Source organism: Prionailurus viverrinus, chromosome D4 (genome assembly GCF_022837055.1).
Source record: "Prionailurus viverrinus isolate Anna chromosome D4, UM_Priviv_1.0, whole genome shotgun sequence".
Lineage (NCBI taxonomy): Eukaryota > Metazoa > Chordata > Mammalia > Carnivora > Felidae > Prionailurus > Prionailurus viverrinus.
In genome coordinates, this window is record NC_062573.1 from 49,744,231 (window position 1) to 49,876,937 (window position 132,707).

The 132,707-nt window shown below is 38.9% G+C and overlaps 1 protein-coding gene across 1 annotated transcript; it reads right to left on the minus strand.

Annotated features, from left to right (window-relative positions):
• Positions 1-39,449: 39,449 nt before the first annotated feature.
• Positions 39,450-93,289, minus strand: LURAP1L (leucine rich adaptor protein 1 like). Its single transcript, XM_047831018.1, has 2 exons — positions 91,908-93,289; positions 39,450-41,096 (listed from the first exon to the last, which is right to left on the minus strand). Exons 1-2 carry the CDS (start codon positions 92,220-92,222, stop codon positions 40,722-40,724), a joined length of 690 nt encoding a protein of 229 aa, XP_047686974.1. The 5' UTR covers positions 92,223-93,289; the 3' UTR covers positions 39,450-40,721.
• Between the last annotated feature and the right edge of the window lie 39,418 nt (positions 93,290-132,707).

Sequence of the window (132,707 nt, forward strand, 5' to 3'; positions counted from 1 at the left end):
CACTTGTACATATTTGCACAAAGCACCTGGCTTATGCAAATGAAAGCGGGAACCCTTTGTTACAGAATTAAAAATGTTAAGACACCTGACAGCAGGGCATTAAACCCAACTTGGAATCTTTCGAAGTGCAAGGCCTGGCCACTGTACAATGCTCAAGTCCAGGGATCTAGCCTTGTCCCTCTTTAATTTTATTCTGCCCCTTCTTTTCCTCAGTCTCCTTCTATCTATCTACCCCTGTTTCTTTCTCTCCCTGACAGATGTGACCAAGTCTCTTTCCTTCCCCCATGAATATTTCCATTTCCTGTGTTAGGCAAATTGGGGTCAATCACCAAAAGTTAAAAATGCAAATAAAAACGTTTGTGGGCGAAAAAAAAAAAAAAGAGAAAAGAGAGCCAAACCATATGAGACTCTTTTTTTTAAATTTTTTTTTCAACGTTTATTTATTTTTGGGACAGAGAGAGACAGAGCATGAACGAGGGAGGGCAGAGAGAGAGGGAGACACAGAATCGGAAACAGGCTCCAGGCTCTGAGCCATCAGCCCAGAGCCTGACGCGGGGCTCGAACTCCCAGACCGCGAGATCGTGACCTGGCTGAAGCCGGACGCTTAACCGACTGTGCCACCCAGGCGCCCCATGAGACTCTTAAAAACAGAATAAACTGAGGGTTGATGGGGGAGGTGGGAGGGAGGGGAGGGTGGGTGAGGGGCGTTGAGGAGGGCACCTGTTGGGATGAGCACCGGGTGTTGTATGGAAACCAGTTTGACAATAAATTTCATATTAAAAGAAAAAAAAAGTTTGTGGTCTTGTCTGATTTTGTGGGTAAAATCAACATCAATTTCACTGAATACTTGCTATTCATTTTTAAAACTGTATTTTGAATGAACTTCCAAGTTTTAATGACCAGCCTAACACCATTTGCAGTTTCTAGGTTTATTTTTTAAAATAAACTGCATCTGGAAATTCTTCAAGGATGGCTACTGTACATTTCTGGCTTTGCTCTACAAACCTGGCAGATAATAATGTAATGGGGAGCAGAAAAGGAATACATGTGTGGGGAAAGCCCTTGAAAGTATACTGTTATCCCCACCATGTGAAGTGAAAATGATCACTACCTGGGTATTCCAGATCCAAAATCAGGGCCTGAAAGTCTTCTTTCAGGACCAGTTTAAATGTCTTACCTGGTTCCTCCAGAAAGCAGAGCTTGAGGCCAAGTGTTGTGTGCTCCTATTTTCCATTAGGCGATGCAATTCCGGGGAGCAGGAATAAAGAAAAAAAGGTAGTGAGGCAGGTTAAACCATATAAAGTTTGCAGCTTGGTCTTGTGGAAACATTCGCCAAGAAGGCTTAGGCATTACATTATAGGACTGTTAATCACGTGGGAGAAAAGGGAAAGAATCTAGCCACCAGTGACTCCTTCCCGCAGGTCCATAGTTTGTCGACAGGATATGAACTCCCTTACGCGTGTGTGAGCGTGACCAGGGCCTGCGGTGAGCCAGGCCTCTTGCAGAAGGCAAAAGGCGCTGTATCGACACGAAGAAAATTGTGTTAACTTGAGCATAAGAGAGTCGGATAGAAATTAGGCAAAACAGGCCATGAAAGCAGAGCGGAATTAGGAAAAAAGGCAGCGTTAAGAGGCGAATCTGATTTCAAGTACAGTATGAAGTAAACTGATACGTTGTGTCATTGAAGGCTAACAGTTCCATGGGTCTATCATATATATTTCATGCCATGGTTTCATTCACGCACCCTGATCCAGTGAAACACTTCCCGACTATTAGATTAGTAGGTTATTTCCGTTGTATTATTAATATATTGTCACATGAAGTACTCCAGCTTAGTTTGGATGCCTTATTAATCCTCTCTTCATATTTAACTCAGGCTTAACTCTGGGATCTTGGCTTCAAGGACCCTTGCAAGCGGGCTGTTTTCCCGTGATGTTGGTCTGTGGCTGACATAGAAAAATCCAAAGTTCCGTTCAAACTGGATCTTATCTTTCTAAATGGTGTCACTGTCTAAAGGGAGAGCCGGGCAGGTTCCCCTCTTTCCATATGATGCTTCATTTGGAGTCCATTTGTCCTTTCAGGATTTGTTGAGCTCTTCCTGTGTTTGGCCAGAGGCTGGAGATACAAAACTAAACGAGACACCACGGTCCGTCACAAAGCACTCCTAGTTCAGTGCCAAAACCAGCTGCCACAGACAGCAATAGACTTCTTAACATTTCCTGCGTGCATAATAACTAGGAAACATAATAGCTAGGAAAATGGGACGGTGTATTTGCAACTCAAGTAGTGGCAGAGCCCATAACAAGGATTCTGGTTCTACAAAATCCAGGCCAGGTAGGAAGATAACACAGTTCTTGTGGCAAATGTTTCTCCGAGTTTGGGAAGATTGGATCCAATGTGATCTCCCGGCCGTAATAACACCACACAGGAGAAAGATAAAATGTTACTGTTGACACATCTCCTTTTACCATCATTTCACTGGGAATTAATTCTCAGTCAGAGAATTAATTGTGCCAGAATAGAGTGGGGTCACTTCTCCTTTATGTTGTCCCGGAGTGAGGTTGTTGGGGTGCAGGGAAGGAAGTTGGCTTCTTTGCACTGGACATTCAAATATTTACACATTGTCCTTGAGGTAACCCTGAAACGCCTATGAGCTGAAAAACGGGTATTTTATACCTCAGTGGTGACAGTGACAGAATTTTAGGATGAAAGATGTGGGTAAAATGCAATCTGAGTTAACTAACCCAATTTGAATCTGCATGACCGCCAAAGCACGTATTAAACACTGTTCATTTTGTGGTTTAGCACCTTAATGCTTTCTGGCACACGGTAGTGCTGGTCATAATCATCAAAATAACAAACGAACTCTCTTTAGTGGATACTTTTCATAAAGTAGTCGCGGTCTCTACTCCAAAATCCTGATGGAGATCTCACAGGAATTAGGAGAGTCTGTGTATTTAGAAAATCACAAAGCACTTTTATTGTACTTCTTTCCCTAAGGTGATTAAAGCCATAAAATCTTATAAAATGGGACAGAGTAAAGGGAGAAGCAGCCAAATTAATATTGGTTGTGGGACTTCTCATAGAAATAATGTAAGATTTTCAGTATCCCTTTCCATACTCCCTCCCTTCCTTCCTTCCTTTCTTCCTTTCTCCTTTCCTTCCTTCCTTCCTTCCTTCCTTCCTTCCTTCCTCCCTCCCTTCCCCCCTTTCCCTCCCTCCCCTTTTCCCTGTCTTCTTCTCCTTTCGAGGTATTGTAATACTGTGATATTTTTCCCCCCACTGGTAAAATTTCAGGTATTTCTTTCAAGTTCACCTGACTGCCATCCATTTCCCATCTTCTAAATGGTGTTACAACAAAGAGAATACTTTGCTTAAAAATGTCTGATAATTTTGGAATCACAGGAAAGAAGATGATTTTCTTAACTTTATCCTGTTGCTCATGTGACATAAGAATTTTAATCCATTAGAATATGTTTGCTTTAAATATGCTCTGGTATGTTTAAAGAGTACATACAAAACCAAGCTTTTTCAGTAGGATTACTCTTCCGTACTGATGACGGACAACATCTTTCTCAATGTTCTGCCTTTAACAATAGATTTTATAGAAATGGGAAAAAAAAGTTCAAGAGGATAATCTTTCTAAGTTCTCTTTTCTGTACTATATGTCTTGTCAATATCTCCCGCCACTAATTAAATTCATCTCTGACTTTGTTCTTCTCTGTTAAGTCTTAGTTTTCCTCTACTGCCCAAATACCTTCTTGTCTTTTTGGTCCCATAAGGAAATCTTCTGAAGTTTAACATCAGATAATCTGGGACTGATGGAATTGTGTGTTCTCTCTCCAGGTTGCTTTGTGAGAAAGCTCTACTGAAAAAGCCTTGTGTGCATTTCTAAGTCAATGGCATCTGTCCAGCAATATGTCCAATTTGCAAGAAGGTCTGATTGAAGCCCTTCATGATCATACATTGGCGAAATAATTTGCCTGAAGGGGAAACGGCTCATTAATAAGAGGAATGAATTGCACATTGTTTTTGCCTAATAATCACACAGCTTCCTTGTAACACACATTCCTGGCATTTGCTTCAAATTGTCTACCTGCTTAGTGAGCCTGTGTATGAGAGTTGAAGCAACAGCCTTGAAGAGCTCCACGTTGTACATGCCAAAGTTACCTCTGAATCACAGAGTAGATCAGAACGTCTTCTGTGTGTTCTCCTAAAGGGACTAATTATTACAAAATATATCTATCTAGGCTCATAGGCAGATTCTAGATCTGGATTCAAATTAAGGCCAAAGGTAGTACTGAGAGTATAGGTATATATTTCAAGAAACAAAAGGCTTATTTTAGAAAAGACAGCTAGAGTGGCTCAGTGGTTTGAGTCTTGGACTCTTGATTTTGGCTTAGGTCATGATCTCATGGTTCACAAGTTCGAGTCCAGCATTGCGGTCTGCGCTGACAGCATGGGGCCAGTTGGGATTCTCTCCCCCTCTCTTTCTTTCCCTCCCCTGCGTGCTCTCTCTCTCAAAATAAATACATAAACTTAAAAAAAAGACAGCTTATAGTTAAATATATTTAAGAAATATATTTAACTATATATATATTTTATATATATATATATATATATATATATATATATATAAAATGGCCTCCTTATAGAAAACCATTTCCCATCCTTTTCTAAAGGGGCTGCTTCCCAGCATCTACATTTGTTTTGACTCCTTGTAAGGACCATGAAGAGGTTGAGGCAACATCTCTCCCTCTCTTGAAAACTGAGGATACAGAACAAGAAACAATAAATTTAATTCTGCACGAACTCAGGAGAGTGGAGCATCCATATTCTCCTATGTGCATTTTGAAGCCGAAAGAGCCAGTTTTCACAGAGACATGTTTGTAAAGAAAGTTGGGAATTCCCTCAAGGGTCTTGATATATTTCCTGTCCCTTGAAGATTGCCCGAATTCCTTTTTCTTTTTTCCTTTAGTTGAACTAGACCGAATACTTGCAATTATTTGCAGTCAACGATTGTGGTCTAATACAAATACATAAGTAAATACAGGTAGATGCTTTCTTCTATTCCCATTTAGAAATCAGAATTGATTTACAATTGTACACAGAAAACAGCCAGAGGCAAAGCATTATACTTGAATAATATGCAGCAGATGAAACACAATAATTAAGAATTGACAAATCCCTTAAATTATGCACAGGCTTATGCAACAATCAAAGCACTAGAGAACAGAGACATAGCAAAAACTCAAGTTTCTAAGGAGCACACATCAATGGCAGCTTTAGTGGGAGTAACTCAGGATAAGTTGGGCTGGAACAAATATTTACATAGAAGAGAATTCAGTAATGCAATGTTATGGCAATCGTTATTTGTGAAAACAGATGTATCACTACAAATCATAGTCTCTGGAGGGATAATTTATAACCAAAGCTATTTTAATTGCTTTGCACCACCCTCCTCTATGATTGTTTTACTGGGAAAAGACGTTAAAAACAAAGTATCTGAAAACAAAAGGCTGTGGATTCCTTTTTTTAAATCAAGAAATAATTTATGTAACTAAAATGTGAATACCCAAGACTTTAAAAAATGCATTCCTGGTGTTTTGTTTTTGTTTTTTGTTTTCTGCTGTGGAGACTCTTCATTCTTAAGGGAAAGGCAAATGGTGTCTATGAGTCATCACAATAATGAATAGAACATTTCAGGCCACTGGAAATTACTCTTTAAATTTTCTCATCTCTTATCAAGCAATTATACTCCGATCATATATTTCAAAGGTAATTTTTGTTAATCGTCTAGGGGAAGTATGACTTCATTTCTCCTGAAAAATGAAAGCATATTTCTTTATTAAAAAAATTACTCAATACTTGATAATTGCAACATACATTTATTCAACATTTCCACCATGGTCAGGAGTAATGTTGTTAGCCTAAAATTAGGAAAGAAATGTGATAACATCAATTTACCTAGACAACAGTTGATTTTCATATCCATTTCTATTTGTTGAACAAGTGTCATTTCTATTCTTAAAGTTGGAAATCCAGATACAAATAAATTATGAAATTTGTCCACACTTCCAACGGCAGGCTAATTGAGGAGAAGGCACTAGGCAGCGTTCCTTAACTGGCCAGCAGACCTGGATACCGGGGGCAGTCAGGGAGATGAAGACATATTGTACTGAAAGGTAAGCTATATTCAGCACTAAATTCCATGTGTTCTACTAGGGATGTGGAACTAGGTATGGCAAGTGCTGGCAGGAAATCTGAATTATGCAATTATAATCTGAAAGGCTCAACTACTGTAGGGCCTTGGTTGGAATAGGAACTATCAAAATGACAGCATACAGGAACCAATTAGGACTCTAGACTTACTGACCCGGATACATAGGAGCTGGTGGATTGAAAACTCGGTGGAATTGGAAAATGGATATATGAAACTGCTCTCAGGCCTGGAAGGAGGAAATACCGAAGTTGTTTCAACCATGCCTGCTCTATATCCTAGTGGTTTAGGGATATTGGGATGATACTGATTTTGCCCACAGGTCATAGGGAAAGCAAAGGATTAATCCAAGTTTTTTACTCACATAAAACACTATTGTCTTGGGGGTCCCTGGGTGGCTCAGTCGGTTAAGTGTCTGACTCCGTTTTGGCTTGGGTCATGATCTCAGTTTTGTGAGTCCCTCATGGACAGCACAGAGCCTGCTTGGGACTCTCTCTCTCTCCCTCTTTCTTTGCCCCTGCCCCCATTCATGCTGTCTCTGTCTGTCTCAAAAATAAATAAACTTAAAAAAAAATAAAACTCCATTATCTTACTCCTATTGTAACCAATTTACTTAGTGTTCAGGGGTTTCTTTTGCCTGTAATGTTTCAGCTTCATTTCCCTTTTTTTTTAAAAAAAAGTTTCTTTCTTTTTTTAAATTTATAATAAATATGATTTATTGTCAAATTGGTTTCCACACAACACCCAGTGCTCATCCCAACGGGTGCCCTCCTCAGTGCCCATCACCCACTTTCCCCTCTTCCCCACCCCCCGTCAACCTTCAGTTTGTTCTCAGTATTAAAGAGTCTCATGGTTTGCCTCCCTCCCTCTCTGTAACTTTTCTTTTCCCCCTTCCACTCCCCCATGGTCTTCTGTTAAGTTTCTCAGGATTCACATGTGAGTGAAAACATATGGTATGTGTCTTTCTCTGCCTGACTTATTTCACTTAGCGTAATACCCTCCAATTGCCTTCATATACTCATCAATATAGCCAAACTTGTCTGTTTTGCCTTCCCTTTGGGCCATGCAGTTGTGTATCTTTGGTAATTCCTTTCATCCTACCTTTATTTGTGTTAATTCTATCTGTTCTTCAAATCTTAGTTCGAGTCTTATTTTCTATTTCTCCAGAGTTGGAAAAACATTAGGGATTCTGAATTCCTTTTAAAAACACTTATTACTATAAAATATATCACATTAGATATAAAAGTAGAGAAAACAATTAATTTGAAAGACTCATCACTGTAACCACAACCCAGGTGAAGAAAAAAGGTAATATTAACCTCCCAGAAGCCCTTAATGTGATTTACCTCTTGATCGTTTCCTGTTTGTTCTTCTTTGGAGGTAATCACTGTCTTGACCTTGCAATAATCATGTCTTTCCTTGTACTTGTTCATTTGGGCTTTCACTGTTCATGCATATCTCCAAGTAACATTGTTGCTTAACTTTGCGTAATGGCATTGTACTGTATGCACTTTGTGCTTCTTTTGCTCAATATTAAATTTATTAAATTTATGCTAATAAATTTTATCTATTTCACTGCATGTAACCACAGTTTATATACATTTTTGCATAAGATTCCCTTTTCTAAATATTCCACAATTTGTGTATTCATTGTACTGTGTGCATATAGGATGAGTTCTTTAACTATTTAACTGTGTATTTGTATTTAACTTTATGAGCTAATGTTTGTCGCATATTTTCAAATTTTATCACAAAAACAATTTCAATTGTAGTATAGTATTCTAGCTTGTGTTTGTAGCAAAGTGAATATAACTGTTATTCTTTTTAGGATTTTGTGATTATTCCAAATTTATTTCTATTATAAGTACCACTATCAGGAATACCTCCAGAAATATATTTTCTGCCTACATTATTTGTACAAAAAAAATTCATCTATAAGGATTCCTTAGTCAGAGAGAATGAATAAAGATTCTCAATTTAAAAGAGAAAAATGACTTGCCAATGTTGTTGCACACATTTATATTGACTGCTTGTTTTTAGTAGAAAATTGTTTTTGGAAGGGAGACCCAACATATCTTGACTTCAGGATCAAATGCTCTCATATTATAACCATTTATCTACATGTTCTTTCTCACCTAAGTCAGGAAAGAGATATCCTTTCTTCTTCTTCTTGGGTGCTAAGGACCACCTAATTTTTTACCTCTAACCAAAATTTTGGTTATGGTTTGCCTCCCTCCCTCTCTGTAACTTTTTTTTCCCCCCTTCCACTGATTTCTGATGGAAGGTAGTAAGAACATTAGATTGATTTTAAATGGTAGCAACCTAGTAATTTAATAATCTTGGTGAGAAAAAAATGCATTAGAATACATATGTATGGCAGTTGTCTGTTAAACAATTAAATATACTTTAGTTTCAGTACTATCTCCAAACCAGGAGTTTTGCTGCAGATTGGTTCACATGCACACAATTCTATATAAAGAAAAGAAATGGACAAATATTTTATTAATGGGAAGGTGAAGTCAGTTTGTCCTTTTCACCAACTCATTACGTTCTTCCCAAATCCGTTTGCCTGAGGCTGACTGACCGTGACTCTCCTTGTTTACTCCCTCAGTGACTGAAATCAGTGGTTGCAATATGTGGAAATAAAAGGTGATGAATGACACTGCTTGTTCCCCCAAATTGGACAATTGCGGGTATCATGAATCAGTGCAATTATGACGTTTGTGGAAAGGGGCAATGAAAACAATGACCATAAAATGAACTGCTGAGTCCACCCATAATAAGGTAACTGGGGGAGTTCAGTAGTCAGCCTTTAGCTGTTCTGTAGGATTCATACAAGAAGAGGCTATTTATTTTATGTTTTTGCTTCCCGATGAAAACGTGTCCTACTTTCTATATAAGTCTGTAACTCTGTCTTTTGCTTGTTATAGAAAAGGGACAAAGGTGTGTACGTGTGTATGCACTTTGGTATAGTTTTAGTATAGTTTTCTATATGAATGTATATTAATATATACTAATATGTTTAAAATTTATATATATGATCAATATATTAATTTGATTATATATTTACTACTAATATTTAATTCTAAATATTTTCATATTTATATATACTTTTTTCTAAAAATCTTGGTGTATAATAAATATTAATACTTATAAATATTAAATGCTACTATTAAATTATATGCTAAATATTAATATAATAGGTTACATGTGCATATATTTACATATGCTTTTGTATTAATTATTTATATATTTATATATACTTTTGTCTATCTAAAAGCATGGAGATATATATGTGTATGTACATATATATCCACACTTAAAAAATTTTTTTCTAAATGTTTATTTATTTTGAGACAGAGAGAGAGACAGAGATGGAGACAGAGAATGAGTGGTGGAAGGGCAGAGAGAGAGGGAGACACAGAATCTGAAGCAGGCTTCAGGCTCTGAGCTGTCAGCGCAGAGCTCGACGTGGGGCTCAAACCCACAAACCACAAGGTCATGACCTGAGCTGAAGTTGGACTCTTAACTGACTGAACCACCCAGGCGCCCCAACGTTTTTTAGTAATACAGGTAAGATTTCATTTTTTTTAATTTGGAAAAGAGCTTTTTGTGAATTTTAACCACAGCATCATGCATAATACCTTCTAAGACTCATAAATTAACGTTAAAAATACAGGTTCCACATTTTTAGTGCTAGTCTTCTTGAAATGGATTCCTTATCTCTATTTTTGACCACTGAAACCTTTTTTATTAATGTTCTTTTTTTTCTTTTCAAATTTTTATTTAAATTCTAGTTAACATATGGTGAAATATTAGTTTTCAGAATAGAATTCAATGATTCATCACTTACATACAGCATTCAGTGCTCATCACAGGTGCCCTCCTTAATACCCATTACCCATCTAGCCCATTCCCCTGCCCACCTTCCCCCCTTAGTCCTCTGTTCTCTGTCGTTAAGTGTCCCTTATGGTTTGTTTGCCTTCTCTCTCTCTTTCCCCCTCTCCTGTATGTTCATCTGTTTTATCTCTTAAATTCCACATAGGAGTGAAATTGTATGGTATTTGTCTTTCTCTGACTGACTCGTTTCGCTTAGCATAGTAACACTCTAGTTCCATCCACATCGTTGCAAATGCCAATATATATATATATATATATATCATACATTATATATATCATATATTATATATATGTATAATATATATATGTATATGGTGTACACATATATTATATATAAGTTATATAATTATGTTTTATATATATACCACCTCTTCTTTATCCATTTATCATTCGATGGGCACTTGGGCCGTTTCCATGATTTGGCTATTATAGATAATGCTGCTACAAACATCAGGGTGCATGTACCCCTTTGAATCTTGTTTTTCTATCCTTTGGATAAATTCCTAGTAGTGCAATTGCTGAATCACAGGGTAGTTCTATTTTTAACTTTTTGAGGAGCCTCCATACTCTTTTCCAGAGTGGATCCACCCATTTGCATTCCCACCAACAATGCAAGAGGGTTCCCTTTCTCCACATCCTTGCCAACACCTGTTTCTTATGTTGTTAATTTTAGCTATTCTGACAGGTGCAAGGTGGTATCTCATTTTGGTTTTGATTTGTATTTCCCTGATGATGAGTGATGTTGAACATCTTCTCATGTGTCTGTTAGACAACTGGATGTCTTCTTTGGAAAAGTGTCTATTCATGTTTTCTGCCCATTTCTTAACTGGGTTATTTGTTTTTTGGTTGTTAAGTTCTCTAAGTTGTTTATGTATTTTGGATACTAACCCTTTATCAGATATGTCATTTGCAAGTATCTTCTCCCATTCCAGAGGCTGCCTCTTAGTATTTAAAAAATTTTTTTAACATTTATTTTTGAGACAGAGAGAGACAGAGCATGAACGGGGGAGGGTCAGAGAGAGGGAGACACAGAATCTGAAACAGGCTCCAGGCTCTGAGTTGTCAACACAGAGCCCGACGCGGGTTTCCAACTCACGGACCGCGAAATCATGACCTGAGCTGAAGTCAGCCGCTTAACTGACAGAGCCATCCAGGCGCCCCTGCCTTTTAGTTTTAACAAATGAAATAGCCAATCTTATATCTGGAGCACTTCACTTCTCGTGCAACTGCTATGGCTCTTCTCTGTGAAGAATATAGCTTGCTTACTTCCATAGAGGCTTCTTGGAGTTCCTGGGAGGTAAGGGACTCAGGACTGCAGATAGGGTTTCTAAGTTGTAAAAGCAGGATCATTATCTTGATACTAATCTCATCCCAGTAGAGGCTATGAATGATTTGTTTAGTTTTCTCCTTTATTCTTCTCCAGACATCATCTAGATTCTCTTCTTCTTTTTTTTTTTTTAATTTTTTTTTTCAACGTTTATTTATTTTTGGGACAGAGAGAGACAGAGCATGAACAGGGGAGGGGCAGAGAGAGAGGGAGACACAGAATCAGGAACAGGCTCCAGGCTCCGAGCCGTCAGCCCAGAGCCTGACGCGGGGCTCGAACTCACAGACTGCAAGATTGTGACCTGGCTGAAGTCGGATGCTTAACCGACTGCGCCACCCAGGCACCCCTAGATTCTCTTCTAACAGTTTTAATCCTTATCTCATCTGAGGACAAGAATCAAAGGAATTAGAGGGAATTCAATAAAGATATTACATGTATTTAAAGCCACTTGGTAGATGAAAAAACCCACTGAAGTAGCATGTTAAATATGGATTAACTCTTTGATTCTTCAAATACCCCCTTTAATATTCCCCATAAATTGTTAGCAGTGGCATTTTAAGCTAAAGATTGTGTCATTCTCTTCACTTCATCATGTAAGCCAATCTTGAAATTGTATGGAAGATGAGATTCTAAAATTGTTTTACTATTTTATTTTTTAAATATCTCAAATTCTTAATGGTCATGGACCCCCACTAGGCTGTAAACGTTTCATAATCTTGTCCCATCTAAATTCTTCAGCCTCCCACCACTTATACCTCAAGGTAGTACCTAAACATATTGAATGCCTCCCATTTCACTAAAAATGACATATAATTCTGTTCAAATTCATTCTGACAGACCCTATCATCCATTCCTAGTCATGCAAAAACAAAAGTTTTATCACCCATTTGCAATCATGGAATAATCATTTCTGGGGTATTCTCCCCTTTACGTGTATCCCTAATATTCTTCACTATCTCTTTAATGTCATCCCACATCCCTTGTGCTTGTTGTAAGCATAGCACATACAATATAATTATGACAGTGTATTTGGCAATCTATCCTTTTTACTTGTTGCTTAAATACTACACTAGATTGAAGAATCTCTGACATTTCAGAATAGGTTTTGATATCATAAAATAAGTAAATGAATGAAAGTAGCCAGGGACACCTGGATGGCTCAGTCAGTTGAGCGTCTGACTTCAGCTCAGGTCGTGATCTCATGGTTCACGGGTTCGAGCCCCGTGTCAGGCTCTGTGCTGGCAGCTCAGAGCCCGGAGCCTGCTTCAGATTCTGTGTGTGTGTGTGTCTCTCTCTATGCCCCTACTCGCTCATACTCTGTCTCTCAAAAATAAATAAAAATGTTAAAAAAGTGTTAAATAAATAAATAAAAGTAGCCAGTCACAATATAATAGAAAATACAGCTCTAACCTCACAATTTATGGAATAGGGCCAGATATTTTTAAAATAAAGAATCAATACTTTTGTTTGCCTGTTTATAAGTAAGTAAACTCTCCAAAATCCAATTACTAAATAATATGGGTTCAATGTGAGTTGTATATATAGCTACTTTTAAACCTGGGCTGATTCTTTCAAGTTTTAAAATGGAATGGAGTGGTCTTGTTTAGGGAGATTAAAATGAATCTTTTACATAACCTTTGAGGGAAACACTAAATCTGTTCCATTCCATTGTGTTGAATCAGACTAAGCATATTGCATTCAGTGCCTAAAGTCAGCTAGCAAAACTAAGATTTTATTACCACTATGTCACCATGTACATAAAGAAGATTCTCATATCTTTTAATGTAGAGTACTGATCCTTTTTCTTTTTTGGAAAATAGGAGACTGGAATGCAAAATCCAAACTTCTGTGGTTTTTTTTTACCATATTCATTCTTGGAACAGAGATGAATAAAAATATACATATGGGCATTCAGATAATCAAAAATAAGGAGAGATTGCAGCCTTGAGGGCAATTATGCTTTTACTCCCATATTTTTTAATATTTTAGTGAAATTTGTCAAATAAAAGTAGTTTCAAATCTACTTGGATTATCTCTAAAGGAATAACTAAAACTACTTGAGCGGCATCATTATAAATGAAATGTAAAAACACATCTAGAATCTAACTGTTGGTTAAGACTGTGGTTCTTATTATTTCTCTGTGTCACAAACCTCCCTGAGAATCTAAAGAAAATGATGGTCCCTCTCCTCATAATGTTGTTACACACAATTTTCATCAGTTAAAAAAAAAAAACCTGCCAAGTTAGAAACACTCTATGCCTCATATTAAAAAAAAAAAAAATACAGGGACCAGAGCAGAACCTAATCCTGAAAGAGATTGCTGCACAAAGTAATCTTTTTCTACTAATTTCATTGAATGCATTCCTCAGATCATGTGAAGGTCAAATGGCAGAAAGCTGATGTATAAAAATTTAGATTTCCAAAGATAGAAACTAAGACTGGCTGAGAAGCTAAAACTGTAGGGGAGACTTCCTAGAAAATTGTATACAGAGAAAATGAGTCCCAAAATCTGGTATAAATTCTGCCCAAATCCTTGGCTGCATGCTAAATTATGCAGACCCAGGAGAAAATGCCAGGAAACTAAAAAAGAAAAACAACATAGATATTGAAGCAGATATGTCAACAACTGTACACAACAGAAGAGATACAGTTTACAGTTTGAGTTGAGACAAATTAACAGCATATTCAAACAAATGAAAGGTGAACAACACTCAAAAGAAGTGCAGAAGAATCCAAAGTTACTACAAAGAATTTTATATAATGTCTGATTTTCAACTAAATATCATTGGACATACAAAGAAAGAGGAGACTGTGACACAAACTCAGGAAAACCAAAAATCAGTAATATAAATTGACTCACAATAGGTAGAGATATTGTATATAGCAGAAGGAAATTTCAAAGCAGCTACTAGAAAACATATCCAAAAATTTAAAGAAAATACATTGGATCAGATGGACTTGACAGATATATTTAGAACTCTGCATCCCAAAGCAACAGAATATACTTTCTTCTTGAGTGCACATGGAACATTCTCCAAGATAGATCACATACTGGGCCACAAAACAGCCCTTAATAAATATAAAAGAATTGAGATCATACCATGCACACTTTCAGACCACAATGCTCTAAAACTTGAAATGAACCACAGGAAAAAGTCTGGAAAACCTCCTAAAGCATGAAGGTTAAAGAACCCCTTACTAAAGAATGAATGGGTCAACCAGGCGATTAGAGAAGAAATTAAAAAAATATATGGAAACAAATGAAAATGAAAATACAGTAATCCAAACGCTTTGGGATGCAGCGAAGGCAGTCCTACGAGGAAAATACACTGCAATCCAGGCCTATCTCAAGAAACAAGAAAAATCCCAAATACAAAATCTAACAGCACACCTGAAGGAAATAGAAGGAGAACAGGAAAGACACCCCAAACCCAGCAGAAAAAGAGAAATAATAAAGATCAGAGCAGAAATAGACAATATAGAATCTAAAAAAAAAAAAAAAAAAAAAAAACCAGTAGAGCGGATCAATGAAACCAACGGTTGGTTTTTTGAAAAAATAAATAGAATTGATAAAACTCTAGCCAGGCTTCTCAAAAACAAAAGGGGGGTGGCCCAAATAGATAAAATCATGAATGAAAATGGAATTATCACAACCAATCCCTCAGAAATACAAGCAATTATTAGAAAATAGTATCAAAAAATTATATGCCAACAAACTGGACACCCTGGAAGAAATGGACAAATTCCTAAGCACCCACCCACTTCCAAAACTCAAACAGGAAGAAATAGAAAATTTGAACAGACCCATAACCAGCAAAGAAATGGAATCAGTTATCAAAAATCTCCCAACAAATAAGAGTCCAGGACCAGATGGCTTCCCTGGGGAATTCTACCAGACATTTAAAGCAGAGATAATACCTATCCTTCTCAAGATGTCCCAAAAAATAGACAAGGAAGGAAAACTTCCAGACTCGTTCTATGAAGCCAGCATTACTTGATTCCCAAACCAGACAGAGACCCAGCAAAAAAAGAGAGAATTACAGGCCAATATCCCTAATGAATATGGATGCAAAAATTCTCAACAAGATACTAGCAACTTGAATTCAACAGCATATAAAAAGAATTATTCACCATGATCAAGTGGGATTCATTCATGGGCTGCAGGTCTGGTTCAATATTCGCAAATCAATGTGATACATCACATTAATAAAAGAAAAGATAAGAACCATACGATCCTGTCAATCGATGCAAAAAAGAATTTGACAAAATTCAGCATCCTTTCTTAGTAAAATCCCTCAAGAAAGTCGGGCTAGAAGGAACATACTTCAACATCATAAAACCCATTTATGAAAAGCCCACAGCCAATATCATCCTCAATGGGGAAAAACTGAGAGCTTTCCCCCTGAGATCAGGAACACGACAGGGATATCCACTCTCACCACTGTTGTTTAACATAGTGTTGGAAGTTCTAGCATCAGCAATCAGACAGCAAAAGGAAATCAAACCATCAAAATGGGCAAAGATGAAGTCAAGCTTTCACTTTTTGCAGACGACATGATATTATACATGGAAAACCTGATAAACTTCACCAAAAGTCTGCTAGAACTGATTCATGAATTCAGCAAAGTCGCAGGATACAAAATTAATGTACAGAAATCAGTTGAATTCTTATACACTAACAATGAAGCAACAGAAAGACAAATAAAGAAACTTATCCCATTCACAGTTGCACCAAGAATCATCAAATACCTAGGAATAAACCTAACCAAAGATGTAAAAGATCTGTATGCTGGAAACTATAGAAAGCTTATGAAGGAAATTGAAGAAGATACAAAGAAATGGAAAAACATCCCATGCTCATGGATTAGAAGAATAAATATTGTTAAAATGTCAATACTTGGGGCGCCTGGGTGGCTCAGTCGGTTAAGCGGCCAACTTCAGCTCAGGTCACGATCTCACGGTCTGTGAGTTCGAGCCCCGCGTCGGGCTCTGGGCTGATGGCTCAGAGCCTGGAGCCTGTTTCCGATTCTGTGTCTCCCTCTCTCTCTGCCCCTCCCCCATTCATGCTCTGTCTCTCTCTGTCTCAAAAATAAAAACGTTAAAAAAAAAAAAAAAAAAATGTCAATACTACCCAAAGCAATCTACACATTCAATGCAATCTCAATCAAAATTGCACCAGCATTCTTCCTGAAGCTAGAACAAGCAACCCTAAAATTTTTATGGATCCACAAAAGACCCTGAATAGCCAAAGTAATATTGAAGAAGACCAAAAAGAGGCATCACAATCCCAGACTTTAGCCTCTGCTACAAAGCTGTAATCATGAAGACACCATGGTATTGGCACAAAAACAGACACATAGACCAATGGAATAGAATAGATTCCAGAATTGGACCCACAAAAGTATGGCCAACTAATCTTTGACAAAGCAGGAAAGAGTATCCAGTGGAAAAAAGACAGTCTCTTCAGCAAATGGTGCTGGGAGAACTGGATAGCAACATGCAGAAGAATGAAACTAGACCACTTTCTTACACCATTCACAAAAATAAACTCAAAATAGATGAAGGACCTGAATGTGAGACAGGAAACCATCAAAACCCTAGAGGATAGGGGCGCCTGGGTGGCGCAGTCGGTTAAGTGACCGACTTCAGCCAGGTCACGATCTCATGGTCCGTGAGTTCGAGCCCCGCGTCAGGCTCTGGGCTGATGGCTCAGAGCCTGGAGCCTGTTTCTGATTCTGTGTCTCCCTCTCTCTCTGCCTCTCCCCCGTTCATGCTCTGTCTCTCTCTGTCCCCCAAAAAATAAATAAATGTTGAAAAAAAAATTAAAAAAAAAAACAAACCCTAGAGGGTAAAGCAGGAAAAAACCTCTCTGACCTCAGTCACAACAATTTCTTACTGGACACATCTCCAAAGGCAAGGGAATTAAAAACAAAAATGAACTATTGGGACCTCATGAATTTAAAAAGCTTCTGCACTGCAGAGGAAACAATCAACAAAACTAAAAGGCAACCAATGGAATGGGAAAAGATATTTGCAAATGACATATTGGACAAAGGGCTAGTATCCAAAATCTATAAAGAACTCACCAAACTCCACATCCGAAAAACAAATAATCCAGTGAAGAAATGGGCAGAAGACATGAATAGACACTTCTCTAAAGAAGACATCCAGGGGCACCTGGGTGGCGCAGTCGGTTAAGCGTCCGACTTCAGCCAGGTCACGATCTCGCGGTCCCGCAGTTCGAGCCCCGCGTCAGGCTCTGGGCTGATGGCTCAGAGCCTGGAGCCTGTTTCTGATTCTGTGTCTCCCTCTCTCTCTGCCCCTCCCCCGTTCATACTCTGTCTCTCTCTGTCCCAAAAATAAATAAACGTTGAAAAAAAAAATTAAAAAAAAAAAAAAAGAAGACATCCAGATGGCCAACAGGCACATGAAAAGATGCTCAACGTCACTCCTCATCAAGGAAATACAAATCAAAACCACATTGAGATATCACCTCATGCCAGTCAGAGTGGCTAAAATGAACAAATCAGGAGGCTATAGATGCTGGCGAGGATGTGGAGAAACGGGAACCCTCTTGCACTGTTGGTGGGAATGCAAACTGGTGCAGCTGCTCTGGATAACTGTGTGGAGTTTCCTCAAAAAATTAAAAATAGATCTACCTTATGACCCAGCAATAGCACTGCTACGAATTTACTCAAGGGATACAGGAGTGCTGATGCATAGGGGCACTTGTACTCCAATGTTTATAACAGTGCTTTCAACAATAGCCAAATTATGGAAAGAGCCTAAATGTCCATCAACTGACAAATGGATATTGAAGATGTGGTTTATATATACAATGGAATACTATTTGGCAATGAGAAAGAGTGAAATATGGCCTTTTGTAGCAACATGGATGGAACTGGAGAGTGTTATGCTAAGTGATATAAATCATACAGAGAAAGACAGATACCATATGTTTTCACTCTTATGTGGTTCCTGAGAAACTTAACAGGGAGCGGAAGGGGAAAAAAAGTTACAGAGAGGGAAGGAGGCAAACCATAAAAGAATCTTAAAAACTGAGAACAAACTGAGGCTTGATTAGGGGTGGGAGGGAGGGGAAAGTGGGTGACGGGCATTGAGGAGGGCAGCTGTTGGAATGAGCACTGGGTGTTGTCTGGAAACCAATTTGACCATAAATTTCATGTTAAAACAATAAATAAAAAATAAAAGTATAATCGTTATTTTATTTACTATAATTTTTTAGTTTCTCTCATGGTATTCTTATGCATTTTAATATTCTTTTTTTGATCATATCTGTGACAAATAAGAACTTTCGTAACATTTTTCTTTCTTCCAACATCCATTCTTCACCAGTACAATGGTATTTTACTTATTATATATTTTTTAGTTTCTCTGATGTTATTCTTATTCATTTTAGTATTCTTCTTTTGATGTTAATTTTGAGAGAGAGAGAGAGAGAGAGAGAGAGAGAGAGAGAGAGGAGAGTCATTAAGAGAGGGAGAGAGAGAAAATCCCAAGCAGGCTCCATACTGTCAGTGCAGAGCCCCATATGGGGCTCGATCTTATAAACCAGGAGATCATGACCTGAGATGAAATCTAGAGTCAGATGTTTCACTGACTGAGCCATCCATGTCCCCTGCATTTTAATATTCTTACACCCTTATTACTTTGTTTTAGTCTTAAGTAATCGCATGCCCCTGTGTGTGTGTGTGTGTGTGTGTGTGTGTGTATTATGTCAACTAAAGTTCCAAACAAACCTGGCACTACAATAGATAACAACAACAAATGGATAAAAATGTTTAAGCGATATGAATAACTGAATAGAAAATAAAAACAGGCAAATTTTAGAGGTAAGTCAACATTTGGAAGAAGGAAATGGTATATGGAGATTCTGCCATTTGTGTGACTGTTAGAATCCCAAGCAGGCTGAAGTTGCTGATTTATGGAGTGGTTAAAACTCTAATAAGAATCCTGCAGGCTTCCAGGCCTGAAGAACCAAAATACTGAGTTAAAGGCAACCAAAGTCACTAAAAGAGAGGGAGAGTTCTCAAAAGGAGAGTGTGAGGGAGGATTCCCAAATGGCATATAAAACCATGCCCACATCTTTGAACCAGGCACAGAACAGAATCCTGATAAGGATACAAGGCTGGCATGAGATTGGAGCAGATGAATGGACAAAGTTTGCTTTTTCAGTCCAACCAAATTAATTAATTGCTAAAACTAACAAGCCAATGGATTCTTCAGAAGAATATAACGGAATCCAGAGTCTTTACAATGTAACATTGACAAAGCTCAACATAAAATTCAAAGGTAAGTGACACACAAATCACTTTAAAATTCTTCAAAAAACGAAATAAAACAGAACAAAATGATGGAGACCAAGTCTGAGGTAAAAGAGGTGTTGGAATTCCCAAGGATTTTAAAGCAGCTATTCCTTTGGTGTTTAAAGATATACAGGACTGGGGCGCCTGGGTGGCTCAGCAGGGTTAAGCGTCTGACTTCAGCTCAGGTCATGATCTCGTGGTGCGTGAGTTCGAGCCCTGCGTCAGGCTCTGTGCTGACAGCTCAGACCCTGGAGCTGTTTCAGATTCTGCCTCTCCCTCTCTCTGTCCCTCCCCTGCTTGCATTTTGTCTCTCTCTCTCTCTCAAAAATAAATAAAAACATTTAAAAAATAAATAAAGATATAAAGGATAATATGTTCACCATTAATGAAAAGATGGAAAATGTTAGCAGAGAAACAGAAAATACAATGAGAAACCAACTAGAAATTCTAATAATGTGATTTCAGACAGGTAAAAAGGAACAGGGAGAATTTTACTATCTTTACTTTTTAACATTTTTTTTGTGAAAAATCTAAAAATTATTCAAAAGGTAAAAACTATACCAAATGAGCACCTGTGTAATACTGGTCACTCAATTTCAAAAAACAATATGAAATGATTCTTTTATTTTATTTTATTCTCTGCCTCCTACGTTTTTGACTAGATATTTTAAAGCAAATTGTAGTTGTCACATCATTTCATCCATACATATGCAGCTCTGATAAGGAATTTGAAAAATGTATCTATGTTTCCATCTACGAGAAATATCATTATTTCTTTAGTTATCTAATATCAATGATATGTTCAAATTTTAATTTTCCCAAGGAAAGCTTTATATCTAGCCAGTTTGTTTCAATTTAGCTTCAACAAGGTCCACATATTATATTTGTCTGCTAGGTATCTTAAATCTTTTGTTTAATTTTTTCACTAAAATTTCCTCTTCCTTCCCTTGTCTGGAGAAACCTGGTCTTTTGTGTTATAGAATGGCCATATCCTGATTTTGGGTGATTGCTTTTTCATGTACTTAACTTGCTTGTCTATCTCTAGTATGTTTTTATTCTCTGGTCATTAAATCTAGAAGTTCAATTAGAATACAATGGTTCCTGTTTTCAGGTATTAAAATTTAGATGATGTTAATCACTTCGTATTACATGACATCATTAGGTCCATAATGTCTGATGTTTCTAATTTTTTCCATTTATTTAAAGAAGTTTTTAATGTTTTTATTTTTGACAGAGAGAGAGAGAAACAGAGCGTGAATGGCGGAGGGACAGAGAGGGAGGGAGACACAGAATCCGAAGCAGGCTCCAGGCTCCGAGCTGTCAGCACAGAGCCCCACGTGGGGCTCGAACTCACAGACCACGAGATCATGACCTGAGCTGAAGTCAGCCACTCAATTGACTGAGCCATCCAGGTGCCCCTCCATTTATTTTATTTATTTATTTATTTATTATTTTTTTTTTTAATTTTTTTCAATCTTTATTTACTTTTGGGACAGAGAGAGACAGAGCATGAACAGGGGAGGGGCAGAGAGAGAGGGAGACACAGAATCGGAAACAGGCTCCAGGCTCTGAGCCATCAGCCCAGAGCCTGACGCGGGGCTCGAACTCACGGACCGCGAGATCGTGACCTGGCTGAAGTCGGAGGCTTAACCGACTGCGCCACCCAGGCGCCCCAACCCCTCCATTTATTTTAAATTGAGAACTCATCAGCCTTCCTTTGCAGATGTTCTCTTTCTCTTGACAACTTTTTTAAAACTTTTTTTAATGTTTATTCATTTTTGAGAAAGACAGAGCAAGACACAGAGTCCGAAGCAGGCTCCAGGCTCTGAGCTGTCAGCACAGAGCCTGATGAAGGGCTCAAACTCACAAACTGTGAGATTGGGACCTGAGCCGAGGTCAGATGCTTAACTGACTGAGCCACCCAGGCGCACAGGTAGCATGACATTTTAATTGATAAAACCCCACATAGCTCAGCTTCTGCGTTTCTTATATACGTAAATAAACATATTTTCCTCTTCACAAATTCAAGGAATTCTACTAGGTTCTGGGGATTAAAGTGAGGTTTTCAATTCTTTTGTGAGAATTTGACTCAGACTCAATCCCACCCTACACTAGAAACTAAAATAGCGATTAACTTGGGAAGTTAAGAGAAGAAAGAAAGCAGGCATAAACAGTGGGATATAGACACTCTCAACTGAGTGCTATTTCAGTGAGAACCATTTACCTAGTTTAATTAAGAAACCCAGCAGGGCCACACATGAATAATGTACAAATCAAAAAGGTAATTGTGCCAGGCTAAGAAGTAAAGCACATAATTATAAAATCGAATTATACCAAATCAAATTAGAAACTTGTTTTGAAACTAACTAAACAACATTAAAAGTCTTTCTGGAAAATGACTAGTGGGTGAGATATTTTTTCCGGTATTAATCATATCATACGTACTTACTGAGTGTCTATAATGCATTTGACACTACATGAAACAGATTTATTAATTCTTAGTTCTGATAGAAAACAGTCCTAAGTGCTGATAGCTTTGACTAGTTGTTTAAAAGTCTTTTCGTGGGTGGGGGTCAGATATTCCTTTGTGAAAATCTCAGCGTGAAACCAACACCTTAGGTTTCAGTAATAGCTGGTTACCTTATCTAGTTTTCATGAACCTGTAGCATTTGCAAGAGAATCTTGATTTTTAGAATATTTCATACAGAAGACTTTCAAACGAATCATGGACATCGCAATCAGCAAACAATAAATGATTGATAAGGGCTTCCTCTGAGAGCTGTCTTTTATGGAATAGTGCAGAACCATGTCAGAAGTAAAGCAGGAGGTGTGTTCTCTAAATTTTGCGAAGGATTTTCAGTTAGATACTGCTGTCTGATTTACTTCTCACGCAGTTTTCAAAGAGAACTTTTCCACAGAATGCCCGAGGAAACGGTTTTGCAAAGGATCATGTAGTTTCTCAGTGGAATCTTCACCTTGAAACCAGTTCAGTTGACTATGACCCTGAAGAACTTCGCAGTAGAGCACGGGAACCTCACGCTTACAATGGCGTGAACTTGACATTTCCGAAAATAAACAATTTAACGCTTAATCCATAGAAATCTAACCTATAAAAATAAAATTAAATAATGTATGTGAAAATGCTTTACAAACTATAAAACAATAGAGACATTCATTTCTATACATGAATCCGTGATCAAGATATCAACATATGACACTAAGAATCTAACAGTCTTCATACTTAAAATAGCCTTTTAGAATAGATATTGCAGGGCACTGGGGTGGCTCAGTCAGTGGAGTGTCCAACTCTTGACTTCGGTTCAGGTTATGATCCCAGGGTCATTGGATTGAGACTTATGTGGGCTCCGCATGGAGCCTGCTTCAGATTCTCTCTCTTTCCCTCTGCCCCTCTCCCTCACTTGTGCTCTCTCTCTCTCTCTCTCTCTCTCCCACTCTCTCTTTAAAATACAGTAGATATTGCAAGTTATTTTTACCATTAGTATAGAAAATCATCTACTTAACCATAAACGAAATACCAATAAAAATGGGCAAAAAGTAAACAGTCTAGTCATAGAAGAAAAAATAAATGCCAGTTAGGATGAACAGATGCTCCACCACACTAAATATTGGAGAAACAGAAAAAAATCACAGTTGAAAATATTTTTTAAAACTAAATAAGTAAAGTTTAAAAAGTAATGTAATATCTAAAAATAGTGAAGGTGTTGAAAAATGGACTCGTTGGGGTGCCTGTGTGGCTCAGTCAGTTAAATGCATCTGACTCTTGGTCTTGGCTCAGGTCTTCATCTCAGCGTTGTGAGTTCAAGTCCCACACTGGGCTCTGTGCTGGGCTTGAATTCTACTTAAAAACAATTTTTTTTAAAGGACTCTTAAATGAATATTAATTAGCTGGTATACCTTAGTTTATCTTTATTTAAAAAAATGTTTATTTTTGAGAGAGAGAGAGAGAGAGAGAGGCAGAATGTGAGTGGGAGAGGGGCAGAAAGAGAGGAAGACAGAATCTGAAGCAGGCTCCAGGCTCTGAGCTGTCAGCACAGAGCCCAACACGGGGCTCGAACTCACGAGTCGTGAGATCATGACCTGAGCCTAAGTCAAGAGCTGGACACTTAACTGACTGAACCACCCAGGCGCCCCTGCCTTAGTTTATGTTTAATTTAAAAAATGTAACTGCCATGTTAAAGTGTTTCATAGTAAAAATGGAAAAAAATACCACAAAAATGAACAAGATAAATTTCAGATATGCACATATTCCTTTAGAAAGTTGCAATCATTCTTCATAAAAAGTTCGAGTATTTGTCACTTTATATTTCATGAAATATTTTATTTTACTGTGTAAGCTTCAAATTATTGTTATTAATAGTTCTATTAATGATTGTATCAATATCATTTCCAGTGCATACAGTATTAGCATTTTCCCAATTGCTAGGTATTTATTTCTACCTCACTAGTTTAACTAATGTCTTGATAAACATTTGTGTATTTATGGCTTTTTCCTCCTTTGGGATTACCTCTTATATGTTTTGCTCTCAAAACTTTTAAATTTAAATACTTTCAAATTGTAAAGAATAATACAACCTTACTTGTATATAAGCAATTTATGTATACCAATATATTTTTGAAGGTTTGGGGAATTTAATAAGCAAAATAAAACCTTACTTTTGGTCATTATTTAATAAGTACTGAAATTATTTTCTATTTTGTTAACCGAGTCCCTCTTTTTCGAAATTTTTATGTCATTTATTTATTGGAGCACTGATGATTTTCTTTCTAATTATATTCTTGTTTTATCATTCCATTTGCAGCAATTATTTTTGTCAATCTATTTTTTCTGAATTTCAGAACTTTTAAGTGTTACATATAAAATTTTTCATTGTTTTAAGATCTGATTTTCATCTCAATATGTTTAAATTTTAAGACATTTTCTTCTCTAGCTCTCATGGTTATTTCAAAAATCAGCACTCTAATACACATGGGATTTATTTTGGTTTATAGCATGAGCTGTAGGTCTGAAACAGATTTTTGTCTTAAAATTCCTAACATGTTACCTCAGTGTCATTGATTAAATAAACTATTTCCCTATTGTTTTCATAGGTTTCTTTTATAAATATTAAATCTTTATGTATAATTTTATCTATTCTATTCCAGGAGATCTTTTTTTTCTTATATCAGCAACACATTGTCTTAATTATTATAGTTCTAAAAAAAATAATTGTGTGGTAGGGATTTTTTTTCCTTTTATTCTTCCTTTACTGAATATATTCGTCCATATTTTTCCCAGTCTTCTCCCTAGATGAAAATTAGAGTGGATTCTTTTTTTTTTCTTCTACAGCCACCTATATTACTATCTTATTTAGCTCCATAAACTAATTGGAAAAATGTATGCATTTAAAATATCTATTTTCCCAAGTTTTATATCATATCTTTCTGAAAAGTTCATAGTTTCTTGGGCTTTGTTTTGTCCAGGTAGATCAAATCATTTCTCATGAATATAATTCTTAACTATTTTATATATTTTTCCTTATTGTGAATGGTATCTCTTGCCCCATCTCTCAGATGATATTATTTTAAAACATTGAATTATTCATTTTACTAACTCTTATTAATTTAAAAATTTTAATATGGCAATTTTGGCTTTTCTTTGAGAGAGAGAGTGAGTGAGCAAGGGAGGGGCAGAGAGAGAGGGAGGCAGAAAATCCCAAGCAGGCTCTGTGTTGTCAACTCGAGTCCAATGCTAGGCTCAATCTTAGGAACTGTGAGATCATGACCTGAGCCAAAATCAAGAGTTGGGTGCCCAACCGACTGGGAAACCAACTGGCCACCCAACCATTCTAATATGTTGATGGTACAAATGGCAATGGTAATGATAATATGTTGATGGTATGAATACTTCCTTCTAATGATTTTAATGGCTGAGAAATTACTTTTATTTATTTGTCAGGGCTTAAAAACAAAGTCAACTAATTTACTTCTAGAACTATCTGTTGACCACCTATTGAGAATGAATATTATAAATTATATAACCTTATAGGCAATCAGGAGCTGAATGTTTGTGACTCCATCTTCAAAATGCTTCTACAAACATACACTCATGTACACATATACTCACATCATATAGCAAATTCTTAAGTAACAAGACATGTAGTATGTTCAGTGCATACTACTGGTTTATGGGAAAGCTGACTGCCACCTGGAAAAGGTAGATCTTCAAAGATAAATGGAAGAATTAGGGTGTCTGTTTGGCTCAGTAGGTAGACCATACAGTTCTTGATCTTGGGGTTGTCAGTTTGAGCCCAAGGTTGGGGGTACGCATTACTGAAAAAATAAAAATAAATAAAAAAATAAACAAAGATGAATGAATTTGGATGGATAGAGTGCAGAAGGAAAGGAATTCTTGAGCACGAAGAAGAAAAGGCAAAGGCATGAATAGAGTACTCTCAAGGCATATTCTGAAAATAGGCAGATCCATGTTCAAGGAGAGAACAGGTGGTTTGTTTGACTTTCCGTGGCTCATTTATCTAGCTTGACACACTCATGACCCATGCCTTTGCTGGTCTCTAGAACTGCCTAATCTCTTGGATAGTGGGTGAGAGTTCACCCATTTGAACCCACACCTCTCTCCCTGGTTTCCTTTGTCAAAAGGTCGCATACTTTTAGCTTGGTATCTTGATTAACTCTCTAATGTGGCCTCTTTCTGTTTAGCTCCCTGGCCTCTGGACCTTGGCTGTTGGCCCTGATTTGTAGTAACTTTTGGCAATTTTTTATCATTGACTTTACTTTTGAATTTTATTGTTAAGAAAATCTTCAGTGAAGATTTTATCATGTGGTTTATTCTTAGATCTTTATGACTTTTTTAGTCTTTTTGCTCCTCCTGTTGGGAAGAAAGAATGCCCTTACATTGTAAAGTTAATACTGGGCAGATAAAGCTGTAGGTTTGAATTATAAAATGAGGACACAATTTGCAATAGAAAGCTCTTAAAGGGAGTATGTTAGAGTACAGAACTACAGAATAACTATGATGAAAGGGAAGTGTTTTTTTCTTAAAGTTTATATTTGCTTTGAGAGACAGAGCATGATTAGGGAAGGGACAAAGAGAGAGATCGGGAGAGAAAGGGAGACAGAGACAGACAGAGAGAATCCCAAGCAGGCTCTGTGCCGTTAGCGTGGAGCCCAATGAAATGAACCGTGAGATCGTGACCTGAGCCGAAGTCAAGAGTCGGACACTTCACTGACTGAGCCTACCAGGTGTCCCACAAGGGAAGTTTTAAGTAAAACATGTTTTATAGTTATTTGTTCAAAATTAAGCTGTGTGAAATATGAAATTGGGTAGACTTTTATAGTTAGGAACTCAAGCCTCTGCAAGAATATGGAAGTATTGGCTTCATTAAAGAAAGAAGGGATCACAGTATTTATTTAAAAGTAAAGTGTTTAACTTAAAGCAAACCTAATAATTACCAGTTGCCAAATCACAACGACACCAGCAATGAATAATTTAGATTTCACTGTAGCATTTTTAATATATAATCTTGTGGAGAAAAGTCCATATGATTTGTTTTTCTTTTCCAAGTTTGTGAGCAAAACCTTGAAAGTGAATTCTTAAGGCTTTCAAAATCTCTGAGTTCATACATGTTACTCATCAAACCTAGTAACCTCAAATCAAAAATGAAGGACTTTTTTTTATGGTGATATTTTCATTTTTTTCCAAAATAGCATTCAGCAGGCCCAACCTGCGTAACTTTGCAAGTTCTTTGAGAGACCTAGGGTTTTATGTGTCTGCATTAGTCTGCCATCTTAGAATGCGCTAGATGAGATTTCAGCCATTTTTATAGACCTGTCAGTGTTTTGGAATTTGGGTGTATTTGCATTGTGACTCTCATTAACTCAAGAGGAAGCCTCTAGTCAACAAGGTGATAAGGACTTTCACTCTAACGGCAGGCAAATGGATTTTTTGAAACAGCAATTTGTCCCGCTAGCAAATACTTTTAACCTAACATCATGCCAGAGAAACTCCACAAGAATTTGAATGTTCCAAAGTTCTACAAGTGGCAACAATTTGGAAGAGGGTAGAGTCTTGATAAAGTTTTGATAAATCACTTGGTAAACTTCTACTGACTTAAAATGATCTCTTTGTTGAATGGCATCTCGGACTATAAATGATATCGCCAGCCATCATTTTTCACCTATTATCTTCTCACTGATTTCACAAACCTAGTAGGAAAAGTAGGTCAGGCTTGGTTACATTTTTAACTCTACTCTTATTTATATTGGCTGCTTTTTTCAGTCTGTAATAAATCTACCAAAGTAAGTCATCATTTATCTGGTATTATATCTGTAAGGGACCTAAAAGAAGAAAGAGGCATACTACATAAATACTTCCCCCCCCCCATTATTTTAAACATAGCTCCAAGTGAAATTTGTGACAGTAAATTAACAAGGCTTTTAGAAAATCTTGACATCTGAAGAATTCTTTATGAACCTTCGTTGGTTTCCAGAAGCTAAATTTGAGAAGACCGAATCTGAATTTAGCGCCTTCTCATTATTCTGAAAATTTGACTGTTACTCTAAAGCATGTACCACTATAAAGCCAAACACTTGTTTTCCTTTTTAAAAGATCTCCAGATTTATTAGCTACATTATGTTGACCCTGCAGACAGAAGAAAAACAACTGTGTTTAGTTTCCTTAATTCACTTCTGGCACTGTGTGTTAATGGTCCTAAAATACAAGTTGTAATTTTAATGCGTTTTCTTGCAAGAGTTTCACAATGGCCATAGGAAATGAGGATGTACGAAGCTCAAAATATTCTGAGTTCAAGAATGGTTTATATAAACAGTTCAGAGTCAGCAAAAGCTTTACCAGAAACCCCTGTCAACTTTCTACTTACAGCTTATTGACCAAAATTTTGTTTCCTAGCCATGAATAACTACAAGGGTGGTGGCAACAAGTGTAACTATTTAACCTCCGCAGCCTCTTTGGAGGAGGTAGTCAATAGATAAGTTGGTTAGAAACTGCTATTGGATTGGTCTTTCAATGCTATGTATACCTAAATTATTTGCAAGATGATGGGCCAGTCTTCATTTCTTTCTTCTTATATATAAAATAGATTCCCTTACTTCATTACTTATTGTAATAATAGTGACGTTATTTATTAAGCATTTCCCTGTACTAGGTAGTATATCAAGCACTTTCCAAATGTGAGCTAGTTCTCCAACAATTCTGTGAGTCAGGTTCCATTATGCCCATTTTACAAATGAGAAAACTGAGATACCAAGAAGCAAAGTTACTTATTTCAAGTGTGCGCATCTCCTGATTGGCAGAACAGAGGCACTCTGCGACAGGGGACTTTAAACCACCCCTTAATTATAGGTTAATTACAATGACATTTCACTCCTTAAGTGTCTTTTTCCTTTTTACATTACATTATTTATATTTCATTTCATTTTTTTAAGTTTATTTATTTGTTTTGAGAGAGAGGGAGAGAGAGTAAGTGAGGGAGAGAGAAGGAGAGAGAATCCCAAGTAAGCTCCATGCTGTCAGCACAGAGCCTGACACAGGACTTGGACAAATGAACCATGAGATTATGACCTGAACTGAAATCAACAGTCTAACACTCACGTATAACTGTATGTATATACATATTTTATGTAAAATATTTTAAATATTTTAAAAATATTTTATTTACTTCTGAGAGAGAGGGAGAGAGAAAGAGAGAGAGAGAGCACAAGCAGGGGAGGGGCAGAGAGAGAGAGGGAGACACAGAATCTAAAGCAGACTCCAGGATCTGAGCTGTCAGCACAGAGCCTGATGCAGGCTCGAAGTCCTGAACTGTGAGATCATGACCTGAGCTGAAGTCAGCTGCTACTAATGGAGTACCCAAGCACCCCCTACATTATTTATATTTTAAATGGAATTCATTATTTTTGTTTGTTTTGGATCAAAAACCTTGATCCACTCACTCTTTGTGCCAAGTGTGCATCAGGTCATTTTCTGAAACATAATTTAAAAAGACAACTTGGCCATGTTGTCTACCATATAGTACAAGTTGCCCAAGAATGTCTCATTTTCCTTATTTGCAGATGAGGGATTATTTTATATGTCCTTCAGCAGATCTTGGAAAATTAATACCATATAATCACTGAATTTTTTAATGTTTATTTATTTTTGAGAGAGAGAGAGAGAGAGAGAAAGAGAGAGAGCAGGGGAGGGGAAGAGAGAAAGGGAGACGAAGAATACTAAGTAGGCTCCAGGCTCCAAGCTGTCAGCACAGAGTCCCACGTGGGGTTCAAACTCATGAACCTCAAGATCATGACCTGAGCGGAAGTCGGATACTTAACTGACTGAACACCCAGGCACCTCCATATAATCTCTGCATTCAAAAAAAAATTAGGTCTTTTAGGGCCCAGTGCAGTCCAATTTTTATGGTGGACAAAATTTTCTGATTGCTCAAGAGAGTCATTGCTAATAAGTTTGCAAAGAATCTTCAGTAAAAAATGTGAAGATAATGCTTTGAGGACAAGGCAAAGTGACAAGAAGCTGGAATCCATCAACACTAAAAGGAGTGAAAGATGTTATGACTTTTCACATATATTCTTTTGCATGAAAGGGAAAAATGCAGAGTGGACCACTAGAGCTGTCTTTGATTTATAGGTGGATTTGGGTGATGTAAAAATAATTGCAGTAAATTACTCTGAGGAGAATCTAAAATCATCAAGAATGCAGCATTTATCGGTACATGATCCCTCATTAGTAAAGAATGAAATAATGCAGGCTCTGACAATTCTTTCTCCCACATTGGACAAACGGGCCCCGTGCATGATGTTAATGACTTGAAAGAATGCCAACTTCGGGCAATGTTTGGAATTTAACTAGCACTCATAAATACAGGTAGATGTGATATGATCCCAGCACTGCCTCTGGTTTGACTTGACCAGACCTTAGGTTAAGCATGCTACACAACGATCATTCAGAATGATAGGTGAGGAGATTTGAAAGAGTGTTGCTTAGTGTTTAATGGGAATGCTTTCCTAAACATTTAGGCAATGATAACAGTGATTACATAGGCATCGTGTGAGATTGATGCATTAGTCAATAAAATCCAAATAGAAACTATGTCCTGCTGGGCAGGGAAGTCAAACGTTGTGCAAAACCAATTCTGTCTACTTTCTTCTCTCTCCTTCTATCACGCCCCTACTGCATTTCCACACTTACCCAGAGAAATCCTTCTTCTTCTTGGCAAAACTGGACTCAAAAAGCACGATATTGGACCATTGCAAAACTATGTTGGCTGTAAGTATGACTATGCTGACAAACTTTCTCTTGGTTCATCTCAGGTCAGGAAAAGCCACTTTGAGTTAAGTAAAATATTTTCGTGCTATAATCTGCATGCTGTAAGAATTGGAGTCTGTAAAGCTTAAGTTATGTCTGAAATCTGACCATTACTATTTGAATGAACTTGAGTCATTTATGTGGAGATTTACTAGGATTGAGATAGCATGGGTTTGCTACCATATTCAAGGTCATCAGACTCCTCCAGCAGAATAGTGTTCTCAATTACATCTAATGCAGCTCCTGGTATTCAGTATCTGGTATTAATCACGGAAATAGGTATTTTCATTCACTTTTGTATTTATGTTGGCTGTGTTCAATAACTCTATCCTTTGGAATAGTTAACATATAAGTGCTATGTTAGCAAGGAATCTATTAACAAACTCTAAGTCATCAATTTATTAGCATTATCTTTTTTAAATGTTTATTTATTTTTGAGAGAGAGAGAGAGAGAGAGGGCACGGGTGGAAGATGGGCAGTGAGAGGAAGACAGAGGATCTGAAACAGGTTCTGTACTGACAGCTGAGAGGCTGAGGTGGGGCTCAAACTTACAAACAGTGAGATCATGACCTGAGCTGAAGTTGGACACTTAACCAGGTGAGCCACCCAGGTGCACCTAGCATTGTCTTAAATGGTTCTCTTGGAAAATTGTCCAGGACGAGAACATAAGTTAATCTTGGGAAGGTTTATGCAGAGATAATTTTATTAAAGTATCTCTCTTAATAATTAATAAAAGAAACCTAAGATATGCTTTTAACATTTCCCAAATATATAGTTTACTGATTGTTAGAAGGTGAGGGGGACAGTAAAGTATCCCACAACCTGAGAAGGCAAGTTGAGACCAGAAAACAAAGCAGGTGACTCCATGCAATTTTCAGTCTTATTTAGTAACTTATTGACGGGGGTGGGTGGGGGGTGGCGCAAATCGGGTGGAAGATGATCCACGGCAACTGAATGGTTGTTGTCCTCAAAGTCCAGAGCTTAGTCTACAGATTTTCTAGAGCAAGGGAACACACAGAAGGGCATTACCATGAGATCAAAGTGTTTACATGCACCTCAGAGGGTCTGCATGCTCTTAATTGACAGCTCACATATAATTAGACCTTGTGGGGCACCACTTCTGTGTCAGGAAGCAGAAAGATTATGTTATCCCTAATAGATTCGTGGGAAGCCAAAATAGGCTTCCCTCCATCCTAGTGGGCATCCCTTGGTGGACATTTCTAAGGTATGGATATTAATCTCCAAGCGGCCTGGAAACATGCATCCCTAAGAGAAGTCTTGAGGGAGCACAAACAAGATGGAGGGCCAGGAATGGAGTCAGTATTGTCAGCACTCCTACAGTGATTTTGTGGTAATTCAGTGATGCCTCTTTCCCTATTAGACCATGCTTTTTATTTTTTTTTTCTTAAAAAAAAAAAGATTTTATTTATTTATTTTGAGAGAGAGAAGGGGGAAGGGCAGAGAGAGCGGAAGAGAGAGAGAATTCCAAGCAAGCTCCATACTGTCAGCACAGAGCCTGATGTGGGGCTTGAACTCATGAACAGTGAGATCATGATCTCAGCCAAAACCAAGAGCCTGTTGCTCAACCAAGTGAGCCACCCAGGCACCCTGACCATGCTTCTTATTTGACAACTATCATACTGTACTATAGTTATCTTCATTCTTCCTTAATTATATGTTCCATATGGGCAAGAAATACGACTTTTCAATATTAATGACTAAAAATATTTTACAAAATATTGGATTCCTTGCCTGTGGTTCACGGGGTATTTAAAACATAGAGAAAAAGAGGCGCTGTTACTGGTTACAAATGCACTTTATTGAAACTAATAAGTATAAATACTTTTTAAATATCCATTTTGACAATACAGAAAGTGTATATGAAGCTCAAAGGCTCCTCAAACAAATGACCATCAAGTGGTAAACACTTCACGATGATTGATAACTCTGAAGGAGCCATAAGAATCATTGGGGAAATAAACAGGTGACAATTACAATCTTGTGGAAATTAAAATATGTAGTTTTACAAGATGGCTGATCTCCCAGTTGCTCGGTGTACCGGAGAGGAGATTATAGTGCATACAACTGATCAGTCCATGCAATATGATTCAACTCACCCTCCTAAGTGTTTTTGTGCTTCTCAGGAAGAGAGGACTTTCAGGGATTCCTCCTAGAGTGGAGATTGATAGTGGTGTAACTTTAGCTGTTAGGAGCACAGGCATATTTACAGTAGACATCAGGTTTACTTACAAAGTCAGAAGGAATGGGAGTTTTGGGCCACATAAATTGTCTTAAGACATGATTTGTGAAAAATGTGGCCAGGTGGTCAAATCTTAATGTACTCACTTTCTTATCTTTTAGCCCAGAACTCCTCCTTGTCCAGATTTCTACTTTTTTCTCTGGTCGTAAAAAAAAAAAAAAAAGCACAGAACTAGAGCAGAGAAAGGCTTAGCTAGAGGCAGTGTATTATTGAGGTAACAAAAGGTAACATAGTCATAGGTTTAAAGGTTAAGAGGGATCTTTGATTAGGATGACTCTCTTGGGGGAGAGGGTATTGCACTGCGTACCAAAGTTGACTCTGGCCCCCCATAATGCACGTCCATCTTATGTGCAAACTATGTTCAGCCCATCCAACATTTGCAAATGCCTCAACTCTTACAGCATCAACTTTGAGTCCAAATTCTCTTTTAAATCTCATCACCTTTGGGGCGCCTGGGTGGCTCAGTTGGTTAAGCGGCCGACTTCGGCTCAGGTCATGATCTCGCGGTCCGTGAGTTCGAGCCCCGCATCGGGCTCTGTGCTGACGGCTCGGAGCCTGGAGCCTGCTTCAGATTCTGTGTCTCCCTCTCTCTGACCCTCCCCTGTTCATGCTCTGCCTCTCTCTGTCTCAAAAAAATAAATAGACGTTAAAAAAAAATTAAAAAAAAATAAATCTCATCACCTCCAAAGTCCCCCATTTCCTTACCTAAATCATCTACATCAGGTAAGGGTGAGGCTCTGGGGAAAATCTCTTCTAAGGCACAATTCCTCTCCATGTTGAAGCCTGTGAAACTCAAGAAACAAGTTATCTGTTCCCCAAATGCAGTGGTGGGACAGGCAGAGGAAACCGGAGCAGGCATTTCAGTTCACAAAAGGAGAAAAGGGAAGGAAGGGTACCAGTCCTAGGGAATTTAAAAATGCAGTTGAGACGCTAACATTGGCCCTAAGAATAACCCTCTGTAGTTTTCAGCTCTGCCCTTTGGGCTTATGACTCATTCTGCTGAGGTTGCACCTCCACCCTTGGAGTCACCCCCCACCCCCCTCTTTTTTTCAATATCAAAGATAGAATGTATTTGTAGCTGAAGAGTTTTACCAGCCTGTCTTCTGCCTATGGAATTATGGGAACTCTACAGCCTTTTTTCATTTGGATCTCTCTGTCGCCTTCAGTCCAAACTGGCAGTATTTCTGCTGGCATGAAGTTACTATGAACTTCATGAGTCTCCTATGTAGGTCACAAGGATTCACTCCATTAGAAAAGAAGCCCCTTCCACGGGCCTTTCTTAGATAACCTCATCTCTAGTTTTGGCTTCCGCTGAAATGGTGGAGGTGGATCCATGAGTCACAGGCCTAATCTCTTCGAGGAAGACGTCTCTTTGTGACTGACTATGTTGACCTTTTGTCCCTTCTGAGGCACTAGAAGATGGTTGTCCAGTCACACTCTTGGCCATCTTTCCAGAACGCTCTTGACAGTGAATCTTGCGGTTTTAGAGTCTTCTGCAATCTGGATAGCTGAGAATTTCCCATTTCATCAAGTCCTGGTTCCTTTTTTATTTATTTCTTCCCCCTTCCCCCTTCTCTTCCCTCCTGCAATTTATTATAAGAAGCAAGAAGAAACCAAGCCTATTTTCAACACTGAGAATTTCCTCAGAAAAACCCAAGTCCATCACTTACAAATTCTGCTTTCCATGTAACTGTAGGACACAGTTCCACTCAAATTTCTGCCACCATATAACAAGAATTCTCTTTCTTCCAACTTCCAATATGTTTTTCATTTCCTTTTGAGCCCTTACCAGCAGCGCATTTACTATCCTTACTACCATTAGTCAGCTTAATGATGATTTAAGTATTCTCTAAGACAATATAGATTTTCTCTCCTATGCTCCTCATTTCCTTCTGAGTCTTTATTAGCAGAGTCGTTAAAATTCATCTTTTTACTAACAGTCTGTTCAAAGCAGGCATGGCTTTTCTAACATGCTCCCCAGAGTGGTCCAGTTCCTACCCTTTCCTCAATTCCAAGGCCACTTCCACTTTTTTAGCATTTGTTACAGTAACATTTCATTCCACTTCCAATTACCAAGATTTGCAGTAATTTGCTGCTGTAATAAATTACTGTAAATTTAGTGGCTTAAAATCCTAATTTATTATCTTACAGTTCTGGACATCAGACATTCAAAATGGGTCTTACTTGTCTAAAATCAAGATGTCAACAGGGCTCTAAGGGAATGTCTATTCTTTGGTCTTTTTCAGCTTCTAGAAGCTTCTCACACTTTTTTTCTCATGACCCTTCTACTCTCACAGCCAGAAGTTTAATGTCCTCATACTTTTCCCTCTGACACTTCCACCTTACTCTTATAAGGACCCTTATAATTACATGGGGTCCACTCAGATAATCTAGGATCATCTTTCCATCTCAAGATGCTTCACTTAATTACATCTGCAATGTCCCTTTTCCCATGTAAGGTGTTCACAGGTTCCAGGGATTAGGCCATGGACATCTCGGAGGGTGGGGCATTGCATTTTCTTCCAGAGAAACATACTATAAAAATGAGTTCCTTGAAAGCAGAATTCATACCTTCCTCCTTTCTGTATCATCAGAACCTAGTACAATCATGTTCTGGCACCTAGAAGGCACCCAGCAAATGTTTTTAATTGCTTTAATCAAGAAAAATATGTATTCGGTATCTGCTATGTGACAGACACTCTTTTAGGTGGTTGAGAGAAATAGTGAACAAAACACAGTTCTTATTCTTACAGGCCTTATATTCTAGTGTGGAGAAGCAGAAAGTACATGCCAAAACTATGTATTAAGTGATGATATGAAGAAAAACAAACCAGGATAAGGACAGAATGTGCTAGTGTGTATGTAAGAAGTCCTCTAAGAAAGGATGCCATTTGACTAGAGACCAAAAAGAACTGGAGAAACAAGATTTATGAGTATTTGGGAGAAGAATATTAAAAAAATTAATGTTTTATATTATTTTTGAGAGAGAGAGAGAGAGAGAGAGAGAGAGAGAGAATGAGCACGGGAGGGGCAGAGAGAGACACACAAAGAACTTGAAGCAGGCTCCAGGCTCTGAGCTGTCAGCACAGACCCCCATTCAGGACTCAAACCCACTAACTGTGAGATCATGACCTGAGCCGAAGTCAGATGCTTAACTGACTGAGCCACTCAGGTGTCCCTGGAAAAATATTTTAGAAAGATGGAAGATATGTGCAAAGATTCTGATTTAGGAACGTGGCTTGGATTTTGAGTTTTTAAGGATAGTAAGAATACAAATGAGGGTCACAATGAGAGAGGGAGAGAATGGTATCAGATGAAGTCAGACAGGTAGAAAGGTGACAGAATGCATAGGATTTTGTAGTCTGTGGTAAAGATTTGGATTATACACAAGGAGAGAAATGGAGGTACATTACAGGGTTGGAACAGAGGCTAGTAAATATCTGACTTGTATCTGAAAAGGTTAATCTGGTTGCTGTGTTGAATACCAACTGTGGAAAGGTTAACGGTGGAAGCAAGGAAACAAGACAGGGCTATTGGAATAGACCCAGGAAGAAGTGATGGTGATTTGGATTAGTTTGGTAATAGTAGTAGGGGTAAGAATTTGTAGTCCATTCTGGACACATTTTTAAGGTGGGGCTTATATGATTTGCGTGATGGATTGGATGTGGTGTGAGAGAAAGAATGCAATTATCTTTCTTGGATTTGGCTGAGCATTTGATGAGTGGAGACATCATTTTCTGAACTGGAGAAGATTAGAAAATAAGAACAAAATCCCAGTTTTGTATATGTTTAGACTAATGCTTATCAGACATTAAGTCAAATTCTTATGGAGGCAGAGAGACATGGGAGACTTGAGTTCAGGAGAGAAAATGGGGCAAGAGATATTCTTTTGGGAATCTCAGTACACGGATGCCATTCAAAGCTCTGGAACTGGGTGAAATTCCCAAGGGAGACATTTTAGAATAGAAGTGATACCAAGATTGAGAAAAGGGGCATTCGTGTGTGTGGAAGTCAGGAATATGAAAAGAAAACAGCAACAGAGTGTGCCAACAAGAAGGCAAGTGAGGGATGATGGGACCCAAGGGAGAGTGATGTCCTGGAAGCCAAATGAAGAAAGTCTTTCTAGAAATGCATAATCTAATGTGTCATCTGCTGCTAAGGTATAAGATAAGGACCTCAAAACAACTATTTTTTGACAGAATGGAGGTAATTGTGTTTTGCTGGAGTTGGGGATACATCAAATGCCTGATTGAAGTTGTTCGTGGAGCTTCAAATGCCTTTATAATTTACCCAACAGCAAAGAATCCTTATTGCATTTCTAAGTGTTGACAAATACTTAACACTTTATGTCATGCAACTTGGGGCTGACTGGTAGTATAATTATTGGAGGTTTTTGAAGTTTAATTAAGGCTTCTAAGTTGGTCAGAACGCCTGGGCTTGCTCAGCCTGTAAAGCATGTGACTTGATCTTGGGGTCGTGAGTTCCAGCCCCATGTTGTATGTACAGATCACTTAAAAAAAAAATCAAAAAGTCTTCTAACTGGGTCATCTAGCATTTCTTTATTTGCAATACCCTTAAAATGTATTCTAAATTTTCAAAATTCCTTACCTCCAATTATCTCCTTCTCATTATAAGGCAGATGGGTTTATAAAATGGAGAGATTTCTAGAACCAAGGACAGTTTCCATTTCTCTGGGAGAAGGCAGCTCAGTGCAGGCAGAATAGTTCACAAGGCATTTTTCCTTTAACTTTTTGTCCCATTTTCTCATGATGCTGACATAGATCAAATATCAGATGCTCCAGGTCAGAGATTAGTTACGGGGATTCTTTAGTTAAAAATGCATTCATTCTTTTGAAACAAATAAATATGTTAGTAATTAGTGTTGTTTGACTGTATATTTTCCTCCACTTAGTAAAATCAACAATCAAAGCATTGTTGGCTTCATATGACTCTAATATTTAAATCATAGACTTTATAATTGATATATTTTGCAAAAAAAATCAATAGGAACACATACACACAGTATGTAAAGCACATACAGTAGTGAAACTCATAGAGCCAAAAAAATTCTCGAGTATTCTGCCAGTGTTCATGACAGTTTCCCTTAAAATACAATGGATCAATGAAAACTATTCCACACACTTTTCCCATATTATACTCTTTTGCTTTTATAATATCCTTTCCACAGATGGGACACATACAGAGAGCATGGGATTGGCAAATAGCAGGGGAAACTGATTAGGAAGAGGAGGATGTGAAAGAAATTTGCCACATTTGATTTACAATCTACAGGTATGACCGGAGGACAGAAATCACTGTTCATGTACCTGGCTTGTCCTAGACAAATGCTGGGTTGTGATGGGGTGAGAATTTTCCCTTGATGCCTCTTATACCCTTGCTGTCTGCTTCCTTCCCTCTTACTGAGGATGTTCTTGCAGTGCTAGACATCTGGTTACATATTTCATTACCCTCTGCTTGAGCGCATCAGTCTTGGTTCTAAGGATGTTTCTCTGGTAGGTCATAATGAACATTCTCAGATTTTAATTGGGTAAATAATCTGTGCTGAAAACGGCTTGGTTTAATTCTAGGTTAAAACTGAACAGAATAGGCAATCAGCCAGCCTTTGCTAAGTTGAAAGTAAAAATAAGCAGGAAGGGGAAAATACATTAGTAACGGTTGGCATGTCAAATCCCCAATTCACCTGTAGGAACAAAACTGACTCTGGACATGTGAATTCAGGAAAGGGCTTAGAAAGCTTAGTATTGGGAAATGTGGGTTCTCACTGATTGGAAAGAAAATATTGGTCTTTTTTTTTTTTTGGTAAGGGGCTTATATTTGCTTTTTTATCCACACTTTATTATTTAACTTCAATAGGTATCAAAGGGGCCACTGTTATTGTTATGGCTAAGAGAGACTCAAGTTCAAATCCGAGTCTTGACACTTACTGGTGATTTGATCCAGTTACCTACCTTCCATGTGCCTCAGTTTCCTCAAATATAGAAAAGAGACAATTTTCACATCATGAGATTGTTGCGATGCGGATTATATCAAGTAATTTATGAAAAAAAGACTGGTGTAAAATATAGACCCTATAGATTTTAATTGGAAATGGAATAACATGTTCTGGAAGCAAACAATACATTTGACAAGAGTGTAATAGTTATATATCAACAAAGGAAATTTGGGGAAACCATTTCTCAAGTATGGACATTTTTCAATTATAAATAGGAAGCCTTTTTGATTCATACCGTAAGGTGTTTAGTACAGAAACATATTTACAAAGAACAGTTTGAAATCTCAATAATTCACTCATGAGGAATCATTAAGGTAAAAGAATGTGGAAGATTCATAACACACCAAAATGAAATGAAATGTTTGTTTACTACATGAGTTATATTTTTGGATGTCATTTCAGAAAACTAAGAGATTATTTACTCCAGGATGACAGGATATATTAGACTTCACAAATGGTGATTCTAATTCCCACTTCATCCATCCATCCATCCATCCATATATGTGATTTATGTGTTTGTATATCATATCAGAATCACAAAGCACCTATAAACAAATGTCAACAAAATCTCAAAATACAAGTTAGAACCTCTCTAATAACCTTCATGTATCTAACCTCAATTATTCTTTGAAATCTGGGAGAATCCTATATATTATCACACAACTAAGCTTATATAGTTTGAGTTAGAGTCACTAAAGACAAAAGTACGATCCAAAGTATGAACTCAAAGTTGAAGTGAGCAGATTTCACAGAGTTGTGGCTTCCGAACAATTGCCACGTGGAAGTATGTGATTAGCTGTATTGTTTATTTTATACTAGGGAGTTTTTGCCTACAAATAATGCCTACGTTCGTTGCAACTCTTTTGTCCAACCTACAATACAAATCCTAATAAACTTCAGTATGTTCTGGAAAATGAAACTTTGAATTGTTTAAGCATACAAAGAACAAAATAAACTGTTGTCAGACTTTGGTTTATTGTAAAATTTAGCAAAGATTTATTTTTTGGTAATCCCTGACCCCTTGCTCTGAAAACAAAAGCAAAAACATAATTATTGCTTATTCTTTTTCCCCCTACTTTACTTGTGCCACTGTAAAGAAGGGAGAAAAATCATTGTAATAAATAAAAATAGAGATGTACGAGAGAAAGATCAATCAGTCCAGATGAGAAATATTAGGAGCAACAGAATTATCATCAAGCAGTTTCAAAATAAGCTTCTTTTAAAAAGGTTGTCATATATATATATAAAAAAAAAATCACACCAAAAAGATAGCAGCGGAGAAGAAGGATAAATACAAGTTAATTGCACACCAATCCCATGCAAAAAACTGGGTCATTAGCCAAAGCAGTAGTATTCAGAATCCAGTTTGGGGTGCTTGTGCAGTGCTTGTGAGTCCTCTATTATGGAGCTGTCACTGAATTGGTCCAAGTCTGATGGGGTCTGATGGCCTGGGACATCATCTGCCAGAGTGTCCAGAAAGCTCCCCACGGAGATGCCATCCAGCCCATCACTGCCATCATGCAGGCTATTGTAGCTGCCACGTAAGGAGGTGCTCTGACTCTCCAATAAACTGCACAGGCTGCCACTGAGACTGCTTCCTCGGCTGGTAATGGTGGCCTTCTCTTCAATCATCCACTTGATGGACTCAATGCTCTCGTTGATAACAAGCAACTGGCGCATGAGCCTCACATCTGTGGCTCTGAGGTTAACCTACGGGGAAGAGGGGGGAGATGAAAGACACGCCAGTTATTCTACCTGTTTTTAAAACGTGTATTTATTATTGAGAGACAGAGAGAGACAGAGCATGAGCATAGGAGGGGCAGAGGGAGGGGGAGACACAGATTCCGAAACAGGCTCCAGCCTCTGAGCTGTCAGCACAGAGCCCGAAGTGGGGCCTGAACCCACGAACCGTGAGATCATGACCTGAGCCGAAGCCAGACACTCAACCGACTGAGCCACCCAGGCGCCCCATCTACATTTTTGAAAGACTCAAAATTCATTTGGATCCTGTCTTCTGCAGTCTATAACTTGCAATGCACAGAACAGAATACAAATTCACTCCATCTCAGGATCTTTGGAAATCTCCTGACTGATGGCAAAAGTCATAAACAACTCACTTCCTGCCAGATGCATCGGGTCCAAAGGGGACTGTAAAACTCCCACTGCATCCCTGGCCCTAACCAAGTTGCCTGGGAATACCATTTTGAATGTCAGGTTTTCTGCTCAGAAACACATCCTCTCTCTGGCCAGACTAATCACTTATCCATATTTACCTGGGGATATATATATATATATATATATATATGTAGATCCTGTGAGGTGGGGAGAAGAGAAATGTGTAGAAATTAAGGAATCACTACCATTGTAGCAGCTCCTGGTTTTTGCATGATAATGTACCAGACATCATTATGCAAAGTCCAACCTTCATTAATAGCAACCCGTTACCATAGATTATTATTTTTATCCCCATTATACAGATGAAGAAGCTGAAATCTACAGAAAAGAGTTAAGAGTACAGAAAAGGTCTGCACTCTTTATAGCTATGTTGACAAATATATAGTACTAAATAATGCTTTTATTTTTAAGAACAAATTGCTTTAATATTCCTTGAATCAAAAGGATGCCATCCAATACTGTTCCACTTTACAAGATGAAGCATACAGATGTCTCCTATAGACCTGGTTACTTGCCTTGGACATGTCAGGGGAAGTCCCACTCCAAATTGGTATATGAAAATCTGAGAAAGTTCTAGAACTTCCCTAGGTGACTTCTAGGTGTGTAGTCCTAAACGACTTCAAAGAAATCTGTCTCACAGCACAAAGTAGAATTTCTTTATAGGTCCTACAGTTAAATGGGGGACATTCACTAATATCAAAAGTGTGGTGGTTCTGTAGAATACGGAAAGAGGCAGGCTGCACGAACTCTCATGATTGCCCCTATTCTAGTTGGAAGTGAAGAGACATAGCTCCCATAAAGATTCCAGTGCCTAGACTAGGAGCCAGGAATACATTTGGCCACCAGAGGTCTTGGTCACATTCATTATGGTTAGAAATGGAATTTCTGGTTTTGTTTTGTTTGTTTGTTTGTTTGTTTCCATTTGGGGTCATTAATCCAAAAGGGTGGGCCTTGCTAATTCTTTCTTTTTTTTTTTTTAATTTTTTTTTAATGTTTATTTTTGGGGTCATTAATCTAAAAGGCTGGGCTTTGCTAATTCTTTCTTTTTTTTAATTTCTTTTAATGTTTATTTATTTTTGACAGAGAGAGAGAGACAAAGCATGAGCAGGAGAGGGGCAGAGAGAGGGGGAGACACAGAATCCGAAGCAGGCTCCAGGCTCTGAGCTGTCAGCACAGAGCCCGATGTGGGGCTCGAACTCACAGACCGCGAGATCATGACCTGAGCCGAAGTCGGATACTCAACGGAGCCACCCAGGCGCCCCGCTGATTCTTTCTTTAAGATACAAGGCTAATTCAGACTTGTGAGTTTCTAGAATTATTAAAGGCATTCAGTCATGAGTGACTCAAGCCTTAAGGGAGAAAGGAGCCTATTGTCTTCAAATGTATGCATTCATATTATAAAAGTACTTCCCGGCTAGGAGTTAATCCATAACCGAAGGTGAACTTTGGATTGAGTGATTGAAGTGAACAAACATTAGAAGAGATAGAATGTCTATCAATGACTTCGAAGATGTGAAGTTACCAGTTATGTATGTATAAATACCAAAAAAGCATAAAGTACGATTTTAAACCCTTCATTTTGTGAGGATATTACATATAGTAACCAGGGTAACTTCCTTATCTTCTCTGAGAAAAGCACCAAAACCAACTGTGTGGAAGGTAACAGTGACAATCATTCATCTCTGAGGTGCCCATGAACAGAAGAATGGTAACTGAGTACATTTTGAGAGGCTTTCCTGTCTGTCTTAGTGTCTCAGTGACACTGCTGGCTCAGTGACCTTGCAGCGGTGTTGTGTTGAGGAAGGAGGCTTTCTGGCGGTCTTCCTGCTCATAATCACCCACACACCCCATGGGCCATCAAGATACTGTTCAGGTTACACGTGATACAACAGATATTTGTCAAGCAACAAATTGTCTAGGTCCGCTGAAGAGCCTAGAAACCCCATATGAGCCAAAGTCTTACAAAATTCTTCTGTTAGGCATCTGTAGCTGATGAAACACGCTGTGCCCGCTGTAGGCATGGTGCGACATAAATGGGACCGTTTCCCGTCAGCTCTCCTAATGAGCCACAGCTGCATTTGTTCGCAGCCCCGCCCTGTCGCGTGAAAATGTTCTGGTCTTTTCCAGCTGCGAGTGTGTTCTCTGTTAGTCCCCTCCCTTGAACTACTTCTTCTCTTCCTCTTTAAATCCTCCCCATTCCTGAAGTCCTCTTCTTCTATCAAGCACTAAAGCTGAGTCCAGCCTCCTCTGCTGGCCCATGTAAGAAATGTCTTACAATTTTTCCATATCTTAACGTCTGACCTGAGCACTGATTTTTTTTTTTTTTTTTAGAAATAGGCATAATGTTTTTAGAAGTAGGCCCCTGGGTGACGCAGTCAGTTATGCGTCCGACTCTTGATTTTGGCTCAGGTCCTGATCTCAAGGTTCATGGGATCGAGACCCGAGTCGAGCTCTTGTGCTGATAGCATACGGAGCCTGGCTGGGATTCCCTCTCTTCATCTTCCTTTGTCCCTCCCCGCCCACCCCCCCATAAATAAACTTCAAAAAGAAAAAAGAAATAGGCATAATTTTAGATGTGTGAAAGTTCGGCTCTTAAGGCGGTAATAATGCACATTCCCAACAAATGTGTCACTCTGGGGTTTTAGCATGCTCAGGACAATTTTTTCCAGCAGTTTTGGTCTGAGTCACACAGTGACTGCATCAGATACAAATTTTTCAATTTCATTGAGCAACGCAAATCAGAGAGGAGTAGACTATGAAGTCACAAAAGCTTCCTTTGACCATTTTTTTTTTTTTTAATCTTTTTCTACTGAAGGTAAACATTCACAGGCCATTGAACCACGGCTGGGGGAAACATGATGAAAGCAAGTCAGTTAGAACTCGTTGATCTGGCTGATAGTGATTACAGATTTAACTTCCACCTCTGTCCTCCTGGGGGGAGAGTAAACAGCTGTCTGCTGTAGGAGTGCCGGGCCGGCCGGTTCACGTGGCTGCCTGTCCATTACCTGGAGCTCTAGGCTGCTTCCTACCGCTTTCTCCTGGAACTGAGGTGTGGTTTTGCTATCGCCAATGAACCTTGAAAGTCTAAGCAATCTGTCGCGGAACTAAATCACAATGATGCTTCTGTCTCCGGTAGCTACCCCGCCTTTCCTCCCTGTTTCTCATGTCCATCTTTAGAACGTCTGGCCATCTATCAAGGAGACAGTAGCCTGGCCCGTTGGTAGGGAACTTCCAGTTCTTTCACCTGAGACCTTATAAGGTCCAGTAACTTTAAGGATATAGAGAGTTGGGAGGCCCTGTTCACGGTCTGGGTTTACATTCCCTTTCTTGGAGAACACTTTCCTGATCTATCATGGTATCCAATCTCCATGCTGAGTTCAACACTACTCTTCTATGGTTTTTGGGTTCCCTTCACAATATTTACAGCTAGTTGAAATCATCCTGCTTATTATATTTATGTTCTGTTTTCCCCATGAGCATGTAAGCACCACAGAGTACAGGGAATTTGGTCCATTCTGGTCACCACTCTGTGCCCAAGACCTGCAAGAGTGCTGGGCACGTAGCAGGTGCCTGATTGGTATTTATTCAAGGGCAGAATTATTGCTTCAGATTGGACCATCTGTCAAGAACACGCCTCCCTTGGGTTTTGCGGTGGGTCAGTGATATGGGACTTGAGAGGGAGGAGAGAGGCAGCTTCTGGAAAGAGCATTTCTGTACTGAAGCATTCTCAGCGTGCAATCCCATCTGGATTCATTCACAGGATGCAAACACTGAGTACCTGGCACAAGGAAACTGGCATTCCTAGCTTAAATGTACAGATTCTGAGATAGTGTCTCTGAAAGGATGTGGACTTCAAGGTGTTACTCACATTCCAAACAGCATTCTGTTTGTTCTGATGTGATAACCGGTACTAGCACAGCACACGCACAGGTATTCTGTAAACACTTGATGAAATGAGTTAAACAAAGGGAACAAATAGGGCATTTACAAAAAGAAAAAGAAAAAAAAGAAAAAAGAAAAAGAAAAAGAAAGGAAAAAGAAAAGGAAAAAGAAAAAGAAAGAGAAAGAAAGAAAGAAAGGAAGAAAAAGAAAAAAGAAAAAGAAAGGAAAAAGAAAAGGAAAAAGAAAAAAAGAAAAAGAAAGGAAAGAAAGAAAGAAAAAGAAAGAAAGAAAGGAAGAAAGAAAAAGAAAAAGAAAAAGAAAGGAAAAAGAAAAGGAAAAAGAAAAAGAAAAGAAAGAAAGAAAGAAAAAGAAAGAAATAAAGGAAGGAAGGAAGAAAGAAAGAAAGAAAAAGAAAAAGAAAAAGGTTTGTACTGATTGATTCAAAGAGATCTGAATGTCACTCCTTCTTTTCTTCCTCCCCCTTCCCCCACTTTGGTCCTTGTAGTTATCGCAATGTAATTCACCTTCAGGCTTAACCGAAGTCTCTCAGGCTTCAGGATTGTAACATAGCAGGTCTCTAGATGGGGTGAATGCTGAAATTTCATATCATTTTTGGACAAGTAGTGAGCTGGGTGTACAGCAGAACTTGAAATGAGAGATCCGGAAAGAGGAAATCACCTTTATTTTTTTTTTAACATTTATTTATTTTTGAGAGAGAGAGAGAGGGAGAGAGAGCACGAGTGGGGGAGGGGCAGAGAGAGAGGGAGACACAGAATTTAAAGCAGGCTCCAGGCTCTGAGCTGTCAGCGCAGAGCCTGATGCAGGGCCTGAACTCACAAACCATGAGATCATGACCTGAGCTAAAGTTGGTCACTTAACTGACTGAGCCACCCAAGCACCCCAAATAGTCTTTTTCATATATATATATATTGAGAGAGAGAGAGAGAGAGAGACAGAGAGACAGAGAGACAGAGAGAGAGCATGCCTGAGCAGGAGAGGGGCTGAGAGAGGGAGACAGAATCCCAAGAAGGCTGTGCGCTGTTAGCACAGAGCCCAACTTAGGGCTCAAACTCACGAACTTGAGATCAGGACCTGAGCTAAAACCAAGTGTCGGGCTCTTAACCGACTGAGCCACCCAGGAGCCCCAACAGCGAAATATTCTTAATAATAAGCTTTTCCAGATCTGTGTTTTCTTCTAGGCCATCATTCTAACACTGAAAGACTACAAAGGTTATGAATTAGCATAATGAATCCGTGAAGGCAGGAATGTGGTCAAATTTGCAGTGAACCAGGGAGTTGCTAAACAAGTCAACTTCTTTTGTGCTGCTATGTGAGGAACGCGGCACAGGGTTCCAGTCACTGTCACTGTCAACCTGTGTGAGCTTTGGGCAAAGTGGCTGGGCACACGGGACCTCGGCCTCTGCGTTCATGAGGAACAATGATGAGGCTGTATTCTCAGCTCCAGTGAGTCACCTGCCTCGGTGGAGGTGATAAAGCAGTTTGTGAACAAAGGTCATTTCTGCAGGGGTTGAAAATTTAACTCAACTCAGGAACCACCTAGTACTTGTCTGCTTTTCACATTGAGGTTTTTTTTTTTTTTTTTTTTTTTTTTTTTTAATGATGTTATTTGATCCAAAGGATCTGCAGATCGGATCATGTCAGGATTTCCCTCCATTTTGACATCCCGGATCCTTTGGTCATTCCTGTGGCCATTTGATTACTAGGTTGTTTCTGCTAGGAGAAAAGTACGTGGGCTCTGGAGGAGAGGGAGCCATCAGTTTTGCTAGTCAACAGCTCCAGCCAAAGTGTTAGCTAGTAAGAACTCCTGGCCCGAGCCAGCTGTTTGAGCTCTCCGTGAATTTTAATCTCCTTATCAGAAATTGGGAGAGGACAGTAATTTTAGCTCTTTCTGTTTGGCTTCTTGTTTGTGTTCTGCCCCAGGATAAACATACATATCATCTTCCATATGCCTATTTATGTTCATAAATGTGTACATGGGCTGTGGAATGTGTCTTCCAAATACGGGCAGTGTTGGCTCTGTCTTGTCATACTGGAGGCGTGGACAGCACTCCAGCCCTTTTGTTTACGAGGATCGACTAGTCAGATAAAAGCAGGCCATCTCCTAGGTATGTACCTTCTAACGTAAAATCTGCACTATCCATGACCTGAATCCCAAATGTCCAGCAAGCTGCAGTATGAATTAGAAGGGAGAAAGATGACTTTGTAAGTCCATAATCACATACACGAAGGAAAACAGATCAGATTTGCCTTTTAATGTGATGCTCTAATCCTAGTTCCTAATTCAGAGGAACGTATTTTTCAAATTTGAAATTGGTAGAAGGCCTTTTTTTTCTAGCTGTATTTATTTCCAAATATACAAAAAAAAAAAAAGTTAAAGGCATCTTTTTCTACCTTATTAAAAGGCTGCTATAACAATGTTTGGAATATTGTTTTCCCAGTTTATCCCAGTTTATTTGTGTGTTCCCTTGCCTAATCTAATCGAGTCCAAATTTGCTCCCTCTCCAAATTCACCACATCCTCAATTTGATGATCACAGAAGATTTTCTGCCTACCCATCCTTAAAATTTCTGGCGGTTTTATTAATAGCTGTATTTATAAACCACTTCTCTAACTGTATTCTCAGAGGATCCATAAGGATATTATTGTCTCTTTGCAGTCCGAGAAGGCACTGTACAACATTTCCATCCACAGCTTTTGGTTTCAGATGCTTCAGGAGAAAAGCCTGCGGCCTTTTACAAGTGCTATTTGCCAGAAATTCCCTCTGCCTTCTCACGCAGTTTGAAATTTACAACAAAATTTCTTTCTAATTGGGCAACGGAGGATTCCATTTTTATATCAGCTTTGTCTTCCTCCATTTGTGGTGTTTTTCTGTGGAACTGAACAATAACTAAAACAGTTCTCTCTTTTCCCAAAACCTTATAGAAGAGTAATTTCCCCTGAGACTAAATTACGTACATAAAACCACGTTATCTGCACAGCTAACTGATTAATGTTTTGATAAATTAGGAAGCTTCATCTGGTTTATTTGAAAGGGGGCACATGTGACTCTCCCGAATGTCAAATATAAATTCCTGCCACCAGGCCTGCTCACCAGTGCCACACAGTTCCCTGCTGGTGAATCCTCTGATCACCAAAATAAGACCCAGGAGCTTTTCAGTCCTCTTCTGTCCAGTGCTAGAATCCAATCAGCACTTAGAGCCTGCGATGTCAATTTCTTTTCCATACTCTGATACAGCGAATATTGTTTCTCCTGAGTGCTTTCAATATGTATATGCAAAACGTCGTTTGGGGCAATGAGAGAGAATATAAATCACCTGAGCAGAAATTCATTTGGAATGCGTTAAGAAAAACACGGACTTGAGATATCTGTAGCAGAGAACCGCACGTGAATAGAACAAGGACCAGACCAGAAGTGTCCCCACTAAGTCGTAACAAATATTCTTTCTGCCTGTGCATTTTTCCCGGTTAGAACTTAAAACGGCATTTTTACGTGGCAGATGAGGCTATGACGATGTGCTCCTGTGATACGGAGTGGCCCCGCTCACACTGGGAAGGAAGGAGGAGGCAGGGTGGCGTGGCAAATGTCCAACAACTGACTCCCTGGGAAAACCACACTCACACGCCACCAGAATCGTGCTGATATAACAGATGTGTAGCCACACTTTACAAATAATACTAAAATGTACGTTACCTTTTATTCTACTTGTGTATAGATTTTTGTGTGTGTGTAACTAGTTGATTCTCAGAAAATGCTTTCTGTACATTTTTTGCTGAATTCTTATATGTACGGCAACCTATCATTACAGTTCAACCATAATTTAACAAGGATTTGACACCAATCACTCTTTTTTCAATCGTTTTGTCATTAATCTATGTGATCTACTTGTTTAAAGTTTGGTTTGTTTGTTTGTTTGTTTGTTTATAGGCAGGGAGAGGGCAGCAAGAGGGAAAGGGAGAGAATCCCAAGCAGGCTCTGCACTGTCAGTGTGGAGCCCGATGTGGGGCTTGAACTCATGAACCGTGAGATCATGACGTGAGTCAAAATCAAGAGTCGGATGCTTAGCTGACTGAGCCGCCCAGACGCCCCTATGTGATCCACTTTTAAACAATTTCTCACCCTGGCACAAATTATATTCATTAAAGGGAAGCCTGTTGCTGCTTCAGCCTAGTTACGTGGTTCAGCACTAGTCAGGTCAAAACTTTACAGGTTTATTAGTGATCTTTAGTGACTTGGACAAGAGTTTTTTAATATCTCCCAACTTTATATGCTGTCAAAAATGTAATAATTAAGGACATGACACTATTCTAAATTTAATCTGCCATATTAACATTGTCTCCATCACTGTCTTAAAGACAGTCAACAAAATAAAAGTCAAGTTCTGATTGATAGCGTTTTCTAATTTCTGTGCTGTCAATACTCCAACCATGGCTAATTGCAAGCTCCCAATGTGACGCCGCTAAACACGAAGCTGAGAAAAGGTGCTCAGTAGCCCAGCATTAGGTAATATTTTCTCCCTGTGGGTACAGTAAATATTTTAAATAACCTCAAGAAAATTATTAATAGTGAAACATTAAAAAGTGATGGTTTTGAACATTTATAACCTTTGTTTTTCATATGGCGTCTTAGTTTGTAGGCTTCGATGCATAATTTAAGGTTTTTTGAGATACAACTGACATATAACATTGTGTCAGCTTTAGGTGTATGCACACCTAATGATGATGATTTGGTGTATGTACATACTGTGAAATAACTACCACAATAAATTATCTTTCGTCGCCTTGCATACTTAATAATTTTTTTTCTTATGATAAGAATTTTTAAGATCTATTCTCTTAGCAACTTCCAGATATACGATGCAATATTGTTAAGAATTTTTAAGATCTGCTCTCTTAGCAACTTCCAGGAGATACACGATGCAGTATTGTTAACTTTGGTCACCATGCGGTACATGACATCCCCAGAACGTATTTATCTTGTAACTGGAAGTTTGTCATCCACCTCTGGCTACCACCAAGCTGTTCTGACTCTGTGAGTTCAGTTTGTTAGATTCTACATACAAGTGAGATCAAACACTATTTGTCTTTCTCTGTTTCACTCAGTGTAATGTCCTGAGTCCATCCACGTTGTCACGAATGGCAGAATTTCCTTCTCTTTATGGCTGAGTAATATTCCTGTGTGTGTGTGTGTGTGTGTGTGTGTGTGCATGTGTGTATCACATTTTCTCACATTTTCTTTATCCATTCATCCAGTGATGGGCACCTGGTTGCTTCCATGACTTGGCTATTGTAACTAATGCTGTACTGAAAATAAGGAGTGCAGATATCTTTTAGAGATAGTGATTTTGTCTCCTTCAGATATATACCCAGAAGCGACATACTTTTTAATTTTTTAAGACACCTCCATATTGTTTTCCATAGTGGCTTCAACAATTTACATTCCTACCAACAGTGCACAGGGTTCCATTTTCTCTACATCTTTGTCAACACTTAATATTTATTTTCTTTTCAATAACAGCCATCTTACCAGGTGTAAAGTAATATCTCATTATGCTTTTGATTTGTATTTCTCTGATGATTAGTGGTATTGAGCACCTTTTCATATACCTGTTGACCATCTGTATATCTTCTTTGGAAAACTGGCTATATTCCTCTGCCCACTTTTATTTTATTTTATTTTATTTTATTTTATTTTATTTTTTAAATTAAATTTTAGTTAACATGCACTGCAACATTGGTTTCAAAAGTAAAATTCAGGGGTGCCAGCCTGGCTCAATTGGTTGAGCGTTTGACTTCGGCTCAGGTCACGATCTCATGTTCTGTGAGTTCGAGCCCCATGTCTGGCTCTGTGCTGACAGCTCAGAGCCTGGAGCCTGTTTTGGATTCTGTGTCTCCCTCTCGCTCTCTGCCCCTCCCCCACCCCCCTTGTGCTCTGTCTCTAAAAAATAAAATAAAATTTAAAAAATTTTAAAAAAGTAAAATTCAGTGATTCATATTGTTTTTTTGCTATTGAATTAAAGGTACAGGAAGAGTAAAGGCTTTGCCTAACCCAGTGCATTTTATGATAAGTAGATTAGAGAATTAGAGACTTTCATTTCTCCCCTAAGGGCTTTTATTTTTCTATTCAGGATTAAAAATTTAATGTAATTTTACCCTTTCCACTAAACATAATTTAAGGAAAATTTAAATATTTATCCCAAAGTTATTAGTGTTTTCTATGGAAAGATTTCAAATATTGAATATAGATTATTATTTAAGCATTATTGAGACATGAAATATACTTGGAAAGGGACTAGAGATATCTAAAAATAATGTAAGCATTTGCATTTTATATTATAATTTTAATGGATATATTTCCAAAATATGCTGCACACTTCCCTATCTTGATAAAAAGAACCATGTAGAACTGAGCTGAATCAATTAGTAATGGGCCACCATTATAAATAGCATTTTTAATGCAGAGTTATTTAGCAATGCACTTAAGAGGTTTTGAGGAAACAGTACTGTAGACTTCTTTTTAAAAAAATTTTTTTTAATGTTTATTTATTTTTGAGACGGAGAGAGACAGAGCATGAACGGGGGAGGGTCAGAGAGAGGGAAACACAGGATTTGAAGCAGGCTCCAGGCTCCGAGCTGTCGTCAGCACAGAGCCTGACGCGGGTCTCCAACCCACGTGCTGTGAGATCGTGACCAGAGCCAAAGTCGGACACTCAACAGAATGAGCCACCCAGGTGCCCCTAGACTTCTTGATGCTGGTATTCAATCTGTTCGACATAATCCTCATGCCCCACTTCTTCTCCAGTCTCCCGATTCTCTTTCTTTTAATGTTTATTTATTTTTGAGAGAGAGTGACAGAGGTGAGTGGGGGAGGAGCAGAGAGAGAGGGAGGCACAGAATCCCAAGCAGGCTCCAGGCTCCGAGCTGTCAGCACAGAACCTGATGCGGGGATCAAACTCACGAACCGTGAGATCATGACCTGAGCTGAAGTTGGACATTTACCGACTGAGCCACCCAGGCGCCCCCCCGATTCTCTTTCTAATCTGTCTTCAGCACAGTAGTATTTCCATAACCTTCCCTTTTTTTTTTTCTTTTTGTGAGAACTGAGTCGTGAGGAAAACTGACTTTGCACTCCTTGGAAAGTAACATCAACTGGTAAGTAACATTAAGCTGAGAAGCAAGACTCTGTGACAGAATAAAGGGCATGTGCCTTGCTCCCTAGGGGAGTGCTTTTCAACCTTTACATGCATATGGGTCACCTGAGAGTCTTGTTAAATTCAGATCCCGTTCACTAGTTCCACGATCATGCATTTCTAACACATCCCAGGCGGATGCCAGGAAATCCTTGGGGGCCTCTCAGAAGACTCCCGGTAACCCCCTTCTGGTATCCACACTCCCATTAGTTCCCTGCCCTGGAGTGTGGACTGGGCCTATTACCTTGTTTCTAAGGAACAGATTATAGTGAAAATGATGGGATGTCTCTCCTGAGAAAAGGTTACAAAAAGACCGGTTTCCATCTCAGGTACACTCTGTTGCTTGCTCTGAGGCGAACCATCTGCCAGGTGATGAACTGTCCTATTGTGAGATCTACATGATAAGGAACTGATATCACTGGATAGCAGTTAGCAAGACCTAGGCCCGCCAACTGCTACTGGCTATACGAGTGAGGCTGGAAGCAGAGCCTCCTGAGTTGAGCCTTGAGATGACTGCAGCCCTAGCCAACATGTTGACTGAAGACTTGTGAACAGACCCTGAGCCAGAGACACTCAGTTAATCTGTGCTCAGGCTTCTGACTCACAGAAGCCATGACATAGAACATGTCTGTTGTTTACATTGCTAAGTTTGGAGGTATTTGTTACTCAGCATGAACAACTAATAACCAGTGCTCTTGGTATATGGACACGTTGAGTAGCAAGAGCCTAGAGATCTTTCTACTTGTGGATAATGTTGGGTGATGGATGCTGGACCACAGTGCCCATGGAATGCTACTCTGCTGATTTACTGTTATATAGTTTGGATAAAAGTTAACAAATAGAGTAGTTAAATCTTTATTGATGGAGACAGAAAATGTTCAAGGAAGTTAAGCTCTTCAAGAGGGGGCCATACGCATCTCCCACAGGATCACCATTTTCCCCATAAGAAAGGGTAATTTATTACCCTACAGGAGAAACAACAGATGATTCCTCTGGTATCTGACACAGGATGCTTTCAATGAAGGTCACTTATAAATATATTCTCTAGGGGAACATGGGTGGCTTAGTTGGTAAAGCATCCAACTTCAGCTCAGGTCATGATCTCATGGTTCGTGAATTTGAGCCCCGTGTTGGGCTCTGTGCCGACCGCTTGGAGCCTGGAGCCTGCTTCAGATTCTGTGTCCCTCCCTGACTCATGGGGAGAGAGATATGTGAATGGAGAGGGGCAGAGAGAGAGAAGGGGAGAGAGAGAGAAAATCCCAAGTAGGCTCTGCACTGTCAGCACAGAGCCTGATGTGGGACTCGAACTCACAAACCATGAGAACATGACTCAATTTGAAATCAAGAGCTGGATGCTTAACTAACTGAGCCACGTGAGAACCCCTATATGCCATATAATTTAAGGGCCATAGAAAGTAGGGTACACAATGATAAGATAATCAACTAAACTTAGACAATAACATTCAGATATAATTTTAAGAGTTTAGAATATAGTAAAGATTAATGAAGCTGACATCACTGAATTTTCAATACTGAGGAATCTATCAAATTGTAAGCTTACTTTTCATAATTCCCCATTTAAATCTCCTTCAGTCTGGCCTCACTAGAGAAAAGGGGGAATGAGATTAGGATAGGGATAAAAGTTGCATTTATTTAGTGCCTCCCATAAACCAGATTTGTTTTTCACACGTTAACCCATTTTCTTTATGAAGCGCCTTTTATAGAATGGTCCTTTTGCACAGGAAACATAACTGAGGCACTGGCATTTTGTTACAATCATTCATATTTACCCAATGTTGATAATTTGGTAATATTTGAAATGTTTCACTTCATGATGCTGAAGATCAATTTTGTTTTGTATATGATGTCTAAACACTGACCCTTTCATTTGGGAAACTTTGGGTGGGACTTTCCAGATGATATTAGTTAGAGCAGTGATCTCACACCCTGAAGAGTGGCCAATGACAAACACCTGCCACATTGCAACATTTGCTGATAAAGCATTGACTATCATGTCTAGTGATGTATTTTGTCTCATTTGTCTTGTTTCATTAGCTTTACTGAAAACATCTGTCATTTATTGAATGCTCTCTATGTGCCATGGCCTTACATAGAAATTTATCTAATAAAAATAATGTCATTATTACAGCAAATAAGTAATGAAGCTGATTGTTATTCTCATTGGATTCCAGTCTGACATGTAAAGTGCATGGCAATTATCACTCCTATCTTTCTTTTTTAATTTTTTTTTTCAATTTGAGAGAGAGAGAGAGAAAGAGAGCAAGCAGGGAAGGAGGAGCAGAGAGAGAAAGAGACAGAGACAGAGACAGAGAGAGATAGAGAGAGAGAGAGAAACCCAAGCAGGCTCCATGCTCAGCAGGAAGCCCAATGCGGGTCATGACCCCAAGGCTTTGGGGTCATGACCTGAGCCTAAATCAAGAGTGGGATGCTCAACCAACTGAACCACCTCAGCTTTGTTTTTATTGTGAAGACAGGAGTGATGGGGCTCCTGGGTGGCTCAGTCAGTTGAGCCTCCAACTCTTGATTTCAGCTCAGGTCATGATCCTAGGGTTGTGGGATTGAGTCCCCCCTAGGGCTGCTCACCGAGCATGGAGCCTTCTTGGGATTCTCTCTCTCTCTCTCTCTCTCTAACTGCCCCCTCCCTGTCTTGCGCATGTGTGCCTCTGTGCATGTATGCTCTCTCTTTCTCTCAAAAACAAAAACAAAAACAAAAACAAAAAACAACAACAAAAAAACAGAGTTTAACGAACTGGAAGTCAACAACTCTTCTTAAATTCATCAGAGAACTGAGGTCACAGGGCAAACCACTGCCCCTGGGAGATAAGCAAGTAGATACAGAAACACACTGCTTTCTAAGAGCATAAGGCCAGAAGCAGAAGGCTCCAGGTAGAGCTGGTATCAGTAGAAACACTTTAAACTCTAACTGAAGAATTGCTGAAGGTTCAGGGTAGACTAGATTGAGAGTTAAAAACTCCAAGAGGCCCAATTTCAGGGAGACCCCCACATGTTCATGAGTGTCACCTCCAGGAGCCCCACCAGGTTCTCACTATCCCCTATGCTTCTGGCAGGGGGAGGGGACAAGTTATCATTCTGAAATATGCTCAGAGCCCTCTGTTCTCCTTAACATTGTCTGTCCTTAAGGGAAACTATTTTACCAGACCCTAAGTTACTGGGCTGTTGCCAGAGCTTAACCAACATGGGGGAAGGGAAATATCCAATTCAGGCTCACTAATTCTGAGACCTAATCATTCACTACACAAGGGTTCTCCTTCCCTACAACCTACCACCATGTCAACAAGGCTCCTGGGTACCAACAGGGGATTTTGGCTAAAAGTATCCTAGGCCTCAGACTCTATTTCAGAGTCTCCAGGAAAACCCAAAGATAACAGAATAGACAAAAACAAAGACACTAGAGGCAATTTTAATCTCTGACACCTACTCTACAGCAAACAATAAACAGTCTTACACCTAATCAGACAAATACAAAACCTCACACTTCAGGCCTATCTATTCCTGTTCCTTTACATCATATCCAGCTTTCAACAAAGAATTACAAGGTGTGCTAAAAAGCAAAACCAAAGTCTGAAGAGACAAAGAAAGTATCAGAACCTGACTCAGATATTATACATATTTGGGGATTACCAGACTAGGGATTTAAAATAACTATGATTGGGGCGCCTGGGTGGCGCAGTCGGTTAAGTGTCCGACTTCAGCCAGGTCATGATCTTGCGGTCCGTGAGTTCGAGCCCCGCGTCAGGCTCTGGGCTGATGGCTCAGAGCCTGGAACCTGTTTCCGATTCTGTGTCTCCCTCTCTCTCTGCCCCTCCCCCGTTCATGCTCTGTCTCTCTCTGTCCCAAAAATAAATAAACGTTGAAAAAAAAATTTAATTAAAAAAATAAATAAATAAATAAAATAAAATAAAATAACTATGATTAATATGATAATGGATCTACTGAAAAACAGTGGACAACATGCAAGTACAGAGGGTGATGTAAGCACAGAGATGAAAATTTGAAGAAGGAAAATGGTGTAAATCAACAAAACTGTAATTTATGTAAAAAATGACTTTGACGAATTTATTGGTAGACTGGACATAGCCAAGGAAAGAGTCCGTAAACTTGAAGATATATAAATGGTTTTAATGTCTCCTCAAAGATATGTTAACTCATGGCCAAATCATTATTTAATTATCTAGGGGGGTATATCTTTGTGTGACCTGCTATTTACTACTACTTTGGCCCAGAGTTATAAAGTTATTAGCTAATTTGTAGATTTGTGTCTGGAGGACATGAAAATGAATTGTCTCCAGTTGAAAAAATGTTCAAAGATTATAGTTTTATTGTCCTACTGGACATTGAACAATTTTGTCTCTAACTGAAGAAAATTATTTCATATGTTTCTGAGAAAATAGACCATTTCTATATTTCTTTTAAACCAGTTGATATCATCTTGCTGGTTCTCTCATTAAATGAACTAAATAAATCTTCAACATGTGCTCCATGTTTATATGACAGTAATGTTTACAATTTCATGAAAATTATACTTTGATGGATTTGGAGCTTTCCCTTGAGATTCCCAGTGGCTCACGTGCTAGAGCTAGGTAAACCGAGTTGCCCAGGAAGTGGCTTCTGGAGTTAGTCACAAAGACCATTAGAACTTTATCTTTCCTGACTCTGTTTTCTTTTTCTGATTTGGTACCTTTTGTTCTGTTGGTTTGTTTGTTTGTTTGTTTTTCCTTTGTTGTTGTTCCAGATTCTTGGTCAATAGTTACATGTTTTGTTTACTCATTGTTTAAGTTGTGTCCATTTCCACAATTGCATACTGAATCCTCATGTATAAAACGTATGCAAACAGTCAACTCCAGGGACCCATGGGTACTGAACCACTAGGTTATTCAAGGTCACATAATCTATTAATTCTTCCCCATTTGGGGTGACGATATTTGGCAATCTGGTATCATGATGGGATCACTAAGTGATCTCTATTAGGAAGATGTGAATCTATTCTCTGTTGGGTGAGACTGAGAGACAACACAGAATATGGTTAGCTGGTCTATACCATTCATCTACTGGTGTGCTCAAATCCATGTAGAAGGTATTGCATTTCCACTGAATAGAAAGATAACCTTTTGAGAACGTGTGTTCTGTGTTTTCTAAAAAGTGCCTGAGGTGGCAGAATTGAAATTTCATGTCCTGTTGAAGTCTGTGCGTTAAACTGGGAAAAACCTTTTATGGCTCATTGATAAGAAAATGAAATATTTTCCTATTTATAGAGTCTATTGATAAGTTATAAAGTCCCTTAAGAAAAAGGAGACTTTTCTAAATATAGAGGCTAATAAATATTCCCAGAATTTCAGGGAAATGAAGAAACTGAACTCCAATACACTGAATGTCCTGACCTTTTTCAGGGAAAGAGAAAAATAAAAAATCAAAACATTCCTCGTGGATAATGCTAACTCAGAAGCATGTTTATGGCAGAATCCAAGTGAATCTTTAGCCATCCACTGAGTTTTAGGCTATAAATAACTAAATATCTTTTCCTTGCTTTTGTCAGTATTGAGAATAAACATATATATGTGACCCCTGAACAGTGCGGGGATTTGGGGTGCAGAATGCTGCACAGTTGAACATTCACGTATAAATTCTGACTTCTCATGGCCTCCGATCAAGCAGAAGCCTTATTGATAACATAAATAATCAACACATATTTTGTATATGTATCATATACTGTAACCTTGCAATAAAATCAGCTAGAGAAAAGAAAATGTTATTAAGAAAATCATAAGGAAGACAATATATTTATAGTGCGGCACTGTACAAAATTCTCATATCAAAAAAATGTTTAATTTCAGAGACAACATGAGCAGGAGAGGGGCTGGAGGACATGAAAATGAATTCTCTCCAGTTAAAAAAAATTTCAAAGATTATGGTTTTAGTGTCCTACTGGTACAGGTGGGGGGAGGACAGAGGATCTGAAGTGGGCTCTCCACTGACAACAGATAGCCCACGTGGGGCTCAAACCTACAAACGGTGACATTGTGACCTGAGCTGAAGCCAGAGGCTTAACTGACTGAGCCCTACCCAGGTGCCCCCAAAATCCGCATGTTAAGTGGACCTGTGCAACTCAAACCTGTGTTGTTCAAGGTCAACTGTAATTTCATTTTATTTAATTTTATTTTTTAATATTTATTTTATGTTTTGAGAGACAGAGGCAAAGCGTGAGCAGGGAAAAGGCAGAGAGAGAGGGAGACACAGAATCTGAAGCAGGCTCCAGGCTCTGAGCGATCAGCAGAGAGCCGGATGCAGGGCTCAAACCCACGAACCGCGAGATCATGACCTGAAGTTGGCTGCTGAACTGACTGAGCCACCCAGGAGCCCCTAATTTTATTTTTAAAGATTTCACTTATCTTCTAGTGAGAGAGACTAGGTTAATGTTAACTTCCTAAATCTGTTGTATTGGTTTATTGATAAGAGAAGCTAAAGTTTCTTCCCTATATTGTTTCATACTTTCTACACTGAATTAAATTTAATTGTTTAATTAACAATTAAATTGTTAATTAAATTGTTAATTAAATTGTTCCCTAAATTGTTTAATACTTTCTACACTTAATTAAAATTCTCAATATTTTCAATCCAACTGTAATTATGATCCTTCTGTGACAGCTTGAACACAATCTGCAAGATATTTATTAATTTTAGAACTTAGACTAACATTAAATCAAATTAATAAAAATCTTGAGATCCGTATAATTTCTAAAGAAGACAGAATAGTGACACACAGTTTACCAGTTGTCATGGATATCTTTGCTTTTTACTTTAACAGTAATAACGTGGCTATATTTTTGGGTCATTTTAATGAACATGAATTTTGTCATCTACAAAGGTGAAAGGTATGTTTTTCGCTGTGGAGATTTTATAATGTAATTGTGTAAGCTTTGCTGGTCTGCCAGCATAGGGACAGGAAATGATCACTCTCCAGTTCTCCTCTGAAAGACTAGTAACTTTAATTAAAAATTTTGGCCTATATGTATGGTTGAGATCAGACTAGGAATAATCATGACAAAGAACTATACCTAAAATATGGTTTTATCAAAGAGAGGAGTATTTTTGTTGTCAACATCATTTGTTCCAGAATGTGAAAGAAAGTAGTGAAGGATAGAACTTACCTCAATATAGAAAACTGATGTAAACAAACAAAAAAATACCCCCTTTATTGTCCTTGAATTGTGTCATTCACAAAGAATGATTCTGAAAAGTAGTAAAATGTGTAAAAAATTTGGGAAACTTTGCTCAGTTTTGCATGGACTTATTAGGAGATACATTTTTAAAAGAGCTTGTGAATAAATTACTGCTAAATATATTCATTCAAATCTAGAACTTGTTTTCATTTTCTTCTATTAGAATGAAAAATTAGTATGGGAGCATTACCAAGAAATAATAAAATTATTTTTCTGTGTAATCTGTCCAGATAGTAGAGATTCCATATCTAACCTGAAAAATTTCTGTGCTCTGTCCTGACTTTGCCATGCCCTTGATCCAAAAAAAGATGGCAGGCGGGGCTGGGGGGGTGGGGGTGGGGGCAATTTACTTATCGGAATTGTATTGTATTCTTCTTACTCCAAACAATAATCATTTATTGTTTCTAGGCACATATGATAATGTTTTAATGAAACAGCTTAATCTATTCTAATAAAACTTTAACCTTTTTAGTTTGGCCTTCCTAAAATACAAACATAAATTCAAGGGAAAAATTTTAAGATGTCTTTTTATACCAAAGCTATTCTTGGGAGTCTGCAGGGGCCCCTGGGCAACCCTTACACGAAGGTTGCTGGACAGCAGCCATTGTAAGTGAGCGGGTATGCCTGTGTTCCAATAAAACTTCTACAGAAACAGGCAAGCTGGATTTAGGCAGTGGGTTGTTGGGGTCCCAGTCTTATAGCTACTAAAACAAAAAAGACACTTCCTGGTGAATTTAACTCAGCACACCTTTCCTCATGGACTATTTTCCGCTCCTCTGTTTCTTCCTTTCTCCACTGTTCCCATCTTGATAGTTCTCTCCTCATTAAAGAGTTAAATAAACCTTTGCCTTGTGCTTGTTTTATATTTGTATGAGTCATGTTTTTGACTTTTTTCCTGAAAAATGTACTTGGAAAGAATCAAATAACAGAGCCATAGGGAGAAATCTTATTAGAACTGGCATAAACGCAGACCGGCCTGGAACAGTATAGATAATGCCGATGATGCAAAGGGACTTACTAATGTGACTTTCCTGTGACAAAAGTTTCTGTTAAACCTGCATCCTTAGGTCTTCACCTCCTTTTTACTTTTACCTAATCACTTCTTATCTCCCATTTATTAGGGGAAAAGTTGCCTGTATTGCATGAGAGAACACTCATACCCTGACTTTACTTCTTCAAATTAGACTAAACGATTTTTATCTTTTGAGTGTGAACCAAGGTGAATTGCATGAGGAAGGAATGGATTTCCTCTTTAATTTCCAATGAATTTATCTCTCTGATTCTCTTTGATTCAGCATATACCAAGTATTGTGATGATTCAGTGCTCATGATCTTACGGAGCTGTTTACATTTTATTTCCCACAATTAGTTTAATGATATCTCTGGCACAGCAGATTACTAGTAACTAAATGCATGTGCTTCTAACTTTAGTCTTTTAGAAACCAGAGGATGTAAACTGTCCCTTTTCAGGATATCATTCTGAAAAACTAGTTCATTCATTTTAAATGAAATTAATGTTGAAATGTTGCCTGAAATACCATGTTCATTTTTCCAATACAGTTTTCTCCTAGAATTTTATGCTAATTAATGTAGATGATTTCACCTGGAAATGTGAGTTTGTTCTCCTTCGAATGTGATGTATGTAATTTGTCATGTTTATATCTACACTGATCCATTTACAGCAGGATATACAAAAAAATTTAAAACAGAGTTGATGGCTGATTTGCTATTTATTTACATCTATGATACCCTCTGACCCAACTACCCATTGATGGTGTAGGGTTAGTGAGAATGGCAAGGATACCGACACCTTGGTTCTGTTAATAACTAACCTGTGACTTGTAACAAGTCACCTCACCTTCCCGTTTCCATTTTCCTGGTGGATGAGAATATTAGAAGCTATCTTTAAAATTCCTTCTAGCCCCCAAATCTGATTAATAGCACATTAGCAGTGTATGTATGATGACTGTACATTATCATTTGAGCCTGCAATGGGGGAAAAGAAAGAAAGATCTAGAGATGTAAGAGTTCATTTCATGCTCCGGATGTGGCAAGCCAATCAGAGGGCTGAAGGTCTCAAATACAGTGGGAGGTGAATGTGGAGAGGTCATTTGTTGGATATCATGCCTGGAATGTTGAGCAAGGATAAGTCTGGAAAGGCAGTGACAGTTGATTCCATAGAAAAGTTCACCGGACTGTCTGAAACAGAAGCTCTTGATGGGACTTCCCTCACTGCTGTGCTGTCGGTTACTGACTTTGAGCTGCCTTCCAAACACCTTCAAACGGTTTCATTAGAATCTTAGGCCTGTTCTTTAGTGTGGGCAAAATTTTACTAATTGCAACAGAAAAGGATATCAAAGAAAAAATAACTTGGCTGTGGATGACGTTAGATACGGACTAGAGCTTTTCTGACACCAGCTACCTTTATGCACAGCTCTTTCTGGAATGGATTGATTTTCTAAACTGTAAGTAACTCCTATTTCATTCTCTTGAATCCAAAGTGATACAGTCAGTTTTAGGTGGAATAGGGCCAAGAATTCAAAACAGAGTTCATTTGTATATGTGAAGCAAGGCTACTTTGCATTTTTTTTCAATCAGAAGCAAAAATGGGGGTGAACGGCTTCAAGTATGTGCTTTTCAAGTATATGACATAGAAAGGCCCAGAGGTCTTGACTCCAAATTCTTATTCTGATCTCTCATTTCCACCCATAAACCCAGTCTTATTGTTCTTAAAATTCTCGTGACAAATAGGCTTTTCCTCTTGAGTTTTGATTTGTTCGCCCTATCTGAGGACATACTTAAGTTTTTCTGAAGTCTATGTTTATTCTCCTTTTTTTTTTTAATTAGGCACAAAGGAAATTTGTTACATGCCTTTCCAATGCAATAACATTAATTGTACCTAACTTAATTACTGAACACATTTAGTTTTCAATGAGTCCGTTTAAAAAATGTTCTTAAAGCAGGATTTCCTTTTTAAATTATATCCTTATAGCATTTTAATGAAGTTAATATGGTAAAAATTTCTTAAAATGATAGATGATTTGAGAATCTCATGTTTCCTCTTAGGAAAAAAAAAAATAGCCTGGTGCTCCATTCAAAGGAACAAGGATACAGATTTCTAAGAAATACTTCCAGTAATTCCTAGTTTACTACATTAGAAGCAAGGTTTCTTTTAATTTTCTTAATGTTTATTTTATTTTTGAGACAGAGAGAGACAGAGCATGAGTGGGGGAGGGGCAGAGAGAGGGATTCACAGAATCCAAAGCAGGCTCCAGGCTCTGAGCTGTCAGCGCAGAGCCTGACGTGGGGCTCGAACATGTCAATCGCAAGATCACGACCTATGCTTAAGTCGGACACTCAACTGACGGAGCCATCCCAGGCACCCCTGCAAATTTTTTTTTAACAGCTTTAGCCATCATTAATATACTTAACCACCTTTAAATAATATCCCGATGTTACTTCAGGGAGACGTAGCTAGACTCAACTAGTTATAGCCTACGGAATGATTAGATGTTCTTGAATGAAAGATATTATTAAAGGCAAGGTGCAATGTGGAACTACAATGTGATTATCATAATTAGGACGTCACATCTCAGCTTGTGCAACTTGTTGGGAGAATAGGTTTGCACCAAGGATAAAAATTTTATTCTCATCATTATGTAAAAATGGTAAGTATTTTCAGTTGCTTTTACACCTTAAGTTTCACAATTAATTTTACGCCTTGTCTAAATTAAAATAAGAGGTGCCAGTTTCTGTTTTATCTTGTCAAGAAGGACACTATGCAGACACTATCTCTTTTCCATTGTAAAAACTACAAAGAATCAGCCATTCAGATGCTCTTAACAGAGTGTTGCTCACACGTTGATTATATCACTTACGGAAAGATTTTACCTAAGTGCTTTCTCTAAAACCAACTAATGAACAATAGATTTTGCTTTATTTTGTATGTTTTTTTTTTTCCTTTGGGCATTTGAGTGTTTCCTTGCTATATCCTTATGAAGGTCCAAAGGAAACATTGTAGGAAAATTGTTTCCCAGGCAGACCGGTACCCTAGAAGGAACATGGGTTTGATCTTGAAAGACAAAGGATAAAGTGTAATTCTTCCCCTAATTAGCTCCTTATTTTGATCAATTGGACATGTAACTTAGTATTTTCTCTATGTCAATTTTCTAATCCATAAAATAGTGTTTATTTTCTACTCAATTAGTAGGTTAGTATGATTGGAAGAACTATATGAGATAAGGTACACTCATGGCATGAATCCTGGCCCAATGGTACTCAATAAAATTTAGTTTACCCCTAAAGTTTAGAGTAGTAAAACACCTACATCAGAAAAGGAAAAAAAAAATATTTCAAACAAACAACCTAACTTCACACATCAAGGAACGAGAAACAGAAAAACAAACCAAAATTGACAGAAAGAAGAGATCTGAAAAAATATTAGAACAGAAATAAATGAAATAGAGGATAGAAAATAATCAATGAGACTAACAGTTGTTTTTTTTTTGAAAAGATAAAAAAATGACAAACCCTTAGCTAGACTAAGAAAAAAAGAAAAAAAAACTGAAATAACAAAAATCAGAAATTAAAGAGGAGACATTATAACTGATGCCACTAAAATAAAAACGATTCTGAGATTACTGTGAATAATTATATGCCAACAAATTGGATAACCTAGATGAAATGGGTATATTTCTAGAAACACAAAACCTACCAAGTCTGGATCATAAAGAAATAAAAAATGTGAACAGACCTACGATGGCATTTAGGAAAGAGTGCCCCCCAAAATGGCACTTTGCTGTATTGATTTTTTTTAACATTTATTTATTTTGAGACAGAGATATAGTGAGTGAGTGGGACGGGGCAGAGAAGGGGAGAGAGAGAATCCCAAGCAGGGCTTAAACTCATGAACTGTGAGTTCATGACCTGAGCCGAAATCAAGAGTTGGAAGCTTAACTGACTGAGCCACCCAGGTGCCCTGGTACATTGAACTTAAAAAAAAAAAACAACAAAATTATGTTTATTTATTTTTGAGAGAGAGAGAGACAGAGAGAGAGAGACAGAGTTCAAGTGGGGGTGGGGCAGAGAGAGAGAGAGGGAGACACAGAATCTGAAACAGGCTCCAGGCTCTGAGCTGTCAGCACAGAGCCTGATGCAGGGCTCGAATTCACAAGCTGCGAGAGCATGACCCGAGCCCAAGTCGGACGCTCAACTGACTGAGCTACCCAGGCGCCCCGGTGCAATGAACTTTTTAAACTGAAAGAGTTTGAGAAAACAGCAGAAGCAGGAAGGTCACTCTGATCACTTGCTTTCATTCTTCTCTTGAAACAGGTCATAAAATTTCATGTGAGAGGTGCTCTCCCTATGCCCAGAGGAAAGCATTCTTTTCTCCAAAGAGAAGTGGATGCTGAGAAGAATCTGAACAAACAGGCCTTGTTAAGATTCCCCAGAGTTACAGTTAGGCATACTCTTTGATCTGTCATATCTCTCCATGACTGTCCACCCTGCACCAAACCTAACATAAAAATACTCAGGGTTAGTCATTTCTGCAGCTTTTCCCATTTGTTTATGTAGGCTCCCATGTCATGCAAAGCTTATATTAAATAAATTTGTACGCTTTACTTCTGTTAATATGTTTTTGTCAATATAATTTTCAGACATAGCTGGGGATCCTGTGGGGGTTAGGAAAACTTTTTCGTCCCATATAACTGTAGGAAAATTGAATAAGCAACCCAAAACCTCCCCCAAACAAAAAAGCCCAGGATTAAATGGCTTCACTGAAGAATTACACCAAACATTTAAAAAAGAATTAACACCAATCCTTCTCAAACTCTTCCAAAAAATTGACGAGGAGGGAACACTTCCAAAGTCACTTTATGAGGCAGCATTACCCGAATACCAAAATCGAAGATACTATAGGAAATGAAAACTATAAACCAATAACTGATTACTGATGCAAAAACCCTCAACTAAATACTACCAGATACAATTCAAAAATACATTTGAAAGGATTATACACATGACCAGGCAGGAAATATTCCCAGAATTCAAGGATGGTTCAACATAGGAAAACTCATCAAATACACCAAATTAACAGAGTGAAGGTCAAAAATCCCATTATCATCTCAATTGATGTAGAAAAAGCATTTGACAAAATTCAACACCCTTTCATGATAAAAACACTCAACAAACTAGGAACAGAAGAAAATTACTTCACTCTAATAAAGGCTATAAATGAAAAACCCACACCTAACTTCATACTCAGCAGTAAAAAGCTGAAAGCTTTCCCATCCAGATTAAGAACAAGGTGAAGATGCCTTCTGTATCACCATTTCTATTCAGCAGGACACTGAAGGTTCTAGCCCGAGAAATTAAATAATAATAATAATAAAAGGCATCCAAATTGGAAAAGAAGAAGTATCTCTGTTCACAGATGATATAATGTTACAAGTTGAAAATCATAAAAATTCTACAAAAATAAAACCCTGTTAGAACTACTAAATAAATTCAGCAAAGTTGAAGAATATTAAGTCAGCATGCAAAATTCAGTTGCATTTTTATATGGTAACAATGAACAATCTGAAAGGAAATTAAGAAAACAACTTCATTTATAATAGAATCAAGAAGAATAAAATACTTATTAGGAATACACTTAAACAAGGAGGTAAAAGACTTGTATACTGAAAACTACAAAATGTTGAAAAAATTGAAGAAAAAACAAATAAGTGGAAAGACGTTGTGTGTTTCTGGATTGCAAGCCTTACTAGTGTTAAAATATCCATAATTTTAAATATAGAAAATCCTAAAGACTCAACTAAAAAGCTGTTAAATCTAGTCAATGAATTCAGAAAATTGTAGGATACAAAATTAACATAAAAAAATCAGTAGCATTTCAATACACTAACAACAAATTTTCTGAAAAAACAGAAATTGATCCCATTTACAATAGCATTAAAATAATAAAATACTTAAGAATATATATTTTTTTAAAATTTTTTTTCAACGTTTTTTATTTATTTTTGGGACAGAGAGAGACAGAGCATGAACGGGGCAGGGGCAGAGAGAGAGGGAGACACAGAATTGGAAATAGGCTCCAGGCTCTGAGCCATCAGCCCAGAGCCCGATGCGGGGCTCGAACTCACGGACTGCCAGATCGTGACCTGGCTGAAGTTGGACGCTTAACCGACTGCGCCACCCAGGCGCCCCAATACTTAAGAATATATTTAATAAAGGAGGTGAACAATCACTACACTGAAAACTATAAGACACAGGCAAAAGAAATCAAAGAAGAAACAAATAAATGGAAAGATATCCTGTGTTTACGGAACAAAAGAATTAATAGTTAAAATACCAGTATTACCAAAAGCCATCTACAGATTCAATGCAATCCTTATCAAGATTTCAAGGGCATTTTTTTATAGAAATAGAAAAAACACTACTAAAATTTGTACGGAATCACAAAAGACCCCAAAGTGCCAAAGAAATCCCAAGAAAGCAGAACAAAGCAGGAGGTATCACATTTCCTGATTTCAAACTATATTATAAAACTGTAGTAATCAAATAGTGTAGCACTGGCATAAAAACAGACAAATAGATCAATGGAACAAAACTGAGGGCCCAGAAATAAATCCAAGCATATAGAGTCAACAAATATTTGACAAGGGAGCCAAGAATACTCATGGAGAAAAGACAGCCTCTTCAGTAAATGGTTCTGGGAAAATTGGATATTCACATGTAAAAGAAGTAAACTGGACCTGTATCTCTTAAACCACTCATGGAAATTAACTTGAAATGGATTAAAAACTTAAATGTAAGACTTGAAACCATGAAACTCCTAGAATAAAACAAAGGAACAAAGCTCCTTGACATGGGTCTTGGTAATGATTTCTTGGCTATGACACCTAAAGCACAAGCAATAAAATAAAAAACAGACAGTGGGACTACATGAAACTGAAAAGCTTTGGCACAGCAAAAGAAGCCATCGACGCTACAGAACGGGAAAAAATATTTGCCAACTGTATTATCTGATAAGGTGTTAATATCCAAAAAACATAAAGTACTCATGCGACTCATTAGGAAATAAAATGACACAATTTAAAAAATGGACAAAGGATCTGAATAGGCATTTTTCCAAAAATGATATATGAAAGTTCAACAGGTATATGAAAAGATGAGAAACATCACTAGTCATTACAGAAAGGAAAATTAAAACCACAATGAGATATCACTTCACACCTGTTAGAATGGCCATTATCAAAAAGTCAAGATGTGACAAATGTTGGCTTGGATATGGAGAAAAGGGAGCCCTTGTGCATTTAAAAAATAACATTTATTCATTTTTGAGAGACAGAGAGAGACAGAGAGCAAACAGGGATGGGGCAGAGAGAGAGGGAGACACAGAATACGAAGCAGGCTCCAGGCTCTGAGCTGTCAGCACAGAGCCCGACGTAGGGCTCGAACTCACAAACTGTGAGATCATAACCTGAGCAGAAGTCAGACCCTTAACTGACTGAGCCACACACTCAGGCGCCCCAAATCCTTGTGCATTATTGGTGGGAATGCAAATTAATACAGCCACTATGGAAAACAGCATAGAGGATCCTTGAAAAATTAAAAGTAGAACTACCATATGATCCAGCAACTCCAATTTTGTAAACACATCCAAAAATAATGAATATACTAACTCAACGATACCTTACCTTCCGTTCATGGCAGCATTATATACAATAGTCAAGACTTGGAAACAACCTAAGTGTCCACTGATGGATGAATGGATTAAGAGGTTGTAGTATATGCATATAAAATAGAACATTATTCAGCCATAAAAAAAAAAAAAAACAACAACAAGGAAATCTTGCCATTTGCAACAACATGGATGGACCTTGAAGGTATTATGCCAAGTGAAATAAATCAGAGAAATATGAATACTGTATTATCTTCCTTTGTTGTGGAGCCTTAAACAAACAAATAAATAAAACTCCCAAACTCACAGAAAAAGGGATCAGCGTTATGGCTACCAGAGTTGGGAGTGGTAGGAGGGAGAACTGGAGGAAGGTGGTCAAAAGGTGGTACAAACTTCCAATCACTAGAGGTATAGTTTATAAGCTGATGACCATAGTGAACACTGGTGTATAATATATAGGAAGTTATCAGCATAAATCCTAAGAGTTATTACAAGAAGAAAGTATTTATCCTTTTTTCTTGACTCTTTTTTTTTTTTATTATACCCCTATCAGAAGATGGATATTAGCTGAACCTACTGTGGTAATCATTTCACAATATATGCGAATCAAATCATCATATCATACCCCTTAAGCTTATACAGTGATGTACGTCAATTATTTCTCAACAACAAAAATATAAAGTAAAAATAAATAAATAAATAAATAAATAAATAAATAATCTAAACTAAAAAAAAAAAAAATGCCTGCCACATCCAATGATTCTGAAATTCAATGTACATAAGCAGGTCAATGAAACTGAATGAACTGGTTTCTAACAAATCTGGTTGTTCAAAAAGATTATTTATATGTTGGATTCTGCTTAGCAAACCCGCACAATACACATTAGTTAAGTTATTTTTATTTTCATCTGTTAAAGACAATGTTATTTTAGTCTAAATATCTAGTGTGTGTTGCATTCAGAATTAAATGTATACATGAAAAACTAGACTGATGAATTCATATATGATGAATTCCATGCAATCCAAAAGTATATACCCTAAAGACAGGCATAAGCATCTCGGATCGTTAGTGCTAAAGATACCATAGTTAATAATCGAGTCAGGTGACCATTCTATCAGATACTCAGGATTGATGAATTTTGCCCCAAATTTATCACTACTTACTGGAAGACACAGGATTGGCAGCTTGATTGTCTGATTTCAGTTCACTGGTATTTCCACAACACTAAAGGATTGAGAATATTACATTGTGATCTGATAAGTGTGGTCTTAGCCTTTAATATTACCTTACCGCCCTCTGATGATAGTTGAGCTCTGGATAAAAATGAATCATCTTTAAAAAAAAAAAAAAAGAAAAAAAGAAAGAAAGAATTCTGTAACTTGGATTAAACAGGCACTGACCTGAATACGCAATAAACTTCCATGAGCAATTCTAACCTATTATATTTGATGTCGTATTTACTTTGATGTAAATGCAATACATATTTTATAATCAAGGATCTCTCCTCGTATTTTCCTGTTAAAGAAATGGAGCTTTAGGGGTATCCAATTACCTAAAAGTTATACACCTATTCAAAAAAGGTAGCTGGGAATAAATATACATTGCTGATTTCTATTTTTATCTTCTTGCATTTGCTTACATCTGAAAATCAGTGCCGCCAGATTAAATGGTTTGCAAATAAGCTGTTCTCTTGTAATAAAAATTAGCATAAACTCAAAGTTAATTCATCACTTCCAGCATTGAAAGACCCAAATGAGGGTGATAAAAGCAGATGCCTGGCATATGGCAACAGATGGGTCACAACACTTAAAAAGAGCTACTGGGAATAGGATGATTCACTCTTCTCAATTCTTATCACATAAGGTAAAAAGGTTGGAGAACGAAACAGTCAAAACAATATAGACCTAATTAGGTCCTAATTTCCTGATAGTTTTTAAGTGCCTATTAAATTACAGGACTTGCAATTTGCTAGTAAGTTTCAGGTCCTTGTACTGTCTATAAAAATCATGTAGAAAATTCCATAATAGAAAGAGTCAAGCAAATACAGTAGGAACCTACAATACCCACCGGCAAAATATGGCTGCTAGTGGCAAGAATTATTGGAGCAGATGGTACATGATGAATTCATCAGGATATGTCCCGACACCCAGTTTCATAATCATACCAGGTTTTTTCCTACTATTTTTGCTCACATGACACCTTATCCTAACATTACACTAAAAATGTCATCTGTGAATCATTTACAAGTTTTGTAATGATGCATGATTTTCATCGTAAATTAGAAATAGTAATAATGATGCTTATGATAAAAGTTTGATGTTCTTTTATCCATTTGGAGTTGGTTTCATAAATACAATTCACAAACTCTGATAGAAAAAAAAGTGTATTCATGCAGGTTACACGAAACAGATGGATTTTAGTGGATATAGCTGTTTGCCACATAAGTAGGAAAGATGATGTCAAGTCATATTTTCCTTTGAGTGTGAGTTTTCTCAATAAGACTGTGTTTGGATCGATTTGACATGTATTAAGGAAAATATAACTAAAATCCCTAAAAACTTCCTGAAATTAACATAAAACTCAAAACCTTATCTTAAATTGTAATACAGGAAAAAAAAAGACAAGGTCACCACAATAAAAGCTTAAATTGAAACTATCATTAGAATTTGAGATTATTCTCTACTAACTAAAATCCTGGTGAATGCAGCTTAAAAAAATATAATCTATGTTGTATGTAGCCTCCTCTAAAAGTAGTGGGGAAAAAAAGAGCCTGTTTTCCTTCCCCACTGTCTATCTCCTCATTGAGAAATGGAATTTTTGCAATCAGCTGAAATTTGGCGTGGGTCCCTTGGAGCCCTCCGTATGTGCTGCTTTTATAAATTAATCAGGGTGTGACTCCCACCCAGGGTGAGGAGTGAGGGTGCCACTCCTCAGTAGTAGCAATGGCAACTTTTTAAGCTGGTTTTGCAATGACCAGAATTCACTGCTCAGGAGGTAGGGTAAAGAACAGGTAGAGGTGCTATATGGAATTCTGGAAAATAAGCATAGTACCCGTCAGTAAAGGCTTCCGGTTGGAAGCAGAAATGGGCAGAGCCCTGGTAGCAGTGCCATTTCAAGGCAGTGTGGGGTTTTGTTGTTGGCCATGCATGTGCTGCTTTGCTTTTTTTTTCTTACCGTTTTTGTAACCCCACATAGAAATTTAAACCCATTGACTTGTTAACTTCCACGGTGACAGCAAAGAATACCAACCATAGCATAAATGACCAGAGCTGGCCTTTAATAAAGCACTAGTTCCAGATACCATGAGAAGTACCCTATAGGTATTTTTTTGCACCTAATCTTCATAAAAATTCTAAATGGTAAATACTATTATCTTCAAATTGCAATGCAGAGAGGATCTGTAACTTGCCAACGTTACATGATTAGGAAATGATAGAGCTAGGATTCACACTTCGATCTCTCTGGTCCTGAAGCCCACGTGCTTACCTGCTTCCTTTCCCCTCCACAAGAACTCAAAAACACAGCAGTCATGCACCCCTTTAAAGAAAACAAACTAGGGGCACCTAGGTGGCTCAGTCAGTTAAGCATGGACTCTTGGTTTCGGCTCAGGTCATGATCTCACAGTTTGTGGGTTCGAGCCCCGCCTGGGGCTCAGCACCGAAAAGCACGGAACCTGCTTGGGACTTCTCTCTCCCTCTCTCTCTCTGCTCCTCCCCGACTTGCTCTCTCTCTCTCTCTCTCTCTCTCTCTCTCAAAACATAAATAAATGTTTAAAAAAACTAATGAATCTACCCAAATATTTAGTCTGACAAAAGAAAAAGATTTCAAGGGTTGGAAAATCATGTTGCAAAAGGAAAGACACGTAGTCTTCCAACTTAGAAATTATTAAGGAAATAACCTGAAATATTATAACATCACAACAAAAGTATAAGAAACAAGCTATCCAGTACTAGGGGAATGTGCATAAAAGGGACTATTTCTCATACAATACAAATTACGTTTAGGAAAATCATACAGGAAAAGGTTTATGATACAATGTCAAGCAAAAAATACCACAAAAAGTAAGATATAAGGTATATATTCTAGCCTCAACAATGCAAAGGAAAAATTACAGAAGAAAAATACTTCAATAAAATAAGATTAAAGTGTTATAATAACAGCCTCAGAGTAACGTAATCATATTTTTGTCTCCCTTCCTTATATTTTATGTACTTTCATTCAAGAGTACTATCATTTAAGAGTATACATTGCATTTTAATCAGAAAAATCTTTAATTACAAAATAATTCAGTCATAAACAGAATTATATGAATAACTAATCGTGGATAAATGTCATTTGGATGATTAAAACATTTAATTATTTTATTTAGAAAATGTCGCCATACTAATAAAGCCTACTTGAATTTATTGAGGGCATGTTTTGTAATCAATAAAATCTGTGTAAATATGGAACTATATGTGATAGGAAGAAAACAAACATTTTTGAAATATGCATATCCTGTGCAAGTATAATCCCTCTTTCCTTGTTCCAAAAATATTTTTATCATTTTTTATTTTGTTGCAGACTTTCATTCCTAGGCAATCAGTGAACTTTCAGTGAGCTTTCTTGTTTATAAGTATTTCAAAAGTACAACATACTTTAAGGACCCCATAATATAAAACACATGGAAACTAGTTGTCATGAAGAGGATTGTTAGAAAAACAAAAACAAAACAGAACAAAAAACTATCGTAAGTATACAAAAATATAGCAGCTTTTATTTCTTAAAATAATAACTATAATGGGTCCTATGGCCTATGAAACCATACTCAAATTTCTCAGCCTAGTATTCCCATTAACTGGGATCATTTTACCTTTTCTATCTTCTTTTCATTAACTTTATTAGAGTTATTCATTCACAGTATCCATGAATTTTCAGTACAATAGCCCCAAATTTGCTCAAGCTATTACCTTTACCTGTTGTTAACCCCTCTCTAATCATGCCTTCGGAGGTCACTTCCTAAGTAGCTTTGTTAATGTATTCTTTGAATACTGAGCTCTTACACTCTGCTAAATTCTAGAGAGGAAATATCTGGACACGGTTCTACCTATGAAAGAACATATAGTCTAGTGAGGGATATCAACGTAAAAAAAAATAAAAAATGAAAACAAAATACTATGCCATCAGTGGGACAGAAGGGTAGAAAGTTAGAGCTAAATGGGTATGTCACCCAGGGGTGGGAGAGGAAGAAAGATACAGGCAAAAAGAATACCATGTATGAATGTCAAAAGCCAGTGATAGATACAAGGCACATCTGAGGAACTGAGATGGGGCTGGGTTCGCACATCAGGATGTAAATGGCCCGTTCCTAGGCACAGTATTAAGTGGTTGTAATAAAATTTGTTTCTTATAGAAATTAATTTTTTTAAGGTTATGGATCTTTGGGATTAAGCCAGAACTCTCAGTACCATGGAAACGAAATATTGCTGTTTTAGTAGTAATCTCGTGCCTCGTTTACCTGATTAATTGGTCAATAACCTGAAATCCACATCTTCAACTTCATGTGCATTTTTTCTGGAGCTTACACAGGAAGGGGATATAGAAGAGTCTTAAAATTATGTGTCATTTTTACTTGATTCTTATGAAAGAAACATTTCTAGAAGCAGAGATGGTGAACATGTCCAGGGTGGATAGTTACACAGTCAAATGATATGTAGCTGAGAGTTTCCATCTGTCTGTAAGGCCCAACAAGGAGTGAAGATTTGGAAGTACTTATATTTATTCATCATCATTGTTTAATTCGAGCAACAAAGATTTTTGACCGGGGCAAAATTAATTGCATGTGTGTGGTCAAGAGATGGCATGTAGATTCTTGTTGGACTCATTTTCAAGTGTGTGAATCAGTGTGACATTCTTAGCTTGTACTTATTTTATTTGTTCTCAAAAGAGTTAGAACACTTGAGCAGCACCAAATTCTGCTTACAAAAAGGCACTGGGTTATTTTCATGTAGAGACTAAGTTTTTCAAGTTATATGATCCTACTGCACAAAATCAAGTCAATGTAAAAAAAAAAAAAAAAGTAAAAGTGTTTTTCTCCTTAAAGAATTTTGGGTGAAATCCAAATGGAATCAATTTGTCTTAAGACTGAAAGCAAACAAGAACAACCTAACACTCAATGTTATGAAGTTGCTGAACATTCCCGGTAATCATGTCTGGGCTTTTGGAATTAAAGTTTAGCTGGAAATGCATTTCCTCTATTTATAGTGGCTGCTCCATGGTACTCTGGACAACCAGTTTGGAAAGTGGGAAATCTGCCCTTGTCTTTATCTACTATGAATCACTTGGTCTCTGTATCTCCACTTCCAACTCAGCAATGTGAGCATTTGATAGTGCTCCTAGGAGACCCAATTAATGGTTAAGGTTTTGAATAAAACAGTATATAGGCTCTAATGATAATCGTTTCAACCCACTTGCTTGTGGATGCCAGTAAGATAAGTGGCTATGCTGTGATTATTTAAAAGGCTCCAACATAGAAAGCAGTATCCATTTATGAGCTCAGCCTTATTATTTATTTACTGACTTCTAATCACCATATTCTGAGCTTATTTTCTTTATTAATTAAGTCAAAATGTTTGGGAAGCTCCATTGTGTGCGGGCACCGCCCTTTAGAGCACGTTGGTTTTCCGTATGTTTCGTGCCAAGTAAAGATATGGTTCACTAAAACGATTGCTTTGTATCATGACTGGAAGGAACACTGCTGGAAGAAGCTTTTTCACTGTGTTGTTGAAACTGCTCTTTAAAGTCACAGTATGGGGGCGCCTGGGTGGCTCAGTCAGTTGAGCATCCAGCTTCAGCTCAGGTCATGATCTCCCAGTCTGTGAGTTCGAGTCCCACGTCGGGCTCTGGGCTGACGGCTCAGAACCTGGAGCCTGTTTCGGATTCTGTGTCTCCCTCTCTCTCTCTGCCCCTCCCCCACTCATGCTCTGTCTCTCTCTGTCTCAGAAATAAATAAACATTAAAGTCACAGTATGGATCAGTAGACTACATGACAATCATTAAGATCTTCTCAAAATTCCTGATCTTATCATATAGGAATCCATGTCAGATTTCAAATTCAACAGAGTAGAAGTAGTCAGTTGCTTCACTGAGTGAGTTTCCCATCTTCCATGAAATTAATCTCTTTAAATCCCACTTATAAATGTTAATTATAACATGGTTGGAGGAGGGCAATTAAAAAGTACGGTCATTGCGTAACCAAACAAGTCCGAAAACTGCTTAGCAGGACATACAGGATGTTCACCAGTCTAACTCTCCTCCAAAGTACAGATTAAGTCCCTGGACATCAAATACGTATGCTGATAAAAATCAATTTGATTAACTGACAACCCGAAGAAATCATACCCAAACTGATATCTAAGGAAACAGTTTCATTTTTATATTGAGCACACTGTGTGCAGAATCTAGATTTTATTTCTCCATGGCACTAGATTAACCTTCTAGCAGGATGTACGTTGGTAGACACAGTGGTAATTTATATAATTTCCTAGGCTATTAATGGATGGTGATTGGAAGGAGGGGATTCAGACAGAGCGGGGGACATTCAACATCCGTTTCTAAGTCCTTAAATTTGTTCCCTATGAAAACAGCATGTAATCTGAATTCATCATCACGAGCCCAATGTCTACCAAAATAAACCTTGTCACACACTGGTTCATCCCCCCCCTCCCCCCCGACAAAAACACAAATATAGAGAGGATCATTAATCTCTTAGTTACCCTGACTTTCTTCTCACGTATTTATTCTGGCATTTCCAAACTAATTTTTTAAACTTCCAAGTAAGGAATAATTGGAACCAGGACTACATTACAAAGAAAACACAAAAATAAATTTTAAAAATGAAGTAATACACTCAAAGTTAAGAGGCAGAATACCAAAGTTAAAATTCTATTTCGTTTCACTGGGGTTGTCTGGGCCATTTCCTGGCAAACCCTGCATATAGCCAGATTAAAGGAAAACAAGTGGGTATTTTCAAGAGTTAACTCAACATATGGATTTTACTGTTAAATATAATCTCCGAAAAGAGTTTGTCTGAGTTTTTAAAACTAAATTTCATATGGGTCATGGTAATAGTATCGCTTGATTCATTACTTCTTTGACCAAGTAACTAGAATATGAGGCAGAAGGCTCGTATAATAGTCATATGTATTGGGTAAATACTGTATTCTAGCAAATATTACTATAAACACTGTATTGAACCGTATATAGCAAATGCTATATTCATTGTGTTATTATTGTAGCTTCATAGCTCCAGGACTGAGGACGGTGTAGCAAATGCTTTGTAAACAATGGTGTAGAGTGCAAGGTAATGACTCACAGGAGAAATATCTTATTAGACCAAAATGCCCAAATATTATTTTCCTTTTCCTGTGTCCTTTTCCTTCTTTTTCCTAACTTTAAAAAAAAAAACAAAAAACTGGCTCTCAAATCCTTACTTCCATACAGTTTAAGTTGTAGAAGGTAATAGTGTTTTTACTGTATTCAATATTGAAAACGTATTTACTGAGTACCATGTAGAGTCCAAAATCTTCCACTTATTATTTGATATCTTCATCTGAATCAGGAGCTCTGGCTGACAGATGATTTTGTGAGGGCAGAATTTCTAGCATCAAGTCAGTAAGAAAGTGAGAAATTGAGGGCATGCTCTTCTAATTGCCCCTACTACCCTTCAGGTAGACCCAATTCTATTATTTAACTGAATGCTAGCCTCAGGCAGCTTTCTGATTGATGCTGAGTGGCCACTTACAGGGCTCTGTTGAAAAATATTCTTAGGACTTGTCCGAACTCAGCAGTAATGTAAGTCATTAATTATGACCGCAATGTACTCAGGAGGGAGGAAGGATACCACTTAGGTCTTGCTATCTGATCTTGATTTTGAGAAATGGTCACTGAAGTATTTAGAAGTAAAGTAATATCATGTCTGCAACTTTTAAGGTAAGGATGTTTAAGAATATGTGTGTAGAGAGAGAGAGAGAAGGGAGGGGAAGGAAAGAAGGAAAGGGAGGAAGGGAGTACATGAGAGGACACTGATACCATTCATCACCATCTCACAAAAAATTAAGATATGGGGGGATCTAGGTGAGGGGTATATAGTGATTTTTGTAGCTTTTATGTAAAGTCTACAATTATTTTAAATTATAAAGTTTTGGGGGCACCTGGGTGGCTCAGTTGGTTAAGTGTCCAACTTCTGCTCAGGTCATGATCTCACAGTTCGTGGGTTTGAGCCCCGTGTCCAGCTCCGTGCTGACAGCTCAAAGCCTATAGCCTGCTTTGGATTCTGTGTCTCCTTCTTTCTCTGCCCGTCCCCCACTTGTGCTCTGTCTCTCTCTCTCTCTCAAAAATAAATAAACACTTAAAAATAAATAAATAAAATTCAAAGTTCAAAAATAAATGCCTGCCCCATATTTGGAATTCCTCCTGTGGGAGATATAAATAAGAAAGACCAAGATTGAAAGCAGGAAAATCCCATTATAGCAAGAAGGTAGTCAAACTAATATTTTGGGGGAGAGGATGTTAAAAGTTCACATAGGGACAAAAAAAAAAAAAAAACGGAAGGAAACCCATCCAATTGCTGCTTTAGAGGCAGTACAGGAATATTTGGTAGCCATTTTTTATCTTTTGATTCTAGTTCCAAATTAAAAACAGAAAAATGGGTTGATTCCTTGAAATTCCTCTCAATTCTAGAATCTTAGAAAAGCACTCAAGAAACCTAGTCTTCCTCATCCTGTTCATGCAGCTTACCCACCTGGACGTGTATACCCATCTAGACAAGTATCGCAAACACCTCAGACATGAGTCACACTGTACTCATCAGTTTTCAAGTCTATACCGAGGGCTGTGTCAGGCATGGTCAGAGACTTCATGCCCTCGTGATTAATGCTACCCATGTACGGATTTAGGCTGCCAAATTAAATGATCATTATTTTCAACCAACGCCACAGAAACCATACCATATGTTAATATACTACGCATGGAATACTAGACTACAATGTTACTAGAATGTTTTCCTTTTCTTTAAAGTTCTTTCTTTTCACTCCGAAACTTCAAAAGCTCACTCCAAGCAGGAAAAGAGGATGACAAAAATCTAAGATATGTACATTCTTTGTTTACTTATCAGAGAAGAAAAACAACTCTTTGCAGTTTTAGGTTCAGCAACTACTCCTGGGAATAATGTTTCCTGAGACCAACAATATCTAAGGATAGAGTAGGTCCTGCAACCAAGAGGAAATTTTGCTGTACCACCTCTAAGCAGGAACAAACGTTCTTTTTCTCTCTCCCTTTCTTTCTTCTCCCTTCTTTTCTTTCTCCCTCTCACTCTCCCCCTCTCAGTCTCTCTTTCTCTCTTCCCCTCTTCCCCCCCTCTCTCTCCCTCTCTTCCTCCTCTCCTCCTTCTTTCTCCCTCCATCCTTCTTTCTCCTTTCTCCTTTTTTCTTTCTTTCTTTCTTTCTTTCTTTCTTTCTTTCTTTCTTTCTCCTTTTCTTTCTTTTCTTTTCTTTTCTTTTCTTTTCTTTTCTTTTCTTTTCTTTCATCACAATAACAGATTGGAGAAAAGTTATTTTATTCTTTTTTTAACCAAGGACCTACATTCCTTGTGACTGGGTTTGGCTGGTGGGATACAGAGGACAGACTGAGGTTCTATGTTCCAATCCAAAAAGGAAATGTTGCTAATGTGTTCCAAACACAAAAATTAGAAGCAGGCCTAAAGTGTACTTTAATTCACACATTTAACAAATGGGGGTCCCTAAATACTTGGCTGGCCATTAAGGAATACAAGGATTGATTAGTCACAGCCTCTGCTCACATGATTATAGTGAGGAGGGAAAAAGATAATGAGCAATATTATTAACAAAGCTGGAATATACAGCCTAATTTTAGGAAAATGACAAATGAAGTCATGTATATAGAATTTTCTCAAGACTTTCACTCTGTGGAAATCTTTAGCCCCAGAGACTTATAAATATACTTTATTTTTATAAACATATTTAAAAAATTTTTTTAATATTTATTTTTGAGAGGGAGAGAGAGAGAGAGAGAGAGAGAGAAAGAGAGAGAGACGGAGTGAAAGCGGGAGGAGGGACAGAGAGAGGGAGACAGAATCTAAAGCAGGCTCCGGGCTCTGACACAGAGCTTGAACTCACAAACCGTGAGTTCATCACCTGATCCGAAGTTGGATGCTTAACCGACTGAGCCACCCAGGTCCCCCTATTTTCAAAAACATATTTTAAATAATAATGTGCTCTCACTATGGGAAGATTTTTGTCAATGCACGATATTTAGTCTACCATTAAATCATTAAGAGTTATAGTGTGACCAAAATCACTGATCCATGTGATTAAATTAAGTTCTACTTGGTGGCTCCTTGTATATTATTTCCTGACAATTTTGTCATCAGATTTAAAAATGGAAGAAGCCTAGAGTATGGTTTCAGATTCTCGCCTGTGGTTCTTGTGAAATCCTAAAAAAGGTTTCTGTCTATAATCAATTATTTCTAATCCTCTTCTGCATTCTGGGCAAAAACTAATTTCCTCTTTATGTGAACATCTATCTGAGTGCTAATATATTCTACCCACCTATTTCTGGCAAGAGGCATAACGTTCCCATTAGCTCATATGGAGAGACTGTGGAATGCTTTGCAAGTATTTCTGAGAGTAGCTGTCAATTCCATTACCTTCTTAATGTGGACTTGTCCATGATTTGAATCAGCCACTACGACTAAAATCCTGAGGAGGCAGTTGGTTGTTAATTTACGTTGCTCTACAGAGGGGATGTTCCAGAGTTTGAAGTGGCCAGTTCTCCCTTGGGCACTAATCATTTCAGGTATCATTTCTGTGCAGGGACGCCTAATGCCAAATTTAGCAACTCAGATGTGGTACATGCAAGACAAGAAGTTATTTTATATATTGCCATGTCCCTTCTTCTATGAAATGGAAGAAAAGGAAGAAAGAGAAAGGTGAATAGCAGGAAAACTTCTAGTCTCATCCTTTCCTATAAGCATCAAAAGAGTTAAGTCATTGGTTAAGTTAAGACCAAAAGAGTTAAGTTCGGTCATTTGGAAGGACCAAAAAAGAAAAAAAAAAAAATCAATGCTTAATAAGTGCCTACTATTTGGCAGGCAGAATCCCAGCTACTTTACATAATATTAAACTCATTATGTGCTTAAAACCATAGCACTGGTTAAAGGAAGAGCCGTGATTCCTTGAATCAGCTCTACCTTATTCTAGAGCCCATACTCTTTGATTTTTATTTTTTTAAAAACTCTATCTACCTATAATTTTTTTCTTATCAAAATACAATATATACTTGGTGCGGAGAAACTGGATAAAACAAAAGAACTCGGGGCGCCTATGTGGCTCAGTCGGTTGAGCGGCCGACTTCGGCTCAGGTCATGATCTTGTGGTCCGTGAGTTCGAGCCCCGTGGTGGGCTCTGTGCTGACAGCTCAGAGCCTGGAGCCTGTTTCAGATTCTGTGTCTCCCTCTCTCTGACCCTCCCCCGTTCATGCTCTGTCTCTCTCTGTCTCAAAAATAAATAAACGTTAAAAAAATATATTTAAAACAAAAGAACTCAACAGAGAAACAAAAACAGACACCCATAAACCCACCATTTTATGATACCACGGTTAACACTGGAATGGTATTTCATTTCAGCCTTTTACTCTATACATGAATATATCCATAATTACTTTCTCTCTTCCATAAACAATTCTGCAGCACAGTTTTAATAGCTACATAAAGTTCTATCACACACACATAAATAACCTACTGTCATTTATCATTCAGATTACTCCAGTTTTTTCAGTCACACAGAATACCAAATATATAAACTAAATTTTTGAACAAATTCATTATTGTTTCCTTGGGGTAAATTTCTATATTTCTCCTAAGTATCACTGGCATCAGAACTGCTATGTCAAGGAGATTCTCTTTTCTGCTTTTTCTTTTAGTACAGCGTCAAGGTTACTTCTCACGGTTTCTTCAGTGCACACTCCCAGCCGCAGTACAGGACGGCACCCATTTCTCTCCATCCTCAGCAATGCACTGCACTGCTGTTCTCTTCTCATTTTGCAAGAAAGGCAAGAAAGTCCTTTATTTTAGCCACAGACACACAAACCTATGAGAAACTCACTGACCTTTTGTTGCACTTCGTACCTGAAAATGCTTTCATCTTAAATTATAAATCCACAGCTGGAGGCTCACACGCTGGAAAATTCCTCCCTGTGGTGAATGATCATAGAGGGTGCTTTTGATGAGCAACCGGAAGGGCCGATTAACAAATATAAATGGACGGAAGTGTCTGGAAATGGAATGGTCGGCCTTGGGAGCCAATGAAGGGCTCATCCCTGAGGTCGTTCAAGCAAAGAATGCATGATGACTGGTTAGGGTGATAGTATGGAATTGGTCTAGATGAACTCGGACGTTTCTTCCCACACTAGGGTTTTATGATGCTCTATTCTACTTCTAGAGATTATTGACTCTGTTTCTTTACCTCATCAACTGCAATCTTTGTATACAAATAGAGTGACTCTTTCTAACTTCTGTCCTTGACAGTAATTTATCCAAAGTGGCCACATTGTAAATTGTGCTTTGAAGCAAAGTGTGTATATGAACATATGCGCATCATATGTTATATATACACACATCAAATATACGTCATATATGATATAGACCAGAGTATTTGCTATATCTAGAAATCTAGCTGCAACATGAGCTCCGAAGAGTCTCAATTTTAAAATTATACATACATATATCTTTCCAAATAGGTACCTATAATTATAGCTAAAGGTAAAGACAAAAAACAAAAAACTACAGGTATGCTTGCATATGTTCAGAAAAATTTTAGGACACACAGAATATTATTCATAGTAGTTATCTCTAGGGAGTGAGAATTGGGAAAAGGGATGCGGGGAACTTATATTTTCCACTTCAGGTCCTATTATACAGTTTGCATGTTTAGTATCATTTTAATAAGTTTTAAATTTTATGAAATTTAGAGAAAACCTGGAAACAGTTAATTTCATACCAATCAAAAGTCAATAGTAGCTACTTATGATTAAAATCTCAGCAAAGGAACTATAGGCAGATCTCTGAATTTAGCAGCCTTGAAAATTGGACTTCATCAGCATGAGGAGAGACATTTCCTTCTCAACTTTGATCTCATGCTTTGGTTAACAATAAAACAACAATGATAGAGACAACTTTTGCAAAAGAAAAAAATCAGGGAACCTATTAGAATAATAGCCTATGCCAGCAATCAGAGTGGTAACCGACATAGCTCACTGTTTGGGATGCTGGTGTTACATTTTTGTGAATTTACTCATGGTGGGTATGAATACGACAACAATTTTATTCTGCCCGTCAAATATATGGAAAGTCAAAGACTTAATTCTAGCTCACTTCAGGTGTCCTAATTTAAATACAGAGGAAAAAAGAGAACATTTCATAATTGTAATTAAAAATAGATAACGCTAATGATTTTGTAGCTCACACACATTATCTAGCGAATTTGTTAAATTAAAAACTATTCTACAAATGCAACACTATGCTGATAGTAGAGGGGTGGGGACATGCCTGTGAATGTGATGGAAGGGAAGTGATTATCCTATGAAAATCTGAAATCAATCATAAGACATGACAGGTCAGGTCGAGAACTCTCACCCCTAAAGACAGTCCAATGTGGCTATCTCCAGATTGACAGGATTAACAAACATTGTGAATAATAAAATGTATCAGAATTATAGGCTGAGCTGTAATGGCCATGCTGGCAGACCCAATCAAAGAGGGTCCTGTCCTGAAATTGCCAAATGAAGCCCTGGGTCCAGCAGTGCCGGTCATAATCAAATTCCTATTTCACTCATGCCCTGATTTCTTGCTTGCCCCGTCTTCTAGCTTTCCACTGCATAGACCTGCAGAGAGAGGGATTATTAGTCAGTGACATATTATAGTTTTAGTTTTAAACATCACTTGCTTGCAAGAGTCAATTTGAAAGATATGAATCATTTCTTTGATTGAGAACTCAAATATTCCGATTATGTCTAATCTCTTGGAATATCACGAACATTCCAATGTCTGACAAAAATCGAAGATGTTTTTGAGCCATGAAGACTGAAGGCACATGAAACCCATGGGTTGCCCTTCTGCCTTCTCCATGTGGCATGGATCGCTTTATGACTGTTAGCCTTTAGACCCAAATTTTAGAGTTTGTATTTATATTATTATCACCAGGAAAAAACTCAATAAGAAGATTATGTTAACATGGTATGTGAGGGGCACCTGGGTGGCTCCATTGGTTAAGCAACTCTTGATTTCACCCCTGGTCATGATCTCATGATTTGTGAGATCAAGCCCCAAGTCGGGCCCTATGCTGAGAGCATGGGGCCTGCTTGGGATTCTCTCTCTCCCTCTCTGTCTCTGCCCCTCCCCAACTCATTCTCTCTCTCTCTCCCTCTCTCTCTCTCTCTCTCTCTCTCTCTCCAAATAGGTATTTTTTAAAAAAGCAGTATGTGATTGAAGATGAGTACATTCCAATTGGAAGACTTTGTTATTTCTTGAATCGAAGACTAGTCTAAGTCCGATTTCCAAGAGCAGAATTTTCTTTGTAAAAGACCTGTTACAAGTTGGATAATCAGTTATTATGAAAAGTGAAGTAACTACTTTTCCTTCTGATTAGTAATTAATTAGGTTGCTTATAAAAGTGAAGGAATAAGATAAAGATTAACCAGGTAAACATTTCTTTTTCTTAAATTTTTCATTTCTTTCTTTTGAGTGAGAGAGAGCAAGCGCAGGGGGAGGGACAGCGAGAGATGGACAGAGAGAATCACAAACAGGCTCCACTCTGTCAGCACAGAGCCCAATACGGGGCTCGATCTCATAACCGATTGTTAGATCCTGACTTAAGCCAAATTCAAAAGTCAGACACTTAACCTACTAAGTCGTCCAGGTGTCTCCCAGGTAAAAATTCCTTAAGATGTCAGGAATCTGTTTATATTACCTAACATCCCACAGTGCCTACCTCAAAAGTGGGTGAGGAGTGAGAAAGAAATACCACAATACATCAAACCTGTTTAGAATGCTAACTGGCATACCGTAACCCTCCAATAAATGTCAGGTAATATAATAAAATATTACTATGTAAAATAAGGAAAACAAAATCCAATCCACACACACCAAATTTATGTAAGCATATATGTACCATTTATATGCTGGCAAAGATACAGAAAAAGACCCGAGAGGATTCACACCAAACTGTCAGCAGATGAGTGATTCCCTTGGGGTGTGGAGTAATAAGGAGGAGGTGTGGTGTCTGGGGGAAGGTAAAAGGGCACTTTTTTTTCTTTTTATAATATATTTCTGGAAGTCTTATAATGAGGAAACAGATGTTAACTTCTAAAAAGAAAGCAATAACATTTTTAAAGGAATACCAAAAGATCCATTGGTGGCTATGATGAAATTTCTCTAAAAATGTTCATTGGTAATAAACGGGCATGGGCATTCTCCATGGTACACAGACACAGTAGGGTTTGGGAGTGAATTGGATCCAGCCTATAACCAGGCTCACAGAGGTTCTTGTTTGAATGGAAGGCTGGGAAACCACTTACAGTGACTTAGTGAAATGATTTCACCTCCCCCCACCCCAGCCCCAGAAACAAGAGTTTTCCTCTCTGTAAAAGGAACATAATACTATGTATGAAAATCTAGTTCAATGTTTATTCCCTTTTAAAAAAAACGAATTGGGGCGCCTGGGTGGTTGAGTCAGTAAAGCGTCCGACCTTGGCTCAGGTCATGATCTTGCAGACTGAGTTCGAGCTCTGCGTTGGGTTCTGTGCTGACAGCTCAGAGCCTGGAGCCTGCTTCAGATTCTGTGTCTCTCTCTCTCTCTCTGCCTCTCTCTCTCTCTCTCTCTCTCTCTCTCTCAAGAATAAATAAAAAACATTTAAAAAATGAATTATTCAGGTTTTATTTTTAAGTCTTAGACTGAGGTGTTTGAAATGTATGTTTGAAAACATAACCTTGTTTCTTGTGAAATCTATCAATACAATTTACACTGGGCTCCATCTGGATCAGTGCGGTTCAGCCACCCAACGTGGGAAGTCCCAGAACAGTGCTGTGCAACTGGTACCACCACAGAAACATAGGATCACAGAGCTCCTGTCAGAAGAACGGCAATTCGAAGGTGCTTCTCAAATGGACACAAGATGGTGTCACAATTCCCGGTTTTCTGGTTCTTCCTAGTGGGTTACCTAAGATCCAACCTCATCCTGAACAGAATCTCTCAGAGAACCAAAATGCGACCAGTTGGAAGCGTTTAAAAGTGTAGGTCATGAACACTGTTGAGTTCCACTCCTGAGCTCTGGTCTTGAACTGGTCCAGAGAATCCTTCCCTAGCAGCATTTGTGGAGTGGGAGGAGGTATTTATGAAGATATTGGTGACAGGAAGGGTACAGTTGCTGGGAACCAGGTGACTTTTGGATGTGTTCATCCAAGCCTTGGATCCAAGTCATCCAAGTCTGACACAGGGATGGTCTATGGATGTTACTCGTGAGAGGGAGCCCACAGTAAATAAACACATAGTTTAACATGTTTAAAGTTTTAAAAATCTGGAAGAGTATATCATCTCGGGTGTCACCATGGGCATCAAGAAATTCCGAAGCATGAGAAGTAACAGCACAATCATGGTTTAAAGCTCAGATTCTGACCGTGACCTAGCTCGTCTCTTTACTGTGTAGGCGGTCTTGAGCATTGACAATTATCTGCAACGCTTTACCTACAACGTAGATATGAAAATTATATTTAGTTAAGATTATTATAAGGTTTCACTGGGATGATACATATAAAATGCATGGTGCTTTGCCCATTAGAAAGCTTTTGTTGTCAACGAACCAAATACTAGTCTCTGTTCTCAGACTTCCTAGGCTCACCCCAAAATTAGGTTCTTACAGTTCCTTAGCCTAGGCTACCCATACACTGCAGAGGGCTTAGTTCACAGCCCGTGCTTCATAAACGTTGAGTCTGAAATCAAAATCGACATTTCAGTCGGACTGAAGCTAGGGAAAGGCCTCTCGTATTCCTTTTTCACTTCTAGATAGAAATATAGTGTCTCCTTGGAACGTGTGACGCAGGAGGTGCTGTGATAGTCAAGCAGAGGAGATGCTTAAACTTTAATCAGTCCCCAAACCACACTGCCCATCTGCAGCTACTTGTAGAAGATCAACAGAGCAGCCGTGTCATTGACATACTACCTCTTACTGCCATCGTCCTTACTGTTTTGAATGCCTATGTAATTGTTGACTTTCTTGTATTAGTTCATTGGATTCTTACACTGCCTACATAGAGATTTTTTTTTTCCCTATGTTAACAAGAAAGCGGAATCCTTGAGTGGTTATATAACTTTCTCAATGCCACGCAGAAAGCCAAAACCAGAAAGAGAGCCACTGAGGGCTAGACAGGCCTTCCGTCTGGGAAGATGGGCTAAGAGTCTCCAGAGGGAGAGGGTACAGGGCCTTGGCAGCCGTCTGGGCTCTCCTGGTTTGTGTCTCGACTTGCTCTAGACTTGGCCAGAATCCCAGCTTGTCTAGGTCCAAACCCATGAAGATTCCACCAAACCAGAAGCCTACCACTTGAGTAGTGAAGAATAACATTTAAAGAAAAATAAAAGGAACATCCTTCAAAGAAAAAAAAAAAACAAAAAAAAACACCACAAGAATGTAACAAGTACTCAGGGACTCCAGAGACTCCAGCCATAAATCGCCATTTCAGAAGCAGTATTTAAAAAACCAGAAATCCGGCACCTGGGTGGCTCAGCCGGTTAAGCATCTGAGTTCGACTCAGGTCACGATCTCATGTTTCATGAGATCAAGCCCTGCATCTGCCTCTGTGCTGACAGCTCAGAGCCTGGAGCCTGCTTCAGGTTCTGTGTCTCCCTCTCTCTCTCGGTCTCTCTGCCCCTCCCCCGCTCAGACTCTGTCTCTCAAAAATAAGTAAACATTAAAAAAAAAGTGACAAATTCTTTTAATTGTGACTTATTAACTACAAAATGGAAAGCTAAATATATGGGTTTTGTGCTGTCATGGAAATGAACATAATATGTCTTAAAAAAAAAATCTCACAATATTTGTGGTCTCTCACAGTATCAGGGCAGTATGGTTGTGCAACTTGAATGCAATGGAAAGGAATTCTCTTTGGTCAGAAAGTGTTCTTCAAGTATGTGCCAGTAATTCAACATACATTCCTAGGTACAGGGCGGGGCTCCATCAGGTTTTGGAAATGTCACTGTTTTCAGGGTAGGTATAAATTCTCTAAATTGTGTCTATGTGTTTCTAGCAGAATGACACGCGTGCCTTTGTGTTCACTTCTGTCAATTTCCGAGCCACTGTGTAAGGAAACACGTTTCAACAAGATTTGTTTGCCAGGTTTAGGTAAGTATAATGACACTCCATGTGCATAGTCGCAGAAGAAGCCACTGTTAGGAATCAGATTTCCTCATCTCCTTGATGTCTTTGTCCCTAATATTAAGCCCCTTACTTCGTATCATTATCCGCAATTTCAATTCCTTGCCCGGGGCGCAGTCAGAAATCTCCTCACTTTACCTGATAGCCTGATCTCTGCTATGGCATCGGGCACCTGCTGACATGGTAGTTTTCGATCTTTCTCTGGCCAAATGATACTCCCATTTTATCTTTTCCACTATCTTGTGACCTCATCCAGGAAGGAGCCTTCCACTGTACAGATTCTCAATTACATACATAAGGGTTTTTGCTTAAACTTTTGCCTAACTTTAAAAAATAGCTAAGTGATAAAATAGGAAAAATATTGTTGAAACTGTGAAGTTATGAAAGATGACTAAATTATAGAGCAAGTGATCTATAGATCAACATGTATGGAACAAGAAATCTCCTAGCCTACTCTGAAGCATATCCAAAGCAACTGCGAAGTTAATTTAATGAATTTTTTTTTCGAGAGAATATAAGATAACTGTTTATTACAAAGTCAGCAAGCCATTGAACAGGGGTGGGGGTGGGGGGGAATTAGAAAAGATCCATGAGAGAAAGTATCAAAAACCAAATATAAGTCCACCACTCTTAAAATCTTTGACATTTTGATTTATGTTCTGCTAATAATCATGTACGCATTTGTCTGAGTATATGTGTGTTTGTGTCTAGTCCTGGGTATTGCCTCGAAACTTTATTAAAGCAAGATTTGAGGAACTTGGTGGGGTACTTGAAGGTTTTAATAACAAGAAAGGATAAGTAACTAGCTTGAGATTGTTTATTCTCTTTGCTGTATTACACAGCTGTTATGCAAACAAACCCCAAAAATATAGAAATTAGAACACAGTATTTCCATAGCAGTTTTCATGATGGCATTGTATCGTGTGAAGATTCGCAGTCATCTTGACATAACCCAGAACTGACTGGAACCAGAATGTGGCAACATAGGTTTTGACAGAGATTATTTACATATATTGGAAAAACACTTTTTCTTTCTCTGAAAACAAATACATAAACGTTAAAAATAAATAAATAAACGCTCTGAACAGAAAAGTAGTGAACACATACTGGGCAGACTTTGTACAAGAGGCCTGACATCTTTTTCCCATCTCGTTATAAATTTCCGAGGTATATCTCTGTGTTTGTTTATTGTACTGTTAAATTTCCTGATCTCTAAATTCAAAATAAAAATACTTCACATACTGGGAAAATCTGTCTCAAATAAGAGAGAAGGAAATGATCCATGAAAGCATAAAAGGTGAGAGAAGCTACATAAAACCATGTGTATGTAAAGAACTTTGTGTTCAGACTACCCCCCTTCAAGTCTATGCTATATTGTGTCAATGGTATACACATCCATCTAACAGGAAAAGGAGGGAGGCTTAACTCCTGGAAGTCTCTAGAAAGGTTTGGGCATGGCTCAGGTGTTTCTTAGGGAGAGAGTTCCAAGGGCCGGCCCAACGCCTGGTAATTCCAGACAATCCAGAAGAACAATGTGTGAACTAAAAGTAATAAACATGAAATGTGGGGTCACGCTTAATACCAAGGAGGTTAACTCAGTGCACATAGTATAGGGCAGAAAAGCACATAAGAACTCACAATTAAGAAGTCATAGTCCGCTCTGTCCCTAACTTCTCCACATGGGGATGTGGGGAGGAGACAGGCAGAACAGCAGAACACCTGCTCAGTGTTTATAACAAACCTGCCAAGTTGACACAAAAAACAAATCTGTTGCTTCCCAGATATGCTGAAGCTGGGGTTTTTACCACCCAAAAGAGGTATGTAAAATGGGGGAAAAGGGTCTCACTGGCAGGGGAATATACCTGTCCCAGTCTTTTCTCTAAACTCCCAAGGCTAATGTTATTTTCCTTGTGGAGCACAAATCTGAACACAGAACATCTGTCTGGCGTAAATTCTGTGGATCCTGATGTTAAACATAGAAAATATAACAAATACTCAATGTAGCAATCTGCTGCTGAGAGCATTGGGGTTTCTGTTTGCTTTTGAAAAATGTATTAATACACGCTGATCATACACAGCAAGTTCTGGCTTGGGGAAAACACAGTTTTACTGCACTTGTGGTATTTTCATTAAGAACAACAGATAAGTCTAGAAAGTGTCCTTGGTTGAAAATGACCAGATCCCCGCCCCCCCTGGAGTTCTTCAACACACTTGGCTTAATTTACTACAAATAATAAATGGCAAATGAGTGCAAGAGATTTGAGATCCCTAAGTAGACAAGCTCTTGTATTTTCAGCACCCATTTGCCCACAGTAAATGCTTAGTACTTTTTGAAGTAAGATACATAACCTGTGTGCTAGACAGTGAAACATGAACAGAATAATAATTTGCAATATACATGATGCATGAATATATATGCCTATACATGTATAGGTATGTGTTTGTGTGTGTGTGTGTGTGTGTGTGTGTAATTTGCTTTCAACATCTGAACACTCCAAGTAGGAAGAAAATAGAACATAAAACTACAGTTATTAGGTAGACCAACTTTAAAGATCTTAAGATAGGTTTTTAGAGTATATATCCTAGGACCTTTATGTAGAGAACACGGTGTGAAAATTCTGAACACAGGACATCATCATCTCTGAAGACTGGCTTTTTACCCTTATATATTCGCCAAGATTACTTTATGCTGTGGAATTTATTACCTCTTGAGTGTTCCAAATGCAGAAAGAGAGGAACCAGGGGAAACACCTCTGGTTACTTTTTAATGCAAAGCCCTAGGAGACAGGGTCCTTTAGGTGGAAAATCCTTGCCATTCTCCTGGTTGAGTGCGACCACTGTGCCAACTTCCCTCCGCTCCAAGCTGGTAGAAAATGCTGTTGCTTTGTCACTTTCTTCAAACGATTTAGGAAGGAATTATTTCCTCCAACCAGTTCACTGGATAAATAAACTGAGGTTCACAGAGGCCAAGTGTCTGGCCCCAGAGCTCAGGGCCACTAAAGTTTGTCCGTTTAAGAACATCCGGAATGACAAGTATTTTCAGACCCTGTACTAGTCTCATTGTCTTACTCTTAAGGTAATGTTTGCAAGCATCACAGAAAACAATTGCAGATTGAGGACTGGGGGTGGGGGGTGGGGGGTGGGAGTAGGGGGAGAGGGTAGGAAGTGGTCGTTAGCAAATCCCTGGGCCTGGGGATCACCTGCTCCCTAGGATCAAAACAGTGAAACAAGCTATTCCTAAGGACATCAAGGACGAGTGGGCCATTGTTTTCAGAGCCAGCTGTGGAGAATCAGCTGAACGGTGGCCTTGGAACAGCTGCGGCTGCCGCACCACTGGGCGGGGGCGGTAGTGGGTGCAAGAGTGAGCCAGGAAGGAGCGCCGGCGGAGACCCTGCCTCGCCGCCTCTCGGCAAACCAGGAAGTCCTTTTAGCTGTGGGTGCAAAGGATGGAGCCACCTTTCGAACCGACAGTCTGAAGGCACGCAGCAGCCCCCAGACTGGCTTAGTAACTGCAAACCCTCGGCGGGCAGGGTGCCCGGGAGGCCGCGGACCGGCAGCTACGCGGTCAGGGTCTGCAGCACGGAGTCGGCGCTATCACAGAGTACACAGAGCAAAGCAGGCTCTGCCGTCTTAGCAAACCCTGGCCGAGCAAAGTCCGGGGTAAACAAGCCTCCAGACGCGCGCCCCCCGCGCGCTCCTCTGCCCCCCGGATTGCCCAGGCGCCCCGCACTCAGCTCTGCAGAGTCCGCCGCCCTCTCCCCGCGCCCCCCCCCCCTCCGATCGCCCCACCTTCCGGCGGGGCCCTCATTCCCACAGCTGGCGCGCCGCACTCACCATCTCTCGCCTGAGGAAGTGCAGCTTGGTTTCCAGCCTCTCCAGGGCGCTGCAGTGGCTACGACGTGGGGAGCCAGAGGTTGGAGAGGACGAGGAGGACGACGACAGGGAGGGGGGGAGGCTGCAGCTGCTGCTGCTGCTGCTGCTACTGCAGCCGCCGCCGCCGCCGCCGCCGCCGCTCCCCCCGCAGGGGTCCCCGTCCCTTTCCAGGGGAACCGGCTCCTCCCCACGGAGCGAGCGCACTAGGCTCTCGGGTACTTTGCGCCCTAGCTTCAGCTCGATGTCTCTGAGGTCTGGCAGCGGGCCGTCTTCCATGACTTTTCAAGAACGAGGATAATGGTAATGAAACGCAGCGGAGGAGAGGCGGCCGCGGCTTCCGAGGCTGCGGCGAAATGAACCGACCCCTCCCGGCGCCCGGGTCTCTATCCTCGGCGGCGGATGGAGTGCACCGTCCGCTCCATAACCGCTTGCGCTGTTACCAACCCTGAAATCCGCACAGGACGAGGCGGGTCGCAGCCGCAGTTTCCCGGGTGCCGTGGCTCCCCCGACACTTACTGAGATTTTAGAGATCGCTTCATCCTCTTCCCTTTTGGCCACCCCACTGCAAAGTTGAGTCAATTGATATTGCAGAGAGGAGAAAATCCGAGTATTATAAGCCCAAAGAAGTGAGAGGGAAAACGAAGTCTGGTTTTTGGCGTTATGGGGGGAAAATTCACATGATAAAACTGTCCGTTCACATCTCTGCCTCATTCACTGATTGCCCATCTGGTACCACGCGACACAAAGTAAGATGTGGCCACACTCCGGGGTCGTTTCATTTTCCAGCCATATGTCTCCAAGCTTTCGGAATATCCTGGATTGGCAGAAATAATCCCTGGTCAGTGAAAGAGGAGGTCGGTCGTGTGCATGGCCGCGTGAAAGAGGTGGTTAGCTTAGCGGGAGTTAACGGCTTTCTCCTTGCAGCAGAAATTCCCTTCTTCTCATTTAGGCAGTTTGGTCCCAGTCATTGTGTTCTTCTGAGCCTTGGAAACTTTAAACTCCGCTGGCAGGTGGACCAAACCACGGCCAACCCTTGTACCGTATATCCCAGGCAAGAAGAGCAATAGAAATGTTCCCAGCCCTGCTGTTAGTAGGAGTTTCAGAGAACTGCTTCAGGTCGAAGTACCTCATAGGGGCGTTAGGTCTCCTGGTAGCCAGAACCTTTAAAACAGTTAACAGAGGTCGGAGGGAGAAGAATGAGTTGAAATGCACCGTCCTTCCCCGCCCCTGATCTTCCCATACAGCAAAAGTCTACCTTTAGAAAGAAGCCTTTTCTACTTGTACGCTAGTAAAAAGTGAAACTGTTTCACCATAAGTTCAGTGAGAATGCCCGGCCAAAGTGAATTACCTTAGCAAATGTTACAGTATTTCACTGCCGGAAGTGAAGACTTACGTAGCCAGAATAATTTAGATGAGTGCGGAGGTAGGGGTGGATTTTAAAAGGCTGAAGTTGCTGAGACACTTTTAATCGGCGAGAGAAAAAGTACTGAACAGAGCTAGTGAAACGTTGTGTTTGATAATTTAGCTATATTTTTCAACTACTCAGAAGATACCCAAAGCGTATAATTTATTTATAAGATACTACCCAGTAAATTGCCATGGGCTACGTGGATTATAGGTTGGACTCAAAATCGAGTTTGTGTGAATGATCTTCAATTAGAGGATACTCTTTCCAATTCAGTAGGCTGATTTGGGGGTTCCTTTGGAATATTTGAAAATATGGGCTCCTCTATTCGGGGGGACAAATAATTACTTGTGTTCTTGGTCCTTCGTGGGCTCCATTCCCAAACATCGCTCAGGTTTTATACTTGGCACGAAGGCAGATCCCATCTCAGAGTTTGTTCTTTTGTAGAGCCTCATCTAGGAGTGATAAGGACAGACAACACAGGCCTTCAGAATGAAATATTTCACGCCAGGGAGAAAATTGCTAAAGTTCTCTTATCAGCATGCCAGAAATTGGTGTGTTAGTTCTCACTCTTAAAAATGAATGAAGAAAACAGTTGTAAATTTAGTGGCCCATTTTAAAGTTGGAACAACCATTCACGGAATCAAAGGAGAACAATGCTAAATCTCAACTCACTGATAAAGCAACGTGCTTTGCCCTGAATTTGGAAAACCACAAACTCATCAGATAAGAACCGTACTGGGATGGACATACAATCCAGGAAGGTTTGCACTTCCCTCAAGAGCAGTTTGTGCCTTGTTGTTGCTGCTGTTGTTGTTTTCAAACCCTCACAAAGTTCAGCACAGGGTGGGCCCAGAGGAATAGCTTTACAAACGCAATAGTTTAGCTTGTACTTGGTCAATTAAAAAGTGTATTGTCGGGGCGCCTGGGTGGTGCAGTCGGTTAAGCGTCCGACTTCAGCCAGGTCACGATCTCGCGGTCCGTGAGTTCGAGCCCCGCGTCAGGCTCAGGGCTGATGGCTCAGAGCCTGGAGCCTGTTTCTGATCCTGTGTCTCCCTCTCTCTCTGCCCCTCCCCCGTTCATGCTCTGTCTCTCTCTGTCCCAAAAATAAATAAATGTTGAAAAAAAATTTATAAAAAAAAGTGTATTGTCAAATTATCAGTGTAACTGTGCAAAAAACAAACGCCTCCTTTGCTGTGAGTCACGGACAGTAAAACTGGTATTTGATACTGAGGTTGATAACTCAGAAATAGAAAACTTGTGTGTATGTATGTATGTACGTATGTATGTATGTATGTTTTCATTTTGAATGTCTGCAGAGAAACCTTCTCTGAAAGCAAAAATAAACCCTGTATATGTCCAGCTTCAGCTTGTATGACTTCTTTAGATAGAAGATAACCTAGCATGCCCTTAAGGATCTGGGTAGTCAGCCTTTTGTTCTCAGCAGCTGTACCACCGGAGGGTGGGAGAAGAAATGAAAACACTAATTTGGAACGTTACTGCCAGATACTGGAGGAAACTAGAATTGAAAGTTTGGTAAGGTCTGATAAAATATGAAAGACGGTAGGTCCAGTTTACAGCTAGATGAAAACCCTCCAAGGCAAAGAAGGACCAGAGTCTGAGAACTCACAAAGGCATGCAATACTTTTCTTGTAATTTATGAAACATAAATGTTTCCTATAGTTTACGAAACGTGAAATGTCTCTCTATAGTCACCCTCCTTTTTGGTTCTTGTTTACAAAATAAATCTGGCCTCGTTAAGAAAAAAAACCTGTATGTAAAGTGATACTTTGTGCTAGTGGAATATACAACAAAGGTAAAAATTTTAAGAAAAGCTTAATTATGTTGAGCCTTTCCAGCTTTCTCAGTTTAATGGTTGATAACATTTTAGTTTAAAATAGAGACATTCTGGGGGTGCCTGGGTGGTTCAGTCTGTTAAGCTTCAGACTCTTGATTTCCACTCCGGTCATGAATTCACCCTTTGTGAGTTTGAGCCCTGTGCCCCCAGGCTCTGCACTGACAGCGTGGAACCTGCTTGGGATTCTCTGTCTCCCTCTCTCTCTGCGCCCCCCACCAATCCCCCAAGCGAGTACATGCACTCCCTCCCCAAAACAAACAAATACTTTAAAAAGTAAAAAAATAAAATAAAATAGACACATTCTGGATGCCAAAATGCTAATTTTCAAAACATATTAGAATCCCAGGACCCTTACTAGGCTTCTTACAGGTTGTGTTAACTTTTATGTGGTCTGGTATGAGGACATTCCTTACCCAAAAAGTTCAAAAAAAAAAAAAGGTCTTTAAAAACAAAACAAAACAAAACATACAAACAAAACCTTTGGGTCTTGAGAATTTTTTTTGTTTGCAAGATTCTCCTATCGTTAAAAAAAAAAAAAAAGCATGAGACATTGAACCACTTGGTAACCTTGTATGTTAGCCCCGTGGATTCATTGCACATCTTGATCTGGGGAATCAGCTGTTGAGAATTGGCAGTGGTGGGTCTAAGATGGGAATCTGGACTGGGAGTGAGGTCATCACGAATAAGAGGAAGAACAGAGAGAAATGGGGGGGGGAACCTCTCTGGATAACCTTTTCCTATTTCCCCAGCTGTCATTCGTAACAGCATACCCTCCCTGCTCTTTCCTGTCTATCTCCAACCAGCGCCTGGTTCCCTGAGTCTGATCTACTGAAAAGTAAAATTATAAAAATAGTTCTCATCCTATTTGTGATCTAACTTTTTAGATTTTCATGCTTCTTTTTCTGACTGCCATAAAAGTGACCTGGATTGGCCTTTTTCTTTTTCTCTTTTTCTATTTAGAATGCCTAGGAAATCTGAGAATGAGGATTAAACTATGGAGGAGAAGAGACTTTCCTTCCTAGTTGGATTGTGCTCATTGAAAAGGAAAGGGAGCCTCTTGTTTGTCATTGCAAACAGAACAAAACAAAGCCAACCAAAACAAAAAGAAACTTAGTGGCTAATTAAATAGGAACACTGTTGGACCCAGATGACAGGTTCTCAAAGAATGCCTCAGTCACAGAAGCAGAGTGATGTGATGCACACTGAGAAGGCTTCCTGGTAGGGGACGCACTACTTTCAGCCCAAGTAGACTCAGCCAGCCCTTGCGTGGTGTGAGTAATGCCACTCCTTAATCTGCTGCTGGCATTGTGGTTAAAAGAAAAAAAAAAAAAAAAAGGCCTCTCACCTTCTCTCTGGCACCGATTGAAAGTTTGCAGCTTTCCCAACTCTTTCTGGCAGAGAGTTCAAGCGCTGGGGCACAGTCTCTAACCTGAGACTCCACTTCCCACAGTGCAGGATAATAGCTCCAGCTAACAGCCTCAAATTACGCTTAAGAATTTTAGGAAGTAGCTATTTCATGGGTAACAGATTCTTTGAATTTCTGCGTTAAATGTGGAGAGCTGCTGTTCCTATAAATGTTTTTGTTCGGCCGATGAACTGCTTAACAAGGAAGATGTCATCGCGAAACTAAAGAATGTTGAGCCTATCCACACACAGTGGAATTAGATATCTGGTAAAGCTATGAAGACTTTACCCTGCCTGTTTATGGCGATTTAATTCACCTATAATTTTGTAGCTGGGTTGGGTCTGTTTTACTAAGTAGAATCATCTAGTTTATTAGCACCCTGAGCAGCTTACACATCTTATGCCGTGTATATTGCCCTATCTATCTGTCTATCTATCTGCCTATCTAAAATGTCTCTCCCTCAGGAGCACAGATCCTTTAAATAGTACTCTGATTGGAATCTAATTAATATTTATAATCACAGCTAAACACTTCCCTGGAGATTTAGGAGACACTACTAAAAGTAGGTCACCAGCATCTAAGTCTGCCTTATCCCCTCTCGACAATCCCTGTCAAATCTCTCTGCCTTCATTATTTGTAATGGAGCCCTTTATTTGCTTTTACTTTCTTTCCATGCTTTTCTGAATTCCTACTGAAAGGTGCCAAGCAGGGCCCAGAAGAGTGATCTCTTCGGTGAAGCGAGCCTTGGTCAGTTCCTCCGTAGCCATCCAGGTTGGCTTCTAGAGTGGACTTGTGGGTTGTTTCAAAGGCGTGCTGGTAAATGTTTATACCTAGCTCTCTGAAAATGTAAAAATAACCGATTTGTAGCTTTCGATAGTTCTCCTGGTGTAAGTACTCCCAGTATGGCTGATTTCAAGCTTCCAGTGTGAGTTGAGAAAAGATGGGTCCCAGCACAGCATTATAATAGGATTTCTACCATACAGATGCATGAGACATAAATAGCCCCAAGAGCATAGATGGTAGTAAAATGCAGTCAAATAATTAGGAAGAGATGCATTTTGATTACTTATCCCCTTTGCTTTAGCATAAGTTACCTAACTTAAAGCTTACACAGTGTAATTTTTGAAATAATGGCTAAGTCTAGCAATCCACTTGCAAAATGCCCCCAAATTTAACAATCTGCTCCTGAAAGGTGCTCCCAGTACACCTCCGGTTCATAAAATATTGGAGGATGATCATTAATTACAGTTAAGAAAGGAAATAGAGATTCAAAGTCAGAAAAAAGCAGTGCAGTTTGTGGGTTGAAGGTTGGGCAAAGTGATAATTGGGGAAATGTGTACCAAAGTCAAAAGCAGGATGATTCGGAAATTCATAAAACTGTGTGTGGCCATCTCCTAGGGGGCTGCCGTAACCAAACACCATAAACTGAGCGGCTTAACACAACAGAAATGTACTGTCTTGCAGTTCTGGAGACGAGAAGTCCAAAATCAAGATGTGGACAAGGCCTTGTTCTCTCTAAAGCCTTAGGGAATGGTCCTGCCTCACCTCTTCCGGCTTTTGTTGTCCAAGTATTGGCATGTGGCAACATAGTTCCAGACTCTTCCTCCAACATCACATGGCTGTCTTCTCTCTGTGTCTGAGTCCAAATTTTTCTCTTCTTCTAAGGACACTAGTCATATCAGGTTAAGGGCCCGCCCTGCTCCAGTATATTTTAACTTAGCAAATTAAAACTACAAGAACCTTGGGGCATCTGGCTGACTCAGTTGGTTGAGTGTCTGGCTCTTGATTTTGGGTCAGGTCATGATCTCAGGGTCGTGGGATCAAGGCCCGTGTCGGACTCCATGCTGAGCCTAGAGCCTGCTTAGGCTCCTCTCTCTCTCTCTCTCTCTCTCTCTCTCTGCGTCTATCCTGCATTTGTGTCCTCTCTCTCTAAAAAAAATAATAAATAAATAAATAAATAGAAATAAAACTACAAGAAACTTATTCCCACATAAAGTCACATTCTGAGGTAGCATTGAGTTAGGATTTCAGCATATCTTTTTTTGGGGGGGGTCATATTTCAACCCATAACACTGTGGAATGGCGTTTGATCTTGGGGGTTCATCTCAGACATGAGACCATGAATAATAAGAAAGAACTGGAATCCACAGTGAAACCCATAGGGCAGAAACAGACAACAGACTTTGCCTCCATCAGGCAACAAATATTAAAAATGATAGTCTAGGGGCACCTGGGTGATTCAGTCAGTTAAGCATCCAACTTCGGCTCAGGCCATGATCTTATGGTTCATGGGTTCGAGCCTTGCGTAGGGCCCTGGGTGGACAGCTCAAGTCTGGAGCTTGTTTCAGATTCCGCGTCCCCCTTCTCTCTCTTTGTCCTTCTCCTGCTTGTGCTGTCTCTCAAAAATAAATAAATATATTTTTTAAATGATAGTCTAGTTTACTCCTTTATTAATCATCACCTGTGAGTTAGATAATAATAGCTGTTAGATATTTTTAATATGCTTTTATAGGCTAGAAAACTTTGATCAGAAACACCCTTATCCTGCAATACAGTGTCATAGTCACAGGCATAATTCCTATAATCAACATTTGACATCTTTTACCAAATATCTTAATGATATCTGACATTGAATTTGAGGTGGGCTCTTACAATATATAGTATAAATTTAAGACAAACATGAAAGGCCAAAAAAAAAAAAGAATGCTGTTTCTAGGTCTTAGTTTAGAGGTAATCTTACGAATTTGCTTTGAAAATGACTCCACAGATATCATTTGAAAAAATTTTTTTTTAATTTTTTTAACGTTTTATTTATTTTTGAGGCAGAGAGAGACAAAGCATGAACGGGGGAGGGTCAGAGAGAGGGAGACACAGAATCTGAAACAGGCTCCAGGCTCTGAGCTGTCAGCACAGAGCCCGACGCGGGGCTCGAACTCACAGACCGCAAGATCATGACCTGCGCCAAGTCGGCTGCCTAACCGACTGAGCCACCATGGCGCCCCAAAGAATTGGTTTTTACACAGCATGGAAAGCAAGCACATTGAACAAGAAGCCCAGTGAGGGTAGAGTAAAGCAATGTTGAACATTCACAGAGAAGATGGTATCTAAGAAGTTTAGAGAGAATTGTGAGTTTCCACAAGGGTTTTAACCCACAGATGTGGCACATGGTGTAAAATACCCACTCGAATACCCTGACTTCATGATCAATGCCCAATTCTGGCAATGCCTTCTGAATACATTATTCCTCGCCCATATCTAGGTATCTAGCTTCTCCTTAGTCTTGGTGTTACAAGTATAAATGAAAGGTAGAACTGCCTTCCAGTAGTCTTGGGAGAAAGAGAATGAGGAATACAAGTTTTTACATATATATTTTTTTAATTTTAAAAAGATCGCCAAGATTCTATGTAAAGAGACACACGAATTAACATTATTTGGGTGTTAAAACTCAAGAACTCCCTATATTAGAATTGCGGATCTTAGCCCTACAACTTAAGAGCATTACTAGACAGTTGAAAGTTAGCCTTCTTAAGCTATTAACTAGCATTGCTACATTGGAGAGAGAATGAGAGAGAGAGATACTGAGAATGTGGTTTTCCTTCAGAAGGAGGTATGATTCAATGAGAATACTTCTGTGACCATAATGAGACACATTGGGTATGTGCGCCTTATATAAAAGATAAATACTATAATGATGTTCTCCAAATATTAAGGGGGATAGTTACTGGTTATTATATGCATTTGATGCATCAGCAAGAACTCTTTTGAAATAGAAAGCACTTTTAAATGAGAGCAGCACAACTCACGGTGATAAAAAAATAGGGGAAACTCTGAAAAATCACTGGCTACCAGCGGAGCTGTCTTAAACATAATTGTATGATGGACTCCTTATAACAGCCCCGAAAAACAAATGTTACCAATCCTGGTAACATTAAGATTAATTTGAAGCTCCAAGAGGTGAAGCCCCTTGCCTGATGTTCTCCACTGGCCTCAAGAAGGGAAGCTGGGATTGCCCCAAGTTATAATTTACCCCCAAAGCCTTGTTGTTTCCATACCTATTGATGGACTGTTTAGGGTTTTCACTGTTGAACATATAGTTTTGATAAGGCCAACACTGAGTTACTGCTTCTGATGTTTTTGGGCAATTCAAGTGCAAGTGAGGTAGTGATAACAATAAAATACAGTTGCAAAAAAAGAAGATAAATGCATTCATGGAAGATTCATTTACAATAAATCATTAAGGGGCATTAGAATGTTGTAGAAGGCTGTTCCCATTCTCTGCCCTTGATTTCATATGAATTATCACTCCCTTCCAGCATGGGGCCAGTATTTCAGATTGAAGCTGGCACTTGGTGGAGCCTAGATCTGAAAAGAAGTAGAAGTTAATTCTTTGGTCACAAGGCGATGGTCCTAAAAAACATAGTGGAAATGTGGGAACAAAGCAATCAGGAAAGGGTGCTGCATGAAAGCTTGTGCAATGATCAGGGCTGGGCAGAAAGGTTTATGACCTTCCGGCCAGTGAGACTGGTACTTGCCAGTCTGATGAAGCAAATGCCAAGGGCATGATAAATTCACAGGGGGGAAAAAAGCCCAACTCACACTGCCATTCCAGAAGATAAAAGGCAGCCAAGAGTACAATTGTTCAACCCCTTCTCTCTTTTGTGGCTTTCCTATACCCCACCATGCGTGAGAGCTGATTTTGTGGGACCCGACCCACAGTTCCACACTGACCTTTGGTTGTGGTAGTTCAAACGCTTCCAAGTGGGACTTAAGAACATTGCTAATTCTATTTTAATTTCATTATGTTCTATCAGAAGCACTTCCTGTTTGTTTTGAGCTTTTGAGTCCATGCTGGTTCATAGGGGGTCAGTTGCAAAGACGTGATCATAAATGTCTGAGGTGCTATCGAATACCCAAAGGGAGGGTCCCCCTGCCACAACAGCAACCGGTTTCGTGTGACAGATGTGTAGAAATCTGGAACAGAAACCCCTCTTATTCTCATTCTCATTCTCTCAGTCTGTTTTGGTTTCGTGCTAGAGATGATTTGGGGGAATAGTGGGGTCCTGAAAAGATGAACTTTGATGATTTATATGTGGGTTGTTACAACTTCTTGGCAAGAAAAACAGAGAGGCAAATGTTGGTTTGTTTGCTAACTTACCTCAAATTTCAAAATACTTAAATACAATTCAAAACACCCGACGTGACTGTATTGGGGGTGGGTTCAATATACTGTGGTATACTTGTGAATTGGTAACATTGTATTTCTTTCTTTCTTTCTCTTTCTTTCTTTCTTTCTTTCTATTTCTTTATTTATTTGAAAAATGTTTATTTTGAGGGAGGGAGCGCACGGACAGGCGTGAGGGGCAGAGGAAAAGAGAGAGAGAGAGAGAGAGAGAGAGAGAGAGAGAGAGGAAAGATGCTTTATCACAGTCTGGCAATAAGGAATTACTTAAGTAAATTACGTGTAGCCATAGCTTGGACAACACAGCAACTAATAAAATGGAGTGCAGAACACTTAAAATGGAGAGGGTAGTATTGCCAATGTATTGTTAACTGAAAAAAAAAAGATAAAAAATGCAAGTAGCTATGTTTGCATATGCACACATATGTATATAGATGTACATACGTACATATGTACACAGACAAATATGCTACTTATAAAAATATATGTGTATTTATCAAATAACGAAGCTATACTGTGGGGTGAGATTATGAGTGGTTTTGATTTATGTCTGTGTTTTTCTACTTAACTTTAATTAATTATAAAAAGAACTCAGAATATCATTTTTTAAATGTCTTTTTAGTGCTTTCCATTTTATTTTTAAATGTTTAGGCAAACCTTTTTTTTTAATTTTTTTTTTAACGTTTTATTTATTTTTGAGACAGAGAGAGACAGAGCATGAACGGGGGAGGGGCAGAGAGAGAGGGAGACACAGAATCGGAAGCAGGCTCCGGGCTCTGAGCCATCAGCCCAGAGCCCCACGTGGGGCTTGAACTCACGGACCGCGAGATCGTGACCTGAGCTGAAGTCGGCCGCTTAACCGACTGAGCCACCCAGACGCCCCTGTTTAGGCAAACCTTCTATAACAAGTAGGGTCTTTTTTAACCCTGAAGAAAGAAATTAGGTGGAATATTTTTGAAGGGGAACCTGGGTGTTTTAAGAAGTAAAAATGTCATTTACTGAATATATCTATATCTTCATTGTAGGGAATTTTCTGAGTGCCCTTTGTCAGTACTAAATATTAAAACCCTAACTGTATACACACAGTGCCAAAAATATTATCATTGTCTGGCTATCTCACGGCAGATTTGTGTCTACCTCTCCCATAGTATGGGGTATGTGGCACAGTATATGATTCTGGAACAACTCCTTTGAATGGAGAGCAAAGAATAACTCTCGAAATTGGGCAGAATTACTGCCTGATGCAACATGGAATAAAATAATCAAAGCAAACCACACAAGGCTTTTATGAAATGAGTCCTCTATATTTTTCATAAATGATCTAGCAAAACTATCTTCTCCACAGCACCACCACTGAACTTAAGAAAACAAAAGACAAAACAAAAACCAAAAAACAAAAAACTTTACCTTTCAATTTCAAATATGTTAACTAGAAAGGAATCCAATACATGAATGTTCTGGAACACCTTAGCCTGATTTGTTGTTATACCATGTCGAGTAGCAAATAACTGAGTAGGGGGTATTGAGATAAAAGGTAATACTATAGGAAGGGGTCAAAGCCAAAGCTAGAGTGTAGGGACTCAGTTGGAAGTCCTGTGTAGGGAGAGACAGATGAGTCTCTGGGTATGTGTATCTGGGTATGAGGAAGGGAGAGAAGTTGAAAGGTGATCGGTCATTAAATATAATTGCAGAGACTACATAATTTTTCCTGTGACCAACCCTCAATGTACATGTCTTACAAAGTTTTTACGTGTCGTTCAAAGTTTGAAAAAATCTCTTGGTGACTAAATCTCTAAATCCCAGTCTATATGAATGATTTCCTTTTTTTCCTACAGTTTCTTTATTTATTTTGAGAGACAGAGGGAGAGAGCACAAGTGGGGAAAGGCTGAGAGAGAGAGAGAGAGAGAGAGAGAGAGAGAGAAAGAGAGAGAGAGAGAGAGAGAGAGAGAGAGAGAGAGAGAGAATCCCAATCAGGCTCTGTGCTAACAGCATGTGGGGCTCCATTTCATCAACTGTGAGATCATGACTTAAGCTGAAATGAAGGGTCATTTGCTTAACCCACTGAGCCACCCAGGCACCCCAAGGATTTCTTAACTCACAAGGAAATTGCGTTAAGTCCTAACTCAGTGAATTTGCATCCCTTGTTAATATTCATTTCCTAAGCATAATATGAGCATCTTAAATTAAGTTATTTTCGGTCCTCGTGGAAGAACTGTAGTAATATATAACAGATACACTACAGAGTGAATTCATTTCTTCAACATGCCATCAACTCCAGACAGATTTTTCAGGCATTTGGGTGAGAGATTCAGTAAAAGAATGGTTTAGTTGATATATAACCTGGCATTACATCATTCTGAATTGTGTATGAATAGGGATTATAAAAAAAGGTTTGCTAGTTTGTTGGAATGCAGCCTCTGCTTTACAGGACTTCAGTTTCCTGGTGTAATGTAATATCTTTGCTTTGTATTATAGCACCATTCCTAATGATGTAAGTGTACTTTGTTTAAAACAGTGTATATAGGCCAAACCATATTTGACTAAGAAGGCTTATGTTGTGCATTATTTAAGCAACCATTTTTATGTGGCTACAGAAGTAAGAAGAAGAAGACACAGTGAAGGATTAGATAAAGTCATATTTCACTCTTTTATTCCATTCCCATATATCCAACACCAGGCACTTTCCTCCCTTACCCTTCTGCTCACCAACCTGGCTTTCCAATGAGCTTCCAATTAACATTTGTTTCCAGTTTCATTCGGAATTCTATTAGATTGTGTCCTGCCTCCATTTCAATGACAAAGGAACAATATATGGAAATTTCAGACTGTAAGTATTAATTTTAAGAATCCTTTCCTTGTTCCCTTTTACCGTCGCTCTTTGACTTTTTTCCTGTCACTTTTCTCCCTTATTCTCCTTCATTTTTGTCTCATTTCTCCTTCTTTACCTATCTTTGCTGCTGTCTCCTCTCTCCCTCCCTCCCTCCACCGCTCTCTCTCTCTCTCTCTCTCTCTCTCTCTTTCTCTGTATTAGAAATGAGTGCTGCCCTTGTGCTGACTAAAGTAGTTTTCCTGCTGTTTCCTTTTAATAATGTTAGCTAGTGCTCACTGGGTACTTACCCTGCGTGTTGTCATATCTTCACTCTAGGAGGTGGGTCCTCTTCTGGGCCTCATATTACAAGTTGGGGCTTAGCTGACTTCTGCAATTTTCCCATGGCCACATAGCTAGGAGTCGTGTTTTATCTCAAGATGAACTCTCTTCCGTCTGACTCCAGATTCCATATGCCTACTCATTATCTAATGTTTTATCCCCATTATTTATTTGTTAATATTTATTTATTTTGGGGAGAGCACAAGCTGGGGAGCCAGAGAGAGCAGGACAGAGGACCCAAAGGGGGCTTTGCGCTGACAGGCTCACAGCAGTAAGCCCGATGTGGGGCTTGAACTCATGAACCACGAGATCATGACCTGAGCCAAAGTCAAATGCTCAACCTACTGAGCCACCCAAGTGCCCTGAATGTTTCTCCCCTTTAATTAAAGTCCCCTGTGATCAGGTATTTTCCTTTACATGATTCTAGTTCTTTGCAGATCTGTTGTAATTCAGAGAGCCATATATCCTTGGCATTCAGCATCGCTTTGTCCCTCTACAACCTATTCGGAGTCCTCTTCTTGTGTTTGCTGAAGCTTGTAGAACAAATCAGTTAAATCGAAAAAAGGTTGTCTTGTTCTTATTTTATAGTGAGGAAAGCAGAGGTGCTTGATTGACAGAAGAAAGCTCAGCCAACCCTATGGTTTGTTTTTCAGAAACATAAATCCTGCGTTCTCTAGAGTTTGCTATCTTCCGTCCATTTGAAGGTGGATATAGGAGATCTTCCTCTAGTCTTTTGTAGGGCCCTAAAAAGAGGAGATAAACCACCTCTATGGGGATCAGGCAAAAATGCACACCTCTGCTCTGCTCTCTAATTTATAACTTAATATAAGATTAGACAATAGCCACAAGTTCTAACAACCACCATTTTATTGTATTCTCACAATGTGGTAATGAGAGCAGGAGTTTATGTGCCTTTTTGTATCTTAGGAAACATAATTACCTAAAGATGTTAAGTTACTTAATGAAAACAGTAATTCAACATCTTAAGCACCTTTTCCATGCTCTGCACAGAGCTAGAGATTTGCATGTCTTATCTCTATTATATGGTTCTTTTTATGACCTCATGCTACATAGAATAATCATGTCCAAAATGAAATTTCTCATTTTCCTCCAACTAGTTATTTTCATTTATGACACCACAATGTGTGAGGGCAACCTCTCTTTCTAGTTAGAAGTTTGGAAATATTTACTCTCTCTGTCTCTCTCTCTCTGTCTCTCTCTCTCTAAAAGTTCAGTTAATCATCAACCCAATGATTTAAAAAAAGGAAAATCCATTTTGGTGACATTGCTACGTAGTTCCAGCTCATCATTCCATGATTACATTATCACAATTGTATCTAAACCAATTTCCCTTCCTTAATGTTTCTTTTCTCTTCCTCCTTGCAATGATGCTGTTTCGAAGTCACTTTCCTAAAAATGCTTTTCATCATCTTAAGAACCTGTAATGGCCCCAGTGGCTCCAGTGCCAATTCTGAATTATTCATTCTAACTTTCACACTATGACCCCCACAGCATGAAAAATACCTTTCGTGTTCAGCATAATGTCCTGTGCCGTCATAAAGCAGTTTTTGTTCCAGTTAGAATAGCTTCCACATAGTTTCACACACACATATATATACTCACATGCTGCCAGCTTCAACCACTATTCTTTTGTTGATGATGTCCTTCTTGTCTAGAACTCCTCACTTTTTCATGTATCCGAGTCCATTCTTCAATACCTGGGGCCATCCTTTTCTCCTTTCAATTCACCTTCCCTTCTACTTTCCTTCAAACATTGCTCTGTGTTAGGTATCCTGCTAGGACAGAAACACAGGATGCATGTGAAAAAGCCATAATCCTTATGCTTGAGGAACTCATAGTCAAGTACATCCAGAGTGTCTGCAACATAACGTCGTACCAATGTTGCCTGTGGTTGCTCCATTCTATGAATTCATATGCCACTAACAATTGTCATCATTTTAATGATCACCAGGAAAACAAATCAGTAGTGTATCCATTGTGCAAAACAAAGTGTCTGGCTTTGAAAACCTTCGGATCAATCATCTATGGTTCCTGAACAAGAGATGTATGATTTAGCTGGGAAAGCAGGTAATATATTAACAAATTTTGAAATTCAAACATCTATATGATAATTGATAAAACATGACTCAACCAGTAAACAAGGGAGGAAACTATGAACTAGAAAATTCAGGAAAGATTTCACAGAATAAATGGGGCTTTAGTTGTTTGTTTTTTTTTGGGGGGGGGGAAATGTGAGTAACAATAGTGGCTGGATGGGAGCAAGATGTTTCGTATCTTTTGAGTCTATATTGTCTTCTAGTGCATTCTAATTCCTTTCTGTCTGTGAATTCTGTCTCACTGACTTCCTGGTAAGCTCCTCCAGGATGGTATGTGTATCATGTGTCTGTTTATGTCTCGTAGGGCATACAGAATTGACTTGGGCAATACGGGATGACCGTAGATTGTATATAAGCATTAAACTGTGCAGGCAATAATATTGTGAAGTTAAATTTGTCACCATCGAGTTACCCTTTCTACGGCTCACTCAAGTTGTACAATTTTGAGTTAATCGTTGGGAAAACCAATACGTGCATGAATTAGATAATCTCATCAACTACCTTTCAGTAATATTAGAAGAATCCTCAGTGTGACCTAGAATCCAAACACTCACATCTTCCCATTTTCCATCAAGATTATTTATGGAGACCTGTGAAAGAAGATTATCATTTGGTTTTTAAATACATCTATCAGTTTTCAAAAGCATTCACTATTTTGTGTTTTGTCTTCTCTACACGCAGACCCGGTGGAAGCCGACAACAGGAGCGCTATTCTTAGTTGTGCTGTTTGCCTTCATTAAATATTTCTTAGGCAAAGATGTTCCCGAAACGTTATTTTCTGAGCAATGTTCATGAATACAGTAAAAGGCATAGAGAGGTCCAAATTGGGAAGAATTGAATAGGATTTCAGAGTAGCTGGGCTTTAACCTAGGCTCTCTTGTTCTTAAAGTAAATTAAATTGTGGGTTTGTTACAAATTGCTTACTGTCTTGAATCCAATGTTCATTATTCATAAGATCAAGCTAATAATACCTACCTCATAGGATTGTGTGGAGGGTTAAATTGATTCCACTTAACAATCTTGGTGAAGAAAGGTGACCTCTTATTTTCATATCAGAATGTTTTTCTCCATGAAAGAAAATATGAGAACACACAAAAGCCCCTACTGTCCCCCTCTGAAATTAGGAATTCTGCAGTAATTAATTCAAAAAATGACGACAAACCCAGTCTCGCCATTACAGTTTTTCCACGGTATAAAGGACAATGAGAAGACCTTGCAGGTTCTCCTTGAGGGAGGTTTGGGAAATGGCTCACCCTGAGCAAGGACTCATTTGCTCTGGCCTTATTTCTGTACATTTCGAAGCGCACAGAAAGAGTGAAACTCTCTTTAAATGGGCAAGGCACGCAGTGTGACGCCCACAGAGCTGCTAACATGATCGAAGGGAGCAGAGCAAATACTTCAAATTGAAGACAGTTGCCAGAGCTTCCTAGAAACCATGGCACGGACTGTGTTGTCATAGTGATCCAGCCATAGTTTGTGTTTTGTTTGACTTCAGTCGCGCAAAGCACCGTCTACTACGCTACGAGTTTCCGTGTGCGTGTGCCTGTTGTGTGTGCGTGCGTGCATCTGTGCGTGTGAGACCGAGAGAAATGATATTGCGTTGAGCATTGTATTTCTGCCATTCGTGACATTGCATCAGAGGGATTCTGTCCCATTTCACTGCCACAAGCTCGGCAAGTTCAACAAAGGGAGATGAACCCCGAGGGTTCTCTACTATTATGCTTTAATTCGTACCTGGTTTTGTTTCAGATCACACAGAGAGTGTTTGAGGGGTCAAATAAGGATATGAAAAGAAAAAAAAAAGAATAATTTGTATTTGGGGAAATGAGTACAGGGGTATGATTTTGTCTTCTTTCTGAGTCACTCATCCTTGTTCTGTACATGGTTAGTGATTTCTGACTTAAAGAGGAGTAGGTAGAAAAGTTGGCATCCAAATACCTCTGCAAAGAAAAAGATTGTTACTTCCTGGAGAAATACTAGATACGGAGACGTATATCAAATTTGTGCCCAACTGCAGCTACTCAGAAAAGAGAGGCATGCGAGGTTATTTGCTTCCAGAATTTGCGTCAAGGAATGTTGTTCTCTCCATTTAGGGCTGGAAAAGAGTGTCCCAGTAGATGCTCCTTGAATCTTCAATGTGGCATAAATTGGAACTAGCTTGAAAAACGTACTGATAAAATCAAACGTGATTTCTATACACATTAGCCTTGATTTCTATACACATGGGCACATGTGTAATTTTTAAAAACTTCAATTTTAGTGACACTTCTACCGTGAGACTCTTCCTTACACATTTACTACTGCCTTTTGATAACTCACTGTGTGCCAGACATTTGCATACCTTATCTCAATTGTTCTTCAAATAGCTATTATAATTCCATTTTAAAAATGAAAACAAGGGTGCCCGGGTGGCTCACTCGGTTAAGCGTCTGGCGCGAGGTCTTGATCTCGCGGTTTGTGAGTTCCAGCCCCGCGTCGGGCTCTGTGCTGACAGCTCAGAGCCTGGAGCCTGCTTCGGATTCTGTGTCTGGCTCTGTCTCTTTCTCTTCCCTGCTCACGCTCTGTCTCTTTCTGTCTCAAAAATGAATAAAACATTAAAAAAAATTTTTTTAAATGAAAACAGCATGTCCCAGAGAGATAAAGTAACTTGCACAAGGTCACCTAGAATCCACCCGGTTCTGTTTGAATCCAAAACCATCTCAGATTAGAAACCAACAGTTCCCCCAAATTCCTCTTTTATGGGTAGATCATATGGCTTAAAGGGTAAGACTGATTATACATATTTGCTTACATATTTTTCCTGCTTTTGTACACGTCGTGCCTTGGGCACAGTTTATTCCACTCTTTATTACTCTACAGAATACAAAACACAACGAAAACATGAAAAGTGTGTGCGTATGTGTGTGTGCATGTGTGAATGAGGGAGGGAGGTAGAGAGTCAGAAACAGAAGTTGTCTCCCAAATTATCCTCTGCTAATCTTTGTGATAGAAATGAAGAAAAAATAAAGAAGTTTTAAAAAGTGGTGTTTTGGGGGCACTTGGGGGGCTTAGTCGGTTACGTGCCTGACTCTTGATCTCAGCTCAGGTCATGACCTCATGGTTGGGTTCATGGATCGAGCCTCACGGCAGGTTCAGGTCGGGCTGCATGCACTGACAGCGTGGGGCCTGCTTGGGATTCTCTCTCTGTCTCTCCCTCTGCTCCTCCCCTGCTCTTGTGTGTATTCTCTCTCTCTCTCAAAGGAAATAAACTCTAAAAAAATAAATAAATAAAAATAAAAATAAAAAGTGTTTTTTCAAACAACGAAGTTGGAGGTAAATGCAATGTAAAGCCTGATTCTGGGGGAGGTAGTTGGGATTTATGACCTGAATGAATTTACCATGCACCCCTCACAGGAACAGGAAACACAACGCCACAAACTTTTCCAGTGCATTTTTCAGTAAGGATCGGCATTTGTTCATTTTATGATAGAAATTTTATGCAATGGCATAAATGCGATGGCATTTATGAACTTGGGGATTTGTAAAAGCTGGAAAATCTATCCTTCCCAACTGACAAGAGGGTACTAAAATGTTTCCCCAAATATGCTATGCAGCGCTCTGGCTCACAATGTTAATGGGTGTTAAGTGAAAAGAAGAGTTTAGTAGTCTAATCAATTTGGAGAAATTTTTGCCAAAAACAGTTAGATTTCTTTCCTGTGGAGCCACTCAGAGCCTTTTACATGGTTAAATACGTTTTAAATTTCCAAGGGGGATATAGTTTATAACTCTCCCTAAACTTGTATAGCCACGGGTTCCTTTCTTCTTAGAGCCCTTCGTAAGACTATTGTTCTACGTAAAACACTCTATGAGCCTACAGACTATGAGTCTATGAGTCTCTATGAGTCTACAGTTTAAGTAAAAATGTATACAGCTCATATGTAATCAGTTATAATGGCTACATGTGGGTGAAATGCATCTTTTCTGTGTACTTGTAGGACCACTAATATGACTGAAGAATAGGAAATGTTTTACAAATCGTTGCAGAACACTATTTACATTATCATCACACACAGCTTGTGAAGAGTTTCTGTGCATTCAGTTGGAGTAGTTACATCAGAGATACAGTCTAAGGAAACATAATAAATCTTGTGTCACTCATTTCTCTCTCCGATTTTATGAGTATCTGGAAGCTTAGAAATACATGGGCAATGAAATGTCCAAATGATGCCTGTTGGACACTCATACAGAACCCCTCCTCAATTAAACAAGACACAATACTGTTTCACTTTCAATTCTTTATGGTAGCAGAAGGGATTTTTTAGGGGTGACTTTGCTTCATACTAGTTCCTCTTTTCAAGTGTCACATGCTAGAAAATCTTGAATTAAGATAAAGGAGCAGTAGCCTGTTTTGACAAGCTTATTTAAATGTGAATGCTCCCTTGAAGGAGCATTACTTTAGCAGTTCAGGGTGATTTCATGTATCCTAATAATCCCCCACGCCCACCCCCTTATGCAAGCCTGAGGATCCGAGAATTCTGCTCAGTTACATGGCTTGAACCAAGTGCTGAGAAGACAAAAAGAGGAACTGAAAGCCGAGGCGAGGGAAGAAGCAGGCCACCGAGGTCGCGTCTTCTACTTACACGCTGATTTAGGGTGAATCCATTTCTAGCGTTCAGAGGAGGGTGGGTTCTTCATCTCTAGTGTGCATGAAGAATAATATAGCTCACTCCTTGGAAAAGGTGCAAGACTGTCCATTTAGGTGCTGAAGTCATTTTCCTCTGATGAACTAGATTTTAGAAAGCAAGATTAAAGCGTAGTCAGATAATAGTCACTATTGCCAGGAGACGGATAGGTAATAGATTAAACCGTAGTTCCAACCATTGGATTTCAGCAGATAACATAGGTCAAAAGTAAAAGGATAAAGATTCATTTCAAACACTGGGCCAGGAGAGAAATGTCTGATATTTTTTGGATATTTCTTTTTTTTTAATGAATTTAATCCTTTTTAAAAAGTTCATTTATTTATTTTGAAAGAGAGAGAAAGAGAGAGAGAGACCAAGTGAGGAAGGGGCAGACAGGGAGAGAGAGAAAATCCCAAGCAGGCTCCATACCACCAGCGCAGAGCCCAATGTGGGGCTCAAACTCACCAACTGTGAGATCGTGACCTGAGCTAAAGTCAGTTGCTTAACCAACTGAGCCACCCAAACCCCCCTGGTTTAGATATTTCTATAGTGAGAAAAGGAAAAGGGAAACATCGAATACATCCCTAAGAGGCAGAGAGGGTGGAATTGAGTGGGAGCCCATGAAGTACAGATATAAGAGTTTGGGTGACTTTGTCCAACAGTCTCAGTAGACCTAAAGCTGAGTGAAGAACAAGGATGCTTAGTTTGATGTTTTGCCAGGTTGGTAGGATTACATTTTAAAAATAAGTAAAGAAGTTGAGAATATTGGCAAAAGTACCTGCTGTAGGTCCTAGTTTGGCAAGAGAAGACTGAAAATAGGTAAATTTCCCAAACCACAGAATCAGAGATTTTCAGGTCTTCCAGAAGAGAAAATGAAAACTTAGAAAAGTAACTTGTCAAAAGATACATGGACAGTTGGAGTCAGGAAAAAAAAAAGTCTCTTTGTGTTCCTGCCTCCATCCTATGTTGCCTCTGATAGAAGATGCTTAATACTCTTTGGATTCCTGGTGGTGCAAAGTTGATTATTCTACAGAGCACTCATCCAAAGATATGAAAGAAGGAAAGAAGAAAGAAAGAAAGAAAGAAAGAAAGAAAGAAAGAAAGTTCATAAACATTTACACTCACAAAAAATTCCTAAAATTTCATCAGATTCATAGGCTCTGAAGCTTATCAGTGACGCTTTTAGTCTTTCCAAGAACCAGGTCCTGACAGCCAACTCATTCATGGGCAGTGTGCAGTAGAGTGGGAAACTCAGGCCTTGACTTTCTAGGCAGAAGACCCGAAAGGAAGGCCTCTGAGTGCTGGAGAGTGGTGGAGAGACTGAATGGAGGAGACAGCCTGAGAAGACAATCCCATAAAATACATATGAACTCTTGGGCTCATTCCTAAACCAGAGGTAGATGTGCTGCTAAAAAGCATATCAAATACTTTGAGAACTGAATTTACAGGGTAGACCACAGCCCAGGTCCCAGACTGGCTGCTAGGTGATGGTGACACAGCAAAGGGCACGGTAAAGGCTTTGGATAGTGACCTGATGTTGGAACCGTAGTTCCAACCATTGGATTTCAGCAGATGACGTAGGTCAAAAGTAAAAGGATAAAGATGCATTTCAAACACCAAAGGAAAAAAAAAAAAGCTGGAGGGATATATTTACATCCAACAAAATAGGCTTCAGAGCAAGGAAAGTTGCCAAGAATAAAGAGGAGTATAATGTAATGATAAAATGGTCAGTTCACCAAAAAGACCTAACAATTCTAAATATGTGCGGTCTTAATAAAACTTATAAATACAAGAATCAAAAACTGATAGAACTGAAACAAGAAATAGACAAATCTATAAATAGAGCTGTGAATATTTCAATACTGCTTTGTGTTTGATGAGACAAGTTAACAGTAAATCAGCAAGTATAAAGAATTGAACAACACTTCATCCAGTTGGATCTACTCGATATTCACAGGGCATTCTACCCAACAATACAATATACATTCTATTTTGAGTGTCCAGGAAACATTCATCAAGGCAGACCAAAGTAGGACCGCTGGGTGGCTCAGTCAGTTGAACTTCTGACTTCCACTCAGGTCATGATCTTGCAGTCTGTGAGTTCGAGCTCCGCATTGGGCTCTGTGCTGACAGCTCAGAGCCTGGAGCCTGCTTCTGATTCTGTGTCTCCCTCTCTCTATGCCCCTCCCCTGCTCGTGCTCTGTCTCTCAAAAATGAATAAACATTAAAAAATTTTTAAAAATAGACCAAAGCCCATCTCATAAAACAAACCTTAGCAAACGTAAAATGATTGAATTCTACAAAGTATATTCTCTGACAATAGTAGGATTAAACTAGAAATCAATAACACAATTCTGAAAAATCCTCAAATAAAAACATTCTTATAAATAATTTGTGAGATAACATATGAAGGATTAAGGGAAATTAGAAAATATTTTGACCTGAACTAAAATGTAAATACAGGAATGAAGCTATATCAAGGCTTTGAAGGAAATTTATAGCACTAAATGCTTACATTAGAAATGAAGAAATGTCTCTACTACACAATTTAAGTTTTCACGTTAAAAAACGAGAAATTGAAGAGCAGTATTAGCCCAAAGAGATCATTAAAAAATAAATAATAAAGGTAAGATCATAAATAAGTAGAAAACAAAACAACATAAAGAAAGAAAACCAATGAAATCCAAAGCCGTTTCTTAAAAATGATTAATAAAGTTGTTAAACCTCTATCTGAAATGACCCAGGAAGCAAGCAAAGAGACAAAATTATCGCTGTCAGCAACAAAAGAGGACGTTATTACAGACATTAAAATGGTAATAAGGAAATAACAAGAACATGCATTCAACAGTGTAGACGAAGTGGATCAATTCCTTGAAAGCCAGAAAATACTAAAACTCACCAAAGTAGATAACATGAGTAAACCTATTTCTATTAGAGAAATTGAACTTACAGTACATAATTTTCCAAAAAGGAAATCACCAGTCCCAGATGGTTTCAGTGGTGAATTCTACCAAACTTTTGAAGAAAGAACAGCACCAACTTTACAATATTTTCCAGGAAACTAACGGAGAAAATACTTTTGAACTTATTTTATGAGAACAGAATTCCCCTAATGCCAAAAGACGGTACAAGGAAACTGGAGACCAATTTCCCTCATGAACATAGCCACAAAAATCTCTCCACATAATATTAGCTATTCAAATTCAGCCAGATATAAAAAAGAATAGTACGTAACAACAACCAAGTGTGATTTATCCTGTGATGTAAGCCTAATTCAAAATTCAAAAAACATTTTAAGTAATTAATCATATTAATAGATTAAAAAGGTAAACCACATATTTACAACTATCCATCATGCACAAACAGCATTTGACAAATTTAACATGTATTCATGAGAAAAACTGAGGAAACTAGGGAAAGAAGGGAACTTCTTTAAACTGATAAAGGGCATCTACAAATATATATATATATGGTTAACATCATACTTTCATGATGAGAGGCCAAATTACTTATCCATAAGATTTTGAACATGGCAGGATGTCTACTTTTTCCATGCCAGAAGCATTGTGACAGAAGTCTTAGCCAGTGCATTTGGGCAAGAAATGGAAGGAAGGAAGGAAGGAAGGAAGGAAGGAAGTAGGAAGGAAAGAGGAAGGAAGTAGGAAGGAGGAAGGAAGGAAGGAAGGAAGGAAGGAAGGAAGGAAGAAAGGAAGGAGGGAAGGAAGAAAGGAAGGAGGGAAGGAAGGAAGGAAGGAAGGAAGGAAGGAAGGAAGGAGGAAGGAAGGAGGAAGGAAGGAAGGAAGGAAGGAAGGAAGGAAGGAAAAAGGAAAGAAATGGAAAGGGAAAATGAAAATAGTCTCTATTTTCAGATGACATGATTCTACATAAAAATTTCCAAACAAAGAATCCACAATAAAGATCCTGGAACTAATAAGTGAATTTAATAAGTTCTTGTTATACAGTGTTAACATAAAAATAATCAATCGTATTTCTTTACATTATCAATGAATAATTGACAACTGCAATAAAAAATACCTTTTGTGGTAGCTCCAAATAGGAAAACACTTGAGTATAAATCTAACAAAATGTGCAGAATCTGTATGCCCAAAACTGTAAAATACTGATTTTAAAAACAAAGAAGAAAAACCATGTAAATAAATGGAGAGACATATAAGGCTTGTGGATTAGAATACTCAACATAGTTAAGATAACAATTCTTCCCAGACTGATTTATAGTTTTAATGCAGTACAAATCAAAATACTAACATGATTTTTTTGCACGTGTAGGTAAACTGAATCTAAAATTTACATCTTGGCAATGTTTGGTCAGGGAGAAGCCAGCCGCCTTCTAGGTTGTCAGTCTACCTTGAGTTCCCCATGCATAGCTAGAGAGTGATGTTGTCCAGCCTACAGAAGTTACAGCTATCTTAGCCAGGGCATTGGACATGTGAGTGAAGGACTCATCTTGCATATTTCAGTCCAAAAGACTTTATAAGGAAAAGGACCAGGACCCTGGGTGTATGTCCCACATTGAGCCATCCCAGTGATCTCTAGCTGCCCAAATCACCAAGGTAAAAGTCCAGATATATGCAGCTCTATTAGTCTATTACTTATTTGACAGAGAGACTGAGGTTCTTTCTTTTCAATTTTGTAAACATTTATTGAGTAATAATCGTATGCCAAGTACCATGGTAAGTGTTTTGTATCTTTATTTCCATTAATCCATGAACCCCTATGTAGTAATTACTATTAACACTGCATTATCATTTTATAGATGAAGAAACTGAGATACAGATAGAACATACGTTTTCCTCAAGATTCCCACTCATTCAGTAGGTTGAGAAACTTTTGCCAAACACTCTATTCCAAATTCTCCTCCTAATTGAAGAGTATGCATTCTGCCCTGATAAACTGGGGCATGGCCATTAGTCATGTGGGTAACATTCAGAGAAAGAAGCTTCAAGAGTCAGGTTATGCCTCTTTTCCCCTGGTCTCAGTAGCTGGCAATATTCCAAATGCAGACTGCTTTACTAACCTGATTCCCGGAATGACAACAACATCATATAGGACTGTGGCTGATCCATTGTAAGTCTTGTAATGTGAGGGAGATCACTGTGATTTTCAAGGTCACTCTTAACCCAGCCTATCCTCACTGGTACTTTCACACAACCACTGATTAGCAGAATTGGGTAAGTGGATTACTGTTACTACACTTTCTTTTCAGAATCCCAAATAGCATGCTAGAAGAGATTTAACTTAGAAGACAGTAAGCTACACGTAATAAACTGCTTTGAGAAGATATACCTCAAATGTCCTAGTGCAATCAGTATTTTGATCTCCGTATATAAGGAAACTTCAGAATATACACTAGCTGAAATTACACATGTTGTCTGTTATTCTTTCGAGGGAGTTGTTTTCCTCCATTATATGATACAGGAAGATGGCCAAAGTTTCCAAACCAGATGATTAGATGTGAAATCCTGTATGCAATGTAAAATAAGAATAAGTATGAAATAACAAAATATAAATATACTTCCGGGTAAGGTGGAAGAGATTTGAATTTTAAACTATGTCATAAAATTCACATCCTTCCATTCAGAAAATCTATAGTTGTGTTTCTTGTTTTAACTCACTGGGGTGCAAAGAAAGACTATATTTATGCTTTCCAGAGGCTCATGTTAAGGAGGCGGTGTGCAGGGAGGAGACAGAAATCTAGGATGAATAATTAGAGGAATACGGGTAAGTGATATAATACATTTATGACCAATGTGCCATGGGAACATTTAGGAGGGGATATTAAACATTGATGAGGAGATTGAAAAAAGTTTCCTCCACTATGAATAGAGTTTCTCAGACATCAAGAGAAGGGCATTCTGGGCAAGGACCATAGCATATGCAGATCTCTCGAAGTGAGAAAACCCTGGGCTTTTCTGGGAATCAGTATGTAAAGAATCGTTGAGGACAGAGTGTCTGTTAGGGAATGGTAGGAGATAAACCACAAACCACAGCTGGTAAACAGCACTAAAGGAATTGCCATATGAATCAAAGCTAACTCATCATTTTCCTGGATCTCTGAATCATCAGAGCGTTTCAGAGCTTTCTTATTCTGTGTAATAAACAACCTTTGTCTATGAGAGGGAAATGACAGTGTGGGCCAGATTCACCTGGTCTATTATGACTGGCTTTTGCTGGGGAGGATGAGGCAGGTTTTATAGTATCGATACAAAGTAAAAACTGCTTGTCTTACATTTCCCTTAAAAATGAATAAGCACATAATACTTGCCAAAAAAAAAAGACATTTTAAAGAAGTAGAGTTCTTTTTTTTTTTTTTAATGTTTATTAACTTTTAAGAGAGAGAGAGCATGAGCGGGAGAGGGGCAGAGAGAGAGGGTGACTGATGATCCAAAGCCGGCTCTGTGCTGACAGCAGTGAGCCCAATGTGGGGCTTGAACTCATGAACCATGAGATCATGAACCCAGCCGAAATGGTGTGCCCAACCAGTTGAGCCATCCAGGTGACCCACAAAGTACAGTTCTAAGTAAGCAATGTATAGTGGGAAGGTAATTGCTTGCTTGGGAAGGAAAATCTTTTCAATAAATGGTAACAAATAACTGGATATCCATATTTAAAAAAAAACAAAACAAAACAAAACAACTTTGATCTTTGCCTTCCTCCATACCCCCAAATAAATTCACAATGGATCATATACCTATGATCTTATAGCTAAAACTATAGAGCTTTTGGAGGAAAACTTGGAGGAATCTTTTTGATACAGTGATAAACAAAGGTTATTTATGCCGTAGGAAACAATAACCAGAGAAGAAATAACAAGATAAAGTAGTCTTTCTTGAAATTCAAAACTTCTGGGGCGCCTGGGTGGTGCAGTCGGTTAAGCGTCCGACTTCAGCCAGGTCACCATCTCGCGGTCCGTGAGTTCGAGCCCCACATCAGGCTCTGGGCTGATGGCTCAGAGCCTGGAGCCTGTTTCCGATTCTGTGTCTCCCTCTCTCTCTGCCCCTCCCCCGTTCATGCTCTGTCTCTCTCTGTACCAAAAAAAATAAATAAATGGTGAAAAAAAAAATTAAAAAAAAAAGAAATTCAAAACTTCTGGTTATTAGCAGAGATCATGAGAAAAATTGTCACCAGTTTGAAAACATTATTTGTAAGACTCATATCTGACAAAGGACTGATGTTAAAATTGGATAAAGAACACTTACCACTCAATAATAACACATACAACTCAGTTTAAAAATAGACAAAATATTTGAATAGATACTTTATAAAAAGAAGTTACAGGAATGGTATAATAAACCCAGGAAAAATAATCAGCATCAGTAGTCCTCAGGGAAATTCAAAACTTAAACTACAATGAAATACCATTATATATTCACTGGTAAGTGATTTTTTTGTAAGTCTAGATTTTTTCTTAAAGCTATGTTGTTAAGTTTATGTATTTATTTTGAGAGCTAGAGTGCAAGAAGAGGAGGGGCAGAGAGAGAAGGAGAGAGAATCCCAAGCAGTCTCCACACTGTCAGCTCAGAGCGCGATGCGGGGCTAGAACTTACCAACCGTGAGATCATGACCTGAGCTGAAATCAAGAGTCAACGCTTAACCGACTGAGCCACCCAAGTGCCCCTAGAATTTTTGAATCCGATAAACCAAATACTGGTAAGAGTGTGGAGCAACTGGCACTCTCACTGTTTGGAATATAAAATTGTACATTTGGAAAATTTCTGGAAGTTACTAATAAATCTAAACATGCACCTACGTGATGACCCTGCAATTCTAATCTTAGGTATGTACACAAGAGAATAACAATATATTTCCCCAAAATACTTGTTTAAGAATGTTCATAGGGGCACCTGGGTGGCGCAGTTGGTTAAGTGTCCGACTTCAGCCAGGTCACGATCTCGTGGTCTGTGAGTTCGAGCCCCGCGTCAGGCTCTGGGCTGATGGCTCGGAGCCTGGAGCCTGTTTCCGATTCTGTGTCTCCCTCTCTCTCTGCCCCTCCCCCATTCAAGCTCTGTCTCTCTTTGTCCCAAAAATAAATAAACATTGAAAAAAAAATTAAAAAAAAAAGAATGTTCATAGCGGGGCACCTGGGTGGCTCTCAGTTGGTTCAGTGTCCAACTTTGGCTCAGGTCATGATCTCTCAGTTTGTGAGTTCGAGCCCCACATTCAGCTTACTGCTGTCAGCCTGTCAGCATGGAGCCCGCTTCAGATCCTTTGATCTCCTCTCTCTGCACCTCCCCCACTCGGGCTCTCCCCAAAATAAATATATATTGAAAAAAGAATATTCATAACAATTTACTCATAATAGCAAAAACTGGAACAGCTCAGGTAACCATTGTTACAAGAATGGGTACACAAATTACGGTATATCCATATAGTGGAATACTGCTCATCAATAAAAAGGAATGAAATACTGATATACACAATAACAGGGATAAATTTCAAAAACACTTAGCTGACTTAAAGAAAAACACAAAAGAGTATCTACTATATAAATTCATTTCCGTTAAGTTTTAGAATGGAAGACATCAGGGTATTGATTGATTCTGGGTAAGTAGAAGATTACATGAGAAGGAATATGAGAAATATTTCTGGGATGATGATAATAGTATGTATTTTAACAGGTTTTGCGGTACACAGACGCATAGGTTTGTCAAAATTCAGTGAACGCACACTTAAGAATTGCACATCACATATATAATTATTTTTCACAAATGAAAAAACACATATATTAATCCTATTTACTGATATGCATGATGAAGTACGCACCGTGGGAAGTGTACTATCGACAGTTTACTTTGAAATGCATCCAAAATTAAGGTGAATTAATGAGTGGAGAAACAGATGGATAAATAGATCTATTATAAAGCACCTCTGCTAAAATATTACTGATGGAATCTAGGTGGTGGATATATAGGTGTTCACTGTAAATTTTTATAATTTTGCTGCATTTTGAATATTTTTCATAATACAAATATAGAAGATATTACTTCTCACATTTTCTAGAATATGCTAGGTTGAGAATAATAATTCAGTCTCACAACTCTTAAGCAGACAGCCCTAGAGCCATATCCACCCACCATTCCTTCTATTAAAGCAGAAATGAAGTCACAGGGTGGGTGGATATTGTCATGACTAGTTAATAGGCAGCCTCTTGTCACTCCACATTCCAGCATGCTGCCTCAGGGCCTAGGGCTGACAGCTAAGCAAAACACAAGTTCCCACTGGGAACACAGACTCCAAGCGGAAGGACAAGAATTGGGCCAGTATGGACAGTGAAGGTTGAAGGTTCTGTTAACAAACCATGGGAAGAGGGTTTCACTAAAGACTCACATGTCCAAGTTAATAGAAACGTGAACAGATCTTTTTGAATGCTTGCAACCTGAAAAGAAAAAAGAAAAAAAAGATATGGTAGTCAGTTCAATTATCCTTTAGCATCTAGTGTTCCCTACTTATTCTCTTATTTCCCAAGTAACAAATTACATAGATGGTTTCTTAGAAAACTGTCAGTGTAATTCATATCTTTTCCCCCATCCCACTTATCTCCTCATTCACCATATCTCAGAAGAATGATCAGCTAGCTACACAGTTACACAACCCAGAAAACTAGGAGTAATTTCCAGTTGCCCAATTTCCCTTGCCCCAAGGATTCAATCCATTGCTGTCTCGGTAATTCTCAATGTTCTCACATTCTTCCATTTCTTCCGTCTCTTTCTGTCTACAATCTTTGTCTTTATTCCAGTCCATCTTCATCTTGTACTTGGACCACCGCACAAGTCTCTTTACTCGTCTTTTATTTTTTCTCTCCCCATTCCAATCCAATGCTTAGTAACAGCAGAAGGGATTTTTCTCAAAATGTAGCTGCATTATGTCCCTACCTTGCTTAAAATGTTTCATTGCTCTTTCCTTGTGCTTAGCCTCAATCCACACTCTTTATGATAAGTAGGAAGAAACACTGGCACACATCTCACCTCTCTGGAGCCCTGCTACCCACTGTACCCACCGCCAAGAACAGCATGCTTTACCTTTCAGGCTTTGACAGGCTGTACTCTCTGGAATGCTCTTTCCCTGGCTCTGTGTGCCTAGCTTTTCTGTCCTAACACTTTTTGTTATCTCTTTAGGTGCGTAAGATCTAGCTTCTATTTAGGGATGTTCAGGTTTATCTCTTCGGACTCTATTTCAGTAGTTTACCAAATATTTTTGGAGTTCTTTTTGGAGTTATTGTAAAGGGCCCAAGAATCTTTATATAAACTAAGAATTGCTTTAAATTCAATCAGTTCTATTTTGTGTCCACAGATGCTATTTTTTGAGAGTATATAGATGCTGTTATGATTGCTAAAATAAAAATTAATAAAATGAAAATTCATCAATAAAAAAAAACATATTCCTGGATTTCTAGTAGAATTTGATATTGTTTTTAATCAATATGTAGCCCAAATAAAAATACTATCACATGTGATTCATAGTGTTATCTTTAACCAAAGAGCTGCCCATCCGCAAAATGTTTCAAACCACTCTTCCACATGGTTGCAAATAAATTAAAATTAAATTAATTCATTCTTATGATATATTTTATTTTTCTATTAAGTAGGATAACATTTTCTATATTTAGTATTAGAATGTTAGAAATTAAAGAAATCTTTGGTGGTACTTCAGTTTAATCCCTTTATGCTATAGAAAAGGAAATGGTAAGTGAGAAATTTAAAATATCTATCTAATCACACGAGTAGTAACAGAGTAGCATTAACAGACTGCTGTCTTGTCCTGTAGTCCAGTGTTCTTTCCGTCTCCCTCAGCGACATTTGCAAGGGGTGGGAACCAGAATCCTCAGCCAAGTGCCAAATGAGAGGTCTAGTCGATTCATTTTCTTTCTCATTCCTTCCTGCTCTCTCTTCAATTTATCCAGGCTATAATCTCACTGTATCAAGTGTTTATTTTTTACTGGTAGTTAAAGAAATATTTAACCAGCTGCATGTTAACATGAAAATGACCACATAAGAAAAATGGTTGCTAAGCGAAGGTAGTATAAGTCCCCACAAATAATCAAGTCATTGTACTGAGGGCTATAAAACATGCACATAATCATGCATCACCACTAAAGCATCCTTTCTACTCACATTTTTCTCATAGCCTCTTAGACCAGCATAAAACTAGTTCCTTGATGCCAATGGCAACAAACTTAAAACCTAACTTGTAATAAAGCTTGGTTCCCAGATGTTCCGATTGGCCATACTGTTACACAATAGATTTAATATCATAGTTGGACATAGATTTCTGCTGCAGTCGAGTTGACGTCAATTTTAAATAGGAGCGTTGAAATCCTAAAACTCAGACGGGCCAGTATTCAGTCAGCTGGATCTAAATCTACCGTGAAGACCTGGGTTTCATTGAAGTAGAGAGTTTCTAAACCCACAGACAGAAATAGAAAACCCTCTCTGTTTAAATTCATTTTCAGACCAAGTTTGTCTTCTGAGGACCACTAGACAGCATGTCCAGATAACGAGTGTATCTCTGGACTGTAATATTACCATTCTACGTTTCCTCTACCGGTTCTCAAATGAATGCTTGAAAGATTCACTTGGGAGCCTTGCAAAAAGCAGATTCCTGGGAAGCACTCGCAAAGCCTGATTCAGTAGGATGGGGTTGAGAGCCAGTACCTTATATTTTTAGCAAGCAGCCCCCGAGTGATTCTGATGCAGGTTTCTGTGGACCACAGTTGGAGGAAACATTGCAATGCCAGCAATGATCATGTGGCACACAATCTTTCCTCATCCAGGCCTGTGTGATGCCAGGGTGGCCAGAGACAGGCCAGTGGCATGGGGGAGCACAGCTTTCCAGCAATTAGGGCTTGGTTGGGAAGATTCTTCCTGTGATTTATTCATTTTTCAGAGACAGAGACAGAGTGTGAGTGGGGGAGGGGCAGAGAGAGAGGGAGACACCGAATCCCAAGCAGGCTCCAGGCTCTGAGCTGTCAGCACAGAGGCGACGCGGGGCTCGAACCCACAAACCGCAAGATCATGACCTGAGCCGAAGTCAGATGCTTAACAGACTCAGCCACCCAGGCGCCCCAATAATTTTAAAAAGACCTATGGCAGTCCTGAAATAAAAGCGTTCTCTTTCTTTACAGGCTTTGTGAGAAGATGAACCACAAATCTACTCCCTGACAAGACAATGGCATTATCCCAAAATTGGTCTGTGACATTCCTCATTCAGCCCATACCTGAACATTAGGGAGAGCTGCCATCTTTTTTTTGTTGTTGTTTGTTTGTGTGTGTGTGTGTGTGTGTGTGTGTGTGTGTGTGTGTGGTTTTTGTTCTTGTTTTGTTTTGTTGGTTAATGTTGATTTATTTTGAGAGAGAGAGAGAGAGAAAGAGTGCTAGCTAGGCAGAGGGGCAGAGAGAGAAGGAGAGAGAATCCTAAGCCGACTCCATGCTTAGCATGGAGCCCAATTTGGAACTGGATCCCGAGACTGAGATCATAACCTGAGTCAAAATCAAGAGTCGGAAGCTCAACCAACCGAGCCACCCAGACACCACAAAGCTACAGTCTTTTAAATGAAACAAGTAGTTCAAGAACACTCTTTGTTAGAGAGTCCTACGGAAGACTGAAGCTACACATGAGATTATCTCATTCTATTGTTAAGAGCTGGAAAAGCCCCATTAAGAAGATATAAAAATGATATGAGTTCAAGCTCTGCACTGGGCTCTGTGCAGATGGCACAGAGCCTGCTTGGGATTCTCTCCCTCTGTCTCTCTGCCCCTCCCCTGCTCATGCTCTCTGTCTCTTTCAAAATAAATAAATAAACTTAAAAAAAATCGTGTAAAAATGAGCAACAGGTGCTGCTTACCCACGTGTAACCACATGGTTAAGACTCTTAAAGGATCTGTAAGGGGAAGAGAGGCCAGATTCACTTTAGAAATGAGCTCGTTAATGGAGGCTAATACATTAAATCCCAATAAAAATAAAAATAACAATAAAAATAAAAATAAAATGAAAATAATAATAATAATAATAATAATATAAAACCATTTCTAGTATTTACATTATCAGCATTGTCAAACTAATTTAGCCTGGCCACACCTTCTGTTCAAATGCAGTCAAGCCCTGTGGCTTAAAATGAACTCAACCGAAGAGGCTTTGTATCTTTAGACTCAAAAGTTGCTATCACCCTAAATTACCACACATTTTCTGCATTGACATTATGTCACAGCTCTAAATAGGGTGATGGGGCTTCATTTTACTAAACCTAAGCAGGTGAACTAGGCTTCATTGGGCAGTGGATTTGGGGCCCAACCTTGGGGCTGAGAAAAAAACCGTTTTCTAAGATCGATCCATTTTCAGTGTCCTTATGGACAAAGGACAACTCTCCCTTCTGTAATTTCTCAGTTACTCTCACAGGTGCCGCCACACTTTCAGCCCACGTCCCTGTGTGCATTACTCTGTGTTTATTGGGTTGAAGTCATTTGCCAACTGTGTTCAGTTTTAGTACTTGTGTTCTCTGATGACATAAAATTCTGCAACAGGAATCTTATACTCAGGGAACCAATATAGCCTATGCATGTATAGAATTTTCTTAACTTTGAATTTTTCTCCCTATCAGTTTTTCAAACCTTTAATGTCTGCTACCACACACCTATCGTGAGGCTGCCAGTCATTTAGAGTAAAACAACGCATTTGCTTATTTTAACCACGTACAAATACTCTGTAGCATGTTGCTCAATGACCCACTTCCAGGGGCTCGGCCACCTGAATGAGTGTAACCACAGAGGTGCCGACTTAGGCTGCAAATACAAGACTCTGCCTGAGTCATAACGGGACACCTGTCGACGAAAGCCCACCTTCAAAATGAGATCCTTGCTGGGACAATCACCTGGTAGGACTTGTTTATTCAGGTAGGAAAACAGAAGTGAGATGGAAAGCCCTAATGGGACTTCTAGGGGGTCTCCAGTTCTTAACCTTGGAGGTGCCAAGATGTCTACAAGAGAGCTTCTTGGGAGGTGAGTAGCTGATTTCATTCCATTGATGAGGAGACTGGGAGGTCAGATCAGCTGCTGTGATTCTAAAGTTCCAGGGCTGCTCAGAGCTCGTCTCTACCCGTAGAGCCACAGACGTGCTTAAGTCAAGTCAAAGTTCAATCTCATACCAGATCACTGATGTAAAGGTTAATGCACATGCAGAGTAGCTCACACCCACATGCACACTCTGAAAAGGCGATTTGAATGGACTTAGTTTAGCAGAATAAATATATAAGGGAAAAGCTAATTTTTAAAAAAAATAAACCATTAATATTTCATCAAAATTATGATTGTATATACTTCTTGATTATTAATTCATTTTATAATGTTTATTATTTATTTTGAGAGAAAGAGAGAGAGATAGAGAAACAGTGTAAGTGGGGGAGGAGCAGAGAGCGAGAGAGGGGAGAGAAAATCCCAATCTGGCTCCACACCTGACAGCACAGAGGGGTGATGTGGGACCCCATGTGGGACTTGAACTCATGAAACTGTGAGATCATGACCTGAACCAAAATCAAGACTCAGACACTTCACTGACTGAGCCACCCAGGTGCCCCTGATTGTTCATTATTAAATTGATAGATTAAAAATAATTCACCACGGTGCTTGCTTTTTTGATGCATGATTTATTTATTAAAAAGTTAAATAGAAGCACACCTGGGTGGCTTAGTCAGTTGAGTGTCTGACTCTTGATTCTGGCTCAGATCGTGATCCCAGGGGCATGGGATTGAGCCCCATGTGGGGCTCCACATTGAATGTGGACCCTGCATAAAATTCTCCCCCCCTCCTCTCTCTCTGTCTCTCTGTCTCTCTGTCTCTGTCTCTGTCTTTCTTTCTCTCTCTCCCTCTGCTCTTCTCCCCTGCTGGCACTCTCTTACAGAAAAATAAAAGTTAAATAGCAATAAATGAAATAAATGAAATGGCCTAGGGAAAGATGTGTTTAAATATTTTAAAAACCAATGATTAAATGTGCAAGTTTGGAAATAGGATCAAAATATTGGGGCAATTAAATTTTAAATAATCTTAAATTTTCCATCCTTGTTTCATTGTCTCTGATGCCTACAGGTATCGTATGTAAAGCATTTCAAATTGTCTTCTCAGTGTAAGCAGATGGAACTGGAAAGGAAGAACAATGATCTTTGTCCCATCACCCATTTTTAGTGCTATTGAATGTGTACGAGCTTTTGTGTATAGCATTATATCCTGTTGTTCCTGTCCTCCTTGCCAAGGGCTCTGCTTTTTAAATTAAAATTGGCTCTCAATAACTGCCTTCAGGAAATCCCCCAAAAGTATTTTTGTAACTTCCTGCATCCTGAGTGCAATTTTACTTGGGATATCTTGAGAAAAGAAGAATCCTTAGAACCTCTTATCCTGTCCTGACCCAGATAGTTTTGCTGCTTGTTCAGTCTAATCAAATGACCTCACGAAAGCATAAGGATGTAAAGCTGTGTTTAAAGATGCAGCTGGTAATAGATATTTAGTCATTCTGTTTTTCACAGTAACTAGGAGACTTTGAGGTATCCCACTTGAGTCTGTTGTAAACTGACCAGATGGACATTTCCATTTACTTTTTAAGGATGCTCAAAGCTACTCAGAACTGGTTTGCCAAAGCAATGTTATTTTATTGTTAAAACTACCACAGTGAAGCACATGCAAAATTCTTGTGCAAAGGTCTAGGAAAATGGACTTCGTTGTGATAGTACGAGGATACAAAATTCCCCTTTGGCCTTCCCAATAGTAAGGGAAGGGTCATTAGAGTGCTCATGATGGTGGCTGGATTATACTTCCCTCAGCATGCTTGTAACTTTCTGGACATAAGAAATATGGTAGGTTGTCTGTTCCAGAGAGGGTCACATCCACAGCCATATTTAAGGGTAATTGTACATTCATGGGATCCTTACTGAAGGGCCGGCCGGAGGCAGCCATGTTGGTCTCATGAGACCCAGGCTACAGCTGAGATCTGACCCAAGAGAAACAAACCCAAAGTAACCTATGGTATGCTGGGCCAACTCTGTTCACCCTTTTAGGATTTAAAGTGGAAAAGAAGGAAATTATTCGGCAGCTGGGGACAGGCATTGACATGGAAAGGATGAGAAGAGTGATTCCATGATGTGGAATCAATTATGTGAGAAGTAATGAAAAGCTAAAATTGTGAGGTGCCACAAGGTCAGAGCAAGGGGAAACTGAGACAGAGGTGAAAAACTCCATCAAGAAAAAGAGGAGATCAGGATATAGAGAAAGCAGGGCATTTGGATAAGAGAAATAGAAGGGAATGAACAATTTCTGAAGCCGCCCAGATCACCGATGGCGTGGCTGCTTCGGTTGCATTCCTATTTATGCCAGTTTCCTGTAGCTGCTGTAACAAATTACTGCAATCTTGGTGGCTCAAAACAAAAGAAGCGTATGTTCTCACACTTAAGGAGACCGGAAGTCAGAAATAAGGTGTCAGCTGGGCCATGCTCCCTCTGAGGGCTCTGAGGAAGAATCCCTTCCATTCCCTCTTCCATCTTCTGGTGGCCTAAGTCATCCCACATCACTCCAATTTCTGTCTCCATCTTCGGTTCGCCTTCTCTTCTGTGTGTGTCCAATCTCCTTCTGCCTCCTCCTTTCTTTTTTGTTTTTAAAGTTTATTTATTTATTTTGAGAGACAGAGAGAGACAGAGACAGAGCAAGCGGGGGAGAAGCAGAGAGAGAAGGAAAGAGAATCCCAAGCAGGCTCTGCACTGGCAGAGCCCAATGCAGGGCTGAACCCCGTGAACTGTGAGATCATGACCTGAGCCGAAATCAAGAGTTGAACACTTAACTGACTCAGCCACTCAGGCTCCTCATGTAAAACCCTTTTTTTTCCAAATAAGGCAGCATTCACATATTGTTGTGATAAGTATACAGACACATCTTTGGGAGCCATTCTTAGCTCACCATATTATCCATTTGATTCTTTATAACAAAGTTGTAATCTCTGAGAGACACTTGACCCTGACAGAGAGCTTCAGAAATAATAAAATAAAATGTACAGAAATGCAATAAAAAGGTAAAAGAAAATAAATATATAAAAGAAAAATCTATGCAAAAGAAAAATATGAAATGAAATATCTAAAATGAAGATCGATAAAAGAGAAACTTAGGTTTCACCCAGTACTCCCATAAGCAGCACCCCCTTCTCACTCTCAAGTTTGAAGTTCAAAGCTGGGGTATAATATGGATGGGGAAAGAAAGAGCATCGTGTCTCATCTTGAGAAAGAAGCCAGGAAACCGTTCAGAAAGTATCCAGGACAATTCCATGAGAGTCCCTGAATGTTTATGTTCACAGTTAGGGCCTACAGAGAAAAAAGGGTTGAAATCCCTTGTGCTAAATTAGCAAAATGACCACTGCTTTGCTCTCAATAGTTTTTTTTATCATTTATGCAATAAATGTTGATAATGTGGGTTTCTACTTTCCCCACAAGGCCCGAGTTGCCAATTTAGAAAACCAAAACCTTTCCTTCAAGCAGCTTGCAAGCTGGTAGGAAAGAAATAATGCAAACAGTAGCAATGCTATTTGATTTCTGCCATGCCTACTAGGCTGTGAGAGCTTAGAGAGAGGAGAGCTTGAAAGCTGGATGGTGTTAAGGAAGAATTTGCTGTTGGAGTGACTTTGGGAGGAGGTGATCAGTGAGGAGCAGAAAGCATTTAAGGAACACTGGAAAAGATCTCCCGTCTACGAGAATATCTTTTGCAGTCATCACCTGATGCTTAAATTTCACTATTATAGAGTTGTTTTTTTTTTTTTGTGTGTGGCTTAAAGCTTATGTAACCCAGTAAATCACTTTATCAGGTCTTTACATGAGAGCAAGCTTTTTAATGAAGCTGGAGAGAGAGGTTGTTGGAGTCAGCCCGTGTGTGTGTGTGTGTGTGTGCGCGTGCACACGCTGAGTGGTTACTGCAAAGGGAGAAGATAAAAAGTATTCTACATTGAGTATGCTCCCGGCACTCTGTTTGGCATATTGTGTTATATTAATCAATTACCTTGACAATCCGGTGAGGTATATAATTTTTATTTTCTTACCTCAGTTTCATGGATAAAGAAAGTGAGATTCAAAAAAGAATTAACTTGTCCAAGGCCACACAAGCAATAAAAGGCAGATATCTTAACCTCACTCTGTTAGGGCAGGCTACTTCATTCTCAGGGAGTAGATTGTGCAAGATACAGAGGCAGGAGAGAATATGCTATTGTTTGAGAATGATGAATAATTCGGTGTGCTTGAGTAAAAATATACATGAGACCTTACAGGCTATGAGGAAGAGAAGGTAGACAAAGGTTAGCTCCAGGTGACTTTTCAACAGCTGAGAATTATGGAATTAGATCCAGTTTTCCTCAAAGCCTGTGAACATTTGGTAGGAACCTACCCCAAATGGGTTAGCATGCAGTCAGGTGTCAAAGCTCATTGTTTACCGTCCACTTCAGAATTTTATGACTTCTTGCCTGAACAATTACAACAGCTTTCTACCTGTCTCTCTCCACCAGCTTCATTGACTTTTCAGTTCTTCCTCAAAAGTATGGCGTGTTTCATTTTCAAAAGCATGTGCCATTCTCTGTCATGTGTGTATGTGTGTATACAATACTTTAGTTTTTAGAGAAGTTTTAAATTCATAGCAAAACTGAGCAGAAAGTGGAGAGAGTTCCCACACACCCCCTGTCACCACTATCTGTAACTTCTCCCCTTGTCAAACCACTAGTGGTACATTTGTTGCAACTGAGTCTACCTTGACACGTCATTATCATCCAGAGTCCATGGTTTAGGTTAGGGTTCATTCTTGGTGTTATACTACTCACTGTCTATGGGTTCTGACAAACATATAATGACCTGTATTCACCATTATATCATCATACATAGTAATTTCACTGATCAAAAAATCCTCTGAGCTCTGCCTAGTCATTCCTCCCTACTTCCAAAACTCCTGGCCGCCATTAATCTTTTTATTGTCTCCATAGTTTTGCCTTTTCTAGAACGTCATATTGTTGGATTCATACAATCTATGGCCTTTTTAGATTGGTTTCTTTCACGTAGTAACATGCATTTAAGTTTCTTCCTTGCCTTTACATCTTATTTCTTTTTGGCACTGAATAGTATTTCATGGTTTGTTAACCCACTCACTTACTGAAAGATACCTTGATTGCTCCTAAATTTTGCCATTTGTAAATAAAGCTGATATAAACATCTGTGTGCAGATTTGTATGTGTAAATGCCAGGGAGCACGGTTGCTGGATTGTATGCTAAGAGTATATTTAGTCTTGTAAGAAACTGCCAGATCATCTTCCAAAATGGCTGTACTATTTTGTATTCCTATCAGCAATAAATGTGAGTTCCTGTTGCTCCACATCCTTCTTAGCATTTGATGTCGTCAGTGCTTTGGATTTGGTCATTCTAATAGGTATGTGGTGGTATCTTGTTTTAATTTTCAGTTCCCTAATGACATGGCACAATTTTTCATGTGCTTACTTGACATCTATAATCTTCTTTAGGTCCTTTTGCTCATTTTCCAATCAGGTTGCTTGTTTTCTTATTGTTGTTTTAAGAGTCTTTTGGTATATTTTGGATAACAGTTCTTTGTCAGATGTGTCTTTTGCCAGTATTTTCTCCCAGTTTGTAGCTTGTCTTCTCATTCTGCTACATTAATTAACTACCTAACATTACTGTGCATTTGTCCTTGACTCTAAGGTCTTTCAACACCCTTTTAAGAAAAAGCATGCAAAAAAAAAAAAAAAGCCCGAATTCCTCATTTTTGCATTTAAGGATGTCCATAGTTCAGGGGTGACTGTGTGGTTCAGTCAGTTAAGTGTCTGACTTCGGCTCAGGTCATGATTTCATATTTTGTGAGTTCGAGTCCCACTTCAGGCTCTGTGCTTACAGCTGTGAGCCTGGAGCCTGCTTTGGATTCTGTGTCTATCTCTCTCTCTCCCCTCCCCTGATCTCTCTCTCTGTCTCTCTGTCTCTCTCTCTCTCAAAATAAGTAAACGTAATAAAAAATTCAAAAAGAAAAGGATGTCTATACTTTAGTCCAGTCTAAGTATCTAATCTACCCAAGTGTCAGCCATTTTTGTACCAGCCAAATATACCCTTTCTGGAACTCAGACACTCTCGGAAAGACTATACATTGGTTTTGCAATTCTCATTAGCCACTTGGCATTGCATAAAAAACAAAAACAAATAAAACCCACATTCACAAATATCTTCTTTGCTCTAGCAATTCCTCTTCTCGGAATGAATTCTAAGGACATGATTTTTATATACAACCACCTTTCCACCTCTCTACCTTTCCTTTCCTAAAGGTGTTTGTTGTGTTGCTATTTATTGTAGTACACACAACTGGTTGCTCATCTAATTTCTTTTCTCCTCAACATTTTTTTTTTTTTTATTTGCACTCCGTCATCCCCCTCAGCCCTATTGCTTCAGGGCTGATATTTTCCTATTCTAGTCCTGAAGTTGAGCCTTGTGGGTTTTAGGATAAATCCACTTTTTATTTCCAGGCATTAATTCAGAAACACTGGTCTCTACTAAAGTATTGATGACTTCTGACCCACCACAGGAAATGGTTCACAAATGGGTATATGAGACATAATAGAGCACTTGCGGGGGCACTCGAAGAGCTGGTTTCCGTTCCGGTTGTTGCTGTGTTTTGATGCGAAGCCCAGAACTGCTGATCTTATCTCTTTGCCAGCCAGAGGACTAAGCAGACCCTTGGAGAAAAGCAGGGCCAAAAGCGTCTCAGAGGAATGGAGCCTTAGCTCTGATTGAACCACAGCTGAATGGTAGATTTTAACCGATTGTGTAAGCTTTAATAACCCACCTAATGTTGTTCTAGCCATTTAAATTGGATGCCCTCTTTTTTTTTTTTTTTTTTTTATTAAATTTTTTTTTTCAACGTTTTTATTTATTTTTGGGACAGAGAGAGACAGAGCATGAACGGGGGAGGGGCAGA

Bases quoted from the DNA above. Each gene is read 5' to 3' on its own strand.
- LURAP1L (XM_047831018.1), bottom strand. From the start codon at position 92,222: ATGGAAGACGGCCCGCTGCCAGACCTCAGAGACATCGAGCTGAAGCTA. The intron at 41,097-91,907 runs GTGAGTGCGGCG...TCTTCCCCGTAG, and splicing joins ACTTCCTCAGGCGAGAGATG to GTTAACCTCAGAGCCACAGA.